The 122,011-nt window shown below is 48.2% G+C and overlaps 1 protein-coding gene across 1 annotated transcript; it reads right to left on the bottom strand.

Moving 5' to 3' along the window:
• Positions 1-6,149: 6,149 nt before the first annotated feature.
• On the bottom strand, positions 6,150-90,114 carry CACNA1H (calcium voltage-gated channel subunit alpha1 H). The gene is made up of 33 exons (XM_063315006.1): positions 90,008-90,114; positions 88,814-88,947; positions 86,407-86,504; positions 79,691-79,850; positions 76,139-76,454; positions 63,641-63,733; positions 61,363-62,137; positions 60,459-60,877; positions 48,080-48,231; positions 47,411-47,596; positions 46,447-46,564; positions 44,355-44,510; positions 37,991-38,081; positions 37,271-37,479; positions 36,561-36,980; positions 36,021-36,121; positions 34,319-34,442; positions 33,580-33,648; positions 32,959-33,143; positions 30,984-31,110; positions 29,837-29,962; positions 28,153-28,242; positions 26,518-26,710; positions 18,393-18,544; positions 17,059-17,168; positions 15,656-15,789; positions 15,299-15,369; positions 13,496-13,574; positions 12,900-13,021; positions 11,862-12,161; positions 8,738-8,921; positions 8,202-8,380; positions 6,150-7,488 (listed from the first exon to the last, which is right to left on the bottom strand). The coding sequence occupies exons 1-33, from the start codon at positions 90,098-90,100 to the stop codon at positions 6,331-6,333; spliced, it is 6,924 nt and encodes a 2,307-aa protein (XP_063171076.1). The 5' UTR covers positions 90,101-90,114; the 3' UTR covers positions 6,150-6,330.
• Between the last annotated feature and the right edge of the window lie 31,897 nt (positions 90,115-122,011).

Genomic DNA, 122,011 nt, shown 5'->3' with positions numbered 1-122,011 from the left:
CATCTTGCTGTTCAGCCCATGATCCAAACAGGACTCTTTTTTGACTCTTTGATGGTAGCCCGGTTTATAGAATCTGATACTTGGCTTCACCCTTTTAAGGACAATATGTCCAGGGGGATATTGTGTGTCTGATGGTGGGGGATTCCTGGAGTTGCAGGGGCCCCAGACTGCCTTTGTGCAGGAGTGAAGTCCCGGTGCCAAAATGGAGATAGCCTTGCTGGGGACCCTCCAGAGAACCTTCCTGGGGATTTAGATCCCTCTGGTTGTAATGAGCAATTGAGTTTCAGGTCCCTCCTGCCCCTCCCCCCCATTTATGATGGCACAATATTTCTTTGCCAAGGTTGAAAACATTTCTTCCTCCTATTTCTCTTCTCTGTGTTTGTGTACAATGTTGTCTTGTACAACAAACATAAATCAAAGCCTTCGCTGGCAGAAAGCAAGTATATAAATCCTAATTCTCTCATCGTGAAAACAGAGAAGAAAAGGAGAGGCCTGTTTGTTGGTGTCTGCACTTCTGCCCTCTTTGGCATGACTGGCTCTGGAAAGCCCTTTGAGTACCTGTCCTCCTGCATTACAAATGACTCATTCCAGCATCAAAGGCAAGTGGTTTGACAGTCAGGGGCTTCTGCTCAGGGACACGCAATTAATCCTCTCAAAGAAGGGTGCCTGCAAGCGAGGAAGAACAGCTCTGAAACGCAGCACGAGAATGGGCCTCCCCATGATGTGGAGAGGGTCATCAACTTTGGCCCCTTGGCCACATCTGGGCCCTTCCTGGGCCAGGGACTGCCACCCTAGCCATGAAAAAGCAGGAGAAGGGTGGCCTGTGCTCCTTGGTGAGCAGCTTGGTCAGGCCTGGGAGACTGGTGGACTTCCTTGGGCAGTTGGTGGGCCACTGGAAGAATGGACTGCTGGACTAGTGGCTCTCAGTGGTGCTGGCTACTAGCTTGGTTGGCTTCCAAAAAGGGTTGGTCCAATTCATGGAAGTCCTGGGGATCAACGGCTTCTAGCCTTGATGGCAACATGACTGCCTCTGAAGGCCATCTGCTGAGAGACTGGTGGGCTTCCTTGGGCAGTTGGTGGGCTATTGGGAGAGTGGACTGCTGGACAAGGGGGGCCAGGGGTCGGATCCGCAGGGCATGGCTTAGGTTCTTACGTTCTTTATTTCCTTTCTGGGGTCTGGAGCTGGTGATGATCGTAAGAGATGGCTGAGTGCAGAAAGCAGCTGTACCTTTGTGTGATTGTTGTAACGAGTCTTTGGAACCTGTCTTGCCTGAAATAATGGGATGCTTAACGCTTAGAGAGTACAAGTCTAATTTTATTGACTTGAAATTCTCTCTCTGCATCCTTCCTTTTCTTAAAGACACTCCCCCCCCGCAACAATTGTGGATGCAGCCCTCATTCAGTGAAAAAACATCTTTAATCTCTCATCATTGCAAGATGTTGGAAGTGGCATAATGGCTAATAATCTTCCTCAATATTTGTACAAGCTCTTGGGGATAAATAATTCAATTGACATTCTCCATTAAATCTGGCCTAAGAAAGCTTTTATGCCAAGATAGATCATAATGGCTCCTATTCTTTAAGTTTTTCCTCTTGCAGTCCCTCATTAGGACTTTCTGAAAGCAAATATGCATCTGTTTTGGAGTGTCCTCAGAAATGCCTTCAAGTTTGCTTGTCTCGGGTTTTTGTCTGCTTCTGGCTTTCAAGGAAGAGGAGGTACATGGGGAAGGATCACCACCTCCTCATTCTGAATGCATTCACTAAGCTAACCTTTTGAACCTGCCAGGGTGTCCACAAGGGCTGGTCAATAGTCACGTTGGTGTGATTCAAACTCTGCCAAGGTGGAGCTTCAACTGCACTATTGTGGCCACCATCTCAGGAACTTCAATCACACCATTGTGGCCACTGTTTTGACTCTTTTGACCACCTCCTGTGGACACCCCTGGAACCTACTAAAGGTATGTCTGTGGGTTATATACCTATCAACATAGCACAGGTTTTTGGGTCAATCAACACTAGATCCCCCACTCTGAACTCCCCATGTCCAACCTGTTCCATGTTTTTCATTCCTGAGAGATCAATCCCTCCTCCCCTTTGTGCTGTGTTGGTTTGCTCTGCCAACAACCAAGATGGTGTCTGTTGGTTTATTTATTTAGAAACAAGACATTTCAAAACAAAACACTATGTCTGTTTAAGATGAGTGTTACTCAACCTTGGCAACTTTAAGATGGGTAGACTTCAACTCCCAGAATTTTGGGTAATTGAAGTCCACACATGCTGGCTGGGGAATTCTGGGAGTTGAAGTCCACCCATCTTAAAGTTGCCAAGGTTGAGAAACACTGGTTTAAGCTTAAGGTGATTGCATTTGAGAGCCCCAGAGCTGCCATTGATGGTTGACTCAGGAGTGGCTCCTTCCTGCCTTCCTCCCTCCCTCCCTTGTTGCTGTTCTTCTGTGGCTCCTCCTGGGCCTGCAAACATTCAGAGAACCACACAGCATCAAAGAAGTATGGAAAATAGATTCTTTGCTGCAATCAGGTTTGTTGAAAACATAGGATAAGCAGTGGGCATCCTGGCAGAGCTCAGCAGCCCCCAACCTGCCTCCACTATATTTATGCCACTGGCCCAAACAAGCACCTAGTTATATTTGGAGAGAACTCAACTTCTTTTCTGAGCGATTGTGTAGTTTAAAAAAATCAAGTCACATGACTTCCCTGTTTGTTTTGTGCATTGGTTTTAATTCTTGGGAATGGGGTTGGGGTCAAACGTGATTAGGCTGAGTTCTGTTTTCCCTCTCCTCTTTGTGCGTATGAGGCCTGGACCCCTGAGGATACGCACATAAGGGAAGGCCAGCTCTTGGGGGTCATTTCCCACATTAATCACGGAGAGATGGCTTGCCAGCTGAAAATGGAGCAGACGTCTGGCAGGACCTCTCATGACTGCCTCCTGGGAACAAGTCTGGAGAGAAGAGAGAGACCCTCTGGCCACCAGAGAACTCGAACTGCTTGGTGGGCTCTGTTCACCTAGCCTTCATGATACCTCTTGAAACCAGCATGGCCGGCAGATTGGGAGGGCCCAGGTGAAGGAAGCTGGATTCCATCTGCTGTTTGCAACTGGGACCAGCTGGATACTTTGAGATGCTCACATTCAGAGAGGCTCTGAAGGAACAGCCTTGTGGCCGGGCCTGTCTACCCCTTAGCAGGACACCAGAGAGAGAAGCTACCTCAATTTGAGGTTAGCATGGGGGGTGGGGGAAGGGTGGGGGAAGAATCTGGATAGAATCCCACTGTTTGTGTTGAAATGCTGCTCCGAATTCTGATGGTTACGCTTTTGGGGAAAGCAAACACATGGATGCTTTTTCCTTTAAGAAAATCAGCAATGATCCGTTTTCATAGATCACTCAGGAGGTTCTATTTTGCACCAGTTTGCAACCATCCAGAGCTGCTTCTGATGTTCTGGCTTTCTGGGAGCATCTTGAATTTCCTTTTGCTTCCTGGTTTTATTTCACCACCAAGACTACGGACTCTGCATTTTGGTCCCTTCCCTTGATTTCTCTCCGGGGGTAAGAGGGAAGATAAAAACATAACAGCCCTCGTCTGTAGGGGACTGTCCTAATTAAAGAAATGTTGGTTGATTCATCCAATGAAGCTGGTTCCCTGGGCAAAAAGTGAATTGTGTAGAACAATGTTTCTCAACCTTGGCAGCTTGAAGACAGGTGGACTTCTACTGGCAACTTTTAAGATTGGGTGGACTTCAACTCTGTGCTGGCTGGGGAATTCTGGGAGTTGAAGTCCACCCATCTTCAAGTTGCCAAGGTTGAGAAAGACTGGCTTAGAACCTGCATGCAATTAAGATGACCCACTTGAAAGAAAAAAAAATCCTCAAGTTGTTTTTGGAGGGTGTGAGGTGTGCATCTGTGGCGGCAAATCCTACTTTAGAAAAGCCTAGATCAGTGTTTCTCAACCTTGGCAACTTTAAGGTGGGTGGACTTCAACTCCCAGAATTCCCCAGCCAGTATGGAGTTGAAGTCCACCCAATCTTAAAGTTGGCAGTAGAAGTCCACCCATCTTAAAGTTAACATCAAAATGTGCCCCCCCACAAGGCCAAGTCTGCCTCTTGGTTATGCCATTTCACCACTTCTGCTGCTCCCCCTTTTTTCCCCCCACCCCACCCCCTAGCAGTCAGTCAACACTGAACTTCTTGGGTGCTTCCTCCCCCCACCCTCAAAGTTTGGTTTTGCACTTCTGCAATCCATGAAGTTCCTCTTGACTTGGTGACCTAGGAGAAGAGTGTTTTGGCCTCTTGTGGTCCTCCGTCAGTGGCCATTCTGATTGGGGATGATGGGATGCCAGACCAACACCAATCAGACCCTGCAACAAGACTGCTTGCAATTTCACAATTGGCCTTGCACTCAGGTGTACACCCAGAGAGCTTCCTTTCAATCTCCACCCCACCACAGATATTTTAAATAAGCTCTAGAAACAATGAGCAGGTTATTGGTGATACTAGCAGCAGCCCTTTCCACATTTGCTTTTCCGCTGTTCCGGGTGAAAAATTTCAGTTTTTCTCCACTTGTCCTATCAAGTATATTTTTCGACAGGAACGCAGCATGGGGGGCTTCCAAAATGCTTCTGCGTGGTCTACACACAACCAGCCAACCTCTGCCGATGGGAGACGTGTGGGATTTAATTGACCCCTGCATGCCGCAGACAAAATAGAAACTTTTAAATAATTTACTATTTATTTGGTTTTTTTCTTTTTTTCCTGCTGACTTTGGAACTCTCCTTCCTTACTTTCATTGTGCACTTTTAAAGTTCGGATTATTGCAACATTTAACCTGAATTCCATAGGAAAAAAGAGAGGGGGGAGGGAAAAAAAATACAACATCGCTTGATTATATGTAAAATAATAATAATAGTATTATTATTAATAATAATAAAAAAGACAGATTCTTCACCCATAAGAAGAATTAATAACTTAATTGTTATTGCACTGGCTACAATTCAGTAGTGGTTTCGGTTTCCCTTTTGTGTAGCGAGGACGTCATACGGGACCAGAGGAAAGCTGGCAAGGCATGAGGTGGACAGGGAAGGAAAGTGAGGGGTTGGGGCAAAACTGAAAGACAACAGTAAAAATGGTTAAGCTTCCTCATAGGATCTAAGAATACATCACTCCACTGAGTATCGGATGCGAATGCAAACTTGAAATAAAACGAATCAATTCACCCTCCTATGAGGAGTCTGATCCAGCTAAAGTTGGCAGGGTAATGGGCTCTCTAAAGCAGTGTTCCTCGACCTTGGCCAGTTTAAGATGGGTGGACTTCAACTTCTAGATGGGTGGAAGATGGGTGGACTTCAACTCCCAGAAGATGGGTGGATTTCAACTCCCAGAATGGGTGGACTTCAACTTCCAGAATTCCCCAGCCAGCAAGCTGGCTGGGGAATTCTGGGAGTTGAAGTCCACCCATCTTAAACTGGCCAAGGTTGAGGAACACTGCTCTAAAGGATTCTGGTGCAAAATTGGATGCAATGGGGGCAAATTCAGTGGTTTCCAGACCAGATTGTGGTTGGAGCATGATGGAGCAACAGGGTTGGGTTAGTGGCGCTCAGCGCCTCCCATTCACCTCCCTGGGGCCATAGTCATGGCTACGGATGGCTGGAACGGCTGTGTTGCTTTTCCGCAGAAATATGTGCCTGATGAAGAGTTTCCCTGTGAATGTTTATGGGGGTGTGGGGGTGTCTGTGTGTGATGTGTGTGTTCTTCGTTTTTAAAAAAATTCTCAAATACATGATTTTCTATTTATAGTAACTGCTGATATACAGAACAATATACAACTCGCTTCCTCCTGGCCACTTCCGCTTCCTGTGACCACTTTTCGTGCAATAATAAAAGGTGCCCTTTCGAAAAAAGTCAGAAAAGAGGTTTCTTTCAACTGCTGGGTTGCCTTTAAAAAAGGTAAAATAAAGGTCTGAAACCCCAGATCACGGGGTTCGAGGCCACGCTGGGTGAGGGGGAAGGGGAAGGGGAGAAAGAGGGGAGGAAAAGAAAAAATCGGAACGGCTCCTCCTTGTGCTGTGTGGAAAGGAAATTGACTTCCTTCCCGTTACCCCTGAACCTTTTGGGACCGCTTGGAAAACCAGCTTGGGCTTCTCTGGACTCCGCTTCCTTCTTTGAAGCAGCCACAAGGCCTTCACAGCGCTGAGGGAGAGGAGAGACCAAGGGTCTGGGGGCAAGCGTCAGCCATGGAGAGGGTGGCTTTCCAACCTGTTCTCTTCAAAGCCACGTCTGGTGGCAAAGCCCTTAGAGTTCATCAAAGACCACCCCCCTCGGAAGCTATACTGGCTCGTCCACAATGTCTTCTGTGGTGGGGGACGCTGGAACCAGTCCGTGCTGCGGGAGGGGACTCCTGGGCCCCCTGCGTCCTTCTTGGGTCTGCTCGGAGGGGGTGCCGTGAGTTTCCAAAGGGTCTGTTTTCTGCAGTTCCGCACCGACAGGTGGGGAACCTGTGGAGGGGTCTGCAGCATGGCTGCGCTCCGAGAGGCACTCGCAGGGCTCACTCGCGGAACCGGGGTCCGACGGCTCAAAGGAGAAGCTTGGGATGGTCAGGTGCTCCCCTCGGCAGGCCGGTGGGGCCCAGCGGTCCGCCTTGCAGGCAAGTTCTCCTGGCTGGCCATCGGCCAGCTCCAAGGAGTCCCTGTAGGCAGTGGACTCGCAGGATGGCGTCCTCCTCCTCAGCAGGCTGTTCTCAGAGGCCTTGGTGCGCGTGGAGGCGCCGCTCTCGTCCTCCACGGGAGGATCGATAGAGATGCAGGGGGGGCTCATTTTTTTCTTCCTCCGGATGCCGTGGAGGGACTCGGACTCTGACTGGACCTGGAGAGGCAGCTGCCTCCTTTCAGGTGCCTCGGCAAAGGCTCGGTCCCCACGGTCGACGGAGGGGCAGATCTCAATGGAGTGCCGCCGCTGGTCGTCCGCCCACGTCGGCTTGGCCAAGAAGCCCCGCGTGTCCACACTGTAGAACTTCTTCAGCTCCTTCTCCCTGCTGTTCCCCGCGGTCAAGCTGGTTGTGCTGCAGTTCTTGAAGGGGATGGGCGACGGGGACGGGGAGGCGAAAGGGGAGTCCGAGCAGTCCCTGCCATCCAGCCGCGCCCCCCAGTCCCTTGCGGAGCTGTTGATGTGGCTGACCTCTTCGTCTGCCAGATCGGAGGACTCGAAGAGGGAGCCGTCCGGGATGCTGCTGTGGCTGGACCGCCTGCTCGAGATGCTGTGCTGGCTGAAGGTGTGCCTGTGGGTGTGGATGCTTGAAGGACGGGGAGATGATGCACGGGGGAGGGGGGGAGTGCCCGGCAGGGATGTGGGGGCCATGTGGAGCAGAGGTGGCCCCAAGACGCTGTGAGACAGCTTTTTCAGTGGCGGGTTTTCGTGATTCTCAGCCTGGTCACTCTGCTTAGACTCCGCATTGGAGCCATCCAGCGAGTCCCTTTGAATGGCCTCCTGCAATGGAAAGAGATGAGGAAAATCAGCATTTCCAGCCTGAGGAGGCCACACGCACCCAAGAATGGGATCAGGTTTCAAGATGGTTTGGATTCACGGTCCTGCATTCTCTGCGTGTTCTTTCCTGAAGAGTGAGGTGCCGTGGACATCTCTGGGGCAAACCGAGCACTGGTGGGAGAGCGGATCAGTCAGAACTGAGCTGGGCCTTCCCTGGGAAAGGCCACTTCCATGGAAGCTATTGTTTAGCAATCTCTTACCAACCTCCAGATGACAGCTGCCCCAAGTCTCTGCCCCTTTGAAGAGGCAGACCTCCGCCGGCAGAGGGTGAGAGTTGCATGGCATTTTCGTCTCCTCTGTTTGGAAGAGCCGAAGGCCGAGGGTCCTGACCCAGCAGTTGACTGCCTCGGAGTCAGTAAGCCGTCTACCCCTCGAGGCTCAGCTGACTCAGCAGGAGCAGTGCAGGAGTAAGCGAGGAGGGGCAGAGGATGTACCCTGAGGATGCATCAGCCTTGGAGGACCAAGCAGGCACAACTCAGCCTCGTTTCATTCCTATCCTGGACTTTGAGTTTCCTCCTGCGCTGTCTCTGCTCTACAGCCCCCTTGGCCTCTACAGTTCCTGAAGGGCCCTGAAGACACCCCCCCTCCCTGTCCGTGGGGTATCGAGCCCCTTTCTGCCCCCCTGCTAGAGAGAACCCAAGGCCGGGAAGGCTGACCTGTCTGCACAGCAGCCTGCTGAAACTGGGGATGCGAGGGGCAGGGTGAGGGGGTAGAAGCTTCCATGGAGCCCCCACGTCGTGGCTCGGAGGGGGCGTCGCTGGACGAAAGGCCACCTGTGGAATCCTCAGGGATGAAGACGTGACCACCGGCTGGGAGCGGATTGACGTGACGGATCCTGGAAGAGCAAGGAAGGACGTTATTCCTCAGAAAAGGCTCTCCCTTTTTTTCATTGGAAGCTGAACAAATGTGTCATTGGAGCTTCTGTTTTGCTCCAGTGACCGTTTTCGGCCTCCTCCTCCTCCTCCTGGTAGGACCTTCTCACTTCCCCAGAAAGAATGTTTGCACTTTGGTGGGAAACATCAAGCAATGGTTAACATCTCCTCAGTGTTTCTGCTCAGAACTGTGTCATCCTCTTTTGTCCTCAAACCCGAGCCCTGATACAGCCCCCGATTTCTTATTTTGGAAGCTGTTTACAAGAATGCAACCGATGTTTGTCGGCAGAACTCGGCGGTGCTGGATCCGAATGCGTTACCTCTTGGAGACCTGTAGGTGTAGGCTTCTAGCTCCGCTTCACGGAGTGGGAAGGGACGCTTGGCGGGCATCACCGGGCGGAACATGTAGCTGTCGTTGGGGAGGGAATGCATCCTGGCCACTGAGATCTTGCGAAGGGTCAGAAGACTCGGGGGCTCCCTCATGCCAGCCGCCACAGCAGCTCCCTGCAAGTCAGCAAGAGGAGAGGCTGGATTTAGGGGCAACTGGGAGCCTGTAGCCCCTGAGAGGGGTTCAGGCCCTCCTCCCTGATATGTAGCCCCTGAATGCGTGGCGGACGTTGCATTAAGCACGTAGACGGGTTGGACAATTGCTCCGTTGCACACCCAACACGAGACGCCAACTTCTGGGGATGGCGACACTGCAGGACTGCCCAAATGTTCAGGTTAGAAGGGGATAAGCAACAGACATCAAGCAGTCACATCTGGATTCTTAGCCCTGTGGAGTGGTGGTGCATCTGCTTTCCTTGCACCTGCCTGTCCTAATGCTTCCACAAACCCTCCTTCCCCCCCCCCCCGCCAGCCTTTCTTTTAACCCCCAGCCCCACCCCTCTTCTACCTGAAGTGGAAGATGGGCAGCTTCAAAGCCACGAAGAACCGGGCTCGGTTTTCTGAAGTTCTCAAGGGATTTCACCCATTCCTAAATCAGTATTTTGCAGCATTCAAGGCATTCTATAGCTATTAGCTGAGAAAACCCCACATTTGCTCATCCCCATTGAATTCCTATGAGAGACATGCAGTGCTTCCCTCCATCATTGTCAGATTGAGGAGCCCCAGGAATTAGCCATTCGAATGCTCAGAAGTACAAACTAGGGCCCCAGAACGAAATTGCCCCACAGTGGAAGGTCTGCATTTCCCCCAGTGGTTAGGGGGAGAGTTCTATGAAACAGTCATACAGCATTGCTTGGTCGATCTGGATGAGAACTGGGGGTTTTGAAACAACACAGTGAACAAAGCCAGGAGCAGAGAAGTAGCAGCCCACTAACTTATGTGTTGGTGAAGGAGGACTAGTTATTGTGATTACTAATGTGAAAACTGCAAAAAAATTTTGAGCTTTTTCTTTAACAACCTTTTGAAATAAACATGTTCCTCTTTTGATATGCCAATAACAGCGATTATAATTAGATTTTTCTAATTATATTATAATTCTAATTAGTTATTTCTAATTCTCAGTCTTCCCCAGGTTTAGCAAGGTCATTCTGCCCCTGATATGCCTGCCTAGTTAATAACGACCTGCTTGGGACATGCTGTGGCTGCCCACCCACCACCTTCTGCAGCCTTCCAGGACATCGGTGGTGAGTTTCAATGTGCTCATTTTGGGTGTCGTAACGAGTCTTTGGAGTAACTTGGCCGTGTTTTTCCAGAGAAAGTGGATTGAAGCTTGCAGCAGGAAAGGGAAGTTGCTATACATCGTCTGCCTGCTGGCTGAGGGGTGCCCTCCAGTCGAGGTCTGGCCCTGAGGGTTTACAAGTGTGCGTAAATGGGGAAATGATACTGGACATGAGAAGGGTTTCTGCCTCTGGTGTTTTATATGTGTGTCTGGGTGGCGGTGGCAGTGAATATATTACCTGATGACATTGTTCAGGCCAGACAAAACCTTTTTCAGACTGTGCATAATTGAACTATCAAAGTTATTAATGCAAGGTTAGTCACTTCCATGGGCTCGGATGCCTTCTGGGGCTTTGAGACAGTCTGTTTCAGATGCTTAGATGCTGGGAGGAGAGCTGGAAGAGGTGGGTGACTTCTTTGTGCCTGGAAGGGGAGTGGGTACAAGGCTGAGGGGGACCCGTGCTCCCCTCTGCTGGCTAGGAGCTGGGAATTAAACATCTGCTCTAACCCTGAGTATGCTTCCTCAGAAGTCAGCCCCACCACTTGCACTTAATCCAAGAGAACACTTTCAGAATGAGGTGTGAATATGAAAGATCCTTTCTTTTTTCAAAAATATGAGACAGGGGTCACAGGGGCTGCCCCCCAAGCAACTTCTCCCTTTCATCTGCCACTTTCATCTGCCATGGCCTACAAGGGAGTCTTCTACACACTTACATCAAGGGCCAGCCAAGCAAGCGCCCATCAACACCCAAGGCCAGCCTTCCCCAACCTGCTGCCCACCCCACCTCTCTGGCTGGGGATTCTGGGAGCTGTAGTTTAGAGAGGCTGCTGGAGGTCCTTGGTGGTGCCTGGCAAGCGTTTGAGAGTGGACAGGCAGGCAATGAAACCTGGGGAGGGGGCAGGGCAAAATGGTGCCACATGGAGGACGCCACCGCTGAGCTGCACGTCACTGAAGCGAGATGGGGGGAAGGATGCAGAAGCCGTGGCACTTCACCTCCTCGGCTTCTCTGCTCAGGGGATTGTGGGAGGGAGTCGGGAGGTGGCGGTGAGGAGATGCGTGGAAGGACATGAGCTTCGCCAAGCAATCTTCCCCGCCCTCCAGCAGATCAAAGTCAGGCAGACCTAGGGAGCTCAGGGTCTCCTTCGGGGACAAAATGGGGGAGACAAAATTGCATCAGTGAGTGGGAGCAAAAGACTTCCAAGGATCTGCCCCAAAGCTGCCGGGGGCCGGTTCAAGAAAGGGGCCCTCGACCCCCCTCCAGGGGCTGCGGGGTCTTTTCACGCAGCTGCAGGAACAGGGCGAAATGTGACAAGCTCCAGCAGAATAGCCCGTCTGCTCCATCATTGGTAACACTTCTACCCCTCCCCAAAAAGGAGTTGCTAGGGGGAGATTAGTGCCCACCTGCAGGCTGAGCGTGACAGGGAAGGAAAGGCAACGGAGCAAAGCCGGACCCCGTTTATTAAACCAGCCCTCCTGCCGGCTGCGTTCTGGATCTGCCTCCCCCCAAACAGTGGACATCTGGATACCCTCCCCCCGACGCTCCACAGACGGCAGGAGCGGATGCCATGAAGAGAGCGATGGCTGGGTGGTCAGCAAAGCACCTTTCTGGATGAGTGGAATTGCAGAAAGGCTCTTTAGCTTGGCTTGATTAAAACCCAGCAGGCTTCCGAGAGGAGCAGGTGGGGGGAGAGCACAGAGACATCACCCCAAAGAGCCCCTCCCTCCTCTTCCCTGCCTGGGGAAGGAGGCTTTTCCAGTCTGCCTCCCTGGCTCTTTACCATGGCTTGATGCTTCCCTAGCAGGGGTGACCCCCCCATGGAAGGGGCCTGCCTCCCATCCAGGGTTCTTTCCGGCGTGCTGACCCCTCTGGACATCTCCAGCTCGATTTCGGCATCCATCTCGGCATCCTCCTTTGCCTCTTTGTTGCTCTCCTCCAGGTGCTTCATCAGGACGGCGACCACAACGTTCACCAGGACGAACTGGGCAATGAGGACGAAGGTGACGAAGTACACAGGGGAGATGACGGGCAGGTAGCTGAGGCAATGCTTGTCATCCCGGTGGCATTCCCGGAGGGTGTCCTGGAAGAGGGGCATCGGAACAGGCTCACTCCAGGTGGCCAGGCCAGCTGGGGAAAAACCTCCCAAGGTTTCTCCCCAGCATTTGGCCCTTGGAGGCAAGTGAACAGAGTCCCACTGAGCAACAATGGAACGAAAGGCCCATCTGTCCTGCAACAGTCAGCCCACTGTCTCTGGGAGGTCATACCGGGGAAACGGATGCAAAAGCTTTCCCCAAACTCTTGGCAACTTCAGTGCCATCTCTGTGGACTGATGGCCATCTTGGTGAGTGGTCAATGAAAGACTCCTTCTCCTACATGGATTTGTCTAATTCCCTTTCAAGGCAGGCAAACATGTGGCCATCACTAAAAGTGGAGACCAGGAGTTCCACGGCTTAATTCTACCTCGTGTAAAGCCATTCCTTTTCTTTAGAATTGGCTTGCCCATCGATTCCACCAAGTTGCCACCAAGAAGATGTTGAGGGAGGAGGACAGCTTTTCCTTCTCCCAGTGATACATATTTTTATGCATCTCTTTGGGGTATGTCTTCCCTATCATGGTCTTGGCTGGCTTTTATTCTAGGCAGATAATACATGAAACTGGTGGAACACAGTGGTCTTGTGTCTCCCCTCCCTGCTGGTCCTTTGCTGGACATAAATGCCATCATCAATCCAAACTATATCTCAGAGGGACCTCTAAAGTCAACCCAAAGGACAGCCACGGGTAAGAAACCTCTGCTGGGACAGTGATGTGGAGGCCTTACCTTCATGATCCCATTCCAGTTGTCCCCAGTTGATACCCTAAAGAGGGTGAGGAAGGCCATGCCAAAGTTGTTGAAAGTAGCGTGCCGGCTTAGGCCTTCACAAGGATTTTCCTCACTGCAGTCTACGAAAGAGCAAGGGAGAGTCCACTCTTAGTTACAGGCTTGGAGCAAGCCAAGGATGGCTTGGAGAACCTTGGGCTACCTATGTGTTCCATTGTCTGACCCCCAACAGCCAGTTGCTCTCCAAAGAGTCCTATCAAGTTCTGTTTTATGAACAACACCTTGTCCTCTCCGCTTCCTTTGCTCCCTTGGAATTCAGGCTGACCTTTCCCTGCTTCTCTGGAGCTACCCACTGGCTTCTGGCACCCCCCTTGCCTTCAGTCTTGGGACAGGGCTGCCCGGTGACTGGTGGAGAGCTTAAGTTGAGCTGGACAATGAAGAGGTTGGTTTTTTTCCTCATGTTTTGCAAGCCATGGGATCAGACATAGGCTATGTCCTTCCCTTTCAGCAGGGATATGATGTTCTCTGGAAAGTCTGGCTGGCATATCAACAGGGTCACCAAGCAACAGGAAAAGGAGAAGAAGAGGATGACTCACCTAACTTTCCAAATAATTCCACCCCCAGGGCGGCGTAGATGAAAAAAAGGAGCATAAATAGCAGACCGAGATTCCCCACCTAGAAAAAGAGATGGTCAAACAAAGTCAGAGGCAAGCGGAGATCATAGTAGGATTTCTATCTTGGTTAGGCAGGATTTCCTGCCTTGCCAAGAACTGATGCAACCTTCCCCAAGCTGGTTCTCCATGCTGGCTGGGGAATTCTGGGAGTTGAAGTCCACGCATCTTCAAGCTGCCAAGGTTGGGAAACATTGAGTTAACCCTTGGGAAAATCCCATTTCCCACGAGATCCTGGACTGGTCTCCCCAGCATCGTTCTATGGGGCAGGTCAGATAGGGAGGGAGGCTTTGTCCAAAAAAAGGAAAGAGGGGAGATTAGGTGGGTGAGAAATGGGGGGGGGGGGCTCAGAGATAGTAGAATTTCAATTAACTGAGGCATTCAATTTTTTTTGCTGGGGGGGAGAATCTATCAGCAAATTTGCACATCCCTGTCCCAGATATGCTCTACTATCTTTTGAGCTTTGCACGTGGGCAGCCTGCAAATATATTCTAGAAAGAGGGCAGCGTTTCTCTAGTCTATGGCTGTCCCCAATTGCGCCTTCCCATGTCACTCTCAATTTGACTGTTCAAGCTTTGGGTACAGGCTTAAGTTGAGCCCCTTTTGCCCAGGACTCTTTCTGATGGTGTCAGACCCGCTTCCTGCCCTCTCTGCCAATGGTGCCGCCATGGCATTTGTGTCTGCACGATGCCTTGCCTGGCTGATATTTGCTACGATGTGTCTGAGAGCATCTTTTGAAAAGCCTTTCCCTGGCTGTGAGTTTTGCATTGTCCCCCACTGCAGATGTTTAGAGCATTAGGAAGACATTTCCAGGGTGGCTCTCCTGTGCTCCAGAGGAAGGATCCTGTATTTCACGCCGCAAGAACATCTATTCTGCGGTGTCCCAGAGGCAAAAATGAAGGGCTGCTTTGGCCTGTCTTTCACTGATGTGTGTGCAATAAAAGAAGTCTGCTTTGAAAAAGTTTTAGGACTTGTGGACTCCAACTCATCGGCTCGTCATTAGCTCATGCGCTGAGCTAAAAAAACAACAACAACCAGAGAACAACATTCTCAGCTGCTGGAAATATTGTCCCCAGTGCAGTTTGGGAAATGATCCTTGAAAATATCCCTGTGGGCATGTAAATTTTTTTTCTCTTGGGGCGAAACAAAAATGGACTTTTTTGTAAAGCTTGAGGCATGGGAGTTGAAAATATATCAGGGGAGGAGGAGGCGGCTTTGTTTAGTTTCTTTTGGCATGTTTCAGTCTGAACTGGGGAAAGTTGGCTGTGGATAGTCCCCCAATGGCTTATGTTTGGGACATCAGAAAGATGCTTCCTGGAAGTTTGAAAAAGGATGAGAGAGAAATATATATTTGATGCTGAAAGGAGAGAGGAAAACTAACATCTGCCCAAGCATTAAACATATAAGTAAGGCAATCTGCACGTTGGCCAGGCTCCCACTGTCTTAAGTAGCTGGTAGCTACCACTGTTTACTGATTCCTTCATCAACTTCCCTGGGCTTTGGAGAAACACAAGCAACACCCAAAATTTGATCCTGGGCTTTCTTGAAATCCGAGCCCTCCAATCCAGAACATCCTCGTTCTTCAAGAAACAAGTTTATTTTTTAAAAACTGATTTTACAAAACCCTCCTCTTTTTCCCTCCTAGAAATAAAAACCCCACGCGAGTCAGATTCCCAGAAGAATGAGCGAAAGCTACATTGCTCTGGGTAAGCAAATTTCCCGGTTTACCTGGGGGAGGGCCTGAACCACCGTGTCCAGCAATGCCCGCATCCCTGTGGCCATTTTCAGCAGCTTCAGCACTGGAAAGCAAAGACAAGTGGAGCCGGTGAACGATGGAACCTCCATGTTCAGAGGCAGTGTACCTTCAGATGCCTGAAAACCTCTGGAATGGGCAGGGAGAAATGAGTCTGAAGTGGTTGCATGCAGAAAGTCTTTGGAATAAGGCCCAAAGGGGGATGTGGCAATGAAGCCAAAGGGAAACTAATTCCACACCTGGTAGATCTCTCTAGGAGGGCAGGGGAAATGGCACCACGACCCCATGGTCTGCTCAGAAAGACCCTCGCCCAGAGAAGCCCCTCTTCTCACCTCTAGCAATCCTGAGCACCCTCATGATGCGGATAATGGTGGGGTTGATGGGGAGTGCGGCGTTCATTTCGATCTCCTCAAGAGTAATCCCCATGATTGACAGCAGGACAATGGCCAGATCCAGCTGGTTCCACCTAAGGGAGGAACAGCGCATGGAGCAGGGTGTCCAGAGGGCGTGGCCAAAAGGCCGGTTGCAGCACTGGTTGGCTTGAGCATGTGACCAACCAAAAATTGGGTTGTAGACAATGTATGAAGCAAGATGAGGGAGGTGACAGCCATACCAATAGGGATTTCTTCTGCTGCATGGATGGTGTTTACATCTCCGCTGATTATGGAGCACCTGAAAACTGGACTCCTCATTAAGCGCTGGGAGAAATAGGGAACCGGCTGCCTAAAGTTCAACAGGGGCAGCTGGCAGGAACAGCTGGGGCCATTTGGAAAGCGGGGCCTCTGCCGAAAAGATATTCACCACTTCTAGGAGGCACCCTCTAGTGCATGATGTTAGCTTGTCAGTTGAACGGTGAGGACAATTCCTTTCCCACCAGGCTCTGCAAATACTCAGGAGCAGGGCTGCAACTGGGGTGGGGAGCGGGGCATGTGCCCCGGGCACTGTGCTGGGGGGCACCAAAATGGGTGCGGAATCCATGTTTGCCCCGGGTGACACAGACCCTAGCTGCGGCCCTGCTCAGGAGCATCCTTGGTCTCGGGGGGGTGGGGGTGGGCAACTGAATCTGTTCTGTTCAGGTAGTTTTGAGCAGGCATTGACTCTGGAGCGTGCCCATCTTCCTGGCCTGGCCCGGCCCACACCGTCTTGCACTGATCCGCGCAGAAGCTGCAACCTCAAGACCCAGCTCAGCCACAACTACAATGCCCATGCTCCTTGATCCATAAGCAGGACAGTTGCAACTTTTTCTGGCTAAAGGCAGTCCTTCTCCTTTCAGCGGTTCCCTTGATCCTATTCCCCAGAGGACTGGGTGGGACCAGGACAAAAACTGTATTTTTTATTTAGTTAGGTTTATGTTTAAAGATTACTAAAAATAATAATAATAATAATAATAATAATAATAATAATAATAATAATAGGTTGCATGATTATTCTCCAGATGTGCACTTAACCATTCCCCTGCTCGACCATGACAATTTGCTAAAAACTTCTGTGGTCTGACTCAGTTGTGCGGGTGATGGGGCACCGTTGGAAGAGCAGAAAGACCAGGCTGGGGACAGATCGTCACGGAGAAAACCCACCTATGTGGCTGCTAGGAGTTGACAGCAACTTGATGGCTCATCATCATCATCATCTTTGTATTTATTGTGCACACAATTAATTCAGCAACCTGCAATGCTGTGACCCCCCTCTCCCCGCAACCCAATAACCAAAAGAAGCACAGAGGAACATCTCCAACCTGTCCTTGAAGAACCTCCGGAAGCCGAAGGCCACCAGTTTCAGGACAGCCTCAACCACAAAGACAATGGTGAACATGTAGTTGCAGTATTTCAGGGCCTCGTCCAGAGACTGCAAGCAATGAAAGGAGGGGGTTGCCTATTATGGTCTTGCCTCGGCAGAGCCGCGAGACAGGCTGCGGTGGCCCATCGAAGACTCGGTTGCTGCCAGTGGGGCAACTCTTCGCAAATTGCAGCCTGGCCACCTCCAGAGATGTGTTGGGACGACACTTCCTAAGGCTCCCAGCCAGGGGTCCCCAAGACGCACCTGCAAGGTGTGATCAAGCAGGGCCTTCCCGTGGCCCACGACTGCAGGCTTCGAAGGGTGTTTGCACAACCTGCTAAACCAGGTCCATAAAAACATACCAATGTTTGGACCGCGTGCTAAACTAGGTTGGTTGTAACTTGGATTAAGTTTTTTGGGGGTGTGTGTTTTGTGTTGTGCAACATCAGGCCCTCTGGTTAGTCTGTGGTCCAGCTTTACACAAATTCAGGAGAGGAACCCTTCTTAACCCAGGTCTGGAGTGTGGGGTGAATCCAGACAAAAGGTCTTCTGCCCGGGCTTTGTGTAGCCTAGTTTAGACCACAACATTGAAGATGAGATGGCTTGGACCCTAAGACAGAATCAGTGGGAGAAGATGCCATGTAGCGAAGACCGTCTGTGGCCTCAACCTCCCAGTGCCAGGCACCATCAGGAGGTGGCCCCTGGCAGATTGCCCAGAGCAAAGGAAAGCCTCGTTCTCTCTCTGGCAGATCCTGTGGCCTTGCAGAGCCAAAAATAAAGCGGTTTTCATCATGAAGTTACATTTTTCCTGGCATCCCTGTAGCTTCACTTAATGAATGAATGCAGTGTTTCTCAACCTTGGCAGCTTGAAGATGTGTGGACTTCAACTCCCGGAATTCCCCAGCCAGCCATGCTGGCTGGGGAATTCTGGGAGTTGAAGTCCACACATCTTCAAGCTGCCAAGGTTGAGAAACACTGAATTAATGTATGGTGTCTGCAACAGGAGTTAGCAGATGTAAGCATATAACGGGACCTATCAGGACCTGGACAAATAATCCATTACCCTACCCCTTGTCATGGAAGTTCCACCAGGATCAATCTATGGATTTCCTTCCTGCTTTCCGAAGAAGCTGCTAACCGAGCTCATGGCATTCAGCCCTGTCTAGTCTCCTGGCTGCTGGCCCCCAGCACAGGGCAGTTCATCCTAGCTTGCCTCTGAACCGCCGGCTTGGGTGCCAGTCCTGACCCTGAGCCCCACCGAGGCTACGGAGAGGCAAGAGACGCTGCCTGTACCTTGGGCTGGTCAAAGTGCTCCATGGACATTGTGATGACGTTGACTCCAATGATAAAAGTGATGAAGAGGTCCAGGTAGTGGCTGGTGCAGAGAGAATGGATGTATTTCCGAGTGGGTGAATAATCGGCGTAGTACGGCCGTCGCTGGGCTTCTGCGGGAAAGAACGAACAAAGACGAATCAGCCACTTGCAGCATCCCCAGCCTTTCCCCGTGCAAGCCATGCTAACACACAAACCATGCGATTTCTGACCCATGGGCATGCAGTCAGTGGCTCTAAGGGTTGTGGGTTTTGTAGTTGAGGGCACACCAAGGCCCACGTGGGTGGGGGCGGCCACGATGCTCCTCCGTCCACCAAGGCATGAAGATGGATTCCGTTGCGCTGCAGAATTCTTGGCGGTGGAGTGAAGGTTTCCCTTGCAAACCGTTTGCCGTGTTTGAAAGCGCATGGCACCGTCGTCCTGAAAGGGTGGGATTGTGCCTTTTCCAAAAATATAATAATTCTGCTTGGGTTCGAGTATTGTGGTGCCTTAAGGAAGCAAACTCTCAGATGGCTTCTTAAAAAAAAAGGTGGGGGAGAGAAATCGCTAGAGGAGAGCACCCCACAACCGATCAGCCCCTTTCCTTCGAATGTCAGGGCAACGCAGCTTCCCTCAAGCTGGACCCCTTCAGGTGAATTGGGGTTCAGTTCCCATAATTCCTGGCCATCTTGAGGATTATGGGAGGGGAGGTCTAATACATCTCAAGGCACCAGATTGAGGAACCCTGGCATGAGGCCAGAAAGGCGGAAATCTGCTACTGAGTGGCTGTAATTCCTGGGGGCTCCACTCGGTTCTCTGGATGAGGGGCTGGTCTAAGTACTGTGCGGTTGTTTAGGGATTTCTCTACCCCTTTCAGAAACCCTCCTAGCAGCACTGAATTCTGCACGTTGTTCTCTGGCCAAGTGAGTATAATCTTCCCCTTTCGATTCTGGGAGATGCAGGCCGCTGATGGTTAGGAAAGAAGACGGGGTGAATTAGAGTTAGCCTCCTGATTCCTCCAGGGGCCCACCCAGTCATTTGCAATCCTCTGCTGCCTGCCGTCCACCCTCTTAACGCTCGCCAGCTGACCTTACCTTGCAAATCGTTTTGCTGATGCAAGACACCAGCCGATCGGAATCTACAAGCGGAACTAATCACATCAAAAGGAACCAGATTGACTGGTAACCCTTCAGCTATTAATCCCTTCCTTCCCTTGATGGCTAAAAAGGACATTTAAATGTCTGTCTGTCTGTGTGTGTGTGTGTGTGTGTGTTTTCAGCAGGGTCACTGAAGTTCCTTTCAGACAAGCAATCTGAAAGCATCACAAAGCAAACTGGGTTTTTTCTTTCTGCCTGGCTGCATTCAAGCTTTCAGGATAATTGGCAAGAGTCCCGTAAACCAGCGCTTGAAGCCACAGGACGGGCAGCATGCAACAAGCAGGGCTAATCCCAGCACCGGTGTATCTTGAAGCAAGGGGTGAATTTTGATCTTAAAAAAAAAGCAAAAGTGGGGTGGGGTGGGGGAAGGTGGGGGAAGGGGCAGTGCAAAAAGAGCGAAAAGCACAGGGCTGTTCCCCAGGACAAGGGAACTAACTAGGAACGTATTGGTTTTGTTGGTGCAATCGGACGAGCTTAGCGTCTCAAGGAACTGGCTCACATCAGGGGCTTCCTAGCTTTGGGAACCCCTAGATTTCTCTCCTGGAGATCTTGGGTGTTACAAAGGGTTCTGGAACTCAATCAGTCAGGGCCACTAACCAGGTCAGAACTCCACGGTATGTGTAACTCAAAGTTGGAAGCCTGGCAATCCAGCTCTGGTGCCGTATCTCTTGCGCACCACCAATGCCTTGCAGCAAGTGTGTCAGGAGAAACTCCATGCTCAAAGAGTATCTTCTATGTTGCAGTAACCATCTGCCTGAGCATTGTCTCAGCTCGGAAGAGCCAACCCTGGGTCCATCAGTCCCCATAAACCACCCCTCTTTGACCTTAAAAGGTCTATCTGGCCCCAGGCCTTGTGGGAAAGAGAAGTTCACTTGGAGCTCTCTGTGGTGCTGCAGCTAAAGGTCCATCTGTCCTGTCAGGCCCTTCAGTTTTAACCCCATGCTCACCTCTAGCTCTTCTGGCCCTCTGCTGTGACTCAGATCTTGACTCTCTCATTTGGATGGCCACATCAGCTTCTAGCTCATCCAGTTCAACAACCACCCATACACTTTCTGGCTTTGAAATACAACTTCCTGGACTGTGGTTCTTGCTGAGTCCTAGCATCAGGTCTGTTGGGGCTGAGATGGTGTCCTAAAATATACCTAATATTTCTCAGAGGAACAGCCCTAATGACTGCATTGGCTAATCATTGATCTTTTTAAGGAATGCCTTGATGAGCTCTCAAGAAGTTCCTCCAGGTTCCCCAGAAGAAAGTCTGAAAGCCAACCTCCCCTGAGGTGATACTCTGCAGATCTCTTGGACTACAGTAGCTCTAGATAAGGATTAGGGGAATTATAGACCAGGATATCTGACAAGCACCAGCTTCAGCCGAACCATGTCGCTCCAGTAGAGATAAATGACAAAGTAGTGTTGATGACCTCCTTCTGACATGGCAGTAGAGCACATAGACATGACACATGAACTAAAGAAAAAGAACACCAGGGATCTTGGTTGATACCCCAAGTAGTTGCAGAGGCAAGCAGAAGCTCAGGAAACATCCTCAGCATGTGAGTAGAAGGCATGTGCAGTTCCAGCTTGGGAACATATTACTTCATAAGTACACGGACGACATAGGAAAAAGCATGACATACACGTCACACCACATTCCATCATGCATGCAATGTCCATTAGAAGAGATGCCAACTCATGCACTGCAGAAGGTAAATACACACAGTGGGGCATGTGCCAGGGGGTGACGTAAGCTATCTGGTGAACATATCTCCCCTCTTGATTATGAGGGTGTATAACCAATGCACAGTTCCATCAAAGCCAATGCTTACACTGTTGCACAGACACATATGAGACAAGTTGGGACTACAGGCCATTCTAAATACCTTTCAGTCTCCCTTTGCTTTGTTTTATGAAGCTTAAGATTGGGTCAACAACCCAGGAGAGTCATAGCAGAAACTTGGGGTCAAGATTCCAGCTGGGAATCACACTCTCCTCTTTGGGCATAGAATTTCCAGGAGGGTCCCTGGGATCAGAAGCTTCCAGGACTACTCACCTCCATTTGGTGGTGGAGAATATGGACCCGCACCACGTGCAGGCAGATACCCAAACCACACCGTATGTTCTGTGTGCCGTCAGGAAAAATGTGAGAAATTTGAACCTGTTTCTATACCCCAGACAATCTTCCCAGAGTTCAGAACACAGAATAATTATACTCCTAAACAACAGAAAGGCAGATTCTAGTTGAATGTCAGGGAAAACATTCCTAACGGGAAGAGCAGTTGGACAGTGGGACCAATGACCCAGAGAGGTGGCCTCCATGATGGTTGGATGCGTTGAAGCAGGGGCTGGACAGTCACCTATCAGGGATACTTTGATTTGGACGCATGCACTGAGTAGGAGATTGGACCCTTCCAGCTCCATGTGTTGTTCACCTTAAAAAGCTGGTCAGTTTGGAAACTTGTATCCTGAGCTGGAAGCTTTAACATGGACATCATTTTTCTCGCAATGCATCAGGGCCACATTCCAGACATACATCTCTGGAGTTACTCCTAATTGAACTGGGGTGTGCCATTCTGCTAACCTTTCGGATCCTAATCAGTACTGCTTCACCTAGGAAGCTGAAAGAATTATGTCTAAACAGAGCAGGGCTCCCTTCTTAGCAGGGAGAAGACCGATCTTCTCTGACATTCTTCCACAGTCCAACCTACTTCCCTACAGGCTTAGCTTTCAAAAGCCAGTGACATGTGTGGACTTTGGCCAGAAAGACCCAGGTTGCAGTTCCCACTCAACCACAGAGGTCACTGGATGGCTTTGGGCCCATCGGTCACTATCAGTCCACCTGACCCCACAGGTCTGTTGCTGTGGTGTTAAAATGAGGGAAGACGCTCAGGTGAGCAGCCTTGAGAGAGGTTATCAATGGATAAATGCATTGCAAAGTGAAAATATGTGTGCCTTTGTTCTCCTAGAGGACTCTGTTGTAGACCAACTAGCAGCACATCAGTTATGCTGCTTGGTCCAATCCCTGCTGGCAAGGCCATCCTGCATGTTTGCATTCCCACCTGTCCCTGGAATTTCTTATCCCGTAACTACCAGCTCCTGAGAAGACGCTTCCCCCTTTGACCAGCCCCTTGGCCTGTTGCCTTTGCTGCACTGGAGTGTCCTCCTGCCACAACCTGTGGCCATTCACAGACATGGTGCAGAGACACATACCACCAAGCCACACCGAAGCTGCAGAGCATCAGCCATGCATCCGATCTTTCTGAGTCTGCCATCTTTCTGAACACACACGCCTTGCCGTATCCCCCCTTTGGAGGGGGAGGGACTTCAGAGAGAAACCTCGTCTGGATGGGGAGACCAAATCAGGAGCCCCTCTTTTTCACTGACTCACCTGGACTTGCCCTGAGCATTGAGAGGAGCTGTTGGCTACTCTCATGCTTTTCACGGTGTCAGAACTCAGCCGTGCTGAGCCCAACATTTTTGCTCTTCAACCACTTATCTCTTGCTTTGCCAGTGCTGTGCCCTGGCTTCTTCCTTCCTCTGAGTTGCCTCCAGTCTGCCGGAGGCAAAAGGGCAGGAGATAAATTGCATTAACAAACAAACATTCTCTTGCCTGGCTTGCAATTCAGCAGCTCCGTCTTGTTGAAAATGTTTGTTTCTGGGAAGAAACGGTTTCGCACAGCTGGGTCAGGCTGAGGCCTTTCGAATTACTGGTTGACCTCAAAGTAAGAATCCAAACCTATACAGCTCTCTGCTTTTTCAAGGGGGGTGGGCGGGCTACGAAGAACAACACATCATCTGGATACTTGCCCTGTTTTCAAGAAGGACAGCGCCCCAAGTAATGAATGTGCCCTAGAATCCTTTATAGAGGAATGCAAACCAAAAGGTATCTACCGAACCATGCAGATGGAAAAGAAATACATTGCACATATAATTGATTGTGAGCATTTCCCTTGCAATGTGCTAGGTCGGAACCTGGTTTGGAATCAAGTATCAGTGCATCGTATGTCTTTTATTCATCCCAGAATCCCAGAAAGCAGCAAAGGAAACTGGTTTACCTTGTCCATGGGTGCTGTCCTATTATATCTCCATCCTGTCTCCCAGGATGATCTTCCCCCAGCCTTAATTATATGTTCTGGCCAGATCCTCAAACCCTGATCAAAAACTCATGTTGCCCTTCCTGACCCAGATCAAAAAGGGAAAGAGCTGAATTCAATTCTTCCTGAAGAGGGTTTAAGTGAAAGGCAAGGCTGCCTTTTTTAAGAGGAGGCAGGCAGGAAGAAGAACAAACAATTAATGTTTGCAGTCTACCTGAGGGGGCCTTGCAGAATCAAGGGCAGACACTGAAATCAAAGTAGGCTTGGATGCCTTTGGTAGGATAGGCCTTGTGTCTCTCCCACATCACAGTTTTCTTGCCCTCTGAAGCTTCTTCTGCAGCTGCCTTCAAGGACCAAGGCCCCCAGGGAGAAAGGGCAGCCCTGATTCCCAGGCTTCCAGAAGGAAATGTCAGAAAGCCTGTGGGCTGGGCTGGGCTGCTCTTGGAAAAAGGCTAGAGACACCAGGATGGGGAGAGGGAGAGGGAAAGAGGAAGGCCTCCTTGTCTCCACAACTTAACTGAAAGCAGAAGCTGTTGGGTCTCAGTCAACAGCCTAGTTCTACAATAGGCTTAACTATTAACTAATAATAATTAACTATTATAGAGTCATTCCTCCTGGGAAGAAACCTGTTTTGTAGCTCCTTTTCCTCCATATTGACAGCTCCCAGGATTTCCTCAGAAAATATGAATGTTAAGACTGCAGTGCAGAGACATGAATTTAAAGAAGGCTCAGTCTGGCTTCTTTGGACTTCCACAAGACCACAAGTGCAGTAGCTGTCCAGCCATCAGGAGGCACAAAACAGGGTTTTTGCAGTAAGAATTCTTGGTTCTCTACCCAACCAACCATCAACTCCCCCTCCTTCTTAGGAAGAAATGCAACCAGTCTCCAGTTGTGCTGGTACTACAACTCCAGTATTACTTTGAATGAAAGCAGAACCTAGGACCTGCCTTCTCTCAGGTGGGCCCTTGGTCTGTCTAGGCTAGTAGAGTCTGTGTTGCTGTAGGTGTCCTGGCTTCCAGACCAATGGTCTTTCCCAGCCCTTCCTGGAACTGCAGGAGATATACCCTAGGACTTTCTGCATGCAAAGGGGCTTTTCTGTCAGGCTACAGACCCTCTCCACCTAAAGGCCTTTCCTCACAACCATTGCTCTGGCCTTGTCCAGTTTCTCCTGAGTGTCTGAGCTACTTCTACCAATGACCATCTTCTGGTCGTCTTTCAGCCGGCATACAGTATTTTTTCCACTGCTGCTTCTTTTTTCTATTAAATGCTCCTGCCATCCAACCCTAATAACTCTTCCCTTCTTGATCTCCCTCCCTGTGGTGTATCAGCTCTAAGCCCCCTGGGCAGGTAGCACAAAACTTCTATTTTTCTGTTCAGTGCACTGTTGAAATAGGAAGAAAAAAACATTTCAAAATATGATTAGATTTCTGTGCAGAAGCCTGACCGGAGGCCACATTCTCACACAGAAATCTTTCACAGGCTGAACGTGCATCTCTTGTAATGGATTCCATTCCGGGGAACGCTTTTCCCACACTTGAAAATGGGAGGCCTCCTCCTTCCTTCCATTCTGCTGGTTTTCCACATGCATCAGTGGTGTGGCATGCAGGGCCCGTGTGCCAAAATCCTAACGGAAATGGCAGCAGCTTTTTCCTTGAAACACGTTGGTGATGCTTTAAGTCCCAGAGGAGAAATCAGGGAAACCGGAATCGTCTTCAGACGCAGGGCAAAACTGGGCGATCAAGCTTCGTCTTCACTCCTGGGTGATTTGGGAGTTCCAGCATGGCATCAAAGGCCATGCCTCAGAAATACCTTTTGAGGGAGATGGGCGGTGACGAAACTTGATAAATAAGTAAAATAAATAAATACGGATGCTTGCTCCTTAGGGACCCCCAAAATTATTGTTCCTATCCAGGGAGCCCTCCTTGGGTGCCCGGGGAACACAAGATTTCCTAGGACCCCCTTAAACCTGCTGCAGCAAGGGAGAAGGGAATCCTCTGCTCAGCATTTCTACAATCACCACACTTAGATCTTGTGTTCGGCAAAACTGGGTCTCATAAAGCCCAGGTGACTTAGATTCCCTTCCTTCCTCAGGATTTATTTCACATCAAACATTGGTCTGTCTAGCTCCATACAGTCCACCCTAGCTGATGATGCCTGTCCAAATCTTCTAACTTAAAAAAAATGTTCTAATTTCTGGGGGTTGAGGCAAAACTTTCTGCACAGAGTCTCACCTATAACTCTTTCCAAATGTACAATATATATTAACTTAGAACTGATATTTCTATTTTGTTCTTCTTCCAAGGAACTCCCTGCAACTGTTGGAGGATTGTTGGATTCTGTTTCACTCCCAGGCTTCAGACCATCCATGGAGGCCCATGTCTCCCCCACTCCTCCATGGCAGATGGTGAAAGAAGGGGCAGGAGGGGTCCTCTCAACAACTTCAGCATCCCTTGGGACTGAACTCTCCAGCTCACCATTAGAATTCGTACTCAGTGCGTTATTTTCACACACACATCATTGCTCAAATCCGTGCGGTTCATGCCCTAAGAAGAAATTGCACCCAGTGCCTGCTCAGGGGAACAGTGACAATTGTTCCTATCTACGCTGTGAAGCTGAGCTTGGACCTGGGAAGAAAACCACGGTGGAGCTGAGCCTCGTGCATAAGAGAAGGGAAGATGAGCTGCCCTCTGACTCTTAAAGCATCTCCAAAGATGGGAAGGAAAAAGGTCCTCTTGGGTCCCACCATCAAACCAGAGAAAACCAGACAACAAGGAGGAAGAGAGAGATGGGCCGTGGGAACAGGCAAGTCTCAGAAAGAGTGCGATTGTACTGTTGTCTACCGACCAGACACGTATATCGCCTTACTCCTGCGCTTTTTCTCCAGACGCCGCAGCCGCTTCTCTTCGCGCCGCCGGGCCTCCTCGGCCTCCTGGTGCTGCCGACACTTGTGGAAGTTCTCCACCACCACCCCGACAAACATGTTGAGCACAAAGAAGCTGACGATGAGGAGGAAGGAAATGAAGTAGAGAAGCATCCAGAGGTTATGGTTCCGGCTGGGCTGGCGAGGGCGGCCAGAAGGCAGCAGGAAGAGGGGAAGAGATGAGGGCGGGGAGACAAGGAACAGTGGCGTTTGAGCATGGTGGAGATGGAGCCCACCCCCAAGATGCAGGGTGCCAAGCCCCAGGGAGAGGCAACAGTCCACCCTCCAAATGTTTGGGTCCAGCCGTTGTACTCTAAAACATCTGGAGCTTCCTGAAGAAGTTGGCACATTTCATTGGGGAGGATGCCAGTGCATCCTCCCCCATGAAATAATGCCCAGGATTCTGGGATGCCCCCATGCCATAATAAGCTAGCTAGCCCAGCTGCCTTAAATCACTGCATTCCAGTTTTGCAATAGCTATTGTTTGATTTGTTTCTGATTTTAATTGCATGTTCTGCACTCCAATAGGATAACAACAGGGAGTCTAGGATAAAGAAAAAATTGAAGAGAAGACTTCATACTGAGAGGAAGGAAACTTTCCAAAGGCAGTATAGATGTTCTACGTCTTTACTATCTTTGTTTGTTTTTGGACTTAGTTGCACTGTAGGATGTTAATTCATTTCAGGCAAATTTGTTTTCCCAACATTAAAGGTTTGAAGGCTCTGGGGCCTGCCTTTAATTTGTTCTATGGAGTGGCTAGAGCAGGGTTTCTCAACCAGGGCTCCATGGCACCCTCAGGTTCCAGGAGAGGACACTAGTGGTTCCCTGGGAGATCACAATTTATTTAAAAAAATATTTCATATTTGTGCAACTTCACATTAAAGAGGTAAAATTCTTTATTTTTAGTTTAAAAACACTGTGAATGCATATCTACAGGCCTACCCATGAAACAAATATAATAATTTTGTAACTTCTCGCCTATATTTGAGCCTGAATGGGCAGGGGTTCCCTGAGGCCTGAAATATATTTCCAGGGTTCCTCCAGGGTCAAAAGGTTGAGAAACTCTGGGCTAGATAACCATTCCTGGGTCAGGGTGTAAGCAAGTGGGAGAAGACATCATTGTAATTATGGGAGTTGGAGAACTGGCCCAAATGAAGGGGAGGCCCACCTGGGGCAGCATCCTCTGTTCAGGAGGTGCCTTCAGGGCATCCACAATGAACACCTTCAAAGAAGCCACAGCCAAGGAAGATCACTTCCTTCAAGATTTTATTTTGAGCTTTTCCTTGACCATTGACTCGCCATACAAACACTGGGCATGCCAGAAGTCTCTCTAATAGAGTTTGAATGGCATCATTCCCAACTGAGCAGTGATGGATCATCATCACCATCATCATCATCTTCCATGTGGGTCATTTATGGCCTTCCTCACCAAATGGTTATCTGCCCTTGTGAATAAATGACCAGCACCTTGGCCAGGATGTTGATCCTACCTTTAATTGCCAATCATTGAGCTGCACATGCATGTGGGAATGAGTCTTTAACCAACCCCCATTAAAATTCTTAGGATCTTTAGTGTCTACCTGTTGGTCAATCCCCACGGCATCCAGTCCATCATACATGATGTTCACCCAGCCATCTTTGGAGGAGAGGACGAACAAGGACATCAGGGCCTGTGAAAGCAAAGAATGCAATTCCTGTTTATAAAACTGGAACTTCCAGCTTCTGCTTAACTTTCGGTAAATCGCTAGAGCAGATCCACGTCACCAGTTGTACAAGATACTTGCCCCCAGGAAGATAAGTGGCCTTCCCCTCTTTATAATTCTACTCCAGTTGCATTGATTCCTACTAGCAGAAGCCCCAGAGTCTTAAAGGCTAAGAGATCTCTCTCCCATTAATGGTCACCATATTTTTCGGAACTGCAGATGTCTGAAACTAAACCTTATCCCCTCTGTGTGCAAAGAAGGTCCTCTGCCGAGCTACGGCTGCTCCTCAAGGGCCTGGTTTCAATTAAACTTTGGCAGAAGACCGAAGTGTTGCCTTCAGCCCCTCCTGGCATTCCTCCCATTACCTTCCAATCCCATTTTGCACTCCTGGTCTGCAGGCTGGATGTTTTCTGGCAAGGAGAAGTTGGGCCTACTCTCAAAGAACCCTTTGCTTAGAACTAAGCTGCCATGTGGGCCTGTCACAACCTTTCCCACGCATCCCTGATCCTGCAGAGCGGCTTCAAGGAGGTGACTTCTGCTCTCAGCCCTCACTTCCAATTTTCCTGCCGGACACTTGTGCTCAAAATGAGACTTCCAATCCTCCTGCCCTCTGATCAGTGTGCAAGACCAAGTTAGCTTTTGCAATCCCTGATGACCCAAGAAGGAGTGGCAAACAGAGACAAGGAAGTGGGCTTGAGGAGTAGCAAAATACGTGTGGTGTCAGATGAGAGTGAAGGAGGAGGCAGAATGGAAAGCTTATTGGAAGATAAGGTCACGGAGGCCTTGGCTCATTTAGATGGGAAACCAGACTGCATGAAAAATAGTTCAGGATGAAGGCACATGAAATGCCATTTGTGTTCCAGAGGCTTCTCATGTTCACTTTCTTGCACTGAGAAAGCATATTTGAATGTTTCCAGGTATGCTCTAGACCAGAGGTTCTTAAAGTGAGGTCTGGGGACCCTGGGGGTCCATGAGACCCTTTCAGGGGGTCTATGAAGTCAAACATTTTAAAATGTATCAGTCTGAATTTCTAATACTGGAAATATTGATGGATATATCCCACATAAACCAATGCTCTTTGGGATTCTCAATCATTTCTAAGAATGTAAAGGGGCCCTGAGGCTGAAATGTTTGGGAACTGCTGCTCTAGACAAAGAAAATGTTTCTTTCTTCAGCTCTGCAGAAGGACATGGGCCTTCTCAGTCCTGGTGCCTGCCCTCAGGAAGAACGTCTCCCTAGAGACTCACATGGACCCACTTTAATGTTGACCAGAAAATCATTGAAAACCTGGGTATTCCCTCGGGCCTCAGGAGGGGTGGGTGTGGTGCCCTTGTAGGGTTTTTTTTAATTTGGTATGGATTGTTTCTTCTGGACATCTATCAGCTATGTTCTTTTATTATTGTTCCTCACTTTTAAAGTTGTATGCCACTCAGAGTCTCTTGGAGTCGGGAAGCCTCTAAAGTGTAAAATTCAATTAAAAATTCAAGTAAGTTTACAAGACATGAAAGGCTGCCTGGCCAGTGAAGGCTCCCTTCGGTCCTCCTCCTCCTGTCCAGCTTACCTGCCCCAAATTGTCAAAGTTATACTTCCGCCGGACCCATCTGTACTGGGCTTTTTTACAGTCGGCTTTAGTGGAGATGTTTCGGATGTCAGGTCCCTCGCAGTAATAGAACTTGCCTTTAAAGAGCTGGGAGAAAACAAAATAAAATCAGCGAGAGAGGTGGAGGATTTGGCTTTCAGCTTCAGTTTGATTTTGAAGGCAGCCTAGATTTTGGGAAGACCTTCAGGGGAACAACGGGACTGGGAAGAGCGGTCTGAGCGCGGAGAGACCTTGGTACCCGCCTGTTAGAAGCAGGGATGATGTCCAGGCTGTGAAGACAGCTTTCTTGCTCCCGCTGGGAGCTGACCCAGGGCCGGTCTGCTTGGCCTCGTCAGACGTGCCAAGTGAAACTGGACTGAGCAATGGCTGCCGAGGGTCATCCAAGCAAGAAGGAGCAATGATCCTCACAACCAGGCCTGTGAGTGTCCAGCACACAAGGGTAATGCAGAAGACAGGGGTCAGGAGTCCCTGCCCTGTCCAGGACTGTCCTTCAGAGGTTTTTTTTATGAGCCAGGAGAAACAGGAAGACTTCTTTCTAAGCCAAAATGTGAAGCACCGCACTGTAAAGGTTTAAGGAGGAGGCCATTTGGGCCTCAGCCCCAGCAGACCACGGGGAAAGCCATCTGAGGTCTACGTCTCACCCCATTCCTCTCTCTGCTGGTTACTGCAATCTACCTCCCAGCATCCTGAAGCCACACCGCTCACCAAACCATCTGGCAGGTCATTAACTTTCCATCCAATCTGCCTTACTGGGTTGTCTTGAAGCTACCCTTTGGAAAGCCAGCACGGATTGCCCTGAGTCTTTAAACCACAGCAGAGGGCCGGGCTGCAGCCATTTCTCCAGCAGCACCTTCGGCTGTCTTCTAGGCTTGGGGTGCTCTGGCCCCCCAGGGGTGATTTTGGAAGGCAGTACAAATCCCCCTTGGGGATCCTGCCCACAGTGGGTCTGCCTGGTAACTTGGCAGGCCAAGCCAGGCCAAGCCAAGGCAGGGTTCATTCCAAGGCAGAACAAAGACCCCAGAGTCTGGAGAAGCCAGAGGAGAAGACAAGCAAGACAGCTTCTGATGGGTCGTGCTCGGCAAAGGGAAGTGTGGCAGGACAATATTACCTGTACCCCCAAAATGCCAAAGATGATAAAGAAAGCGCAGCAGATCAGGACAATGTTGCCGATAGGCCGGAGAGAAGAGATCAGGGTCTCAACCACGAGTTTCAGTCCTGGAGCTCTGCTGATGACCCTGGAGAGAAGGGGAACATCACTTCTTTTCACTCCATTTCCAGGCTGCCAAACGAATATTCAGTCCCCCAGGGGAAACTGCCAGTCTGGAGTTCAAACGGAGACCTCTCAGACAGTATTTTATAACTTCTAGGATTCTGCTTCTCTTCCCCCCCTCGTTTTGGATTGCGTGCTGCACGCTGAAAAGCAGGATCTGAAAGGAAGCCGAAGGCAAATGGAGGACGCCCAGTTTGGGTCCTTGAGGACGCTGCTGGTTGGGAGAAGGTTGGATCCTGAGCTCTGTCCCTTGCAGTGGAGAGGAAAAGCTCTCCGCCCATGCCCAGAGGAACTAGTCTGGGGGTATCTCAGGAGCTCCTGCTTTGTATAACAGGAAATTTCCTTCCTCAAACCTGAAGCTCACCGACGCGAGGCTTTCAGATGCCATCGGAGGCTTCTCCCCGCCTCTTTGTCAGGAGGTAACTGGGCTGGCCTTCCGGAATTTAATCTCTTCAAATACCAGCCAAGTCCCCAGAGCCCTCAGTCCCTAAAAGTGTCCTAGCACAAGCTTCACCCCAGCAAGAAACAGCTGGACAGCTTCTGCACCACGGACATTTCTTAGTTTCTGTCCACCAAAGAAATAAAAGACCCCTGTGGGGTTGTTTTTTGGGTCTGGTTTTGCTTTTTCCTGGTCATGATGTGAAGCAGCAGACTCACGCAGAGAGCAGAGAATTCCCCCAGTACATTTCCATCCTCCTCCTCCTCCTCCTCCCTCCCCCTCTCTCCAGGCACGTCGCTTATTACTTGATGGCAGACAAAAGACAGGCTCCCTTTTGCCTGGTTCCAAATATTGAAAGTGTCGTCCTACTTTTGACTTTCCAATGAGCTAAATTGCTCCTTGGTGGTTCTGAACGCAAAACATCTGCAGATGCTTGGAGTTCTCAAATTATTACCCATCACAGTTTGAATGCAGATTCACTCCAGGGCAATGTCTCTGCCGTCTCCCTCTCTGCCATCCTGCCTGACACCCCCCCTTTGGGGCCCGGTCTGGTGTTCCTGGAACTGCTACGAGGTTGCAATTTAACGTCTTCAGCTGTTGGGCCCCAGACTGTGCTGAAATGGTCTGAGAACACTGAAAGGAAGGCGTATTTATCTCGCTCCAGGTATGCTAATGCTACCTACTGCAAACAAGCGGATCCTTTCTACCTGCTGCGTGGAGAGGGCTGCTTCAGCATTCCAGACAGGCACATGCATGGAGGTGCTGAGCAGGAAAGATGCACACTGCTAATCTATGCACCACAGGGCCCCGAGCCAGAGACTGCTTAAGAACGAAGACCAGGTTCTCACATTCGCAGTCACATTGCTTTTGTTCTTCTGTTGATATGCAGCAGGATAAGCGAGTTCAGTTCATCTGGCAAAGCAAGGTGGACAGGACCAGTTGGTTGACCAACGCACCCACCAGTATGCCTGGCACCCAGAGTCGACTAAAGCACCAGGCCACAGTTTTGATGCAATTTGGAAATGACCAGGAATACCTAAGCTTAGTCTTGTTCTGGGGTCAATAATGGGCGGGGACGTAAGGCATGGATTTTAGGGGAAGTCTACCCACTGCAAATGGCAAGCTTTAGCTCCCCAGGTTCTCAACAAGTCTTGAGAGTCCTCCAGGTCTCTCAGACCAAAGGATTTGCCAAGAGTGCACTGACAAAGCTTGAGAAGAGATTTGAGTCTGTTTCTTAACAAGAGCTGGTTTGGGGACCAAAATGGTCTCCTTATCTGTTCGTTCAGTCCTGGGAGACTGGGCTTTCTCCTCCTCCTCCTGAGGAGGAAGTGGCTAGCTCAGATGCCTTCTGGTTTAATGGAAGTCAAAAAGTACCGTAAAGGTCTTAGCGTGCGCAGCAGCCGAAGCACTCGCAGGACCCCTAAAATCTTTGCCCCGCCTGCGGATGCCATGGAAACAATGATGTCAATGATGGACACAAAGACCAGGATTCCATCCAGGACGTTCCAGCTGCTCTGGAGGTAGGTGTGTTCCCCAGAGAAGAAGCCCAGAGCCACCACCTAGAAGGAGAATGGAATCGGCTGTTCCAAAGCAGGCACGCACCTTCAGGCGACATCAAGGCCCAGGGGCCATTTCACTGCATTAGAAATGAGGCAGAGTATGAAACTGAAGTGTTTCGGGAGGGAGAATTTTTGCAAAAAGTAAGAGCCAACCACAGTCTTCCACCATGACAGAAAATTGGCCCACGTTAACTTTTCTTCCAGACGCGAGAAAAATGGACACGGGCCAGTTTGTTGCTGTGGTGGAAAAGTTCTTTAATGCAATTACTTCTACAGTGGGGTCTCCCTCAGAAATATCCCCCTCCCCATAAATTAAGGTAATAAAATGAATAATTCTCCCACCTTGATTTTATCATCCCATTCAGTACAATGGATAGATTGACTTTTGCTGTACATTCATCCAAGTGGGGCAAAATGAAAACGCAGCCACGATTACCTTAACCATCATCTCAGCAACAAAAATAGCTGTAAATATGTAGTTGGACACGCTCAAGAATATCCGTTCCTGTAAAAAAGAGAGAGGGAGAGGAACCAGCGGTTGAAATCCAAACTGGCAAGTGACTTTACCAGTAATCCCCGGAAACCTTCTTGAACCCTCTCGTAGGTTTCTGAATTCAAACCCGCCTTCTGTGCCAAAGCTACAGAAGCTCACCGAATGATCCTGGCAAATCCTTTTTCTACCTTGTTTACCTTGCAGGGTTGTTATGAAAAATACTGTTTGGAGTTCAAGTCACGCATGCTGGAGCAAGCTTAATAGTTTTTGGGTGGTTGGGAGTTTATATTTTTAATTGCAGCAGCACTCAGCCAAGTAATTTTGAGGAGTGGAAAGGGGAAGCCAGCAGCGAGCCTGTGTCTTGGGGCAGCACCTAGATTTATAGCAAATAATTCATCTATTCAGTTTCAGTAGATTTGCCAAATTGCCCAATAACTCAGCACAAGGCACCTTTTCAATCCTTTACTCTTTAACAGGCAAAAATGCAGCTCCTTCCTTGCAAGAAAACAAGGACATTCCCTGTTGGAGGAATTGGCCTTTCAGAAAACCATCCTGGCCTTTAACTTTGCCCTTCTGACCAAACAGGACAGGACCCATCGTGCTGAGCAAGCCTGAAGACCACAAGCCTTCACCTGGGGTCAGCCTCCTGCTCCACCTCCCCCAGGAACGGCAGGTAGCTCACCGTACTGTTGGGATCGATATCTGGCCTCTCCAAGGCGATGGTGATGCAGTTGAGGAAGATGAAAACAAGGACCACGTGATCAAACATCTTGTGTGCTATGACTTTCTGGCAGTTGGCCCGGAGCCTGGAAAATAAGGCGGATTGCCTGGTTTAGTTGTCCTACATGACCAAAAACATTCCTCGACTTTTTAGGTCAATAGAAAAAGGTCAGCAAGAGCCCAGCACCTGCTTCTTTGATCAGCTGAGCTGCAGACTGTGCAGGCTGCCCGTTGATACTCTTGCATTTCTCAGCTGGCATGCATGCCGTGAAATGAGTCCTGGTGCATCTAATCCTAGGGGCACAGAGGCAGAGCACCTCCCTCCAGTGGGCGAGAACTCCCTGAAACTCAAATGCAGTTCTCCAGAGTCCTTCAGTTGGCCATTCGAAGACCCCCCAAAGTTGTGCATCCCAATCTCTCACTCTTCCCCCTTGTTTTGCAGGGTGCCCCTCTTTGCTAGTGATAAGACCGGGGTCATCATAGAAAGGGACCATTGTCAGCAATGGCAAAATGCTGCAAGAAGAGAGGGAGAGGAGAATTCGGCACATTTGCTGTGGAGAGTCAGGAAGATGACCTTGACGGAGACATGCAGGATCTTCTGCTTAGGCACAAAGGACTGAAGCATTGTTTAAGTCCACAACGAGATGACATTTGGAAGCGTCTCAGGCAGACGTCTCGCTGATTCATGGGATAGAAGACGGAGGAGGAGGTGTGGCACAATCAGACTTGCAGGAGTCTGCTGTTATAGCCGATCTCAATAAAGTAGCTTTAGCCTTCCCCTGGAGTTCATTTCCTGGTCTGATCTACCTAGTGGAGCTGTCATCAAGCTTGCAAGTCTGATTGTGCTGGACTTCCTCCTCCTTTGGATACTCCAGTGAATTAGGGACATGTCCAAGCATTGGTCTGAGCTGCTTCCAAATGTTATCAGGATGTTCTGGGCTTTAAGAATGCTCCCTCTCCTTTCGCCTAGGCAACAGCTCCTGCACGTCCATCGAGGTCATCTTCCTTACTCTGTACATTAGCCTTGAGAAGACCATGATGGGGTGTGTGAAAACCTGCTTCAGCTACCAGAAAGGAAGCCCCAAGGAAGGAAGTCAAGACTTGCGCTCTTCAGCCCCAAGGATCAGGACAGGAAAACAATTACCTTTAATTACAGGAAGTCGTATTCCAAACAAATGTTAAGAAAACGCTTCCCAATCCTGAGACATTGGATGTGGATGTTGGAAAGGGCCATGCAGAGAAGTGGGGGGCTCATCTCAGCTGCAGACCTTCAAGCAGAAGCTGGGGAGCCATCAGGGAGGCAGGTCTTAATTTGGATCCCTTTCCTGCCCTGATCTGGGATTGGGCCTTATGTTTTGAGGGATTCTTGGCTCCTCACTTATTGCCCTTCCACCAGAGCCTGCTCAAGGCTTCCAGAACGTCCTGGTTGACCGCCCAGACCAGAGTGAGGGACTGGGTGGGCCCTTAGTCTGAACAAGCCTCAGAGCTGTTCCAAACACCTCTCCCTTTCCTTTCTTGCCCAAGGCTCTTTCCCGCAGCTCTCAGCAGCTCAGCCCCAGCTGGGTGAGATCTTTCCGAGTCTGAGATGAACCGAATTCAGGAGGCCGCTGCGGAAAGCGGAAATGTGGAGCGCGGCGCAAGGGGTCAGTAGTCCTGGCACTTACCGATTCTGAGGGGAAAACACATAGAGCGACCAGTCCTCGTGATTCTTGCACCACCTCGGCTTGTAGGGCTCCAAGGCCTTGCGGATTCTGTAGCAGAAACTCTGGGTGGAAGGAAAGGGGAGCGGAACCACCCTTAGAAAGTCTACTCCCAGCAGGGTCCCTCTCCCCCCACCCCACCCTCCGAGGCTCCCCTTAAAGTCTGGCCTGTGGTAGCAACTTGCACCTGTGGCCTGGGGGGGGGGCAGGGGGGGCTGCAATTTTCCCAGGCTCAGGACGGCAGCGGTCTCCCTGATCAGCTGGAGGGCTGCTGGCCATGTGGCGGGAAGGGGCTTGCTTTCCGCCCACCGGGGGGCCTTCCCTTCCCACCTCACAGAGGGCAAAAATCACCCTGCCAAAAGGCAGCCTTTGGCCACGAATTTCAGCCGCCACGCAAGATGCCGCCGGGGGGGCAGCGAGTGGCCGAGGGGCCCCGGCCACCCGGAAGAGCTGGCCTCTAACCCAGCTGGGAGGAGCTGCAGAAGGACGCCGGCCGGGACTTACGTCTTCCACGTTGTCATCGTAATCGAACGGATCCTCTTTGCGGCCGTCCATATGCAGATAGAGCTCGTTGGGCACCTGGAGCATCTTGCCGTTGCAGTCCTGGTACTCGATGGGCAGCATGGCCACTGGAGGGTGCACCCCGGGCACCTGGAGGAGTTCCGGCAGGTCCACGCCCGCCCGGCAGTCCAGGGACTCTGCCCGGCGCAGCAGGGGGGGCCGGCTGAGGGTGCTGACCTTGGCCTCCTCCGCCTCGTCATCGGTGCTGCCCTTGCCCTCCCCCGACAGCAGGGACTCCCTCTCGCCGCACTGGCTCTTCTTCTTCAGGCTGGGCGCCCGGCCCAGGCTGTTCCAGCTCGAGCGGCGGCTGCCCCAGTTGCTGCCGGTGCCCCAGTTTGCGCAGGGCGAGCTGCGGAGGCTGGACTGAGGGGGGGGGGGGGGGGGAGGAGAGCAGGTCAGGATTTGGCAGGGGGTCCTTGGAAGTGCAGTCCCAACAGATCCAGAGGGGGCCAGGCTGGAGAAGCCCCCCCTTCTACTTCCCCTTCCACCTTAAGCGTCTCAGCCAAAATAAGCACCGGGGCTTCAGGATTTTCTGGCTGGAAGTTTTTCCCCAGCCCCATCATCCACCTCCTCAGCACCCGCCTGTCCCAAGCTGAGAGCATCCCCCCCACCCCACCTGCCCTGCCAAGCATGGGACTTCTTGAAAAAAATACCAAAGATTTCTGGTCGAAGCTGAGCGGGTCAACTGAAACGTTGCTCCCCCTTCTGGAGTCCACAAAAGGGTAGGCAGAGTCCATGTGTGGAGAACACTTTGGGGTGGGCATGGGGGTGGCCGCGGTGTGCATGATGATGGGCGGGGGCATGCTCCCCTTGCCCTCCAGGTGGCCATTAGGAGTGATGGCAAGCGAAACCATCTTCATCTCTGCATGGGAAGAGGCGGGGTCTTGTCAGCAAGAGTGGGGGGATCTCTGTGCAGACTAATCCAGAGTTGAAAATGTCCTGCTACTACTTCTGGCCCTTAACTCCCCCCCCCCCACCCAGAGATACTTCACATGAGCAAAGCAGATCAGCATCCCGGGAGCAATTGTTCTTACCAAAGGATTGCTAGGTTTTCTCCCACAGGGAAAGAAAAAGCTGCAGGCTCTTTGGGCCCAGACAGCTCTGCTGGGTGAGGGAGAAGGATTGAAGGTTTTCATGAAGAGTGCACAGAAACATCAACCTTTCTCTAAGGGACAGTGCAGAATTTCTTGGGGAAAGACAGAGAGAAGCAAGCAGTGGAAGTCCTGGATGGCTTCATCTTCTTGCTTCCGATGGTGACCCTTTGAAGGTCAACACATCAACCTAGACTGGCTTTTTGGAGCTTTAATCTTTCTCCTTGGATGAAAAGTGAAGCCATCGATGCTTGCCCTCCCTGGGCAGACATCCCTCCCTACCAGAAGCATGGAGTTCCTTCAGTTTCTCAAACTCTTCCTCAAAGTTGGTCGATGTTTTGTCTTCATCTGTGTCAGATCTGTTGGCATCACCCTGAAGGGCCCAAAAAAGAAAACAGAACAAAATTTTGGCTACAGATTTGCAGTTGTGCCAGGGGAGCAAAGCTGTCTGGATTCAAGCAAAAACAAATCCTTGTGCTTAGGTGCTGCAAACAGAAAAAGGCATATATCATGGCTCCTGGTTTAGTGTTCCTACTCCTCATGGAGAACATTAGGTCCTCAGCCCACCCTGCTCAGATAGGTCCTCCTAAGATTTGGGTACAATTCTTTCTGCTGTTGTTGGGTAATAACGAGATTTTGGGAGACACACTCCTAAATTTTTATATACTCACCACCAGACCCTTCCTCCTACCATGCCTGTGTCAAATATTCTAAATCACCGCTTGTTACTATTGATTAGGGCCAAAAAAATTGAATGCTGCACATTATAGCATTCGGAAAAGGAGAACGTCTTCCTCTATGCATAATTTAATAAATGTCCCAGTTACTGGTCTACTTCTAGGCCAAGAAGATCCTGAAATCCCAACTAAGACTCTCTAATGCTCAGACCTTTTGTTTGAATGATGGTGATGACTTTAAATAGTGTATCTTTTCTTCAAAAACCAGATTCTACTGTATGGGTCACGAAGAGTCGGAAGCGACTAAACGAATAAACAACAACAACTGTATGGGTCTTGCTGTGTGCTATGGCGAATATTGGGGAAACATTCTTGGTTGAATTTGATTAGACTTCTGCTGGGAATGTACTGTATATCATCAATTTTCTTCAACTTCAGTCTTCCAATCCTGTACTGACAGCGAGCGTTCTCTTTTTCAGTGTTGTGCCAGATTGATTCTTGCCACTGTCAGCATAAATATGACACTTTCCATTTATGTTCTTTGGGATCTTAAGTAATAAAATATTTGTCTGGGTGTTTGGATGTATTTCTTTCCAGTACTTTGGGGGTATTTTTTACATCGCCATCACAGATGAAGAAATGTTCCTTCTTTGTTGTAGCATTGCCAACACTTGCTGTTATGTGATTTATCCATCTTGGCAATTGTTGATGGACTTATATAACATCTGTAGAACATTTTGTACTAATTTTTCTCTCAGATCATAGCTTGGTGTAACTTTTATTGATTTCCTGCCCATAAATCTGCTTCAGGACCTTTTGAAACAGATCAAAATTCTTAGGAAGACTGTTGTTTGAACAGCAGGTGTGTTTTTAAAGCTTTCTCCGGTTATTGGGTGAATCAAAAATATTAAAACGATGAAAGAAACTTGAAGTAGAATCAGAATACAAAACAAAACATTTGGCTGTGTGTGTGTGTGTGTGTGTGTAAAACATGCTGCTAGGTGCAACCCCTGGATCTGTGGGCAGTTCCTAGGACTCATGCTCACCACCACACTGAATGCAAATTGATCTAACCTGCCTCTGAAGAAAGCTAATGTGGAGGCTGATGGCCGATTTTTTTCGCTGGACGGAGCTTTCATTCTACCAAATGAATAATTCAGCCTATTTCTTAAGAGGCAAAGAAAATGCTTTCCTGTACATTTAAATCATCACCACCACCAGCAAAGACACAGAATCCTGTTCCTTCCTCCTGCTGTTGCCAAGCCTATAATTACATATTTATGGAGAGTAGGGAGCGGAACTGCCAGTCTCTAGGTCTGTACGTTCACACCTTTCATGTGGCCAGGATACTGGAGAATCTGGAAGGCAGCTCTTCGTTTCAGCTTATGCAGTAACAACTTATTTTGCTGGATAAATTAACGTATTAGGTTCTTGTCAACCCCTCTGCGAAGGGGTTTATTTTTTTGCTCAGATTTGGAGCTAGGATGCTTCATAGAGCACAGTGCAGATTTGTTAGCATTCATTGAACAAGGAAGGTTTTGATGTGTGGTTTATCTGAGAAATGCATTTAGACTGGCTCCAAGCCTATTAAACCCTCTTCCCCTCTCTGCAGGGCATCCTGGGAACTGTAGTTTGTGGATGTGTTTGGGTCAAGGGCCACACATTCATTATATTATTTCTTGGATCTGAAGGGTTTGGATAAAAAGTTAAAAGGAAATTAAAAAATCCCAAGGGTTGGTTATGTGATTTTTGGATCCAGTCTGTAGTTGCTTTTCCTGAAATCTGGCCCTTTCAGGTCAGAAGAGAAGGTGGGACAGACAGAAAAACGATTGAAAATGAAGTGTAGATTTTATGCAGGTCAAAGGATAATGATTAATTATCAAATTATAAGATGATGATGGTAGTGATGATGATGGATGATGATGACATTAATTGCCCTGCCTTGTCCCCATGTTGCAGGAGCTTTGCTTTGGGGTCCTCCTGATGTCCTGACCAAAGCTAGGACGGAAGGGAAGACCCCCTTTTGTTCTGCAGCTCAGCCAACATCTCTTGAGCCAACCCATGGATTTGGTTATGCTTCACATCATTCAGCTTTGCTGGCTGAATGCTTTCAGCACAATCAAAATCAGGCAGGGCACATGTTGGCCACCCTGAAGCTAATGGTCTCACAGGGGAAATGTTAACCAACTATTCTGGGCACTTTGTCTAAATCTTGGCCCTCAGGCCCCATCTTCTCCTCTGTTTAGAAGTTGACCTGCAGTCAACTGAAGAGACTCAGCATGTTGCTTCTGGAGGCAAGCAGAAACAATGGGCACTCAAGGCCTCTCCTGAAAATGTGCCCCCTCCCACTTGTCCAGTGCCAGCCAAGCAGCCAAATGTTTCCAGATGGTGGCTGCCAACCCCAAACCAAGGGAGGGGAGCTAAAGCCAACAATGCTGGAGAATCAATGGATAAAGGGAGATGGGGACAAAAGCAATCAATACACAGCTGATGGGGTGGTGGAGCTGTTCCTGATTGGTGGGCTTTATTATTATTGTTGTTTATTTAGGGAAAAGCCATTGAAAAGATGGAAATGAAGCTGTGAATGACAGACAGGGCCACCCTGTTCCCAGAAATTCTGGGCTACTGTCCCAAAGAACCATGTGCCTGTTGCCCTGGCTATCTCTGAGCACAGCTGAGGACAAAATTGGAGCTCAGGGAGTCCAGAACGATCTTGCCAAGAGCATTGGTCCAAAGCAGAGGAACGGTGTGTTCCTGTGGGTCATGGGGCAATGCATTGGGGCAGGCTGGCCCTAACGGCATCCCTTCTGGCCACCTACTCTACGTAGCTCATGCTATTGGCACAGTGATACCAGCCTCTCGGAAGGCTTGCAAAGTGTATCCAGGCAGTGACGGTAGGACCACAGCAGAGGGAGAGGTGGATGTCACCAGGAAGGAGAGCACATGAAGTCATCACTTAACGGCTATTGGTTTAGTGCTGGTTCGGACTGACAACAGTGCTGGGAAAAACCAACTTATGACCATCGCAGCATCCCACAGTCACACAATCGCCATTTTTGACCTTCCCAGCCAGCTTCCGGCAAGCAGAATCAGTGGGGAACCACGTGATTCACTTAACAACTGCCGCAAAAAGGTTGTAAAATCGGGTTGGATTCGCTTAATGACCACCTCACTTAGCAATCAAAATTCTGGTCCCAATTTTGGTCATTAAGTGAGGACTACCTCTAGCCCTTTGGACTCACTGCAGCTGAACTGAAGAGAAGGGAAGGCTGAAGCAACTTTCATTTGGAAAAATGTTGCAATCTCAACATCCTGGAAGGGTAACAGACTGCAAAATTTTGGATTTTAATCACCCCCTTCAAAAAAAAAAGATGAGCTAGGTGATCAGATTGCAAGAAGGGAGCAGTGGCAACATTCGTCCATCCTTGGTGAACTCCATTGTTGACTTCTGCTTTCTCTCTTGCCACCTTTTATCTGAGAGGAAACCCTGGAGGAAAGGACTGGAATTAACATTAAACGGATTGACGTAATTCTGATGCCTCTCTCAAAGCCAATGGCCATGAGAGTTAAAGGGAACATCCATGTCCAATGTCACTATGGTCACTAAGCACTACCGCCCTACTTGCCTGCTCATCTGTTTCCCAAAAGTATCTAACTGGCCACTTCTTGGAAACAGGAAGTTGTCGATGAGTGTGATCTCACAAGGCGTGACTTACATTCTCTGGTTATTAAGAAAATAGCAGATTTCAGGTGGCTAAAGATGGTAAAGCTGGAAGAGCCGATGTCAAAGAACAGGAAATCAACAGATACCAAAAGCTCTGCATCCCCCTGGAGGCTGGGAAAGGCCCATCCAGTAATAAAACTGTCAACTGGCTTCCCCAGGCAGGAGCCAACCAGAGGATGCCAATCTGCAGATCCCCAAATTCTCAGCCAAACCGGCCGAAGGCTGATGGGCGACAGGGGATGAAATGCAGCCAATCCAGACAGAAGTTGCACAACTGCACGGAGACCCTTCCTTTAGAAAAGAGCAGGACCGTACATCTTGTTACAGCAATTCCAGTCAAGTTGCCAGTGGCCTGAACTAAATCTAATGCAGCCCTTGGCCAGCGCTGCTGCCATTTTTAATCCAATCAGTCTGAGTTGACTTGCAGAGTTTTCTCAAGCAAAGCTGTTTCTCAGAGAGGAATTCCAATGGAGGACCTTCTCGAAAAATCTCTCTGTTAGGCAGACATAGGATGGGGACTGGCATCCCTGTCAGCAGGAGGACAACTGAACCAAAACCAACCGAAGGAAGACCAGGAGGGGAAAGAAAACATCAGGAAGACCCGGGGCTCCTGTTGGAATGAGCCAATTCACCCTCACAGAAAGAATGGAATAATCCCAAATGAGTAACAGGAGTGGAAGTACATGTTAACGTTCTCTGTTTGCCTTTCCACCCTTCTTTCTCAAGTATTTCCCCTCTGACATTTGCTACAGTTAGACCTATGTTGACTTAGATCCCTTAAAAAATCCTATCTGCCCTCTGCATGCCCAGCTTTTGAAGGCTTTATTCATCATTGGCAATGAATCAAGTGGGTATGGGTTATAGAGCTGCCCAGAGTTGCTTGTTTTGTGAGACGGCCAGCTATGTAAATTGGATAAATAAATAAAAATAAATAAAATATTGATGATCTTCTGGACAGGACAGAATAGGCTTCCTGTTCAACTGAGTCTCCTCAAACCATCAGGCGTGGTCCGTATGGGCCTTTCTCCTCCATTTTGGAGAAGATTCCAGAGTTGCTGCTTTCAGGCTCCTGGGCACCCACAGCTGTGGTCTGGCTAGGCCCCCGGTCCCCATTTTTTGTGCGATGGAAGGAAGTCTAGGTTACTCACATGTCCCCAGTGATGTATGGGTGAAAGTGGAGAGAAGAATTCAAAGAAAAGGAAGTAGGAGAGCGTAATTCTACCTGTTCCCAGTTCATTCCCCTGACACCCCTTGAGGACTTGTGTCTTGAAGAGCAAAGCAATTTTTCATCTTGCACTTGAAGACTCCTGCTGAGAAGGGCAATTGAGCATTCTAAAATGGTGCATGGCTGCGTGGTTCTTACTGAACTGGGAAGAAATAATAATATCCCCCCTCCTGTCTGTGATTAAAGCCCCTTTCTGAGTCATCACTCCTGGCTCAAGCAGACTGAATTTAGGTAAGGCTCCAAAGTCATTTCCATACGCTAATGACTTCATAAAAGCTTCCTGATAAAATGTGATGCAGCCATTGTTATATTTCTGAGACAGAAATGGGGACATAACTCTTGCTTAAAACCCAGACTCTGCAATGGATTTATCCTGGGAAGGGAGTGCTAGATGTCAGAAGAGGCAAAGCTTAGCCGCTTTGACCAGGGGAAGTGGGAAACAGTGTCCTGAAGGACACATTCATACGGAGCTCCTCCAGAGAGAGTGGTTGGCCATTCATACCAAAGTTACCTTCTTGGTGTTGCTGCGACTTCTGCTTTCCTACCGTGAGAAGCGGCCTTCCTTGATCACTGACCATGAACGCCACAGCTGTCTGTGAGTTTTGATGAAAATATTTTGAAATACGTCATCCTGCCTGGAAATTGTGCATTTGTGGTCCACCTCATTGAGAAAGCACCAGGCTGGGAAGCTAGTTATTTGCAGGCAAATTTTGGAACAGCATTTTGTTTCTCCTTCTCAAATTTAACCAACACCTGAGATAAGCGCAGCTAACAACTGTCTCATCCTGGGCCAGAAAATTCAGTCATGGCCTGTTATACCTGCTGAATATGTTTAGGTATTTGGGATTTCTTAGCATTTCTATCTGTGCCACTGAAATGAATGCCCAGTGTTGTGATGGTATGGGCATGCCGTTAATAGCTACAACTAAACGTGTCTGTGACATCATTAGGGGACCCCGGCGAAGGCTCTGTGGAGTCTCTCCACGAGAAACCCCAACCAACCGACAGATGACCCCTTACCTCAGCTTGGAAACCTTCTACCAGGATGGCCACCAAGAGGTTGAAAAGCACGTAATTGCCAAAAGTCATCAGAGCCACAAAATAGAGGGCAGCCCAGGAGGAGGTGGACGCCATTCCGTTGTACAGGACTACATTCCAGTCTTCCTGGGTCAGGATCTGAAAGAAGCAGATGGGACAGAAAGGACATCTGAATCCACTTCCCTCCTTCCCGGTTTCACCATGTTTCCAAGCGTGGCTATTCGTGCTTCCAGGCAGCTTTACATTTCTGATCCTATCGCTGTAACATCTTCTGCCTGTGCAGCCCTATAATTGTGTGGGTTTCAAAGGAAGGAGCGGGTAAGAAATTACAAAACCTCACTTGCTGAATCACCGGCAAGGGAGTGTGCTTTCTGTGCATGTTCAGAGAACGTAAAAGATGCAGACCAAGGTGGGACCCATCTAGTTACCAGCTTTCTCCCAGGCGTGAAGAATCATCACGGTCTTCCTGACAAGTTCCTGCCCTCCCAGGAACATCTCTAGCCCTTCCACCAGCAGAGATGGAAGTGAGACACCAAGGACTACTCCATCCTTCTGGATGGATCTAATTGCCGTTGGCTCCTCCCCTTCCCAAACACTCTCCTCTTATTGGTAGCTAATTCACCTGCCTGTTGCTGAGATGGGTCTATACTCGACTAAAACTCTCGTGTCTGTTTGTAACCTTTAACTGGGCAAAACGGTGCATTGAAGGCCAACAACTTTTCAACCAAGGTACCTCAAATGGGCTAACTTACAGAATGCGTCCAAAATCTGGGGACCCATGACCCCCATGGAACTGAAATCCAGCAAATCTTATAAAACATTTTATGACATAAAAATGATCACAAAGCATTTTATGACACAATACGAAAGGTCATAAAACATTGCCTCTGGGCAGCTGCTGATGTTTGACTGGGCTATGCAGTTCACTGCAGACAACATGGGCTGTTTCCAAGGCAGATCCATCTCTGAATATCTCCCTGAATTTTTAAGGACCTTTCCGGCAAAGGCAGGACGTGGGAAGCTCTGCCATTGCTGAAGGCACTGAGGACTCTGGTAAGGAAATATCTCTGAGACGATGACCCAAAGGGTCACGGGTTGTCTAGTCTTCTGCTATTAGCCTCCTCCTATTGGCTAAACTGGGACTAAATCCATTCTTCCTACAACTAAGCTCAGAGTCCTCCATTTTCTGGAAGCACAGAGGTAAAAGTACAGAAGAGTTGATGCCCAAATTCATTTTTTTCTTCTCTCTCTCCTGCATGTCTTTTTCCTGCTGAGTCACAACTCTTCCTCAAATTGCAAGCCATTAATCATAAATGTAAACGAGGGCTTTGCACTGGGACGGGAGATAAAAAACGCTTTTGCATGAGCAAAAATGCTCTTTGTCCCTGTTCGAAATAGCGAGAGTTTGTTATTGTTAACAATGGTGTTAATTATATCGGTTTTGATGATAGGCCACCCTTCTTCCTGTTGGGAGGTAGGGAAGGTGGTGAAGAATGGCCAGGAACTGTGCTCTGGAAAGCACAGCCCTTTTCACCTAACCCAGCCCAACTTTAGCCAAGACAGCTGTTTTCAAAGCCTCTGGAGCAGAAGGCGAGCCTTGTTTTCACCGAGTCACCTTGGGCTCGCCAGAGCAATACTGCTCCCGTTGACCTTGGTGGAAAGCACTGAGTTCAGCCTCTGTGTTTTTGCACCTAATTTAGTCACCCACAAGATTTTGCCAGGAAAACAGCACCAGCTTCTCCATTAGACGGACAGAGCAACAGCATAAACGACCTGGAGCTGCTGTCAGATTCTCCCAGCAGTCAATTATTTAATCCCCGGTGGTTGTTTATCTAGACAGGATGGTTTGAAGGGGAGAGACAGTCAGCATTTTCCTATTTTCCAGAGAAGTTTCACGTGATTTTGTCTTCTAAAGCAGTGTTTTTCAAACTTGGCCACTTTGAGATGGGCAGACTTCAACTCCCAGAATTCAGATGCCACTGGTTATTGGTCTGATAAAAGGATCTTGCTCCTGGAAGGGTTTTTTGAATGTTTCATGCATCACCTTGTAAAACACACAGCCTAAGGACCTTACCTGAAACACAGTGACAATTGCCCACAGCAAGGAATCGAAGTTCTTCCGATCTGGCATCGTGTCCCCTGTATCTGTTCTTAAGCCAAATTTGCACCCAAAAAGATGCATACCAAGGATGCTGAGAAGGAGAAGGGGAAAGAAAGAGAACAAGACTGAAAAGGAGAACAGCTTATCCAGGGTATTTGAAAAGCTTCCAGCTCCTGTGTCATCGTGAATGGCAGTCTGAAATAACTCAGGCCACCCTTCCTTTTGCTGTGGTCTAGGAAAGATGAGTTAGGTAGGGCTGTCTTCTCAAACCTGGACCCCACTGAGGCTGTGAGGAACGAAATTCCCAGAATTGCCTGACAGCATGAGAACAAGCCCTGCTGACTGAGAATGAAAGGGCTGGGACTCCCCCATACCCTGGAGGCACCAGATTGGAGAGAACAAAGAGAATTAACCTCTTTGTCCATGTTCACTTTGATGTCCCTGAAGTCCACAAAAGTTTATTTGATTTTTCTCTGGAAAAGTTTCACATGTTGCAAAGCTCCGCCTGCCCTTTGAAGAATATTGGAGCTGACGTACATTTCTGGGAAAAAACCCAGTCCCCCGTTTTGCCCGTTTGGACTTTTTGTGGGGTCTGTTTAAAGCCAAGATGATCCTCACTCTATCTGGGGAGCAGCTATTCTTGGCCTCAAATGCAGCTGTCTGCCATCAATCACAAACAAAAAGGGAGGCATCGTTTTGTCATGCCTGTCACTTTGCATCTTTCATTTGTCTCCTGGGTGGCAGGACGTAGAAAGAACGAGGCTACCCAGGGGACATCGAGTCTGCTGAGTACCAGCCTGCCATTCTCTGGAGAGGCCATTGCTATTCCCACGTGTTTGGCAAGTGGGATCCTTGTCACTGTAATTGGTGCAGTGCCGAGAGGAACACCACAACCAGTTAACCAGGAAAGACAGGAGAAGTGCCCGATGAGACATACCTGAAGATGAATATAAACAGCATGAGCAGCATACAGAAGGTGGCCACGTTGTCCATGGTCTTCATGAGAACAACCAACTGCCGACGGAGAGCTGGCATGAACCGCACCAGCTTGAGGACACGGAGGAGACGGAAGGTCCTCAGCACTGAAAGCCCGCCGTCTGACTGGCCAATGATCTCCCAGACGCTGCAGGATGGAAAGAGATTCAGGCAGCCTGGGCTGTCCAGCTTCTGAACAACTGTCAACTTCCTAATTGACATTGGTGGCAGAGATGGCCTGGGGGTACAGCTGCATTTTCTGGTATATTTGCAGATAATGAGGTTGGGCCTACAGAACATTTTTTCATAGCGGATTTGGGCATGTGATTTGGGCATGTGGTGGACAAAAAGGGGAGATACAAGTGTACATTCTCTTTCCTCCCCTCCCAGTTCCTCTGTAGATGCAGCCAAGTCAGACAATTTGGGGAGATGACCCCGGGGAGTGCTGGCACCAGTATGTGGAATATTGCTTCCCCAAGATTTGCTACAGTAGTAAAAAAGATGAGCAGGCACGGAAGTTCGGCTGGCAGGCTATTTCAACCGCTCTCTCCTCTCCCCGCCTCCGCCCCAGTTTTAAGCAGAAGGGACCATGTGAAGGATCCTGCAGAGGCAACGTCAGAGGCCAACTTACCTGATGACAACAATGATGCCATCAAAAATGTTGTAGGGGTTCTTGATATAACCCCAGATGCCGAAGGCCAAAAGCTTGAGCAGCATCTCCAGAGCAAACATGCTTGTGAAGACAATGTTGCTAATCTCCAGGGCATTGGTTAACTCATCCGGCTGGACAAGAGCAAGAAACAAGGATGGTTCAAGTAAGAATGGATGCCAAAATACTGTTATACTTCTGTTAACTACTTCTAAGTTCTAGCTGCAGATCAGGTAGACCAGAATCTAACAAAATGGGACAACTATATTATCTTGCTCCATCACGATAGTTAAGCTGAGTTGTTTTCCTGATCCTGTGACCATGAGGATTATTACCACAATGGAAAATAGGGTGACAGGATGCAAAATATAGAAGAGTAATAATTGCATATGAAGTATCAAACAAGATGGGATCAGCAAGTAGAAGAAATGTCTAAAACGCACATCAATGAACTGCAAGTATTAACGGTCCCAGAAAAAGGATTTTAGTGTGTTTGTGTGTCTCTATCTATATCATCTATCTATCTATCTATCTATCTATCTATCTATCTATCTATCTATCTATCTATCTATCTATCTATCTAATCATCTATCTATATCTCTATCACCACTATCATCCACCTATCTTTCATCTCTCTCTCTCTCTCCTCTGACTGCTTTTTGGGGCTTCCCAATCTTACCATCCTACCAACACTTCGCAGCTCAACTGTTGAGAATCGATGCTCTGGGTTCCCACTGTTTTAAGATGGGAAAGGCGGTTCCAAAACCAAAGAAACCTCCCGTTCTCCCCCCAAAATCCAGAAGCAGATGAAAAATGCTGGGCTTGTCCACATGACCCATGTGCCCCTCTGCGTTTTGCTCCAAAGACCCTAGCAGTGAGACCCTCAACCTCTCCCACACCCAAAACATTAAATGGTTCATTTCCCACAATAACCATGGCAAAAATACTGTGCAGAGAACAGGATTCTGAGGATGGAGGCAACGTAATGTTAAAAACAGACCGAAGGCATCATTTCAGCAGTTTTAATGCTGAGCAGAATTGGGCAGAAAACATGTGGAACCCTATCAAGGAGCCATAACCCCAAGCAGCACCGGGGAATGTTTCTGGTGCTGGAAGCTGTCTTCTCCGTCCAGCGTAAACCCTTCTTCAGCACAAACATCTGCAACAGATCGACTGTACATGTAACCCTGGTTTGGAACGGCCTGGAAGCAACCACATGTTTTAACCCCCCTTTCTCTTTCCTGTGTTCTGTATTGCCTGTTGAACCCAATCCATGATCGCCTCTTGCCACAGCTTCTCCAGATCAGTTTATTTATTCATTGACCAGCTTTTCAGCCAGGCTGCTTGGAACGTGAATTACTGCAGGGGACACAACTAGCTACAAGGAGCCAACAAACAAAGGACAGTTTGGTTTAAAAAGCATTCTTCCTCTCTCTTTTCCTTGGTTTCTAAGCAACTCTTCTGGTAAATGCTGGCACTGAAAGTGATCTAATCCACTCAGCCGGACTGCTGAACGACAACTTCAACCGGATTACTGAAGCTAATGAGATCCCCAAGCAAGGACTTTAAAAACCTTTTCCCCAGGGTTATGCCTGACACGAGTAGGTGAGTATGGAATGAGAGGGAAAGTTTCTTGAGCTTTTCGGAAGGCCTAATTGATGAAAAATAGCAGCGGGAGTGGGAAGAAATCCATTCATTTTGCATTTTCATGCAAACATGCCACGCCTACTTGTTTGGCCTTTATGCAACTCCAGATTTGCAATGTCAGCTCAAAGAAGTACTACAGATAGTCCTCACTTCACCGAACCATCGCTAAACCATTCATTTAATGATGGTTCGGACTTACAATGGTGCTGAAAAAGCTGACTTATGACCGGTTCTCACACTTACAACCACCACAGTCTCTCCTTGGTCATGTGATCATGATTTGGGCACTTGGCAACCGATTTCGCATTTATGACCATCGCAGCATTCCATGGTCATGCGATCGCCGTTTTCAACCTTCCTGGCTGGCTTCTGGCAAGCAAAATAAGTGGAGAACTGCATGATTCGCTTAACAAACACTTGTTTCGCTTAATGCCCATGCTGATTTGCTTAACGACCGCTGGAGAAAAAATCATAAAATCGGGTCGGATTCGCTTAATGACCACTTTGCTTAGCAACCAAATTCCAATCCCAGTTGTGGTTGTTAAGCAAGGACTACCTGTATACAATAATGTGCATGTTTGGGAAAGTAATGTATAAAAAAGCCAATGGATAGGGAAATGTAGAAAAATAAAGATCTCTTTTGTGCAGAATGTTGCAGCAGAAATTGGGTGGGATGGATAGAGATCTGAACATGTATACTCAGAAGCAAGAAAGAGACTGTTTTATTCTTCTTTAGGGCTGACTAATCTCCCTGTCTCCTAGCTAATGGCAGTCTGTTTCATAGCCTCCTGCTTGGGAACCCCAAGCAGAAAAGGGGATTCTGCTGAAAGCAACTTCTACTTTTTCCACGTTCATCATTCACAAAGCAGCACGTTAAGAACCGGGAATGAACCACATCGGTCAAGAACTGAGAGGTGGGGGAATTATACAGACAATGCACAACAGAGAGAGAAAAATAAGTGCTCAGTTTGAGATGTCATGTAGTTGTCAGAAAGGCAAGAAGGCTATCCACGATTAAACAAAAGTGAAGGGTTCATTGCTGGCTTTTCTTTTGCAAGGAAGTATGTCTGTTTTACAAGAAGGGGTCGCATCTCTACCCTGCCTTTTTGCACATAGACGGGCAGCCACTTCTTGTAAAACAACCACACTTTCTTGCATTAGATGATTTGGTTTGGGATGTTTCTGGGTTTGGAAGAGAGGCTTCCAACTGCCCCACCCAGTGGAATTGTAGCCTTGAAGTCGTTTCTCCTTGCACACAAAAGAGAAGTGATTAAGGGGACAATTCATGATAATTAGCATGGGACAAGCAACACGGGAGAAGGAGCCGCATGAGTGCAATCTGTTTGGAGGAGAGTACAGCAGTGACCAGGAAAGCTTTCCTTCCTGGACTAAATGCCAGAAGAAGTAAATTGCAAGAAGAACGAGCACACAAAACCAATGATAGAGTAAGTAGCCGAAAATAAACAGGAAAAACACACCTGGAAGAGAATGCAAGACCCAGGCCAACAGAGTGAAACCAACCAGGTTGCCTGTTCAAGGCAGAGGAACTGGTGCAACAGATCCCATTCTGGGATCCCAGGGCAAAACCAGAGTACAGGTCCCACCCAGAACATGCTCACCAATTTGCCTTCTTCCCATAATGCCAAACGCTTGTCCTTTTAGTTGGGCGTGCTTGTTGACAAGGATGCCAAATGAGGCTAGAATGGGATCTCTGAGGCAGGCTTTCCCTAACCTCGTTGAGCTCCGTGACTAATGTTGTGGGCTATAAAAGCTCTTGCCTACACTTGAACTTCTGCAGATAATGCCAGTGCCTGTAGTGCAGATTAAACCTTTCGCTTAACTCAGGGAGCATTGCAATCTCCTCCTTTCCCATGACTAATCTGTTTAACTAATGAATTACTTTCTGGCTTCCATATTAGATTTCCAGTGCTTGCACATCATTAAGTAAGGGCTTGATAGAAACCCTTTTTTTAAAAAAAAAAGACCAATACAGGAGATTAGAAGGGGGCTCAGGTAGGATTAGCCGAGCCCCGCTCTGAGCCCCTTCCACCCCACCCCACCCCACCCCACCCCACCCCACCTCTCTTCCAATTGCTGGAAAGCCTTTAAAAGGGTTTCCAGTGTTGGGTGGGTGAGGAGTTGAATTAATGATATGGTTAAAAGAAGGGATGTATAGCTTTTAAGCACTGCTTAGCTCCCACCCACACCCCACAATCCCAGAGCATGTTAAAAAAAGAAAGAAAGAAAAGGAATTGGTGCAAGTTTAATCATTTGATCTAGCATTCAGGGAGACCCAGAGTTGCAGGTGGAATTCTCTTGGCACTGCCACTTTTTGGGGTTCAACGCTCCTTGCTACTTCTTGCTCTGGGAAAGAGAAAAGGAGGTGATTGTCCTGAATACAGTATCTGCTTTCCCCCCAGGTTGGCTTCTTGGGTTAATCGGCTGCTTCCTAGCACTCCCGTTCCTTTAACTTCCCTGAAGAACTCACTGTGTCCCTGCGGGGACTGCCCTGCTCCATTAAGGCAGACTTCCCAGCTGCTCTTAGGACCCACAGCAACTTATTGACGCTTTGCTCTTCCCATTTCTCAGCTTCACCAGGCAAAAAGCAATCTTATTTCAAGTGGCTTAAATGCCAGGCTGGATTAGATCAATTACCATCTCCCCCTGAACAGGAAGGAAGAGTCAGGAGAGCCATTTCAGATGCAGCTACCTGAAGCTTTTCTTTCTGGAGAACAGAGGCTAAGTGGATGAAATAGGGTTCTTTGCCACCAAACTGGTCCCCACCGATGGGGCAGAAGCAGAGAAAAAGGAAGGAGGGGAGACGGACTGCAGAAAGATCTCACAGAGGAGTGGTGGATCACTTCTTTGGGTAACAGTCAAGGGCAAATGAAAACCAAGGGTGGAGAGGTAATGCTCTACTTTTGGACTCTTCTCTATGAAATATTCGTGCTTGGTGCATTCTCTAATTCAGGGTTTCTCAACGTGGGTGCCTTTAAGGTACATGGACTTCAATGCACAGAGTTGAAGTCCACACACTTTAAAGTCACCAAGGTTGAGAAATGCAGCTCTAATTCAAGGGATGGAAAGTGAGGCAGAGATACATTTTAGGATTTTGGATTCTTCCATGAGATGGAAACCTGCTCCAGTCCATAAAATAGTGGTAGGATCCAAGGGCCACAGGTTAGTACCATAATCCTCCATCATCAGGTCATAACTTCTGTGCTTGGAGCTCCTGTTCTCTTGATTTAGCAACAATTCCCAGGATGGGTAGCCAGGTTTGCATATTCTGGCCTTGATCCAGCAGGAATGGAGGAACTCAACTGGGTTGATCAGAGGAGCAAGTATTTAGCTTGGCATGGGAGTATTCGCTGGTTGCAGTACTACCCCTGGGAAGTCAGGGGTGGCCATGGCTAAGATTCCTCCCCAGCTCTAGCTAGTATGCCAGCTGCAGCCTTTGGGAGAGAAAATGGCCATGATTCCTTCTCTTCCCTTCTTTTCTTTCACCACCTTTACCCAGAAATCCATCATGTCCATTTCTGAATATTTGCAGAATGCAATATGCATATGCATTAGTCTGCTTGCTGATTTTATTTATTTATTTATTTATTTATTTATTTATTTATTTGATTTCTATAGCCTCCCATCTCAGCAAGTGACTCTGGGCAGTGTACAATCATAAAAAAAATTAAACAATATATATATATATATATTGTGTGTGTGTGTATACAGAGAGAGAGAGAGAGAGAGAGAGAGAGTTTGAAAAAGGACATCTACAGACCAACATACGAGGGCTTTCTTTGGATCTGGGATCTGGGAAGATCTGGGGAGTGCAAATGCAAATCATTTTCTATTGAGAGTCACTAGGACCCAATTCCTCGGTTGCTGTTCTCCAGCTTTACAAGTGGCCTCTGAGATCCAAGATAATGTGAGAGGGAGAAAAACTCAGTTTGATCCAGGGAATGTAATAAAGATTTATCAAGGTCTGCGGGTTGTCCTTTTAAAAAACAAAATAAAAGGAAACCCAAATCCAACTGTTTTGGCCTTTGCAGGAAAGGAATTCCAGTCTATTTGCTTGCTGTTTTCTCTACCGTTTCCAAAAAGGAAAAAAAAAAAGCAGGGGAGGTAGGGGGGGAGGAATTCAGAGTAAAGTCTCGCTCTCTGCAGCATGCTGAGACAATAACTTTGGTCGACCCACAGAGAGATCAAAAGCCATTCTGGTTACAGTTGTTTACTCCTCCGACTTCCAGGGTGCTGGAGATGTTTAATCAAGCAGCAAGGCCCCGGAGATCTGTTTGGCCAAGCCGTGACTCATCCCGACTAATAGACTTTTATGGAGGTTCTTTCTGGCAAAGGCTGCTCGGTGGCTGGTGGGACAAGGAGGGGGGCCGGATGCCGTGCCAGAACAAAGGGTTCATTGGTTCAAGCAGCCCATCAATTAGAGAAGAGGCCGGGAAACGTTTGAAGAGGCAGCCGCCGGTGAATGAAGAGATGGGGGCAGAGGGGCAGAAAACCCATTGAGGTTCTTCGACCAGTTGAAAGCAAGGCCTGATCTCCAAATTGGAAGGAAGGAAGGAAGGAAGGAAGGAAGGAAGTTCAGTCCTAAGGTAATGTCAAGGATCTCATGATTAGGGCTGTATGAAGTTTTATTTGGGACAGTCCATTCCACAGCAATTCGCTTGAATCTCCACATCGAGTCACTGAATCGTATCTGATGCATTCAAAGTGTTTTGGTGAATTGAAAGACGTCTGCATCCAAGCAAAAACGGTTCTTTCTCCCATCACTTTGGAAAATGAAATCAACCTGATTTTCTGAATGGATCTGAATGCTCAGATGGATTATCTGAGTCAGATCAGAGCTGATCCTCCTGGCTCTAATGGAGAAGCAGGTTCAGGAAAGGGAATGCTATGTTGCAGAGGAAAAAAACCCGAGTTCCTGAGTGGCGGTGGTGAAGCCACACCACCACCTAGTAAGCTGCCTGACGTTGCCGAGGCAGGTGGAGAAACCTGTGGCGTGTCCTAACTTAAACTGTCAGCCTCGCAGGGCAAACCAGAGAGGAAACACGACCAGATGAGCTAATTCTGCTTGATTGTAAAGCTACATTGACAAAATCTTGCAAGTCTAAAGTACATTGCTCCCCACATCTCCTTTACAGCCCAAGAAACTAGGGAGGGTCCCTTCTGAGCCTCTTGCCCTGCCCACTATCCAGCTGTGGGCTAAGCCCTCTCTTATCTGACTGTTCCCTCGGCAGTGTCTCTTTGCCCATCTCCCAAGGTCTTTCCCACATGCCACTACATGAACGGTGGAAGGAAGGCCTTTGGACGGAAGTGGCCTGGCAGGCAAAGGCAGAGAATCCTGGGCCTGGCTTTCTGCAAAAGGGATGTTCCTTTCCATGCTGGCTGGAGACAATGGGATTTGCCCTCCAGTGCATCAGAAGGGAGTCAAGGCAGTTTTCACACAACTCAGGAAGAAAGAGAAAGTGTCACCTGCCGTAACCAGTTTAAGGAAATGTTGGCATCCCACCACGAATTCCAATATTCTGGTGGTCAGTTGCATCCTAGGTTGAGAATCTCAAGGCAGCTGCCACGAGAAGGAATTGTGTACTCCATAGAGCTCCCTATGATGGCTGGGGAATTCTGGGAGTTGAAATCCAGACATCTCAAAGTTGTGAAGGTTGAGAAACACTGAGATAAAGTAAAAATCAAATTTCCTTCGAGTTGAGCTGCTGTCTTCATGGACAGCTCCTTGTCATCTTCTTGACAACAGTGTGGACATTCTTCCAGGATGCTTTCCCAACTTCCCAGTCTAGCCCAAACCTTTGGAATTTCTGGTGGTCTCCCGTCCAAGTTCTAAGCAGGTACAGCCCTGCTTAGCTTCCAACTCCAGATAAAGTCAGCCCACTGCTGAGTCCTTGTATGAGCCAAAAGGGCCCATAGATGGACATTCCATCCTTGGTCTCAGTTTTCCAACTAAAATTTAACATCCCAAAGGTCCAGTTCTTATCATCTTCTCCTGCAAAGCTGGAGTGGTTCCCTGAATCACAGTATCTCTCTTACTTCTTTCAGCCTCCACCAGAATTTTTATTAGGGGCAAAGAAGCTGGTATGATCTGAGATATCCATTTGCAATTAATCTGAGCTGATAAGGTTGGGCTGGATGGATCTGGTTAGGGACTGCGTTAGCTTCCTCTGCCCTTGGACACCCTTCTCTGGAATGGCACCTGACTTCTCCTTTCACCCAAATCATCAATAAGTGTAGTCAGAACCCAAGGAGCAAACCTGCCATCTGCATCAGCAGATGCCATTCCCACAGAAGCCTGTGCCACCCTTGGGATCAAGTTATTGATAGAGCTGTCACTGCTCCTGAGCCACATCGTCCTTGGTCGATCATTCCAATCCATCACAATTGGATCAAAACTTAAAGGATGAAATTCAGGGCCAGGGTTTGCATTTCAAAACTGTGGGCTGCCAGGTACCTGCCAGTAAGATTCTCCATTTCTACCACCAGTTTCCCCTCCCTCTTTCAACCCATTTGCTGAATTAAATTAGAGGACATTAAATTACATTACATTAATTCGATTTAGGCACTGCCTGACTCTGAACTAACTCTGGGTGATGGACTATAAAACCATACAGAATAGAAAATGCAATTCAATGATTATGAAAGAAAGAGGGAAACGGAAGAATGTGGGACAGATTTCTCAGTCTGGAGGAAGGAGCAAGTGGGCTGTAAGGAAAGAATTGGCTTTCCGGGGCTTGGTGTCCCCAAAGACTTTGCTCACTCAGGGCTTGAGGGCAAACATCTCATTTTGAACTGCATCCCACGCCCCCCTCCCCAAAAGAAAAGGGGGAAAATGATGACAGCTGATCAGTTCAAATCCCTCATCTACCTCTGAGCTTGTGCAAAAGTTTTATGTTAGCCAGACACTCCGCCATGGGAGGCTGGCGCAGAAGCTGCTGTGGATCAACCCCAAAGCTCTTGAGGAATCCTGGCCACTGGCTACTTATCAGATCATTAACCTCACATGAAGCCAACAGGTGGGTGTTTGGGGGGGGTGTATAAAATTGTATTTTTTAAAAAATGGAAGACATAATCATGCCGAGAAAAAAAATGGCCACATTCATCCTGAAGTCCAAAATCAGCAACACGCATAAAACACACAGAGCTCCTGTCACAGCCACCAGCTTGACTTTTTGGATCCTACTTGGTGGACTTCCCTGGTTCTTGTTGCACCGACCAGAAAAAAAAGAACTGAACTGTGAATTGCACATGTGGGATGGCTGACATTTTAAAGCTGTTTCTTGCCATATAAGCATTATGCAGTGAATTTAACTCTGGCAAGATGACCTGCAATTGAGATGTTTGTTCCTTGGGATGTTAGAACATTTGATTAAAAAAAAAAACAGCAAAAGAGGGGATGTTGCTCAGATGATCGAAAGCTTTCTGAGTTTCACAAAATAACTATAGGTAGACCTCGACTTATGACCACAACTGGGACCAGAACTCCCATTGCTAAATGAGGTGGTTGTTAAATGAGTCACACCTGATATTATGACCTTTTTTGCCAAGGTCGTTAAGCAAATCACCATTGTTGTTATGTGAATCATGTGGTCATTAAGTGAATCTGACTCTCCCCATTCACTTTGCTTGTTGGAAGCCAGCTGGGAAGGTTGCAAATGGCGATCATGTGACCCTGGGACGCTGCAACTGTCATAAATACGTGCCAGCTGCCAAGTGCCTGAATTTTGATCATGTGACCACATGGATGCTGCGACGGTCATAAGTGTGAGGACCAGTCGCAAGTTATTTTTTTCAGCGCTGTCGTAACTTCGAACAGTTGCTAACTGAATGGTCGTAAGTCGAGGACTACCTGTATAGCACATCCACCTGGTTTCTTCTTCCCTTCCTGTTTCCTGAAGAGCAGCAGATGCAACCATAAATTTCACATCGAGTTTTTTAAAGCAAATCTTCCAGAAACAAAGGAGCGCAGGTGAAATGGCAGGATCGGGAGATGAATCAGCAGCCTTCACCATCTCCCTTCTGCCTTTGGGCTTAACCCCTGCCTGCTCTATCCACCATGCGGAGAAACACCGAGATCAGAAACTGGAGAAGCTTCCCATGGTAAAAGCCTGCCCCATAAACGGATATGAGAAACTAATCTCTCTAAAGAAGGGGAGGGAATCTTGAGTCTTCCCCAACCTCACCCCTCCCACATGGCCCCTCTAGCATTTCCAGTTGCAAGGAGCTGTCCTTCAACACATCTGGAAGGTGACAAGCTGAGGAAGCTGGGTTTAGACAACACATGGTCCCATGAAGCAGCTCCGACAGGGACAGACAATGGCACGTAAGTGCACAGAACTAAGGCAGGAGCGTCTTGGGTGGACTCACCTAGAAAGGCTCAGGGACTTTGTTAGAGAAGCAGCAACCACTAACTCCGGTGGGCCAAGGTCCTTGGATGCTGGCTTGTCAGGGGGGCGGGATGATAACTCTGATTTACACATTCCGTGCACTCCCCACACTAGCGTCTTTCAGATATTTTAGACCACAGCTCTCACCGTTACCTGTGGCCACACCTGGTCATCACCTGGTTTGAAAGACTACTCTAGCCACTTCCTCGCAGCGTCTTCTATCACGCAACAAGGAGGTGGACCCCGAATCTTCCAGGAGACCGTTTGGAAACCTCATGTGTGCCATCCAGAATGTCTCCCAAGCAGAAGACTGTGGATATCAGAAGGATGACACAACGCAACACAAAGAAACATCAAAGAAAGCGGCAACAGGGTGCTGCTGCTGTTCCCGTGAAGCAAGAGTGTGACCCCCGCTAGCCAAAGACTGAGGGGATAAATGATGTTGCTGTAATGTAAAAGCAGGAGGGGGGGTTCCTTCTACACAAGAAAAGCCGGAGGGCTTTGTCATCCCTTCAGCTCTCAATTTGTCCTCGTCAAGCAAAGACTACCGCCTGCCTCTAGCTTCATCCCGGATTTGAGATCAGAAGGTGCTTTGGATCCTAGCTCTGCTAACGACAGCCCTGGTTTCCTTGCACACTCAGCCTCCAGCAGCCCAGCCACAAGAGGAAATCCCTCTGGATCATGCTCTGATCTCAAGCGAGGAAGCCCTTTGAAGGCAGCTGGGCCGTGCTTGTTGATGGCCAGGTAGCTGGCCAGCTAAGCTAGGATTCCCTCTGCCGTGGGTGTCTGGGAACATCTTTGCTTAACGTCCAGCCCCTTCCATTGCATCAGGACAGCTTGGTGGCTGGCGACAGGCTTCTGTGGCTTTATCATCCTGAAGGGAATGGGGGACATTGCAAAGGCCCACCAGGAAGGAATTGAGGTTGGCCATAACAGCCTGGGGATTCGGGCTCAGTTAAAAGGGGTTCTGAGTTTTCAGAAATGTCCCGCTGCCTTCCAGGGAGCTGCTGGTTCCATATATGTGCCAGTCCCTCTTCTAATTTTAGCCCCCATCAACCCTATGAGGTAGGGTAATCTGTGAGATAGGAGACTGGCGCAGCCTCATCCAGCCAGCTTCTGCAGATAAGGGTGAACCACCCAGGGCCTCCTCAGTCCCAGCTCACCACTCTAACTTCCTCCCTTCTTGCCTAGGCCCATGGCTCCCTTGCTTTCCCTGTCCCCAGCTGGCTTTGCCTTCAGTGAGGTCGTCAGGGGTCCCAAACTGGCTGTCTGCGGAAGACAGTGATAGCCTATCATTCACTGAACGGGCCCTGATTGGCTGGGCCCATCCTTGCATCTCATCCAGGAGAGATAAGGAAGCTGGAAGCAGAGGGGAAGATACTGATACTTGGCCTGGAAGAACAAAGGGAGCGAGGAACGGAGGGAGATGTCACATCAAGTGAATTCCAACTCTCTCCCCAGAACTCCAGACAAAAAGAAGGGCAGCTTTGTCCTGCCACAATGACCCAGCTGCACTTCAGGGATGACTCATCCACTTCCAGCCAACTGTCCTTCACTGGAAGTAGGCAGCTGGGACACGATGTCCTCACCTTATAGAAATGCACTTTGATACCACAGTGTTCTTGCTCTTAGTGTGAACAGCGTGGACTTCTCTCCCCCTGGGACATTTAAAAAGATGAAGATCTTCTCAAGCCCAGGAAAAGCAAATGATTTATTTTCCTCCAGGAGAGATTATGAGAGGTTCTTCTGAACACGTGGCTGTGTCTTCACACAGCCCTGAGGTGGAGAAGCCAATCGAAGGACAGACTGCATGATCAAACTCTGGTTAGCTTAATATTCCTGAGATCCACTGGAACTATTTCCAAGCCCCACATTTTTCTTAGGCCAGGCACCCCTCAAAACTAGCATCTGGGGGCAGGGGAATCAACGTAATCCAGAACCAGAGGACTGCTTCAGGTTGGGTTTGCATGTCATGCTAGCCATGTTTTGCCAAACAGACCACAGTCAGCTGGGTTCCCACCACACGCAAAGCCAAAAATAAGCCAACGCATGATGAGTAATGTGTTAGGGGAGCCCACATATGGTTGGGTTCAACTGAGGTTGTTATTCTTGAAACCGCCATCACCAACACAACCAAGGAACGTGAGAAGGCTTCAGCCTTTCCAGTCCGAGTGCCCCACCCTTGCAAAGATGCGTCGCCCTAGGGATCCTTCTCTTAAGCCAGACTAAGCATGTACGTGTTCTTTAAGCGTGATATCAGACAATGTCCTCTCCTGAGTTTGACTGGCTAAGCCAACGTGCCCCCTTACCTGTTCATGATACTCAATGCCCATGCTCAGCGTATTGATGAGGATGGCAATCATGATCCCGCGGTTGAAATACTTGCTCTCCACGATCCTCTTCAGCTTGTTGCCAAATGCCTTCCAGAGTCTGGTTATTTTGTTCCTCTCCTTGGGTGGTTTCCTTTTCTTCTTTTTCTTGTTCCTCTGCTGCTGGATCTGGTCCCGTAAGTCCCCATGTTTTACATCTTGAGTGAACTCGTAGACCCCGGTGTTGTCGTCTCCTGACCCGTAGCTGTCTGCCTCGCTGAACTCAAACTCGGGATCCTCCAGCATGCTGGCGCAGAATGGGCAGTTTTGCAGCTCACAGCTCAAGTTGTCGGCTTGCGGGCCGGGCAGTGGACAGGGCACATTCAAGCCAGACAAAATGCTAGAGGTCCGGCAGAGGCCTGCAATGGAAGGAGAACTGTATGAACTCGAAACCTGTAGGTCCCACAGAAACCAAAGTGCAGGGACAAAGAAGTCTGCAAGGATGGCCACCAATTTAGCAAGCATGGGGGAGCAACCCTATGAAGTGCCTTATTTCATTTAGGTGGAATTTAAATTTAAACAAAATGGCGTCTACTCTGGGGAGTCTGGTCCCTGGCATCCTACTCAGGGCCATTCTTCTCATGGCCAAGGCCATGAGAACTGGGAGGCAGAACATGATGTCATCTTGTTTGGATGACTGTGGATGTTAGTGACTTTCAGATGTTTGGAGAAAGGCTACTAGTAGCTCCAGATTCAGGGGTGATCTGGGGCGGTGGGATTTAGCCTGGGCAAAACCTTCATCTGTACCAGCAGAGATCTTCTTCTGTGCTTTCGCTCCTAACGCCTTTTGGTTTCTGTTCTAGATGCTGAGTCTGAACTAGGTCACTGAAACCGGTTTTCTTACCACGTTCTCCCACTAAATGGTGGAGCTTCCCGTAGCAATCCGCATTCAGATGGACTGGGCTGCTGACCATGGCCATGGGAGAGGTCCCCCCACTGCCTCCATTTTTCTTCCCTTTGGACAAGGGGGTGACGCTGGCTTTGTTTGCCGGAGAAGGCAAGATGGTGGGGTAGTTCATGCTGCCATGATTGGCACTGGAAGACTTGCATTTCACCGAGGTTCCTTCCACATGGCAGTCAGCATGGTAAATACTGTGGATGGACTCTGTATCTGCAGCTCCACCACTCGGGTGGTTGGGAGAAGATGGAGGAAGCATCAGCTGGCTCCTGGGTTTCATGACGTCCAACTCCAGATCACAAATCTCTGGGCTGGACCGTGGCCCTTGGGGGCTCCCGTTGCTGATGTGGTAGTGGTGATGGTGGTGGTGATGGTGGTGATGGATCAAGTGGTGGATGGAAGTGATGCGCCGCTTGCCACTCTGGTGGTGGCCTTGCCCATTGTCTCCACCACTGTTGGGGTTGACTTTTTTCCGCCGCTTGTTCTGCCAGTGGTTGTAGAGGCGCAATGTCCGCCGTTTGACTTTCCTGAAAATGTGGCAGATGTATTTGAGGAGCTCTTCGTAGCAGCTCCCCGGCTCAGAGAAGCTGGCGATTGTGCTGTCATTGGAGAGGTAGCGGGCTCGCTGCTCTTGCATCAGCTGGTTCTCCCGCTGTTTGGTTTCAGAAAACTGTGTTGCTATCACAACCAGGCACAAGTTAATCATGAAGAAAGAACCAACCTGTGGGAGCCAAAAGAAGACTGGTCACTTGAAGGTCAAGGCGATTGGCCATGCTCACCCCACACCCACCACAGGCTGGTGGAAGACAAATGGCTGCACTGGCACACCATGCCCAGCTTGGCTAGGGTTAACCTTGGTCAGTTCCTCATGGCTGAGTGTGTTGGGCTGACCTGACAGGAACTGTGCAAACAAGGAAATAGAGTGGTCCAAGGAAAGCATCTTGCCTGAACTCAACCAGTGTAGGCATGACAGTGGCATTCTTTGACTTTCTTTTCTTTTCTTTCTGCTGAAATGGAGATTTTAAAGGTGGTCAACTGCTAATACTCTGGAAAGAACCACTAGTATAGTGATACCTTGACTCTCCCTTTCAATATTTTTTTTAAAAAAAGAAACAGAAATGTGTTCAGGACCAATGGAACTTTGAGGAGGTCTTGATCTCTTTCTTCTTGCTTTGGACTTAGAAGACCCAGGAATGTTAAAAGCTGGTAGTCAGCAGAAAAGGGCCATCAGCAGGGGGCAGATGTAAAATAGGAGTGGGGCTTCAATCATATGGTCACTGACTTTTCTGACACCCCAGGCCCCCTCAATTAGCCTGAAATCAGCCCCCCAATTGGCTCCCATTCCTACCCTTAATATATCCCAGAAGGCAAATAAATGTGGTCTCCCCATTCCCACAATGTCACTCTATCACCAGATGAAGATCTCCTGTGCATCTTGGTGGTCGTCCTCAGAACGTGCTCCATTTTCTTTTGGAACACAGTCTCCAAATAGGGTCTGGCCAGGGCAGAACTAGAGCTAAAGCTGGCCACCCAGCGAAAATAGGCCCTTTTCTGGACAAAAAGGCTGTACTTTACTGCTGGGATATTTTGGGCCAAGAGAAGTTGAAGGTGCTGCCAAGAAAGTCCCGTCTGCCTTTCTCTTTCCCTCTGTTGTTATCCCTCTGATGTGAAAGAGCTTCCTCTTAGCTTCTTAACGTAAACCATGGGGATGGGTAGCTTAATGCAGACATAAAAGGGGGACTCACTGCTAGTGGAAGTTGTTAATGGCCCAGCTGGCAGGTTTTACATGGGCTGGGGCTTTGGATGTGCTTCAAACAAGCTGCTACCACTCAAAGTGCTGAGATTAGATTTTCAGGCATCACAACATTCATCTGTTGAGGACTGAATTGCACATATCTTGGTTGTGGGAAATGGGGTTTCTGAATTGCGGGGTGGGCTAGTGGTGAGTACATTTAGACTTGTGAGCGGGCTGGAGATTTCCACAGCTATGGCGGAGGCTATGAGGAGATCACCTGCCTGGCCATCGACAGATGATGGTAAAAAAACATGAGATGGGGGCTGTGATTGTACAGTCATAGCCATCATCCTGAATTTTTGGACCCCCCCCAAGCCTTGCAGATGCCCTTGCCTCAAAGGATACTTTGCATGGCCATGTGTCATCGTGCTGAGGTCCCCTTAAGAACCCTGAGAGGCCCTCCAGCCACCTGTACCTCCCCATACTTACTATTATAAGTAGTATAAAATATATAAAATTGTAAAAAGAGTGTGCGTCCATAACATAATACATGATGTCAACCCATCCTTCCAGGGTTATCACCTGTAGGGGAAGCAGAGATGAGAGAAATGCATAAGAGCATCATCAGGAACAAGTGAAGAAGCAGAAAACCTGGGGGGTACATGGATATTCTCCCCCTCTCAGTCTGAAAAAAAGCTTTTCTGGATCTCTCTCCTTTTTGTTCTCTCAGCCTCACTCTCCTTCCTCCCCCCCATCCCCCACCCCCCCACATTTATTCAGCTCACACAGAGTCCTTGTGAGCACCCATGGCCTGGAGAACACAATGAACAGCAACTGTATCACCCTAAAGTAAAAGAAAACAGAGGTTTGCAGAAGGTGGATCTGTGGATCATTGCTTCCTACGCTGTGCATTCATTCCCGGTTTTTGTTTTGATGGGCATTTGAGCTGGCAGAAGAGGCTGAAGGGGAATGAAAGGAACAGGATCTTTCTGGTTGGTCATTCCCAGCGCCTTCTGCTGGATCAATTGACTTTCCATGTATGGATATAATTAGGCAGTCCGTTTACTGCAATAATTGCCAACTTCATTCCCTATCCAACTGTGCCTCTCCAGCAGAATGAAGCCCCGTCCATTCCCAGCCCTAATAAGCTGAGAATTTAAGTTTTTCCAAAAGAAAAGTGAGGAAGCGGAAGGTTCATTAAGATTCCATGACATGTTGGCAGATGGGTTAAAGATGGCCCTTTGCTCACGGGTTGATACGGCATCTTTAGCACATTTTAGATTTTTATTGTCTATTCATATTTATGGTATTTATAATTGTATTGAATTTTATATTTTGCTTTTATTGTAAACCACCTGGAGTCCATCCTTTGCGGGGAGATGGGCGGTGATAAAATTTGATCAATTAATTAATTAAATAATCAAATAAATAAATAAATAAATAGTCTCCCTACAGCATCATGAAGCCAGAAGCGCTCCAGCAGCAGGATCCATCAGGGACTTCCAATGCTGCTGGGCAAATTGATCTCCACCTCCTGCCTTCCATGGAATTTATCTGCTCTAGCAAACTATATTTTCCCCCCTGCAAAACTCCAAGCTCTGCAGTTTAATTGGATACCCCATTCACTGCTGATCCGAGGCAGTAAGAGCCCAAACAGATTATCCAAGTTGGTGCCAACTTGACGAAGAAATATATAAAGATTAACATCAAAGTCTCTTAATGGCTAGTTAGGCCTGCATGCATGTGCATGTGTGAGTGCATGCGCAGACCCACACACAAACACAGAGCCATGGCTGGTTTGTTAAGATTTGTTGAAGCCTGCAGGAATGGTCTTTCTCTGTTGGATGGTCATTGCAATGAAAGCTCCTATGTTACCCCAGATTTGCCCCCCATTTTCTTCCAGGGCAGGGTTCTCTTAATTTTGATGGAAATCAGAACTTGGCAGAAATGAACTAAAAACGACAACTATATGGTAGGACCTTCAGGTCAACTTTTTTGGAAGCTGGACCATGATATATTTCCATTTTAAATGCTTCCACGTGTCAGAACCAACCTGTGTGAAGAAAGGCAACGGATCAGGGAGGCCCAAGCTGGAATGAAGTTGTCCTAGCTTTCTACATGCAAGGCCTGATGTGTAAAAGCAGAAGCTTTCTAGCGTGCAATCCACATAGTCCCAGGATGGTCGTAATATGCTTTTTTCCCCCCTTTTCTTTTCTGAGCGGATAGTTTGCCTTCCACAAAGCCCAATCCAGTTCTGATTTCAGTTGCTGAGCCCACAGATGGCCTTAAATACACCGTGAAGGCTTTCTTTTCAGCTGTCTATGCAACCCGCTCCAGCAGCATGCATTAAAGTTGCATAATTGTCCTTGCTGCTGCCACCGTTAAATGTTTGAACAAGGGGAAGGATGTTTTAATTACATGGCAAAGCAACGGCACACCACTCGAGCTCCCCATCTTGTTTTTGCTACAGAAGTAAAGAACCAAAGACTTAATTAACACAGTGAGAAGCGAGGTGTGCTGGAACCTGCAAGCAGGCGTTGGGGTGAAAGAGTCAAGATGGAGGCCACGATGGCGCATGTGCAATGCACATAAATAGAGGCAGGGCAGCATTGTGGCCACCATCGTGACTTTTTCCATCGCACCTTGCAGACGCCCCTGCTCACAAGCAACGGCGAAAGTCACCCAGTAACACAAGACTTGCGCTGATGCACAGTCTGGCTGCACAGAGCCTGCGCCACCACCACCATGGTCCAACCAACAAGAGGGAGTGAGAGAATGCCAGGTGGTCTTTCTTGTAGACACCTTTGGGGCAGGAAATTGGAGGCCCCAGCCAACCTTGGAGGATCTTGAGAACCTCAGCTGGATTAGGCCTGGAGGAGTCTCAGCAGACAGTAGCGCTTGGCTGACCTAAATTGGGCTGAGAAGCTAATCGTGGGCTTCTTCAGTCGAGTTGTCACTCCTTGGCCGAGTGTGGAGATGGAGCAGGACTTCAGGATTTTAAAACAGCTACATACATGACTCTTAAGCCACGTGCGAAGCGAAGCATTTTCCTGGCACTACAGCCGCTAAGTGAACCACACAGTCATTAAGTAAATCATGTGGTTCCCCATTGATTTTGCTTGCCGGACGCCGGCTGGGAAGATCAAAAATGGTGATCATGTGACCATGGGACACTGCGACGGTCATAACTGTGAACCAGTTGCCAAGCGTCCAAATCGTAATCGTGTGGCCGCAGGGATGCTACGATGGTCATAAATGTGAGGACCGGCTGTAAGTTGGTTTTCCAGCACTGTTGTAAGTCTGAACCATTGCTAAACATACAGGACTACCTGTACGCCCGTTGTTTTTTGCTTGTGGGCTTTCCCGGAAGCATCTGGTTAGCCAGGGTTGGAAACAAGATGCTGGGTTATTTCGTTATTTTCATTTATTCACGGCCTGATCCATCAGACCCCTCCTGATAACCCAGCCCCATTAACATGCCCCCCCCCCCCAAATAGCAGAGCCCTGTATGCTTTCGTGGAAGTCAGTCCGAGTGAATCCAATCCCCTCTTGGACAGGGAGGCTGATCCAAAATAGTGTCTCCAGGCACACCTAATAACGTGAGTTTTAAAAGAGAGGAGGCATGGGAGTGGCGTGCGGGAGGGAGAAGAGGCTGAAAAGTGCCTTGATCCCATCAAAGTCTTTCTGGCCTGCTGCAAAAGGAACAGGAGGGAAAACCCCAGCCGGCTGCCCGTCTCCTGTCTCGGCGCCTCAACTGCATTTGAATCAGCTGGCCAGCCGCGAAGGGTCTTCTTCATCTGCATAGCTGTGCTGGGACCCCAGAGCTGGGAAGAAGCATCTTGCGAGGAAAACCGACACACACGTCTCGGCCCCACGCCGGGGTTCTCCTTCTGCCACCATCCCTCGTCTTCCTAGGATGGGCTTCTCGGCACCCTGCTGGAACAGCTGCAGGAACAGGCGTCTGCCTCTCTCCAGGCGCTCTGATGGAGAGTGGGTTGAGCTGAGGGACCCCCAATATATTAAACAGACCTCTTCTGTGAACATTTCCTTGTGGGAAGGAAGCCTCTGAACAGAAATCAGAGGGAGCCAGTAAGTGGGAGTAAGCCAGTATTTAGGGGTTCCTCCCCCTTTTTCCTTCCTGGCTGGGGCTCACATGCTGTTCTGCCCCATTGCAGGAAAGCAGCCAGAGAGAGAGAGAGAGAGAGAATCGGGTTTGCAAGACCTGAAATTCCGCTTCATGGTGGACCTGGTGACGCTAACTGAGATCCAACCTAGACCTTGTTTCAGCTCCTGCTGGAACGTGATTTATCGGCTTTGTTCACACAGCACGCTTTGCAGGTCAGGCCAAGATGAAGCCGTTGCACTTGCACAAAATGCTCGGCTCTGTGGCTGTTAATCTGGTTTGGGTTTTTTTTTTTAATGGCTTAGCCTGTTGCTGGTTAGTTTGGGGTGTGGTGCAAATCCTGCTGAACAGGTGCAGCAATTGAGCTGGTCAGAGGTTTTCAAATTGTGCAGTACTCTGACCTCCTAAAACGATGCATGGATTTGTGTGATCCTCTCATGGATAAAACTAATTGTTCCATTGTTTATGGGGGGGGGCAACTTTTCATTTTGCCCTGAGAAAGCAATTCCCCTTAGAACGGGGTCCCTCCGCCTTGGCAACTGGAAGCTGTGCAGACTTCAACTCCCACAATTCCCCAGCCAGCAAAGCAAAGTTGAAGTCCGCACAGCTTACAGCTGCCAAGGCGGAGGGACCCTGCCTTAGAAGATTGGCAACTTTCTCCTGCAGGATGTGCCGAATTAACTCCCAGCCCGGCCCTGGAGTCAAGAAAGGAAACTCTCTGCTCTGGGAGACAGGAAAGAATCTGAGACCTTGAGAGCCCAGGGGGAAACGGCCTGCTGCCCATCGCAGCCTGGGGAGAGACATTGGGCGGAGAAGACACTGTGGAGGATGGGTGGAGGTGGGGGGAATAGGGGGAATGTGGTCGAAGACAACAGAAAGGAAAAAGGAAACAGAGAAAAAACTGGTGGGGGAAAGGCCGAGCCAACTGCGGGAGGTGATAAAGGTGAACAGAAAGATTTCAGAGCTGGTCATCAACAATGTCTCTGGAACATCTATGGAGTGTCAAGAGCTCCACCATGATGAGAAAGGGGGAGAGTCTGTTCCTAGCCTATTGCCCCTCTTTCAGGTCCCCCTGGATTCACCGGCTCAAAAGGCTTCTGTTGTCCTCCCGGGCATGATCTCAGCAGTTCCTTTCAGCAAACAGCAGCTGAGCCGCAGACGGACCTGCCACGATCCTTCTGCAATTTGCAGGGGAGTCTCTGGGCTGTCACTTCCGTTCACTCCTGGCCACAGAGTGTCGTTTTGGAACGGGCCCTGAGCACACCTATTCCAGATATCTTGGGCTCCTAGATTTCTCAGGCTGGGGAAGCAGAGTCTGTCCCCCCTTGCCCAATTTCATTAAAAAAACAAAACAAAACAAAACTCTGACCTCTTTGGCTGCACCCCAAATTCAGTTTGGGAAAACTAAAACAATTTTGGGGGGGAAAAAACCTCATAGAAAGTAGAATCTTTTCTCCTCTCCCTCTCTTTCTCTCTCCCCAACCCTCTGTATTTAGCAATTCCAGAGATAAGTATATTTAAAAAGTTAAGAAATTGCCAGTGATGTAAGTGTCTAAGAATCTGGCAAAAAAACCAAGATGAGGATTCAGAAAGTCTGGTTCATGAGAGTGATCCACTTAGTGTTTTCACCATTAGCTCTGATGCTTTTCCAGATGTGATGGAACAACAGTTCCATCAGCCCCAGCCAGCATGACCATAGGAATTTGGGGGATGGTAGCCCAACAACAGTGGCCAAGGGATTGAAAAAAAATCACTTTATATTCCAGTGCAAAGGGGGGGGAAAGGGCAATATAGTACTAAAGATTGCTCAAGTTATAGAATTATTGCCCTTAACTTACATGCTAGTGAGATAATGCTCAGAAATTTGCAATCCAGACATCAACAATCTAGTGGTAGTCCTCGCTTAACAATCATTTGTTTAGTGATGGTTTGGACTTACAACAGCGCTGGGAAAAACCGACTTATGACCAGTCCTCATGCTTATGACTGTTGCTGTGTCCCCATGGTCACGTGATCACTATTTGTGACCTTTCTGGCCAGCTTCTGGCAAGCAAAATCAATGGGGAACTGTGTGATTCGCTTAACAACCACATGGTTTGCTTAATATCTGTGGTGATTTGCTTAACGACTGCTGCAAAAAAGGTTGTAAAATCGGATCGGATTCGCTTAATGACCGCTTCGCTTAGCAACCAAATTTCTGGTCCCAATTGTGGTCGTTAAGCGAGGACTACCTGTATAGAACAAGAACTTCCAGATGTACAACTGAATTAAGAGAGGCAGAGGCACCTGAGATCATGCAGTGAACATTCAGAAGATAACGAAGAAGGCAAGGGAGTTCCAAAAAGACATGTTTTTATTTTATTGTTTGTAAAAAGGCTTTTGACTACAGAAACTACTACAGAGTGTCGATAGCCCTTAAAAATTTGGGTGCACGAGGATGCCTCATCTGCCTCTAGAAGAATTGGTATGATGTTCAGGAAACAACTGTTGGAATGAAATATGCAGCAACTAAATATTCAGAATTCAGAAATGAGTACACCAGTGTTGTCTGGGGTCACCTTATTTATTTAACATGTGCAGAATTGATCATGTTGTAGTAGAAGAAATAGATGTTGGAATTAAATGATCAGTCATCTCCAATATGCTGATGATACAACTTTGATGGCTGGAAGCAAGAAAGACTTAAGGAATTTGTTGGAGGGGAAAAGAAAAGAGTGCAAAAGCTGGTCTTTTTCTCCATATTATAAAGCTAAGGTCATATGTTAACATGCAAATAGTAAGTAAGTGGTTTATTGAATAAGTCTGCAGACCACTTCAAGAACATGAGGTTGAGAAAGATTAAACAGTAACAGACTTCATCTTCCTAGGTCCCAAAATCTATAGGGAAGGTGACTGAAGCTGTTAAATAAAGAGATGTCTGCTACTTGGGACAAAGCCTATGACAAATCTAAACAAAATGTTGAAGTGCAGAGACAGCATACTGACAATAGAAGTGTATATTCTCAAGGCTTGGTTTTCCCAGCTGTAAAATAATTGTGCGGATGGAGAAAAATTCTGTGAATATCTTGGATGGTGAGAAGAATGAATCATTCACTGTTAGATGAAGTGAAACCAAACCACTCTCTGGAAATATCAATAATGGAGCTAAAGCTTAAATATTCTGGACATATAATATGAAGGTAAGGGTCACTGGAGAACATCCTGTTGTTTGGAAAGATAGAAGACAATCAGAAATAGACCAAAGGAAGACAAGGTGGTTAGATGCTTTCAGGGATGACAAAAGATCTCAGCCTTCAAGATTTCCAAGATAGCCAATTCTGGCAAAATATTATCCAGAAGGAATCTGAAATGATTGCATGGCTTCAACTGTCCAATAATTGGGAAGAGACCAAGCTGGAGAAAGCTAGTCTTAGATTAGGAAGCAGCTTCCCAGGTTCAAATTCTGGTCTTCTCCAGACTGAACTTGAGGTGCTGCAGACTGAGTTGGGGACCTTTGGCATGCACACCAAGGGCTGTACCATGTGTGATAGTCCAGGAGACCCTGGAGAAATGCATCCCCAGCAGAATGTTATTGTTGGCATGGAAGCCTGCATTATGTGAAGTGGGGCAAAGGTTTCGCACACCTCTCTTGCATTTCTTCCTCTTTCTCTGCTTCCTGCTGTTCCACTGGAAGTGGAGGTGTTGCAACCCAACTTGACAACAGATCAGCAGAGAGCATTGAGTAATTCTTGGTGGTTTGCAAAGATTTTCAGCTATATTTTCCAGAAGTCTTCCCCTCCCCTCCCCTCCCCTCCCCTCCCCTCCCCTCCCCTCCTCTCCTCTCCTCTCCTCTCCTTTTCTTTCTTTCTTTACTTTGTTTTGGTCAACAAGTTCCACCTAGAGAATAGAAGTCTGCTATTTTTGTCCTGTGCTAAGCAGCTAATTTTGCCTGAAGTGATAATTTTAAAGTCTGTCATGGATGTAATGGACTTGTTCACAACATAAGCTCTACGGTCAAGGAAAAAAAGGAAAGAAAGAAAGAAAGAAAGAAAGAAAGAAAGAAAGAAAGAAAGAAAGGAAGAAGGCCTGCTCCATTCAGAAAATCTCCCCATTGGAAGAATTATTCTCTTTGATCTCTTCAAGGCTTATTATTTTACTCTCTAAAACATTTCTAACTTTCTGATTCTGGGTCAGGATACATTTTTCAAAAGGCAAATCTCTGAGACCCACCCACCCTTCCTTCCTTCCTTCCTTCCTTCCTTCCTTCCTTCCTTCCTTCCTTCCTTCCTTCCTTCCTTCCTTCCTTCCGCAGAATTTTCTCCATCATCCCAAAATTGTAATGACTCTGCTGAGAAACTGGCCTCGCCATCTCTTGCACTGTCAACAAGCCCCAACCTTAGAGAAGAAGCAACTGGTTGTTCTAAGGATGAGGTACTTTCCTAGGCTAAACTCTGTGGCCAAATTCTTCATCTTCCGGGTGAAAACTGGTTCTATTTCTCTGTCCATGGAAAGGGTGGGGGAATTCTGAGATATGATTTGCACAGAGACTTCACAGCCCAAATAACATTGATCAACCGCAATTGTAGTAATGGAAAATAAATTGTACCTCATTACATATTCATGAGGCTTGATTTATCATGCTAATTAGCCCCAGCATTTGCTGCACTGTGGCAGGCAGGGAGATGGAATTCACTGTTTTGTGGTGGTGCGCGTATAAATCCAGCGATCCGGCCCTGGAGATTGGCTGGTGGGAAACGAGAAGCCAAGACTTGAAGCTGTTTGGCTAGGTCAAGCCCAGCATGACTTCGGCAACAACCAAAGGCTGGACAAAGGTCAGACTGCAATATTTTTGGGAGGAAGGGAGAGAGGCTCCCTTTTTGCCCCCAACCGAAGTTCATCATGGAGTGAAGACAAAGCAGATTCTGTCTGTCTGTCTGTCTGTCTGTCTGTCTGTCTGTCTATGTCCTGGAGTCAGAACAGATGGCCACGGCATCTGACAATGAAATAAGAACGGGTTGGTAAAGCCATAAAAACTGAGGTCGCTCACATATCTTTGCCCCATTGCAAAAGAAAGAAAAGGAGCCTGGAGGAGAAAATATGTGGTAAGGAGAGTGAGCAAGTCTTGAGTACCTTTAGGGAAGGCCTATGCACTCATCCTGAACTCTGGCCTGTAATCAAAGCAATACTAATTTAGTCCACTGGGTTGCTGTAAGGATTAGAGGAGGGAAGCAGCTGTGCTTTGAACACTCAAGGAGCCGTGCGCAATGGGTAAGCACGAGACCCCTCCATTCCGCTGGAGAGATTGTCTTCAAGGCTTGGCTGGCAGCAGATGGCCAAGGAGGCAGCGTTGGGGGTCTCTAAGGCTCCTAATTCTTCCATCCCCAGATGCCAGGGCTCCTTTGCCAAGCGAGTAGCTGTGGAACGATTGGCTGACCCTGAGACTGTGCCTACAAGATCAGGGGAGCAAGATGGGGGAGGAAAGGAGAATAATCAACGTGGCTCAGTGCAGACCAGAGCAAAGCCAACAGCTGATTCTCTGGATGGAGGATCAGCCCTCCTTTAGGGAAGAAACTGGCAGGGTTCCTCTTTCCATAGCCTTTTAGACGCCCTGCGAATTTCACCCCTTTCTGGTGAAATGCAAGAAAGCGACACCCCTTTTTCTCAGGATGGCCTATAGAAAGATGGAGCTTCCTCTTTACAAATCCTGCTCTTGACCTGGAGCCTGGATCAAATCAGATTATTGCTGGAGCAACTGGGATCATCTTGTCATTTCGGGAGCTCTGGATCCATCCCTTCGAGCAACTGGGGTAATCTCTCGCCACACTGCCTGAATGGCAAGGCACATTCCCACAAGGCCTGTGGGGAGTGAGAACCACGCCCCCCCTCAAACCCCCCCCCAAGGAACAGATTTGCATGTCCTGAACCAAGACTGGCTTCTGAGGTGGCTGCATTTGAGAGCCACAAAAATTTGCAGGCACGATGCCTCCTGGAACAAAACTAACTCTTGATGAATGGTGTATAATTCTAAAAAGGGATTTGCTTGAAATATGCACGGGGGAGAGTCAGGGGGAGAATTGCAGGGATGACTTCCATCTTGCAGGAAGAGCATCGCTTTCCAAAGTGCTTCTGTCTCAGAAGACATCTCCTTTGATGGCTCAATCAAGTCCCGCTGAAGAGGCCTCCCTGGCCTTCTCTTGGCCACCTGCGAGGTGGAACTCCTTCCCCTGCTGACACAGCAGAGGTGCTGAAGAAAACCCGAGGCCGCCGTGCTGAGAAAGGAGCGTGACCAGAATGCCCGAGACAAGACAACCACCCATTCGCTTCCCCTCGCTGTCCTGAAGCTGTTGGGGAAGGAGGGGAGATTATAGAAGGGGGGGGGGTAGAAAATGAAACACCGAATAACTTTCAGGCAGCTGTCAGCAGCAACCAGAGTTCACAGCAGGATCGTGATAACTTGTTCCGACAGAAGGAAGCTGAACTCTCTACCTTGGCTGGCTGCTATGAGAAAGAGCAGAACAGCCCTGAAGGTGGGAGGGGGCCGAAAGCGGCACAAACCTCGGAAGGGCTTATGATCTGCACAGCCTAAGAAGGACAGGCCTGAGCAGGACCAGTGGAGTTGCAAGCCTTTGGTTCCTGCAAGAATTGCAGCCACTGTCAGAAGCCCTGGCTTCTCTGACTGGATGTGCAGAGTACAGTCCATGCTGCAGCTGTGGGACTCAGTCTGGGCCAGGCTGGGTGCACCTTTTTAAGGTGGCAGCAGGAGTCGAGGTCAAGAGGATGAGGCAGAGCAGAGGACTGGAAGAACCCACCAGGTCATAACTGCCCAGAGCATGCTTGACATTCCAACAGAACGCGGAAGCTGGTTCTAGACTTACCTGCCCGGGGGTTCTGCAACAGCCACCCCAATGAGTGGGCCCATTGGGAAGCGGAGATGCATCACTGCTCAGGGAACGGGCAGTTTTAAGGCACACTGCAAAAAAGAATCCTGACAACCTAACCAAAACACTGAACTTCACGGCAAGGTCCAACCAACAGCTGCTTCGGAGCTGTCCAGATGTTTTAGGAGGATGCCCCTGAGGCCTCTGCTAGCATAAACTTGGAGGCTGTTTTGCAGTGCACTCCCCATTGGAAGGGGACAGATGAAATATACCCCTGAGAGGCTAGACTACTGCATAATTTGAGCATCCCAGGGTTAGGATTCAGCTACTGCAGTTCAAACTGGTAGAACTCCGGAGCTCTACGCCCACGACCCGGTTGATGCGCCGAACGGTCCATTTACTTCCTTCCTTACTTCTGCCAAATGATGACATCATGATATAATGAGGCGGGGAACGCATCTCATGCAGGGGTGAACGATAAGCTTCGTCCAAGCCAGTTCCTGACTCCATAGCTTCTTTGAGGGATCTGAATATTTCACTGTTAATTTGAGTCCTGTCTGCTCTTTTTCACCCCATAAGATAATTACTTCTCATAATTCGTAATGGAATCTGCTTTCATAATGAATTGTGGCAAAGAGCCCATTACACAATAAATGGAGAGCGACCATGTATAATTTGGAAGATGACAAGAGTGATGATCAGGACCTCCAGAGCACCCCTGGATTCCCACCCCACCTCCTTTTGGCTCAAGGTCAGCAGCAGCATTTTGAAGGCTGCATTTCAGACTTCTGGGGGGTCGGCCTTCCTGCCCATCACAAGCTGGCCAAGCTCTGCCGTGGGCCGTGCCCTCATGCTGCAGGGCCTCCACTGGCCCCAAGCGCTAAACCCTGCCATCATCTCCTGATCAAGAGCCCACACCTCTTATGGGCCACCAGCCACATTCACTCCTTGTGTTGCATGGCCAGGAGAATGGCCCACCTCAGTTAGGTGGGCCAGGACAAAGAGGTCGGTGAGGGTGGGAAGCAAATACACTGGGATCCCCTTTCTTTCAACATGAAGTTAAATCTAAATCAACTGATTCAACGTAGCTAATAGGATGAACATGCTTCTTTATGATTTATCCTCTCTGCCATGTTAGAAATGGCAGCTCAGTGGTAAGATCTGGACTTGGGGGTTACCTCCAGGGATTTGGGGAGCCGTGGTCTTCTGTACTATTTAAGGCACCTTTCTCAGGACCCACTTCTTAGTCTGGCATTTATGGTGGGAGCCCAACTTCTTGCATTCTGTCCAGTTTAAAATAAACACTTGCATCTGGTCCTTGGCTGTCACCTTGGAACTTGACCCCAGAATATTTGGACCCCCCTGCCTGTTCTTGCCATGCTTAGCTTGGCCACAGCCACCCCTTATTCTCTGAACCTCCCCGATGTTGAGTCTATGGAGCGAGTTCAGAGGCTGGTGCTTTAGAGAGCGTGATCTGTCAGGATGGGACCTTGGGATCAACCGAGACAATCCAGGGGCAGGATTGCGGCCTGGGGGCCCCTTGGAGCAGAGGATTCTGCCTGGGTGTAAAAGGCAGAGCTGGAAAATAAAACCAGGAGCTGAGCACGTGTGGCTGCCAGAAGTCCCCTGTCTGCTTTCAAGGTTTCTCATCATGTGTATTATTTTATTTATTAATATCAGTGTTTCTCAACCTTGGCCACTTGAAGATGGGTGGACTTCAACTCTGGCTGGGGAATTCTGGGAGTTGAAGTCCACCCATCTTCAAGTGGCCAAGGTTGAGAAACACTGATTTATATCCTGCTGCAACCTGCATGGGCTCCTGGTGGTTTGCAGAAATAAAAGCTATTTAGCTTTGCTGGGCCTTGCCTTCGCAGGCCAAGGCAGAAGGTTTGACGTGTTGCCCAGTAGCACAAACCATCCCTGAGGACAGTTTCACATTCCGGCAGCTGTTCATCTCAAACCCTCTGCCGCTAATCCCTGAAAGAAGAGAAGGAGATGTCTCCTTACCTGAAAAATAGCTATCCAAGCATAGCCAATATTATCAAAATTAATAGCTCCATTGTGCGGGTTTAAGTCCCCCGGCCTGCAAACGTTGTAATATTGGTTCCAGTTTACGCAGGCGTTTCGGCTGCTGAAGTCCAGCGTGTCCACCTGTGGGTTGTAAGTGTCCACGTTTAAAGTACATTCCATCTTGTACTCCTTCCGGTTAGGGATGCTGGAACACTTCTGCATGCCGTTATCCCGGTGGGACGAACAGATGAACGGGTTCTCTTCCCCCTCTTCCGGCCGATAGTACGGATGCAGAAAAGTCAAGTTGTGTGTCCTTGAGAACGGGAAGAAGAAAACCCCACAGGTGGTTAAAACTCTGATGAGATTTCAGGCCCTGAAACATGGATTCCTGCTAGACGCAGATAAGAAATCAGAGTTCAACCAAGTGGGGAAAAAATGCACCGGTATGTGGCCTGGGTGGGGCAGGGGCGGGGGAGAAACCAGTGCATAGTGAATGCCTTTCTGAACTGGTACAAATCAACTGGGTACAAATTAATAATAATAATAATAATCAGAAGGAACAGCTGATCAGATACTCAGCTCGTGCAAGAAGATTGCACAAACTGACCATAAACAACGACATGACACAAAATGCCAACATGATTCTCTGGAACATCTGTAAAAATTGGCATGTGCCAGTAATGAAAAATTGGTGGGAACATACAGTTGAAAAAGGAGTCAAAAATGAGCAGGTTAAAATACGGTGGGATTTCCAAATACAAATGGATAAAGTCTTGGCATGTAACACACCAGATTTAACCGTGGCTGAAAAGAAGAAAGTGCGGATAATTGATGTGGCAATACCAGGCGATAGTAGAACAGAAGACGAAGAATTGGAGAAGGTCACCAAGTATCAAGACTGAAAACCGAAGTTGAAAGATTATGGCATAAACCAGCCGTGGTGGTCCCAGAGGTTATCGGCACACTGGGTGCCCTTCCAAAAAGCCTTGGATGGCACTTAGAAAATCTGCGCATGGACAACATTTCCATCTGTCAGTTACAAAAGGCCCCCCTGCTTGGATCCGCACATGAACTATGCCGATCCATTACAACATCCAAGTTTTTGGGAAGAACTCTGTTCACGTGAAGGCCAACGCCAGCTATAGAACTGGCAGCTGTGATTTCACGTTGTTGGGTAAATACTAATACTAATTGTAATACTGAAAAACAGAAAAGGCTGACTGGAAAAAAAATGGGGACTTGTTTCATAAGGATTCTTTTCTTTTGGGTTGAAATGCTCCCTTAACTCAGAGTAAGAAGATTGCACACCGTAGGACACCCTTGGGATAAATATACATGCATGACTGTGCTCTTTTTCCACACAGTTCAGTCCGAATCTATGCCTTTAGGATCCTTTGGTGGCCCAGCTCTCTATCAGCCATGGCCGTGTCACCTGAGTGGCAATCCTGAGCATCCCAGCTTTCAAAAGAAAACAAGGAAATAGGTTTCCAGCTTTGCTGAATTCACCCAGGCTTCCTGCTTTAATCTTGGCAGGAGATAGAGAAGTTTCATGCCATTATGTGGAAAGCAAGGATGGGGGTTCAGGCAAGGAAATGGATGGCTGGGTGCTTCAACAGGTGCATAGGAAAGACTAATTCACCGCAGGGCAATTATTAGCTTATGGAATTCACGGCCACAGGAGATGGCAGCCTAGGTTTGAGAGGCTGCCCATGTGTTGAAATCACGTGTTTAGCCAACCCAGTTTCTGTAAGACCAGGAGCCTTCCTTCCAGCATCTTCTTGGTCATGTTGAACTCTCCTGTACACCCCTGGCCCCCCACAATTCATCTCCGAGGAGCCAAGTTCTTTGTTTCTGGGCTGTGTGTGTGTTTTTTTTAAATCTCTCCCTTGGCAGATCTGTTCAGGAAAAGACCCCCCAGCCATTTCCAGCTCTTTGGGTTGCCAGAAGAGCCAGGAAAGAGAAATTAACAGGCACTGGAGGCTTATCTCAAATCTTTTTTTAATTGCTCTGGGATTGGGTTGGCTGCTTGGCGGAGATAGTGGCAGGTTTTAATTGCTAAGGAGTGAGTTGCTTCCTGACCTTTCCTTTGCCTTGATCTGGCTTGCCTCTGAAACTCCAGGAATCTGCAGATGTTTTGGCCACCACTTTCGCAGCCCTATAGGGAGGGACCCCTTTTCCTTAGACCTCTTTGCAGACCCCACATAGTTACATTTTCTCCTCACCCAGAGTCAGGGCATTGCCAAAGGCCATCCCGCATCTATTTTATGGTGCAATGTTTGAAAAATATTTTCCCCTTCCTGACGCCTATTCACATATCCCAGGAAGGGGATAAGTCTCCCCCCGCCCCACCAGTTCAATCCATGCCCATCCAGTTAATATGAAATAATTAAGTTCAGCATGGGGAGGCCTGTGATTGGCTGTTTTGGTTAGAGAATACTGTTTGCAAATGTACATACAGATTTATGGTATGGAGACCCATGTAGAAAAGGATGAAAGTCCTAATCAGTATCCCCACCACCACTTTAAAACAGTGTTTCTCAGCCTTGGCAACTTGAAGACATGTGGACTTCACGTCTTCAAGTTGCCAAGGCTGAGAAACACTGCTTTAGAAAATGTTCAAGAGAAAAAGTTTCATCCTTTTATCTCCTTCGTCACCTGTCATCCAAGCTGGTTTTTTTTCCTGTACTGTATATTATTCTAAAATAATATGCCATTCCTTCTGTTCCAGGTGGTTTATCTCAATAAAAGGTATGAATTATTCTCAAGGTCGGACTCAGCCCTGATTAGTCGATTAGGCCAGTCTCCCCTTGGTGGCAAATCCTCCATGCCACCTGATGATCCTATTGGCAGAAATGCTGCGTTTGGTAAGAGCAGAGCAGCCAGCGTTGGCCTCGTCCATCTCTGACTCCAGGGGCCAAAACCTACATTAAGGAATTGTTGCTGTGCTGAAGGATGCAATCAAATCAGAGAAAACCAGGCTCAGATCAATAGAACTTGAGCTCCAAATCCTGAACTGCTTAGGAGAAAAGTTTCCAGGTCTGTCTGAAGCCAATTGGAAGGCTCTTGCATCCGTTTCCAGCCTCCAGACCCCGTTGATGCTTGACCCTGCATCATTCCCAGGATTAATTGGCAGGGCTGGAAAACGTTGCTCGCACCCCAGGTCAACAGATAAGGGGGTTGGAACAAAGGAGGCTCTTATCAGCAAGCCAAGCCCAGGTCTCCTTCACTGGTGGCTTCTGTGATGCTGACACTCTTGGAGAAGAGCTAGATAAGACAGAAGCTACAGCCAGCTTCCTCACCCCCCCCCCCAGCTCCGTGGCAAGATGAGTTGCGTTCTAAGCCCCCCCCGCAACTTATTTTAAATCCTAAGGCAGAAATCCCAGAAGCATGCTTTCTCCTCCCCCTTACCAGCAAAAAGCCAACACTGACTTACAGTAGAGTAACTCTTTGCAGTCGCTTGGTGACACTCAGAACCAGCTGCCCGCCTCTACCCAACTGTAGGGTTGGCAGGGGAGGAGACAGTGAAATGATTGGCTCTGGAGAACCTACCTTTGCAAATGGGAATCTAGGAAGCACCTGTTCCTCAGCAGCCCAGCCCAGAGCTGGACACCGACGATTCCGAAGATGAAAAAGACGAAGAAACACAAGAGGAGAACGTTGCCTAACATAGGCAGAGTGTCTAGGAGCAGGGTGACAAGAATGCGCATACCTGTGGAGGAAGCAGAAAGGGGAAAAGGGGTGTCAGAGGGAGGGGTGGCTTTGACCACACTGGGACAAGGATTCAGCCAGGTGAGGCCACTTCTTCCAGACACCTCTAAGAGGCCTTCAAGGAGCCACCATGTGTCTTCGTGTATTCTGTGTGCTGGGTGGGGCCTTGGTTAGAGAATATGGACTGCGAGTGGACAGCTAAAGAGAAAACCTCCTTCAAGTCAAGCTAGCGGCTTCACAGACATGTCCAGATCGTTCTCTTGGCATGATATGGCAGTGGGTTGTCCTGGTTTTTTCCATCTCCCCATGCTAGCTTCTATCCCTGGACATTTCTGATGGACCCCCATCCAAGGTCTAGCAGGTCCAACCCAGCTTAGCTTTCTAGATCAGTTAAGGTCAGCAAGGTGCCTTGATCCACTTGCTGGACTCATGGTCAGTGTCCGGTGACTTCATAGACCCCCCCCCCTCCACCGCAGTTTTCTCTGCCTGATGTGCCATTGCCTTCTGGGATTCTTTGACAGCTCAGTCTAGCCTACAGCTTTGGACTTCCCAGATGGTTTCCCCATCAAGCACATAAAACATGGATGGCCAACCCATAGCACAGGTTCAATAACCCATAGGTATGTCTTTAAATTATTTATACGCCTGACATCTCCACACAGTGAGCAATCTTAAGGATCCATTGTATGAGATATAGAATGCAACAAAACACCTAAAGCTATTATCAAAAAGAAAATATAATAAAACTTAAACCAGTGGCCATCAGGAGTTGAACAGCTCTATCCTGAGATCAAATGACTGCAACATGAACCTGAATTGAAATAATTATTAATCAATACTGTCAGCTTCCTAGCAGATAATGGACTGATGGGGCCATGGGGATTATCTCTAGGTTCAGTCATTAGCCGAGTTGTTCAGAGGCATCTTTCACCCTGTCTTTTGGGGGTGGGTGGGTGGGGAGCAAATTGCAGGCCATCTTCAGTGAGCGTAAGACTCATCATGCAATGGTGGGAAGAAAGGAAGGTGCCTGCCGCCAAAGGCAGAATCCAATTTATACGGGGGGAAAAAAAGCTTCAGGAAACGTAGCAAATGTTAAGGCTTTGCTTGTGAATTGGGGGATCAGAAAGGATTACGTGGATAACCAATGCTATCTACGATTCATTATATCCACACGGTCCGATTGCTGTCGATCTGCTCTGTGGCTCTGGAATGGCTGACTGTCCCTTAGAGACGAGCTAAGTGCCACATCAAAGGGGATCCGAAAATGATTTCTTATATGAAAGGCAGCTGTCGGGCTGGATTCAGCCCCTGGACCTTCCAAATCAACATAGCCCTAAACTGCATCCTCAGGAACTTGAAGACATCTGTGGGGTGCTATATACTAATAATCTGCATAAAAATAAGGCCAATAACACTGATGCGAATATTAGTACTAATGACCTCTTAGATGATCAGCATACCTCAGTTTTTGCTCTCCCCTTTGTTAACTCAGAAAAAAAAAATATCTGGAGGCCTTGCAAATAAAGTAAAAAAAAATCCAATAATAAACTCAATTTAAGATGCCAGGAGGGGTTTTTTTTTTTTGCTGCTTTTACTGCCCCAGAATAAGACAGCTGAATACCCCCAACTCCAGGGCACATTCTGTAACCCCACATTTTATTCCCATAATCAAAAGTCCCCCATCTTCCTTGAACTCAACTGTTTCCCAAGAGGGACAGGACCACAATGAAAAGGCTTCTGAGGCATTCTGGCGAAAGTGTGGCATCTTCCATCTTGGGACCTACAGATGGGACTTTCTGTATGATCTCAGAGTGGAAGAAAGAGATGGAAGAAGTAACACTTAGTCACAGGAAGCAATACTTAGACTCAAGAAGGACCAATGCCATTCAAAGATATTTTGGTTTTATAGCTGCAATAATCAATATCTGAAAATGTACTGGGAATCAAACGTTTCTGAAGATTCTTCAGAAGCTATTCGAAGATCTCCCTGGGGCTCAGACATTGCATCCTCCTCAAGGTGAAGTTGATCTTCCAGGCTGAGGGATTGAGCACTTGTGAACCATCTACAATGACATGGCTTGTTCCTGACTTCCAAATCACTGCAATCCAAAATCTATACTGCCCAAAAAGAATCCCTGTGCCAGCAGCTGAGGGCCATCAGCACGGGACTAAGGAGGGGTGTCCATCCCAAAAGAGGTACACATGAGAAGTGAGCTGTTAGAAACCAGTCTTTCCTTTTGGATGACAACTGTTGGAAGTATGAGGTCCACCCTGAGTCTTAGCTGAAATCAGCAAAAGAAAGAAGAAGTGTTGAAGTGGTGCTATTTTATGGGAAACGCATGGAGAGCTTTAATATCCTGCAGAGCCAATCGATGGATTTTGCTGGTGGCAGCAAAGGCTTCTGGAGGGCTGTTTATATACTGCTAAGAGGTTTCTCAACAAAGTGCTCTCCCTTTGTGAATCTGGATGGACCAGCTCTTTCTAGCTTACTCGGGGGGCCCAACCCCAGGATTGCTTCTCTTTTAAGGACCAAGGTGGGCATTGCATCCCGTCACCCTCTGAGCTTCCTGCCATTCCTTCTGCTGGGCAGTGCTCAAGACTTATCTCCTATGCCTTCCTCTTCGCTCCCAGCCACACTCTTCCCACATGACCCCAGACTTTCATGCAAAAGATTGCCACATTCTACGAATTTGCCAGTCCGTTCCTTCTCAGATGGATCCATCAGTGGACTTGCAATTAAATAGGCCTCGAGGTTGGTGTGTGCTGATGAGACTTGTTTTCCCTAAGTCAGTGCCCTTGGAGATATTTTCTTTCTTTCTTTATTATTCCAATTTCTATCACCGCCCATCTCCCCCTGAAAATGGGGACTCTGGGCGGTTTACAAGAAAATTAACCATTTATAATCCAGCATATCTGGATTATGACCTCCAGCAGCCACAACAGCTGTACTGGTTGGAGATGATGGGAGAAGCAGTCCAACCCAGCTGGTGGGTACCTTTTTGGGGAAGAGGGTTTGATGTTTCATGGCCTAACTCACTCATTCTACATCTAGTGTCCTTAAGAAAACCGTGTGTGGAATAGTCATAAAATAGAATTAAGGATGAGGAAAGATGATGTGTCAAGGGGGCCATTTCCCCCTGCAACCACACAAACTAGAGGACTTTTTCCCCAGTTGTTTCCAAGAACAATTCTCAGCAGAAGTCCTCAGCTGCAAGATCATTGTTTCTTTCATTTCTTTACCCTCATAAACCTTCTATGCAAATGCATTGTTGATATCAAACACAGCCTAAGGGGACTGATGGTGGCCCCAGGGTGGCTGTTTTGAACAGATAACGCTCACCATTTCTTTTGGCAATGGAGAACATGTTGCTCCTTCACAGGGCTTCTAGTCCAAACAGATCACCTCTATCAGAATCTACCTTCTTCTGAATCTGGCTTTCTACATGCAGGGAGAAATTGCTGACTTATAAATGAAAGCATCAGATAGATCCCTGGAGACTGAAAATAAAACACGCAGATACTGTTGAAAGGCTCAGGGATCTGAGCTGGGAAATATGATGAGAGACACAGTCTCAGATGGTTCAAAAGAGTAGATGGGCTCCTGAGAGGAGATGTCCATTCTTCTCACAGTCTTAATATCTTGCTGGCCTGTTCAGATGGCTGTTGCTATCAGTCCCTGTTCCAGCCCTTGGCACAGACGGAGGTGTCTAGATTTCTGGGTTCATTGTTTCAAGGGCTGGGTAGCAAGGATGGACTGTTCCGCAGCTGGCATCTCAGGTGCCTGCTTCCTCCTTCCCCCAGGGTGTGAGTTGACTCTCACTACGAGAGAGAAACTGTGGTGACCCCTGCAGGGAATATCAAGTGCCAGGATGCCAGTCTGTGGAGATGATGGAGCGGTTCAACCACTTCCACAAGTGGGAGGCTAACAATAGAGTTGGGCATGACTGGCCTTCCAAAACTGTAGGCAGCAGGCAGCGAAAGGCGATGGATAATTTCTTGGGAGTTTCCAATAGAAGAGAACCAGCCATCAGTACGTCGAGATAAACCACATTGACACACCATTCAAAAGAGACAATAAAAAAGCTATGGAGGAAACACAAAGTGCAGAACACGTCCTCTCCAGCAGCCAACACTCAGATAAGCAGGGATTAACACCAGACAAGCAATCAAGCGGAGAACAGAACCCTAATCAAGGAACCACCAAGGAGGAAACCACACCCCCACCAACACTGGCAGGGCGAGCTGCTCGACAGAAACAGGGAGCAAGCCCCACACTCATAGCACAGAAGATGTTCCCTAGCTGGGTCATGAAATGTCCGCAAGCAAACAATCATGCTCAGAGAGCACTAAGGACTCCGGGAGGGAGGAATGCTCCAACGAATTCTCAAGGCCAGGATTTCCTCTTGCTGCCCCTCCTGCGACTTGGCTTCTCATCAGTAAATAAGTGCCAGAAGCCTGCACTCTACCCAGAAGAATTTCATCCAAATGTTCTTTTCCTTTGGAAGAAACACCAGGATCCAACTGGCTTTCATCAAATCGAATCAGAACTGGTAAAGAGGGAAGGCAGGAAGACTCCTCTGCCTGGCCCATCTCCCATCATCAAGGCAGTCTGGGAAGACGGCCGTACCCAGCAACGCCAGCCAGCTCAAAAGCTTTTCAAACAATGGAAGAGAACGTCAGCACCATTTTCTGGTAAGTACCTAACATGTTTCTCTTCAGGTACATCAGCTCTCGGCAAAATAGGATTTTTGATGGAAAGCAATAAAAGAACTCGTGTATTAGCATATCAGCTAAGAATCACTCTGTGCCAAGTGGGCACAACCAGGAAATGAATTCGACTGGTTGGCTTATCTTCCAAATTGGATTGAAAAGAAAAACAGCTGGAAGGGGCTTAAGGCTCTCTTGAAGCTGTCTGAGCAGGCTTGGTCTGGCCTCGCAGCTGAAGTGCCACCGAACGCTTCTTTGCAGAACCAGAAACTGAGTCGGCAACATTCTTGGGAAATCAGGAATGGGAAAAGAAAGGGGACCCCTTTGGGGAGATCCTGGCTGATTTCATCAGCAGTCATTCCAAGTTCAACCAGACTGTGCCACTTGAGCAGAACCCTGTGGATTCCAGATAATGCAGAAACAGAGATCTGGAGCCTTGCTGCCAGCATCTTCAGGGAGGGACCAGGAGGACCGTGATCAGTGGGAGAGGCAAGAGGACTAGAAGGTTTCTCGACCGGCTGCTTCTACTCATTGCTCAGGAGCCAACCTCCAGCAATGACAAAGTTGGGGTTTTGCTGGCCTTTTCTCCCTGGCTGTTTCCCCCAGTGGCCTTCTTTGATGCCTTGTGGTCAGCAACCCTGGGGAAGGCCAGAGACTGCAAGTAAGAAGTTGTCTCTGCTTGTACAGTCCACTGTGGGCCACGTGTGATCATGAGCCATTCCTGCTGTACAGCAGTATGTTTTTGGAGCAGGGATGCCGTGGAGCATTGACTTGGCAGGCTGATCAACTTCTGTCTGTGGAATGGGGGATGAGTCACTTCGTCTGGAAATGCCATGGACCAGCCTAGTGTCTGCACTTCCAATGGGTTGGGAGATGTCAAGGACCCCAGCTGCTGGAGCCGCACAGCCAGGGAGAGTAGGAATAGATGGCCTTCCCCAGGCCAAGTGGCCTACATTCATTTTGTCTTTTTGACATTAATAGTTTTATTAGCTTTCCAGAGTAATCCATTAAGACAGAAACAAACATGAAGATGGCCAAGAAAATCACACTCCTCAAGGTCTCTGTCCCTGGCATTGAGACAAAGAATGAAGACTTGTGTTTGGAAGGAAGGAAGGAAGGAAGGAAGGAAGGAAGGAAGGAAGGAAGGAAGGAAGGATTTGCATGTGACATTCAGGGGATCTGCAACAATAAATCTACAAAGAGGCTTAAAAGACCAAATGTCACCCTATATTTACCAGAATCAATCAATTCTTCTCTCATTTAGAAGAATCAGCCACCCACTTCTTAGCAAGTTGCTCTACAAAATGTCTTATTCATTGCTCAAGCCATTATTGTTGAGATAGGCAATATTTAGCCCTTCAAATGTACTGGACAACACATCTCAAAGCCCTAAGCCAGCATGGCCAATGGCCAAGGGTTATGGGGTCTGTAGTCTAAAAGGTACCAGGTTGATGCAAAGGATTAACAGGACTGACTAGATTGGAGGAGCCAGACTGGCATGCAGACTGTTCCCCTGGCTTCTTCACTGGATTGTTCTGAGCTTAAAATGGAGGGGGGGCACTTATGCTGCCTTGAGGTTTTTTGGGAGGGGCATTATGAATGAAATGAATACCTTCAAACCAATATATTCCCTCTCCTGGGCTGTGGGCTAACCCCCCACATTGCAGCTAAGACAGGCCCTGGATTTTGGAGGCCCACCTGGCCTGGATTTCACAGGACTGTCGCACAGTGAAGCTCCACCAGCTAGCCCCCCTGTATACAAGAACGGGCCCACAAGATCCAGCTCTCCCCATGCATTTGCCCCACCGGGAAGCCCACGCACAAAAAAGGGCAAAAGAGTTCAGACTTACTTGGCACCCTGTTAATGGCTCGTAAAGGCCTGAGAACCCGGACGGTACGGATGGCTGATAAGCTGACATTATGTCCATCCAAAGAATATTCCATCATGCTGGGAGACAAAGAAGGAAAGAAATGGTGAGAAAGAAGACAGGATTCGCCCCTCTTTTTGGAGCTGGTTGAAAAACACAGGCTGGGTGCAGTCAAACCCTAACAAAGTTTCTTACATCTGCCCTATTTTTCATCAGCCTTCGGGATGGCAAAAAGCTTTTGACCACGAGGGTTAGAGTCGCAGATGTCCTTCTCGGCATCTACCCCTTCTCAGAGGAATTGATCCTCAGCTCAAAATTAGTGGAAACAGCCAGCAAAGATGGTTATTATAGAGTTTTTGGAGGGGTGAATCCACCCCCAGTTTTCCAAAAGAGAGTTGAGATGTTTTCACTGTCGACATTTGAATTGGCTTTTCTTCCAGAAAGGCCAGGAAGAAAACTTTAAGTGACTGGATCTGATTTTATCAGCCTCTTAGCTCTACGGTTATTTCTCTCTCCCCATCTCCCTTCTTGCCTCTTTTTCTTCTTCCCATTACAGATTACCACTTCAGAGCCTTGCTATGTTTGTCAGAATGATATTGCCATCTAATGCTTGTCACTTTTGAAGGTCATGTTGTATTCCTGACTGGATTTTTTTTTTCTTGATGTAATCTTTTCTTTTAATGCATCCTGCTTTATATACAAACAAATGGAAAACTGTGCCTACATGTACAGAAATCAAATATTCTCTGGCAAAAACAGAACATCTGGGAGATTTTTCAAAGCTTAAACATCTCTAGGTCAAACCTTCCCATTTCTGCATGCAGTTTTTCAGCACTCTTGAAACCCATCCGTTTGGGTTCACTGAGTGGTCACCATCCCCAAAAACGTGGGAGCTAATGGGCCACCCAGCAAACACCCATGTCCCGCTGCTGGTTTGTGTGAACCCACCGGCAGCCAAAGCTCAGGCACGTGAGCTGAGCACCTTTTCCTAAGAGTTTAGTGTCTCTTGTCTAAAGCCATTGTGCAAATACAGGAGAATCTTGGGAGGCTGTTTGTGTCATGAGCACTGACGGTGAGCAGGAGGGGGCCCCTATCCAGGGGGGAAAACGCATGCGTAGTAGTGAGGAGTTGAGCAGCCATTCAAAGAGACACAGATCAGACCCGCCTTGACTTTTGGGGTTTATCCGTCTGGTTTTTTCCCACGCGTCTTCAGTTTGGTAGGACTTTCTGTCTAATGTGGCAGTAATAAACACTAGAGACCTATTCCTTGTCTCAGTGTGGTTCCTGGCTGTTAGGACAGTTTGGCTGCTTATCATCCTCATTTATCAGGCAGCAAAGTTGTTCCTGCTGCATAAATGGGAGTTGTGATGTATTGCCAAACACTTTGCCACTGGGAGACATATTTATTTGTGCGTGTTGCAAGAACTCTCCAGCAAGCCCAGGAAAGATATGCTGTGGATGAGGAAGGAAATTTGTAACAATGGCAGCAGGTTCACAGCAGTTCAGGTGCCGTGATGTCACAGAAGGCAGGGCCAATAGCAGGGGATCTGGCCTGCCATTGGCTGAACTCAGTGGGTCTCCAAGAGGGATCTGGAACAGAAGTGGGTGAAAAGACCAGGAAAGAAGACCAAGCTGAACAGCCCCCACTTTGATTCTTTCCAACCCAAGGAGATGCTGCAAAGGAAGGGGGTAAAGGGGGCTGGATCCTGCCAGCCTGTCTGCCATCAGCAGGATAACTCTGGAAACTGAACGATGGGACTAAATCTGGCATGGGGGGAGAGTTTGAAAATGGGCTGGATTTGACCTGGGGTTGTGGAGGAGAAAATTCTAGGAAAAAATCCTGCGTCGCATCCTAAGGGAAGGGGCTGTTGGAAGCAGCTCAGGAAATGGATGACTGCTCCATTCTAGGCCCCGCCCTCTTCCTCTTGGTCACATGACCCAGATCCCAGTACATGCAGCCCACCTGGCATTTCCCCATGCATGTGCCCAGCCACACACACACACACACACACACACATGGATGCAATACAGGGAAAACAGAAACAGAGGTGCAACATGTTAACTTCATTGCACAGAAGAAAATACAGATACTCTGATGGCCACTGTTGGCCAAGAGGTTGGAAAGCATCCCTCTGCATGTTTTCCCAACTTGTCCCCCTCCCCGCCCCCCGAAATACCTTGTTTTACAAAACCAGTGGTGTGGATCCTTTCCTACCTCTACAATCTGGCACTTTTTCACGCTTCCTTTCAGGAAAAAAAAAAATTGGGAGCAGCAACAGGAAGCTGGGACTGTTAAACACATTCCCCACCCCTGCCCCCAGCCCACACCGACTGAAGTTTGGCCTTTAGCAACTGCAGCAGCCAACCAAGGAGTGCGTTGTCTACTGACCCAGCAATGACAATGAAGAAGTCAAGGCGATTCCAGGTGTCTCCTAGATAACATTTGTGCCCAAAGATCCCCAGGGCGATCATCTTGATAACCATCTCCACAGCAAAGAAGGCGAAGATGAAGTGGTCAAACGCCTGGATGGGAAACAAGAACGCCACACACAGAGAGAAGGAAGAGCGTTAGTTCCACTCAAGGCGTGCCTTGTCCAGACCACTAGCGAAGAGCTTTGCGTAGAGAGGCAGAGAGGTGGCGCCTTGAGGGAGGAAGAGCATTTTGCACAAGTTCAACACCGAGTGAAATTTCAGAAGTTGGGCTTTTGGCAGCTGATATTTGGAAAGGAGGCCTTTCCCCCCCCAAAAAAGTTTGTTTTGGGATGGGAAGAGGGGAAAAAAGACAAGAAAACATTGAACCTCTTCCTTTATGTCATTGCAAGAATTAGTTGTGTTCACTTCCTGTTGGGAAAGGAAGGTGGATCAACAGGTTCCTCCAGGGGGGCATCCTCTCCCCTCTCCTTTTGGCAAAACATACGCCTTGTTGCTTGAACACCAAGCCAAGCCCACTAACATGATAATGCCGCTGTTTTCCTCCAGTTCCTTTATCTAATCAGCTAAACCCCACCCCACCCATAACGGCACAGACAAGCTAAGGCCCAAGGAACAGCTCCAGAGTACTTCCCAAACTTTTTCCATCATTACCCAAAACCCTTATCAGAAAGTCCTTTTTACCCAATGTAGGTGAAACACTTTAAGCCAATTTAAATGTCCCTGTCGTGATTGGGTTGGTGTGTCGTTACCCAAAGAAACACCACTTTTACCCAATTTTGGGTAATTTACCCAGGGTTGGGAAGTACTGATCTAATGGAAGCTGAATGAAGAAGACTTTCATTCGCTTTAGCCAGGAGAGGTGGATTGGGGTTTTCTTTAAAGGATCTGCTGGATGTTGGTAGAACTCCTTCATGGCATTAACTACTACTTAGAACCTCAGTGCTTTGACTGAGTTGTCTACCTGCCCTAATCCTCACCCTCCCTTTCACCCTCAGGGTCTTAAACCTTGAAGAACACTCCCTAGGGCATATCCTACCTGGAGACTTGTCAAGATTCAGGAGAAATTGGCATTACTGGCTGAAGTCCAACCCATAAGCTTCAAGATGCTGAGGTCCAAGTCCACATGAATGAAGTGATGTGTCTCTCTTACCTCCAAGATTGTGCACCTTTCTGTTTTGCATCTGACATCCTGACATGGCTGGAACATCCCAAGGGTGACACAGTTCAAGAGGATGACCAGCATGCTGACGTGCTCGAACCAGGTGGGAAGGCAGAGTTAAGGAAAACCTGAGACGGTGGTGCTTCTATGGCACACAGCCTACCTCCCTGGTCTTAGAAACACCCATGACAATCAGGGCACCAGAATTGTAATGATTTTTTTTACAAAGCTGCCATGTCTCTACCCTCTTCTAATATCTACAGCCAGCTTACAAAGACAAGTATTAAAACATCCTTAAAAACAACTTGAAAAATATACAAGAGGTAAAACACAGGCTAAGACCATGGTTTCCTTGCATTTCTGAAAAAGCAAGTGTCATGAAGAGTTGACATTCCCTTGAGACTTGGGGAACCAATTTGCCAAGTCCAGAGACTTTCAATGGCCAGGAAGGGCTGTAAATCCTCTTTTATAAGGACCAGGAAGAAAAGCAGAGAACCACAGTGAGAAGGAGAAGGTAGTGTTGCAAACACACATTTGAACCCAGAGCAGGACAGGGAGAGGAGAATTGGTTTGCATTGCCAGCCAATGGTGGGCATAACGTCTCCTTTGGGTCAAGCAGAGCCCCCCAGGTCTGGGACTGGCTAGATCCTCATGGGCTTAACTGACTCCCTAACTTTCTATTCCTTTCCATGGCTGTGTTTTTAATTGGCTGTCACAACCCCAACTCTTCTCTGTGACACTCAGGAGGCCAGGGGACGGATGACTGCCAGATGTTGTGGAGAACAACGCCTCATGTGCCTGACTATGGACCACGTTGGTTGGAGCAGGTGGAAGATGCAGTCCCAGACTTCTGAAGAGCATTGGGTTTTTCTATCCTGGTTGTAGCTATTTGACCAGTGTGATCAATTTAATCTAAATTAACAGGCCAGGATCAGACAGTGTTTTACTGATTGTTAGATGGTTTTTCTTTCATTCTTTAAATGAATGTTTTAATTCTTGGAGAGTGTGTGTGTATGTATATGTATATGTATATGTATATGTATATGTATATGTATATGTATATGTATATGTATATGTATATGTATATGTATATATTTGTTGGTTTCATTATTATGATTTTATTTAAGGCTGTTCTTGTTTTCTTGCAAGCTTCTTTGAGTTCCTCTGGGATGAAGAGTCGTAGAGAAGTAAAATAAACGTTACGTGGCCCTCTGTCTGCCTGCCTAGATATTGGGCAGAGAAGAACAGGACTTACAGTTTATATTGGTGAAAAATGTCTGTAGTCTAAGAAGTGAGTATAAAATAAACGGGTAGAAAAGGATAACAGAGAGAAACAGAAAAGGAGGACAGAGATTTTATATAATTTAAAATCATTTTTTCCCCTCCAGGTTGCCTTCAGTTTAGAACTCTCTAGAAAGTAGACACTCAGCAATAAAAATGTAACAAGAAGCATTAAAGAAACAAAAATAACCAGTGCTAAAATAGCATAAAAATAGTCATTTAAAAATAAATGCTATAAAACAAAGGCCAGCAACCTAAAGCGTATTCAGAAACAACCTCTGGCCACAGCTTGCCTGCCACTTCTGAATGTGTTGGACCTCAACGTGTAGGTTGGTTGGGGAGGATGGGAGTTGCAGTACAACACATCCAGAGGGCACCAGGCTTGAGAAAGCTAACCTGACCTGGCTTGGGGTCATGTAGTGTCACGTACGGGGCAGAATCGCACCTTCAGTGACGCAAGGGTGGGGTTGCCAGCCTTCTTCCACCTGACCGATGACCGATGGTAGGAAAACGTGGCTTGCTAAAGTTCTCCATACACCAGCAGAGGCCAATGGCTTTCTTCCAAAAATGATGCAGCTGTTTGGGAGGATTGGGGGAACATCTCCAAGATGGCTTGAGGCCGATGCTGTTCCTGAAAGGGTTGAGATTAGCAGCTGTAGGAAAAAAGGCTGGAAACGCTGAAAGGCTTTCAAAAGGGGCTTGGAACTGGATGAAGGAGGCCCAGCCTCGATTCACGCTTGCTAATTTGTGAATGGAGGGATGGGGTTTGTGCTGGAAGTTGAACCACTTTTGTGAACGGTCCACTTTTCCATTATTCAAATAATCTGAGTACAAAAAGCTGGGCTATTTGCTAAGTGCTGGAAACCGCAGGGAAGGAAATGAGGAAAAATGACTTAAAGCGGGATTCCCATCAGGCAGGCTGCATTTAATTATGCAACAGTGCTGGTTAAGGAAGACTTTTTCAAAAAGAAGAAATTGGATGAATTAAAAGTCATTTTAAGTGGCAAGGGACATGCAGGCACACCAAAATACAACAAAAATAAGGGCCGCATTTCTTATGAGGAGTGCATTTTTCGATAAAAGCCGCAATGTTTTGAGCACCACTGCCAGTGAAATGTTTTTTCAAGGGAACAAATCTTGCAAAAACATACCCTTTTGCACTTTCAAAGCGGACTTTTTGCAGGATCCTCTTTATCTTTCACTTAAATCCCAATCTTCTCCACATCAGGGGGCCATAATATGAATAAAAAAACCCACAAACAAACCTGAGGCGTGAAAGGAACCATGGAGACTGAGCATAAACAGATTTTTTTCAACTCTAAAACTGCTTGGGCAAAGAAAAGGGTTTTAACTTGATGTCAAAATGAGAGCAAGGCCAGCTTCTCTGGTAGATGTGTGTTGGGGGACCAGCAGGAAAAGCCTCTTTTTCCATGTTTCTGCACAAAAAGGATGCCCCCATCCTCCCAAAAGAGAACCTCCTTTGAAGATTTGAAGCAGATCCACATCTACTTTTTGCTCACTCTGGATCAAGACAAACCAGAACCCACAGTACAGTTCAGGAGGAAGCTATCAGCATCATGGACAAGTGGTTGTCTAAGAAATGTTGATAGGGCCTGAGAACTTCCCATCTCCTCTCCTGCACTGAGCTTCTCCTTGTGGGGATCAGTGGTGTCCCAAAGCTTCAACGTTCTTCTCATGCTTGGATGAGATGTTTGACCCATTGAGAAAACAGTGTGGAGTGAAGCTGCTGTTGCTCCAAGATCATGCTTCACCTTCTTTTGGACTCAGATGGACTAAAAGGTCAGGCCTACCTTGAAAGAAAATGAGGACATCCCTAGAATTCTGTGCTTCTTGGAAACCAAGAACACGTTACTGGTTAGATGTGTTCTCATAAATGTCTCAATAGTTGGCTATAAGTGGTTGACTGGTTTGAACCTTGACTCACCTTCTAGCTGAATGTGCAGTAAAACTTGATACAAAACTCAAGAGGAGTTGGGGGGCATAGCCACCCCTCTCTCCCCCAGCTGCAGGACTCTATCTTGAGAAAGTCAAAGGGGTTGGAGACAGATGTTCAGAGAACTGTGCAAAAACTTTTCATATTTTTTCCCATCAGGACTAGATTTGGGTCTATGAACTGGTGCTCACAGCCTGCCCAGTCATGTATGATTTGGCTAGGCTTAGTGTGTTTTGCAAACTTAGTTACTTAGGGTTTAGTCAATAAAACATGATTAAACAGATTGTAGCTTAGCACAAGATATGAATCCAATCCCTTCTGGGAAATAAGATGCTGTCTGTATCACTGCTTCCCAGAAAAAGTATTTCTAATCTTGCAAGGGGAAATATTTCACACTGCAAACAAAAAATAAATCTATAACTTTTGCACACCTACTTGCCATAAAAATAAATGCAAACAGAAAGTAGGTTGCAAATGGAGAGGCCCAGAAGAATGGCTTCTAACAAGGAAGGCCGATCTATCTGATTTACAATCACATTCCTACTGTCTGCTAAAGGAAGAGAAGGAGGGGGGAAAGATGCCAGCCCCACAAATCCTGCACTGTGTATGTGTTTCTACACTGGAGGCAGGCAGCAGATAATCCTGACTGAGAGGTTGTGTCCCATTTCCAACTGGGTAAATAAGCCGTTTTCTCCCCAGCCACGCATAGAAGATTTATTGCCACCCACGCCCATCAGAACCTGCGGACTTCTTTCCCAATTCCGCTAACTACTGGCATGCCACCAAGGGGTCACCCTGGAGCAATTAAATGGGGAGGGCTGAAGAGGTGGCTTGTTGGGAATTAGGCTCCACATCTTGGTTTAGCTTGGCCCTGTAAACTGGCAAGAACTGGAGAAGCCGAGGAGCTGCCTCTGGAGATGCCAGCTGTTTTGCGTTGCATCTGGAGATGGGGAGTAGAGGCGCTACCCACAGCCAGGTTCTTTCCAGTGTATAGGAGCACCTGGAAATGGAGTAGCACTTTATGAACCTTGCAATTCTCAATTATGGGGGGCAGATTTTCATGCAATGTTGGGAGAAAACTTTGCAAGAATGAAAGGAGCTCAAGAGTGGTCTAAAGACTGCAGAGATGGTGAGCACCCCTTCCGTGGATGGCAGAGAGTTCTCTCTCACAGAACAAGGGGTTGGACTAGATGGTCTTAAGAGACCCTTGCAAGTCTGGGATTCTGTGGCGTAGCCTTCCTTTTCCTAGACCTGCATATAAGCTGTATCTTCTTCTGCTTTTCTTCAGAGCACTTAAGGCAACCATTTTCAAACTTCTATCTATCCTCTCTCTCATCTGTCATCTGTCATCTGTCTATCATCTATCATCTCTCTCTTTCTCTCTCTCTCCTCTATTTATCATCTATCTCTATCCATTTAGCTATCTCTCTACTTCTATCTCTATCATCTATCTATCTTCCTTCCTACAAAAGGCCTATTTGTCATTTATCTCTCTCTGTAATAGTACTGTATTTTAGTATCTATTCCTATTTGATCTATATTACATGTCTTTAAAAGTTTTAGCAAAGGAAGGAAGGAAGGAGGGAAGGAAGGAAGGAAGGAGAAAACTTTTCAGCAACAATATTCAGGCAGAAAGTGAAGCAAACATTGGCTGCCCCGAAGCTACAGAAGGTGAAGTCTCTTCCACTGCAAAAGAGGAAGGATTTCAGGCTTTAAAAAAAGATGCAGGAATATTAGCTTTTAATCGTTTGCTGTTTGCTCACCTGGGGCATACCTGGTTCAGCATCTCCTTTACTCTAAGACAGTGGGGGAGAAATATTCTTCCTCAGCTCCCCAAAGTGGGGCTTCTTATTTTCTGGACTTGCAAAAGATGCTTAATGCAGCATGAAATATGGCAATCCGCCACAAAGCATTCAAACTGCAACTAGCTTTAAATTCCAAGTTACTGTCCCCAGCAGCATGATGGCTGACTTGACTTTGCGTGCCATTTTAATTCCAACAAAATCCCTTGTTGGGGAATACAGGAAGCATACTGCTGCCAGCCCTGGTGAATGCTGTGTCTGCTATGGTTGGTGCACCCATCTCAGAACCAGTCATTCATCCTTCAGAAGTGGGTGCCCATCAGCTGGGCAGTGAAATGAGGCCACCTGGGATGAGGGTCCCACCAGGCTGTGTCTTGAGTCCTCCATTCTGGCGGGGAAGTGACAGATGGACTGAAAATTATGAAGGATGAAATTTACCAGACAAGGCATGAAATTCAACAATGGCTCTGATTAAGCCCTTACGCTCATCGGCTTCAAGACCTGAAGAATGTTGAGGCCATAAGACCTCTTTCTGGAAAAGAGAAAACAGGGAAACAACTCGGTCAGGTCAAGCTTGGCTCTTGGTGACATCTTCAAGGTGGCCATCTTGTTTTCTTGGCCACAATCCAGAACAGGCTTGCAATTTACCATTGCCTTTTTCTGGAAGTTCTTCAGGTCTAGCTTGCAACCCTGGGCTCTTTGGGGCTTGTTATCCAGGCCTGACCAGGCCTGTTGAGCCCAGAGAAGGCCAGCAAACACCACGTGCTGAAGCATGTTCTAGGAAAAGGAAGGGAAAAAATCAGAAGACTTTGCAAAATCTCTCAAGAGACCACCAAGATCTCACAAAACCCTGGTACCCAAGAACACTACAATCTCATGGGATTTAATGGATTTTAATGGTATTTCTTCTGGGTTCAGGTGAATGCTTAAACGTGAAAAAAGATCTGTGGTAAAAGGGAGGAGTATTTATGCCCGTACGGAATGGAGCCTCCATATGCAGGGGCAGTGTTCCTCTACTTCCTTCCATCTCAGTCCATTGGGAAAGTTTGGTGTCAGGCTAATAGGATCCATGGACTGCTGATGAACATCAGTTTGGCCCTCAAGCACCAGCTTGGCTTGAATGCTTGAGGGTAGAGGTCCCTGTTGCCTAATATTGGATCTGGCATGGCCCCCCCATCAGGAGACCTGCTCCAGACCTTCAGACTTTACTCAGAATTCTTCCTCTCCCCCTTGCCCCCTTGCGCCCCCCCCCCCCATTTTGATTCACCTCCGTTCTGGAGTCTCAGTTCATCAGCATGTAAGATAAATGCAGAGTTTGGAAAGCGTTAAGAAGCTGGCAGTTTATTCAAACAGGCCTCAGGTCCTTTCTTTGATCAGAGTGGGGAATCATCCGTCTGCCAAGTGACACAGTTTAGGAGTCGTAATCCAAGGAAATGTGGTCATTTTTAATATTACACCAACGTTTTCAAAAGTGGGCTGATTCATCAAGAAACTGAGGGATCCCTCAAGCGGGCTACGTTCCAAGAAATTCCACACGGACTTGTGCAGAGCTGGGATCCCAGAGACTTTGGGGGAGGGCATCTCTCCAAAGGCAAAGCCTTTTCCTCCTCCCCCCTCATTGTCCCCCATCCCCGGCCCCCTCTCTGCTGCCCAAGGAACCAGCTTGATGCTATTTGAGAAGGGGGCACGACTCAGCACCTGTCGGAAGGAAGGGATCAAATGCCACGGAATGCAAGAATGCCCACAATTACCCAGATGGGTGCAATCTGTCACTGCCACAAAGTAGGCCAGGGTGTGCAGCCTGGAGTCTGCTCCTGTATCCCAAGCGGCTGGCCATCCCTCCTTCCTTTCTCCCTTTGTCCATGCGCACGGCCTTTCTTTCATGCAAAGCATGCTTACATAATGCGTTTGTCTCCTCTTAGACCGAAGAACTTAGAAGAGCTGTTCCTGCAAAGATCAAAACAAGCTCTGCAGACTTGGGGGGAATGTCTGGCACTATTCTAACATTTCTTTGGTGTGCAGTTGCCTTGTAACAAGGGCCACTCTCTTGATGCCAGAATTGCACGTTGAGGATTGTGCAAGTCAAGGATGTACACAGCAGTTAGTGCTCATCAGAAGCTATTTATCTTCCAACTTACATCCTTCCAAAAACTACACCCAGAAATGCAACACTTCAGGAAAGTAAAAAGACCCTGCAAGGGTCAGAATGGCTGAGGGATCCCTTACAGTGCCTTGCTTCTTTGGGCGCTGAGCCCAGCCTGGTTCATTCTGCTGCTCCAATGTCTGCGGAGGAGGTTTGGGGTTTGACGTCCTAAAGGAATGGAAGAGCTATTGAGGTTGAACCCCTGCTCACTCTGGGAATCCAGATTCAGTGCCCTTTCCTTGCTTACCACTCCAGATATTCTGTTTAGCCCTTCAAGAGCAGTTTAAAAGAATCAAACCAACCAAGACCGGCAAGCTCCAAATTCTTTCTCTGGTGTTAGGATCACACACTCACTTCACTGGAAGACTTCAGAAGGGAATGAAGGGTGTGTGTGTGTGTGTGTGCGTGCGTGCATGCACACACAGGAGGAGGTTAAAGCCACCCCCCAAAAAACAAGATGATGCCAGCAGGTGAGCAAAGGCATTCCCAGCTGTTTTGTAGGGGAGGAGGAGGAGAGGAGGAGGAGGAGGGGGGGGGAGGAAGAGGAGGAACGCACAACATAACTATTCACTTCACTTAGGCATTCTCTTAATACAACTGACTGGTAGCATCAGTTGCACCTGGTGCATAGCTGGGCCTGTTTTGCTTACCCCTTTTGTCAATCCCTCCCAATCTATTAGCTTGCCCACCACTGACCGTTTATGCATATTATGGGAAGAAGGCCAGTAGAGACTTTCAGAAGGTTAAAGCCAGCTGAACGAGATCAATTGCCCCAGGCTAAATCGCCAAGGGAAGCCCCCCCCCCCGCCCGCCCCGCAGCTCCTGTTAGCCTGGGGGTGTGGAAGGACTGTGAATGTTACCTCGTTTTGTATGTCTGTACCTCTTCATTTCTGTTCTGTTCCATTCAACCCCCTCTGCCGGGCCCTTTTGTTTTTAAAGAGAATCTCTCAGATGGCTGCAGAAGCAGAGGTTAAAAAAGCTGCTTCCTATTTCTGAACTGTCACCCACCCACATGCCTGCACCAAGCAGGCACTTTTTGGATCGCTAGACAGATGGGTGAGGGAGGAGGAGGTTGCTGGGAATCTATTGATTGGAGAGAAATACCGTGTGCAGATCAGCACAGCAGGGGCACAAAGATCTACCCTGGGGCTTAGCACACAATATGCTGCCATGGAGGAGGTGAAGAACCGGGGAACTTTGGGAAGAGACAGAAGAAGAATTCAAAGGAGAGTAAATGGAGGCCCAGACTCAGAGGTGAAATAGTTTGAACCACCTCCTTCAGCCAACCATGTGGCTTCTCTGTTTTCCATCTTTCAGCACAGCTTTCTAGCAAGGGACCAACACATGCCTTACTTTCAATTCCATCCCATCAGCTTTCAGGATAATAGTCCAGAGCCAAGGGAATCCAGCCATCAAGAAACAGGACAGTTGAAGCAAATGCAGTGGACAAATTTGAGATTGCGTTTTGTGGGCTGGATAAATTAACTTGCAAGAGGCTGGAACAGAGTATTTAGCTCCCCTGGAGAGTGCAAAAGGCCAAGAGCAGGGATGTGCAGCTTATCTCACTGACCTCCTTTTGGCTAGCAAAAGGGTGACCGGGGAAGGAGTGAAAACACAGCAGCATCTGAGGGGTGTCAGGTTGAGAACCAGCTGTATGCCAACACAGCTCCAGGCAGCAGAAGTATTACAGGGACAAGACATATCCCAGTGGAAAAAAATGATAAATAAACATAGAGATAAAAAGAAATAGAGATATAGAAATAATAAATGGTCTATACAACCTAAATCCCTGTAAAGAATTCTGGGTCAAGTTTCTTTGGAGGTTGAAGCAGCAAGATAAATTATTCTGTGGATAGAAACAACCCAGCCTTATTATTCCTTCATATCAGAAGATCCAAGGCTGATATCAAATAAATATCCGAGTTGCAAGGGTGTCTTCATCAAGAGGCACACAAAAGCTCTCCTATGGTGGTGAGCTTCAGCACCTTGGACAGCACCTTAGAAGCATGGCAACCACAATTTGGCATCTCTGCCCAACTGGATGCGCACCGGGGATTTGCCATCATGCAGCCAGCTTTGCTTCCTTCACTGGGACCGGAGTCACACACAACGGGAAGCCGGAGAGCTGCCTGTCCACTTTGGGCTACTAGCCAAATGGCTTTTGGAAGTTTTCCACCTGATATGTGGACAGGGATTTTGAGGGATGGGGCTGACTTTTTCACTTTCTCCATCAAGTTTGGCAACAGGACTCAAAACAAGGACAAAATAATATCTGAGCATTTCAACCACCCAAGATGCTTTATTGTGGCTCTCAGTAACCATTTTGGAAAAATGAGACTTTAACATGATTGAGTGAGAGGTTGCTGTACTCACATACATCAAAAGGTTTTGGGCTATTTCAAAAGGTCCCAATAAACACAACCAGTTTTTTTACACAATACAGTGATTAATTGACCAGGTGCCTGTCATCTGTCTCATGTGTAACCTGCATTGCATAACCAGCCTGTTTTTCACCCCCTTGCCTCACCCCAATGTAAATCCTGCATCACTTTAGCTAGTCTATACTTCTGATGAAGTGAACTGCAGCTCATAAAAGCTTATGCCTTTTAATAAAATTTGTTAGGCAGAAAAGGTGTTACTACACTCCTGATTTTTCTCCATCTCTCATACTGACAGTAGAGCTACAACGACACACAATGGCTTTGCACAACCCCTTGAAGAAGCTCCTTTCTTATGTCTTCCACTGGGATTGCGTGAAAGTGTGGGAAGCCATGGAGAACACATATTTATTGGGCATCTGCACCCACCCCTTGGGCAGCAAATTCTCTTTCAACACATCAGAGACTTGACAGAAAAAATGAATGCAGAATTTCTCTTCCCAGCACTAACTTGGCTTAGCACATTGTGTGAACCCAGCCAACTGGGGCTGACTCAAGCAGACAAGCTGAACCAAATCATGGCTTAGTCTTTGTGGCTGCTTTTTTCTTACCATACCCTTGAGGACATCATTAAACCCCTGGCTCTTTTTGCTGAATTAGCCATGCTGAAACTCCATTAACACATCTTGCTCAAAAATGGACAGAGATGGGTGTTTGCTTTCAAACAAGGGAAGGATCTCTGTTCTCTCCCCTTAGTTTTGATCCTTTTAGTGCAAGATCCTGTATGAGGAATTCCAAACTGTTGCGGGGGGGGGGGGAGTTGAGTTGCATATGAAAAGCACACAGTAGGAGAGTGTGCCCCTATTCAAGAACAGGAAGCTTTGTCAAGATGTATGGAACAGTGGACAGGACATTGAACTGGAGGACTTCAATAGACAGCTGTTTGCTCTGTTGGTTCAATGGAATCTCTAGAAACAGAGCGGTGAAGATACAAACAAAGCTACAAGCTAAACAATAGACAAGAAGGCAACCTTTCTCTTGCATCAGGGGGCTTCCCGGAAACAAAAGATGTGGAATGAAGGGAGATCTGATTCAACCGAGTTTTAATCTTCAAAGAGTTATGCATCGGGGGCTTATGGCCTCCACATCTTAAATAACAGCATGCAGGATGTTGCAGATGATAAAACCCCCAGGAAACATCCATTCCTGCTTGCAGAATTTTGCAGGCAAAAGTTGCCAAGTGGAAAAGGAAGCAGCTTTCCACAGCCTGGATCCTACTAGATGGGTTGGACCTCCACAATGCCTGAGGGGAAGAGGGGAATGGTAGTCTAATTTATGTGAAAAGCATCCATGTTACCTGGAAAGGTGATCATGAAGGGCACCCAAATCAGAACAGGACAGGGCCTCTCTTTGGTCAGTAGGGAGGGGAGGGAAAAGAGAGAAAGAGGTTGATGATTACGGACTGATGTTTCCTTTTTAATTCAACCGTGAGAAATGTAAGTCTTCCACAACCCTAACCCCCGTTTTCATCCCAAAGACCTGTGGATGAATTGACCTGGGAAGATGAGCCCAAAGACAAAAAAGAGACGCTTTTAATCAGGAGGCAACTCTGAACTGGGGCTGGGGGAGGGGAAGGTCCAAGAATGGAGGACAAATAATTTCCTAGCTAAAGCTAAACTTGGAACAGCTTGAATATCGTGCTGATGAGTTGAGGCAATTATTATTTTTAAAGGGATAGTTAAGCCACTTTTCATTCAAGGGGCAGTTTAATTCCATGTTTCAAATGAGGTCCCAGTCGAATGGAGCTCTTATTATCCGACAGCACGTTTCTACTTCATGCCTGGAATGGCTCAAGGCTGTCATTGTTTGCCCTCCCAAGAGTCCCCAAATCCTAATAATGGGGGGAGACCACAGCTTTAGACATGGGAGGGAGACAGTGTCTTGGCAGCAGAATGGGCTGGAAGACTGCCACTCAGAGAGGAGGCAGAGGCAGGACGGGGGGGCCAAGAATTGGACCCCGGTTGAGGGGAAGGAACTGGAACCACCAGAAGGGGGTCCCTGACACTTTCTACCACTCAGCCTCCATTTTAAACAAGTCTAGCTTGCAAGGCATTGAGTCACAGAGTGCCCCTTTTGCAGTTCGCCCATGCAACATACATTTGGAAGTGTGCTCTTTCTGAACAGGGAGGTTCCATTTTAGGGATCGTGTCTCTCAGCTGATGGGCAATGAGGTGATCTTCATGTTTGCTAAATTTGACCAGCTCCTTCAAAAGTCATCTGCTAATGACATCTGGGGCTACAGATGTCCCTGCGCCTTATAGCTGTGAGGTCCATACATTCACAATCTGCTGAACAGGTAATCCAAATGGCTTGGATTTGTACGTTTCCAATACTTCAGCCCAGTGTTTCTCAACCTTGGCAGCTTTAAGATCTGTGGACTTCAACTCCCAGAATGCTGGCTGGGGAATTTTGGGAGTTGATCCATACCTCTTAAAGTTGCCAAGGTTGAGAAACACTGGTAGCCTATCGTCCTGTGCACCTGGATTTCTGCAGCAGGTTTCTCGTGCTTGGATGGCATGATAGATTTCGTAGGCGTAATATCTTATATTACGATACAAAGGAATACTTGGAATAGTCATTCCCAGCCTTGGATCTCTGGATGGTGTGGACCTACAGCTCTCATAATCCCCAACCAGCAAGTCTATCGGATGTTGGGGGATATAGTCCAGCAGTCAGATGGGGAATGCCTGGCTGTAGCTTTCTTGCATCCCATAATGCTGAAGACTTAAAAACACTTTAGACGGAGTCAGCCGCTTTGGCAAGGGGAATTAGAAAAAAGATTGGCAGGATTGCTGTCATCGGGCCCGCCTTGCCTTGGCCAATGAGGCTCGTTCTACCTCCTTAGATCGTTACTGCTGGTGAATGAAACACATCCATCTGCTATTTACAAGTGACAAGGAAATTGCTTCAGCATCACCTTCCTAAACACTGCGTTTTATAGCCTGCTTTAAATCATGCTCCCTCAGTTAGCTGAGGTCAAAACTTTAGGGCGTTGGTGAAAAAACAACAACACTTAACATTCATGGAAACATGATGGCGCTCCTTTAAAATGTCAATAAAAGCAGTTGTGTCACCGAAAGGGACCTCTGGAAGAAGGGGAAGGTTATCGTCTGGGTTTGCATCTTCTGCTTAAAGCAGTCACGAGGCCATTTAGGCAATTGCAAGCCACTGTGGTGTGTAAACCAGGATTTATGGCTTAATGTCCTCCATGCGCACAGACAATCCCACCACATTCAGGAAAAGCTTGGCTTAGCAATGTGTTTACTCAGTCAATGAGCATTCAGAGTGCCAGTAAATTCCTGGTTTCTCATCCCAGAGACAGCTTCTATTAAGAGGGCATAGCCTCTGCCACGGAGGGGGTCCCTCTAGGCACACTGAGGGCAACAGAGGACACAACCAAGGGGGCAAAGTGGGTGCGTTCCTCCATCTTCACCAGTTGCATCCCCTTGAATGAAGAATGCCAGAGCAGCAGGGCATCTGTGTCAAGGGAAATGGGTGAATTCCTTGCCTTGATCTGAGGGGAGTCCGAAGGTTTTTCCACAGAGGTATGCCAGGCTGCGCTAGCAAAGCTGCTCTAGCGAGACTCCAGCCAGTTGTTTAGGGATGCTCCTGGAGTCCTGCTAGATCTTGCTAGTCCGGCATCCAGTCTTCCTCTCCGGATGTCCCGGACGTTCTCGGTGTCCTCCTCTAAATCTACCCCACTCTTAAAGCAGGAAGATTTCAGTGAACGGGAGCCCATCCTGGTCCCCGATGCTTCTGTAACTGAACTGATTTCCCATCAAGACGTTTCTCCCAAGGTTCAGCCCAGATCTAACCTCCTGTGTCTGACTTGCATTAGCTTTTAACCTGACTTCTGGGGTGGCACAGAACTTGCTGAACATGACAGCCCATGATAGATTTGAAAGGTGCAGTGGTGTCCCACCCTGAAACCCTTTCCTGCCAATATGGCAGCTTGACAAGCAGACAGCACACCTCTTGAGCACCCATTTCTGGAATCTGCTGCTATTAGAGTAACAAAGGCCGCCAACCTGATGTCTTTGAAGAAGAAAGGATTCATCCGGTGGGATAAGTCTATCTGCACAAAGGTTTTTCTCACATTAAACTGGGTGGTGCATCCTTTCCCACTGCACAGAGTTTGGGCAAAGAATGTTGGACTCCAAGCTCCGAGAGGCATGGTCAAAGTGAATTTCAAGCTCCATGTGAACAGACTGGCTTTGGATTTCTCAGTGACCTTGGAGATAAGAAAAATCAGAAGGTAGTAGCTTTGATGCGTGCCAGCATTCAGCTGTCCAGGAAAGCAAGCTAGTGCCTGGAGGTGGCTTCCAAGGACTGCCAAATACTCCAAAAGCAGACAGAACAAAGAAAAACTGATATAGTCACCAAACATTTAACAACTGTCCAAGCATAGAGGGGAACCTTCCCTTCCCCAATCTGAGGTCCTCCAGCTGTGCTGGACTTCTGGACTTCAGGCCCCAGAATTGCCAGCCATTACCTCCTCCACTCCCCAATATGTTTAGGAACTGAAACCCAACACATCTGGAAGGCCCCAAGCTGGGGAAAGCAAACTTGGAGTGGGCCTTCATCTCAGTTGTAAGTAATGCTGCCTTTTTGGTCCCCAGACTCAACACCCTTCTGTACTGCAAGAAGAACCAAGGATTTGCTTCTCCCAGCATTCCAGCTGTACAGGATGGTAAGCCGGTAGCCTCAAGGGCCTGTCAGCTGTGCTTTCAGGAAAGCAATTAAAATGATGGATTATCAGGTATGGGGCTAGCACACTGTACCAGGCAAATAAATTCCTCAGATTGCCTGGGGGCAGACCTGTTTATGTAATCAAGCAGAGAGGTGGCTGCATAATATCCCTGCTCCATTGAGAAAATAGTGGACTCTGAGCAACCTAGATGCGGCCTTATGGAATTGGGGGGCAGAAGGAACAGGGAGGATCTCAACAGCGGGCTGGAGATTTGAGAGGCAAACCACAGATTCCCAGTTGGAAAAGGGCTTAGAGGGCATTTCATCCAGCCCTGTGCTTCATGTAGGGGGAAACTCAAGAGGTGATCCATGTTCTGCTCCAGGGCCTGCAGGAACGGAGGGCCTACCTCACTCCCAGAGCAAACTATTCATCTGCCCAACTTCTTCAGTTGGAAGTTACTCCTAATACTGAGCAGCATCCTGCTTCCCTGCATTTTCCCCTCTGGGGGCTCTACCTGAAAAACCTTTGGACTCCCCTCAAATCTAAGAAAGAAATGGAACCAGTAGCTTTCTGTCAAGTTGGTCGTGGGGTGGGGTTGGTCTGTTGGAACAGCAATGCCAGCTGCAACCAGATTCTTTGATCTAGAAAGGCAGGGAGTCAATGCTGAGTGTCTTTGGCATGCAAATGTGTGCAGCCTGGAGCTGCAGCCCTCCCACTGACAGCTGCTGGGGAGGGGATGATGGGAGGTGAAACCAGTTTCGGCAGGACTTGCAGACCCCGCTGAGTCGATCCACCTGTGTCAAGGTTCTATTTCTTTGGTCTGCTCCTTTCTCCCCACCCCACCCTTTGACACCCCTTCTGACATGGTGCTAAATCAGGACAAAGGCACTGGTGGGAATACACAGGGAGCACCTGGCTCAACTTGAAAATGACACACACACACACCCCAGTCCTGGTGCAGCGAAGGGGAACAGCTTCTCTTTCCTGCCTTGTCCTCATAAACAACGGCAACCTGATCAATACTTAAGCCAATTTCACAGGTCATAAAGTCTACAATGACACGGTGGCAGAGAACGTCTCAGCAATGGAGTGCCACCACGAAGAAGAGACATCTGGATTCGGAGGCAAGGTGAAGCCTCAAGGGCCAGAACGGTTTCCTTGCCAGAAAAAGCCCAAGAGCTGGAGCCTTTTCAATGAGGAGGAGGGGGACAGGAATATGGGAAAAGGAGGACTTGGGGGAACTTGAAAAAAGGTAATTGTTCTGTCCTTGTATTACTCAACGTTAGAGAGACCCAATCTTGTGGACCAGCAGCTTGTATTGATGGTCAAGTGGAACATCACAACTTGACATTTTAGTGCAAACCACCCTGACTTAGATAAAGCTTTCTGCTCTATCTGCAAGAGAATGGCCAGTCCGTCTTCTTGATGAAGGGAGAGGTCAAGCCGGTGAAGTGCCAGCACTAGGAATTTCTTTTTGCCCATCCGGAGGGTTGCCTTCAGTTGATTAGGCACATTTTAGTGGCTTAATCCATCACTTAAGTCTGTATAATAGACCATTCCCTCAAATTGTTCTAAACATTGTGCTTTTAATTAGCTGCCTTTTAATTGCATACTGTATTTGTTAACAGGCAGCTCAATTAAGTCTTGCAGCTCCTACTAATTAACTTCTGGAATTCTATATGACAGCTATCTGGAATGGTTGGACCAGCTTGGTCCACGTGGGCACTGGGGGAAGGCTGCACTCAGTTTCCAACCAGCACAGCCTTCTGGGAATTGCCCAAACACATCTAGGGATGAGCCTGGATGGACCAAATCATTTGGCTTTCTCCCAGATTCAGACCGTGTTTTGAACCTTACGTTCTTTCCAAACCGATTGGCCTTTCTTTTGTAATAATGTTGTCATGAATTTGTCTTAAAGAACTATCCCAAACAGGGGCATCGGTGGGGGAGGAGGGATTAAAAAAAGGAAAGATGGTGTTTTAAATGTCATTGCTGTCTGTTCTGTACTCAGGGGGACAGAGTCATTGAAAGAAAGTTCAGATCCATCCTACAGAGGCTGCAGAAATTTAACTAGCCTTGGGAAAAAAACATGGCATCCATGACTGCATGGTTGAAGCCACCATCTTGACTTTCTTGACCCCCCAGATACCTCTGCTGCCAAACTATGCTCACCCACACCTTCCCCAGAGCCAGAGTCCCAGAGACAGCTGCTCCCTTCCTAGAGAAGGTGGTCTTTTCCATTCTGCTCTTGAACTAAGAGTTGTTGGGAGCCGGGTGGCATATGAGTTTAATAACGATTTAAAAAAAATAAATGAAAGTCATAAAGACCAGCAATGGGTTGGAAATGAAGAGGTGCAGCTCTCTTTTAAGACAAACCAACTGACCATCTAAAGCCAGACGCCTTCAGAATGCCGGGTGCATGGCCAAAGCCGCCTGTTTCACCAGCATGCTGGGACCAAAGTGGGCTTCTTTGGGAAGTCTCCAAAACGCACTCGGTCAGTCTTGTGCCTCTTCCCACAGCCGAAGGGCTCTGCTTCCACGGAGGGCTCCCTGCTCTCAGCCAGCGGTGCTAAGCCCTGTTCCTGCCTCCATGGCCAGCCAAACGTTGTGCCTTTGGAGGAAGCGGATCTTGCCTCCACGCAGTGACTGAAGTTGCTTGCTCTGCAATCTTGTCGCTCCACGAGGGAGGCTGGGTGGCATCGAAACTAGGCCAGCCACGGGCTTTGCTTAGACAGGAGCCATGAAAGGGGAACAGAAGGCTGGTAATTTACCCCTTTCAAAGGCGTTCCCTGCATGCAGGGCCTTTGTCTCTGAGCCCCGGGGCTGCCGGCTTCCAGTGGGGGGGGAAACGCTAATTTGGCTCGGAATCAATAGGAGCTTTTGGAATAGTTGTTGGTGGATTTGCCTAAAGAGAAACGGATGGGAACGAGGGCAGGCACGGCTCCCTGGCACCAGGGCCGCAACTGGGGGGGGGGGCAAGCGGGGCACCAAAATGAGTGCTGGGGGGGCACCAAAATGGCCGTAGAATCCATGCTTGCCCTGGCTGACCCAGAGACTAGTTGCGGGCCTGCCTGGCACCCCTTTCCAGGCCTCCAAGAAAGGCCGAGCCAGCACATCCCAGGCACCTGGGCAGGATATCTGTGGCTCAGAAGGGGTGGTTCTGAAGGGCCTTGTGCAAATGCCAGGCCCTGTATTGGGTGCAATGGCAAGGGCGGGAAATGAGGAATGGAGACCTGGGTCAGTGCAGGAGGCCCCCAGGGAGCCAGAGGTTGGCCAGAATTAATCCAGATTCAACCAGAAGTAAAGGTTCAACCAAGCCACAAGAGGCAGGACACACTGTCCAGCAGAGACACTTGTTGGAATTGTGTGTGCGCGTGTAAAACTCCATTCCCTGTCCCCATTACTTCTTCTCCACTGGGGTCCTCCTCACGAGGAGAACACGACTTGTGATTGCAGTCCTGCTCAGGAGGAATTCATGGGTTTGGGGACTGGGGAGTTTTTGCCAGTGTCATGCTGGATTTCTCCTGGTCTTCTAACTCTTCTCAGCTCACACCAGGACAGCCCAACGAATCGATCTCATAAACAAATTGAAGACCCAGGAAGGAATAGCAGAATCAGAATGTGGAAGTGACAATGAACTTGGTAATGGACACCCAAATCTGGCCGTGGATTAACAATGTTGGACTATTTTATCCATTGATTGATTGATTTGGTATACTGCCATAATCCCTAAAGACTCTGAATGGTTAGCAACAGAATTAAAACATTCACAGTAAATAATACTCAAAGCACTGGAATCACGGCTGTGGCCAAAAGCTAAAACAGACAGCCCCGTCCCAGTTAAACTGGAAGAACTCAATGTTAACCCATTTCTGGAAAGTAATTACTGGTGTACATAATTTATATGGCCGCAACAGGGACTCTGGGCTGGTACAAAGATTAAAACCCAAGAACTAGAGCAATGATCTATGGTGCCCCAGGTAAAAGGCCCCTTCTGGTCATAAAAGCACCTCCTGGCCCAGACGATGGGATAATGGGAAGGATGCTAATCTGAATGTTGGCGGGAGCTATTCCAGCAATTGGGACAATCGGTGAAAAACCTGTCTGAAGACTGGGGCCAACTCACCCCTCAAAAGTGGGGAGCCCCAAGCAGCTTCTCCTAAGATGTAGGCCCTGGGCCAGGTCGAGTCTGGTTGGAGAAGCGATTGTAAGGCAGCGAGAACGCAGCCTTCTCTATAACAGGAGTCTGATCCAGATGCATCCCAGGCTGGGCAGGCTTCTCTGTTAAACTTGCTTTTCCCTAAGCAGCTGAGGACCAATTCTTCTCTCCTGGGACAACTCACTTTCCCCCCGTTCCTCCTTTTTAGCAGGAGTGCAGGGCCGTTGGGTCAACTAAGCTGGCTGACAAGAGAGATGGAGCTTTTTTCCCATCGGGCCTAAAACTGGGGGGGGGGGGTGTTCTGCCTTTTTCTGCTTGTTCAGTGACACCCACGCAGCCTCTGCCAACTATGTCACTGGTGGGGGGGGGGGCGGTCAGGAGAAGAGGGAGAGAAACGGAGAGAAAACTGTGGATGGGGAGGAAGACAAGCAGGCATCTGTGAGGTCAAAATGAGTCCCTTGAAGCTTGCAAGGGAGGCTGGCTTTTTAAAGGAAGGAGCAGAATAAAGTGGCTGAAACCCTAATGTGTGTTCACAGGGGATATCAAAGCTTTTTGAGAAAAGGGGCTGGCCCTGGCATGCTCTTTCTTGCCCCCTCTTCCTCTCTGAGGTCCAGTGGCCCCCTCACTGGCCATTCCCACTGAGCACCATCTGGGGAACTGCTCAGAAGACACTCAAGAATGGACCCATGGTGCTGGTCCATTTCCACCCTCTTTGTCCTGCTAAGGCTTGGCTTCCTTTATTAGTACTTAATATCCTGGGGGTTATATGCTGCTCCAGTCCAGCAGGACTCTGAGGTCAAGGTAAAAAACAGGTGGCGCTTCCATTGCACCATCACGCCCACCCCCTTGACCTTTTCAACAATACCCCGTGAACACTCCTGATCCCTCCAATAAGCTTGAGCCTCTTCCGCTTTCACCCCAGTCAACCCAAAAGATCACAAAATGTACGAGACAACAGCATGCAGGGAACGATGTGACAATGAAGGCCAACTTTGTTATCTCTTGATGCTTCTGACCTGCAAACAGAAGCCACACTTCCTGTTCCTAGCCAACCCAAAGAGCAGAGGCCCCGTTGAAAACAGAAGCAAAACCGATTCCATTTGCCACACCAGTGAAGGCTTTCATCCCTTTTCAGAATAAGGCTTAACAGTCACTCAGATTCCCCCCTCCTGCTTTCAATTCAGTCCTAATCTAAAAGGAAACTGTAAGTGAAAAATGTCTGTCTCCCTGAATACACATTGAACAAAAGAAATATTTCCCACTGACATCCACTGGGCGACTAGTTAACTCTTTTCTACCATTGGTTGACAGAGCATGGTTACCTAGTAACCAAAGTTCCCATCTGTGGCATTCAGCCGCCAGAGGAGCAAACAAATGATTCTATGGAAACAGACAGTGTCTCTTCGGGAGCAAGATGCTGCAGATATGCTCCCTGGTTGCCCTCCCCCCCTCAGGAATCTTGTGAATCTAGATAAGATAGAAAGTCCTGTGAGAGCCAGTTGTGGCCTTGATGATGCATGTTCTAGAGCCCACTCAATGGAGAGGGGGTGGAGAGAGGAAGGGGACTGCTTCCACTAAGATTTTGCTTCATGCCAAGGTCTGGAGATGGCAAGATGCCTGAGACCTCAGTCGGCAACACAAATGGATTGTGCAGGAGAGCCAGTTGGGTCTCGTGGTGAAGGCTCCAGGCTAGAAACCAGGAGACCGAGAGTTCTAGTCCCACCTTGGGCACAAAAGCCGGCTGGGTGACCTTGGGCCAGCCCCTCTCTCTCAGCCCACCTCACAGGGTTGTTGTTGTAGGGAAAATAGGAGGAGGAAGGAGTAGCCGGTATGTTTGCTGCCTTCAGTTATTTATAAAAATAATGAAGGCGGGATAGAAAATAAAATAAATAAATAAATAAATAAAATGAATATTGTTTCAAGCAGACACCAGACTGATGCAGCGAGCAGCAAACCTTGCTATGGATGTGAAAAACACCCCAGTGGGGATGTTAAAGTTCATGTTTTTGGATGCAAGAGAGCAATTCCTGGATGCCACTAGAGTCTGTGGGCAATTAAGTGTCCTGTTCCGCCTTGTTGAATGCATTGAGAAACTGCAGAGTCTGTACCTTCCCGACCAACGGACTGCTGACAAATCTAGCCCCAGATCTGCCTGAAATATCATAGTTATGGCCCGATTATACCTGGAACAGTTGGTCTAGCTCTGGCCGTCACAGTTCAGGAAGGGTGTGGAGGAACTAGCAAGAGTGCAGAGACAGGAGGCAGTGGTGCGGGGCTTGGAGGCTAAATCTGAGGAAAAATGGTTAAAGGAGCTGGTCTAAAGAGGAGAAGGCGAAGGGGAGCGCTGGTAGCAGTCTTACAATACTTGAAAGGCTGCCGTAGGGAAGAGGGTGTGGATTTAACCCCCAAGGGTAGGACAAGAACCAAGCTCTAGAGAGGGAGATCCAAGTTCAAAATTAGGAGGAGTTTCCTGGCTATGTCAGCTAATCGCTTGGCCTCCCAGAGCCGTGGGGGCTCCATCACTGGAGATCTTCAAGCCAAGGTTGGACAACCATTTGTCTGGGATGCCCTGGGCAAGGGGTTGGACTAGAAAATGATTCTATGATTTATGGAGGGAGAGAAAAGGCTGGTGGAGACCCAAAGCTTTTTGGAGGAGCTGTGTTGGAGAAAACGAGTTCTCATGGAAAACAGAGCTAATTACGAGGTCTGGCATCACTCCTCTCTGCCCTTAACGCAATCCAGCCTGATGGAAGGTTGCCATTCTTCATCACAGGCCCTCACCATTGTACTACCAAGATGGGGAGGACCCCTCAGTGCAATGAGATGCCAAAGAGGAGCCCTTGAACAGAAAGCTGGGCCCATTGCATCGTGCCCACTGAATGGTTATTAAAAGCAATGGCTTCGCATTCCACAGCGTGCCCGAGTAAATCATGGGGCCATAAACTGCCTTGCCAATAAATCTACCACTCTAACAGCTTAGTGATAAAATACACATGTCACTCAGAGATGTTACTTATTTTGACCCTGAGAGTCCCATTAACTGATTGGAGGCCTTTGTGGATAGTTACCTGTGAAATATGGTGCCAGAGGAACTGGAATCAATTGTTTTTGGATTAATTATCCAAAGCATGGATATCCACCAGCTTTAATGCTCAGAAATATTATTCCTGGTTCTAGCTCCCCTTTCGGTATCCTCCCTCCCTCCTAAAAACCCTTGGATGGATGGACAACCCCCGTATGTCCAACACAAAATTGTTGACAGCGACACCAACCGCTTCTTTATGCATGCAAGGAAATTGGGGGGGGGGGTGTCAGCCTACTTACAGCGACAGCAGCACTTGGCATGTCAAACTCGTCTTTTGCTGAATAAGCCAACGTGCTAGAAAGATCGGGTGACTCTTTGCCACTCTCGATGACTCCAAGGAGACCTGGGCAGACATTTGGGACTCGGTTGCACTGGGGAGACCCGAGGGTGCCCAGCAGAAAGAGGGCACATGGCTACTCGGCTTCGGGCAGCGGTTCAGAGCCGTTCAAATGAGCACGAAGGCTGTCTGCATTTTGACAGTTCAATTGGCCGGAGGGGCCGTTTCGGAGGAGATGGCAGACGATGAGCAGAGCGGCTGGGATTTATGGCTTGCTGCTCTGCAGATACCCTCAAAGCCACTCGTGAATTCCTTCGCTTTGCTCCTCAAAGCAAAATGGAGTGGGCAGCAGCCTCAGCGATGGGGAGCAGAGGCGGTAAAAAGGAAGCGGGGAGGGAAGGCTGTGGCACAAACTGTTCAGCAGGGAGGTCTGCGGGAAGGCGAAAAAGTCAAGATGGCAGATGTGAAGCACGTAAAAAAGCAGTGGTTCAAACACCCAGATACAGATGCCCCCCCCCTACAAATACATAGTCCTCATGTAACGACCACAAGTTGGACCGGAATTTTGGTTGCTAAGCAAAGCAGTGATTAAGCAAATCTGACCTGATTTTATGACCTTTTTGCAGCAGTTGTCAAGTGAATCACAGCGGGCGTTAAGTGAACCATGTTGTCTTTAAGCAAATCATGTGGTTCCCCATTGATTTTGCTTGCCAGAAGCCAGCCAGGAAGGTAGACAATGGCAATCTCGTGACCATGGGACGCTCCGACGGTCATAACTGCAAACCGGTTGCCAAGCGCCCAAATCGTGATCACATGACCACAGGGATGCTGTGACAGTCGTAAGCGTGAGGACCAGTTGCAAGTCATTTTTTCAGCACCATTGTAAGTCTGAGCCGTCATTAAACAAATGGTCATTAAGCGAGGACTACCTGTGAATGCTCAAGCCTCTTCCCATATTAGTTCTGCACTAAATGCCACTGCTCTGCCATCCCCTCTGCCTTCAAACCTCCATCCATTTACTTTAACATTGTGCTTGTGGATGAAAAAGGATGTGCAATCAATTCAGCCGGGCTGGTAGGGCTTTTGCAAATATTTCAACATGGAAATAACCCCGGAGGCCTTTGACCGCACCTCTGAGCAAAGAGATGAGAATGTATCCACCAAAGAAACAAGGAAAGGAAAAACCCCAAGGGGGGGGAAGCTGAGAACAGAAAACTCCGTTTTAAAACCAAGCCCTGCTCTCTTTCTCCAACACGCAGCAGCCCCCTCGCCGTTGCCCAGCCTGGCCTTCCCACACCCCCGAACCCAGCGTCCTTGCTGGTGGTCGACCGGCCTCCCCATGGCCAGAGAACCCCCTCCCTGCTTGGGAAGTGAACTCGGGACTGGCCAGTCAAGCCCCCGACTCCGTATCGGGGGTGATGGATCCAGCAGCCCTGAGGAGCTGACGGAGACTCGCCCCAGGGCAGCATCTCTTCATCTTGCGGCCGTCCCGTTCTTACTACTCATGACGGAAATGAAGGTCCAAGGGTCAGACGGGGGCCTTCCCTTTAACACCCCCCTCCCCTTTTCCTTGGAGAGACGCGGGAAGAAAGGCAGCCCCCGTTCGCTGTCCCAGATATTAACACAACTGGACTGAGAGGCAAAATTTGTGACCCTTCTGTCTACCCATTAGTCGAGGCATCCATTTCATTATTTAGCTGGGTTTTGAGGCGCTGATGCTGGTCTCCCTGCCGCAGCCTGGAGGGTGCTCAGGGTGTCTTACAACCTCAGAGAACAAGAGGAGGAAAGAGAACGTGGAGAGAAAAGGAAAAACGGTGCCAGACGTGCGCTGGTCTGGGTGAAATGGGCTGGGATGGCAAGAAGCCGCGTGTGGGAATGGACCAGGTGGAGACATCTGCAGGACCGCCTCGGATCCTGGTCACTGTGGAACAAAGATATGCCAGGGTGAAGGATCAAACTACAGCTTGACCCAGGCTGTGTGTGTGTGTGTGTGTGTGTGTGTGTGGTGGCTGGAGAGGGGACAAATGAGGAATGTCCTGCTAGGGGATTTTGCCCACTCAGGCCTCCCTGTCTCGTCGAGGGATGAGGCAGACCTGCTTTGACATGGCCCCTGATGTTGTTGCGTGGGAAATGCCTCTGCTCTCCCTTCCAGCAACTGCTAAACCTCCCTTGTCGCTCCAAAGGAGGGCCGGACTGCCCGTAATATTGCAATGATGGGCCAGAGTTGAATTTGCTTAGATCCACGGCGCCCTCTCCCCTTGCCGTGGATGCGCCGTTCTGTCTTTTCTGCAAAAAGCCTCTTTCCAACCAGCTGTTTTAGCCTCATTTCCCTCAATATCCGTGGGGCCTCCGTCCTGGCCTGTCTCTGCGTCTTTGCTCTTCTCCTCAACTGCCTACGGACACTCAGTCTCCGGCTTTGCTCCATTCCTTACGGATTCCTAGGCAGACCACTCCCTCCATCTCCTTGGCATGATTGAGCCCCCCACCCCACCCTGCCAACCCTCCCTTGGTTCCTTCTTTCTGCCCTGGCACTTGCACGGAAAAAGAGACGGTGCAGAGAGATGGCTGGATCGTCGCTGAGGAAGAGGACAATGTGCAGTTATGGGCTTTTCCAGCTAGGCTTCAGGGCCTGCCGCCTCCCTCCTTAAAAGGACCAGTGCTGATGTCAGGGAGGTGAATGGGAAAACAGCAGCCCTGAAGGAGAGCCCTCCCTCACTGCCACGAGAAATCCAGACTGATCAATACTGCCTCCCATCTATTCCGATAGTGGCACAATTGATCTCCCTTCCTTTTATAAAAGTGGAGGGGGAGGAGAGAAGCTGTGTCCAACAGCTGGCACAGGAAATTAAACTGATTGCTGACCCCTAAAGATCAGGTCTCAGGTTGCTCACCTTTGGCCTTTGTCCCACAACACCCTTTCCTGGGTCATCAGGAGTGGGGTTGGGGTTGGGGGTCACGTGAGCAAGAAAATGGGACGTTTGTTGACTGGCCAATGAACCTCATAGGGTAGAACTTTGGCCCAAATCGGCCTCTCATGGGCCCCCCTGGGGTGGCAGGGAGTTGGGGAAAGGGCAGAAAAGGGTTGGGATGGGGAAGGTAGTCCTCAACTTATGACACAACTGGGGCTGGAATTTCCATCATAAGTCGTTGCGGTTGTAAGTCAAGTCACCACGTGACTGAATCCAATTTTACCATTTTTACAGCAGACGTTAAGCAAATCCAGCTTCCCCAATGGGCGTTTTTTCCTGGAAAATGGCAACAAATGTTGCAAAATGTGATCACATGACCACAGGACACTGCAACCAGTCATAAATGCGAACCGGTTGCCAAGCACTCAAAATGCGATCGTGTGACCGCGGGGGTGGTGGTGCGATGTTTTGCGATGCTTGGAACTGCTTTACAAGCTGTAAAGCACTCATCCGAGGCTGTCGTAACTTCAGACCATTGTTAAATGAACGGTCCTAAGTCGAGGACTACCTGTATGAGGACTATCTTCTCTTCAAACTGTAGATGGGATAACGGGGATACGGAGATGAGGATTTCAATAACACCTCAGTGAGCTTGGAGGCACCTGCTGGCCAGGGGGAAGGGAGCACATCCCTCCCCAGGTGAAGAAATGTGAGTACCCACAGGTCAACACAACACACCCCTGGGGGGCAATCTGGAGGAGCTGTCCTGGGTGCTGAAAAGGCCCTCTGGCTAAAAACCACTGCAGCGGCCACAGGAAGGGCTGAAGCCACCAGTCTGAGGAAACTGTGCATATTTACACAGGAGGAAGTCTCGGATCCTTCGCTTATTAGTTGCAGTTTGGACCCCTTGGGAGGTACATCACGCCCTCCAGGTGACCCTCATAAGGCATAGCCAGCCTTACAGATGATGCTGGACTCAGTGGGAACCGAGTAAGAACCAGGGCAGATCTGGCTGGGCCTTGCTGGCGGCTGAGCACTGGATGAGGACAGCCTGGGTTTGATGGATGGGACGTTTTCCTCTCACTGCTAAAGCGGAGACTCCTTTGGGGCGGTGTCCTACCTCAGTTCCCACGAGGACGGCAATTGTCTGCCCATTCAGAACATCCTTCCTTTAAGTCATAACTTTATTTGGATCTGATTTCTAGCACACGCGAATGGCGGTACTAACCGATTCACAGCTCAGATCATCAATGCCACATTATCACTGTTAGCCCCAGTATGGCAACCGCACTCACTTTCTTGTTGAAAAACGTAACCAAGCAATGCAAGATACAGGGAGAGAAACCGCCATCCAGCAAGGAAGTAGGGGCTTCCGCAGACCTATTTCCCAGAGAGTTTGCTTCACCCCACAAACTGAAGCTCATGCTCTGAAGGCTTGCATTCCTGGGAAGGAGATCAACTGCCTAAACTTTGTTCATTGTTACTTCTTTGAGGCTAGAAAACTTCATAAAAAAAATTGGGGGGGGAGGTGGGAGAAGTCTACTGTCAAGGCTGCCCAGTTCTGTTCTGATGCAGGCTGTTATGGGCATCTGTTGCTTATACAAAGCACCCAGCCTCATGGACAGAGAGCGAAATCTCAGATTGTTTGAGAACACAGTTTCCAAGCTATAAATAATATTCCCAGAACGTGGTGTCCCTGCAGTGCTGGTCCTGAAGTTGCTTCCCAATCAAAGATGCAAAGCTTGGCCTATTTGGGATGGGGGAGGGAGTTCATATAATGACTGGGGACATACTATATTTTCCGACAGAGTAAGGCCACCGATGGTGCAAAGGGGGCGGGCAGTCAGACATTGCCCACTTTTTTTTTTTTTGCCTTTGGTGAGGCAAAAGGGGTATAATCCTCAGCAGAAACACAATATCAGGACAGAAGGTTCAAAACGCTTCCTGCTGTCCACGCACCGCTCCTCCTTTTCGAACTGCCCAGGGAGAAAACACAGAACTCCACGTAACGTGAATCTGACCTTACGGAAATCCACATCGTTTCTAATCTGATGGCCCTCTAGCTGTGCCAGAAGAGGCTGAACAGTCCTTCTCTCTGGAGATCTGCCCTGGGATGAGGAACATCTGCTTCCTCCCAGCTGGTGCCATAATGGGTGGCCCTGGTGGAGGCTGCAGTCAAACTCCCCTGAAGGACCTTCTTAGAAAAGGATGCTGCACAGGTTTACTGGAGGGCAAGTCTTGCTCCGGATAAGGCACTCCGTGGGCATCTGTGCTAAAGCTTCTTCCTTGGGAGGTTTCAAGAGTCCCTTTCCAAGATTCCCTTCGGAAGCTTCGTTCGTTTCTGAAGGGAGGTGTCATCCAACAGGGACTGTTCCGCCACAGAGTGCACCCTTTGCCTACGTACGTCTGCCAATCCCTTTCCGGCAAGAGGCTGGTTCTCACATATGAAAGGGAAGGAGCTTGAATGTCTTTTCAAGGAACCCATTAATTTCCAAGCCTCTTACCTCTCGCAGTGTTTCAGATGAACAAAGAATAGGTTTAGAAAGCAACACTCAGCCTAATTAAATGGCATTGGTAAAGATTATGCACTGCTGTTTGGCCCAAGGCCAGGGAGCTGAAGATTTATTAAACCCAACAGGCAAATGTCCCCCAGATATTCTTGTTCTGTCCTAAGTAGTCCTAAAAAAGAAAAACAGTTTAAATATGCTTCTAATTTAATTATAATTCATAGATGTTTTCACCGGCACATGGGAGAGAGAGATGGAGGAATGGAGGGTCTTCTTCACACCAAGTTTTGGATAAAAAGGCCCACCAACCAAAAGTTGAACACAGTTCCCCATTAATGGGGCAGGAAAGGAAGTAACTCTCCTATTCTGAGCTCACCCCCCCACCCAGCTGTACAAGAGATTTTTGAAAAGTGCCAGACAGATAAGATGAAAGTCCCTTCCTTCGTATCAAGCTGCTGTGCAAAATAATCATTCTTCCCTCGCAGGCCAGATGGGCTTGGAGGCAAATATTAGCCATCTATTTAGAAGGCCAAAGCAGCTTGTCCAAGAATACTTGATTTCACATTTCTTAAATTAAAACAAATTTTTCCTCCTCAGGCACACAAAGAAGAATCTGAAAGCGCAGGGCGAGAATGACTGCTGAGCAGCAAGCAGCTAGAATTCAAAATAAGGCCCTATTTCCCCGTGCCTTGATGAAAAAGCAGAGCAGGCATAACCGATGCTAATTTTTGTCCCAAAATGAACCATTGTGAAGTGTTGTCCACATGCCTCAGAACCCACTGAAGTTGTTTGTTGATGTGTAATCTAATAGACTTTGGAAAACAGTGTGTCTCCATATTGTCATGCGCTGTACTTTAATCAAGTAAAGCAGCGGAGATATTATTATGATGGATTAGCAATGAATGCATCTTAAGCGGAAGGTGGACGAAGGGCAGAAGGCTGATGATGGTAGAAGAAAAGGCTAGTAATGTAAGTCATTCTCTTTGCAAAATCAAGCAGGATATTGTAAATCCAGCCTTGCTGTTCGTTGCTGTTGTTAAACATTAAACAATAAAACTTAAAAAAAAATACAGTAAAGCTGCGTGGTAAAAGAGATGTTTCAATGGACCATTACTTCTCCTAGTCCCCTATGGAATACTGAAGCTAATTTCTGGGATCATATAATTTGATTGTGAAGGAAGGGGAAAGAAAAATGATGGCTTTTCAACCCTTAGTTGGTTTTGTTTCAAGATTTCTGGAAAAGCATCTGTTTTCCCAAGATTCTGAAGATGATCTACTTTACCTGATGCTGTGCAGAAAGTTCTCCTGGATAATTTTTGTACACTTTTTGTCTCATTTGGTTAGATGAAAGAGAATATTTAATTTCAACATTTCCAATTTCTTTCAAAGAAGAAATGAATTTCATTGACTGTTCCTTGGGTGGAGCGCGATGGTCTTCCACTGTCGTAGTGATGTGGCGGCCAAGGGAATGTCCCGTCTTTCACTGCACAATGGGTTTAATCCTAAGGGAAGAGAGATGCAGGAACATCCCATGGAGGTTTTGCGGACAATGAAGTGTGAAGCTTCCAGGCAATAAAAAGAGTGGAACAGAAAACAACAGCACCAGAGGTAGGACACCCTTGATCACCTCCAACAAGCAAGGCAGCGCAAAGCATTGCTGAGAGAAATTCGAAAGAAATGCTCAGGCATCAGAGAAGATTCTTTAGCAGGGAAAGAAAACCAAAACATTGCAAGGCCGCTTCTGCCCGTGCTCTGCTACCCCACCTGGCGGAAGGCCAGAAGATCCACTCAGGTGAGTCGTGACACCCTCAGTGTGGAAACTGCCTTTGTGGGGAGGTTTTGCTTGGCCAACTTTAATCCTGGAAGGGCTGAAGACTCCCTCTTTGGGAACTTGACTATGGAGAAAATTGGCGGCTCCTCAGCTCTTGCCTGGAGGGCTGGAGTTCTGGCTGAACGCTTGCCACTGAATCTGATCAGGGAGCAATCCAAGGGTGGTCTGGATGCATCAGAGAGAACCAGCCCTTGAACTGAAGAAATCAGAGTCTGGGGGTTGCCAGGCATATATCAGAGGGAATATAATTAGCTGTTTACAAGATGCAGCTGACCATCACCTCCCCATGCCCCTGGTTTCTCACCTTCATCAGGAGGTTTGGGTGAGTTGCCTAGGAATGTGTTTGCAGTCCTCCAAGACGTGAAGAAGTTGGCATTTCCATTCCTAGTCCCAGACCCTAAAATGCGCAATGGTGCAATCAGGTTGGCACCACTGCAGGAGGTTGGGAGAGTACCCTGCCCCCCCCCCCAATTTCTGACCCCACTTGGGATGGGGTTGAAAGCCAAAATGGTCACAGATGTAGAGTGCCTAGACAGGCCTTACATTCATGGGGCCTCTCTAGGCATGCCACCTGTGCCGTGGATGGGGAAAGGGTTAGCTAGCCCCCAGTTACATGGCTGTCAGTTTAATCCAAAACCACTGGAGGCTCTTTGATTGGCTGGGTCAACTGATCCATTTTTCCTCTTGCATGACTCATGCAACCCCACCATCCCACTACGACGGTGTTGAGTGTGTCATATGAACAGAGCCAATATGTAATAACGTAAGGTGGGAGATAATTAACACGCCATGGGACAGCCACACGCCATCAAATGAAGTTTTTCCAGAAGGTTATTTCTGAAAACATTGTGAGGGTGACTTGGGGACATGGGGAGATGCCTTCTGAAGTCAGAGAACCCCCCTTTGGAGGGGGTTTATTTCTAAAAGGACAGCTGAGAAAGACCTCGCATTTGGGAAGAAAAGATAGAAGGACCCCAGCCTTCCAGGTGAACTGGTGGGAGAAGGCCTTGCTTGGCTGGATTGGCTCTTCTTTGGCTGTTCCTGGTTCCTTCCTTTTCTCTGTTCCACTCTTCCTTGTCCCAACATTTCCCTGGCCCCAGTCGTTGCTCCTCCAGTTATACAACCTTCATCCAAACCAAAGTCCTGTGCTCCGTCCAGCTGCACCCATTTCTCCACAGCCTTCTCTTGAACTCCCATGGAAGACCAGCTCCCTCACGTCTTTCAAAGCCTTCCTCAAAGACCACCATGATGGGGAATTCTGGGAACTGATGCCTGACTCATCTGGAGGAGCCTGCAGAAGACTGCCCCACCATAACCAGGCTGAACTCCATATAACAAACAGCAGCTATCCCAAACAGTGGCAGATCTGTCCTGCTTCCACCCCTTTCCTTGTCTCCCCTGGTTCAAATGCACCTTGGAAACCTCTCATGGCAGGGAACTAACTTCTGCCCACTGATGCTATTTCTAATTATCATCAGTAGGTGGGATCGGAAGGGTGCCTGTAGCATTTTTTTCTTGGAACGAAGACCTCTTTGACCTTGAATAGAGCAAATTTGTATTTTGTTATACTATCTCCAATTAAATCTCATCCTGTCAGATTAGATAAACTCATTTGCAACATTCATACAATGCCGGATGGATCAAAGAGTATTTTTGTTATGGACGTGTTGGCATTACATCCACATTGGTCCCCCTTGCAATGTTTTTCAAATGGTTGCATTGAATTAGGAAGCTTTTGATCACTGGCACGCAAACGAACAGTGAGAGGAGAATGGGCTGGGGGCTACAGGGAGCGGAGAACCATCGGCACATGTGACTCACTGCCTGGGTTTTAGTCTCAGGCCTGCGAGATGGTGGGCTGGGAAGGAGAAAATGCAAAAGCTTTTGGAGAGCAACTGCTCAGCCACGCAGAGAGAGAAGAGGAGGACAAGCAAGATAAGGCACAAGGATACTGTGAGTCTGATGTAAAAGGAAAGGGCTGTAAGTTTCTGCACGCCGGCAATAAACTATCAACTATCTGTCTCACTCAAGAAATGCTAAATAAAGTAGGCCCTACTTAACGCAATTTGCCTTGGCTTGCTTTTTATTAACTTTACTTTGTTAAATGAAAAAACTGCACCTCCTGATACAAAGGACTCCTCGCCCTGTCCATTGCCCAGCTATAAATCTTCTAGGGGGCAGGGGTTGGGCCCTTTTTTCAAGTACATGTCATTTTATTTTACTTTATTTTATGTTGGTCTCCAGATAATATGGCACAACAACTCCCTCAAAGCAGCTTGCAGCGGAAACAAATGACAGTGTTGGCTCTTCTTCCATAACATTGTGTTTTTTTGGTGCAATCAACAGACTCAACCTTTTCCAAGAAGGTGCGGAGTACATTATGTTCCAAGTCTGTTGACTCAGATGGGTAAGATTGGGATGTGCAAATATCACGGGTCTGAAAGGGGGAGACGATGGCGGGTGCCTGATCGAAATTTGCTGGGCTGGAAAAGAGCTGCTCCTGCCGGGTTTGGCTGCTACGACACTTTTGAAGCATGGCATTCATTGTACGCAAAGCCCCAGGACTGAAAAGTGGAAAAAGGCCACAGAGGAAGACTAGTCTACTGCATGGGAGTGGTGGGCGCATCTGCAGCCCTCCGAGGCTCACCTGAAACCTCACCTGAAGCCTCTGGGCTGCTACGAATCAGTGAGCCTTCAGCTCTAGCTGCAACAGACATTCTGAGCCCCATGCCCCTGCTGCCCCATCCAGGTGCATGTAGCATTTTGCTTGTAGGATCTTATCTGCTATGCACCAATATATAACTGCAGTAGAAGACCAGTTTTTCCCCCACCACAAGCCTGAAAAGTCAGTCAGGCTTGGAGGGAATGACTGTGCCTACTCAGCTTCCATGGCCAAAGATGGACTGGAACCCAGGTCCA

The sequence above is a fragment of the Candoia aspera genome, chromosome 14, assembly GCF_035149785.1.
Source record: "Candoia aspera isolate rCanAsp1 chromosome 14, rCanAsp1.hap2, whole genome shotgun sequence".
Lineage (NCBI taxonomy): Eukaryota > Metazoa > Chordata > Lepidosauria > Squamata > Boidae > Candoia > Candoia aspera.
This window is presented reverse-complemented; position numbering and strand designations above follow the sequence as displayed.

Coding starts and splice junctions, on each gene's coding strand:
- CACNA1H (XM_063315006.1), bottom strand. CDS start 90,100: ATGCTGGTCATCCTCTTGAACTGTGTCACCCTTGGGATGTTCCAGCCA. Junction 31,111..32,958: donor CGCACGCTAAGACCTTTACG/GTACTTTTTGAC, acceptor CCTTCTCTCCAG/GGTCATCAGCAGAGCTCCAG. Junction 12,162..12,899: donor ACTGGAATGGGATCATGAAG/GTAAGGCCTCCA, acceptor CCCCTCTTCCAG/GACACCCTCCGGGAATGCCA.